General features: G+C 37.2%; 2 protein-coding genes across 3 annotated transcripts; one reads left to right on the top strand and one right to left on the bottom strand.

Annotated features, from left to right (window-relative positions):
• Window positions 1-44,627: 44,627 nt before the first annotated feature.
• CCDC39 (coiled-coil domain 39 molecular ruler complex subunit) lies at window positions 44,628-79,848 on the top strand. The gene is made up of 20 exons (XM_081138653.1): window positions 44,628-44,839; window positions 47,691-47,810; window positions 49,511-49,657; window positions 51,236-51,394; window positions 52,162-52,254; window positions 52,351-52,479; window positions 55,343-55,534; window positions 57,991-58,094; window positions 58,407-58,539; window positions 61,300-61,494; window positions 62,667-62,831; window positions 65,277-65,414; window positions 66,593-66,801; window positions 71,488-71,611; window positions 75,056-75,215; window positions 75,846-75,952; window positions 76,661-76,801; window positions 76,945-77,121; window positions 77,265-77,350; window positions 78,743-79,848. The coding sequence occupies exons 1-20, from the start codon at window positions 44,750-44,752 to the stop codon at window positions 78,894-78,896; spliced, it is 2,823 nt and encodes a 940-aa protein (XP_080994779.1). The 5' UTR covers window positions 44,628-44,749; the 3' UTR covers window positions 78,897-79,848.
• A 2,605-nt stretch (window positions 79,849-82,453) lies between these two features.
• Window positions 82,454-91,567, bottom strand: TTC14 (tetratricopeptide repeat domain 14). Of its 2 annotated transcripts, XM_081138149.1 has the most exons (12): window positions 91,222-91,567; window positions 90,608-90,732; window positions 90,304-90,503; window positions 89,448-89,532; window positions 89,160-89,289; window positions 88,698-88,853; window positions 88,204-88,275; window positions 87,681-87,800; window positions 87,457-87,579; window positions 85,829-85,946; window positions 84,792-84,901; window positions 82,454-83,986 (listed from the first exon to the last, which is right to left on the bottom strand). In XM_081138149.1, exons 1-12 carry the CDS (start codon window positions 91,380-91,382, stop codon window positions 83,065-83,067), a joined length of 2,322 nt encoding a protein of 773 aa, XP_080994275.1. In that variant the 5' UTR covers window positions 91,383-91,567; the 3' UTR covers window positions 82,454-83,064. The 2 variants fall into 2 exon arrangements, with proteins under 2 accessions (XP_080994275.1, XP_080994276.1); XM_081138150.1 differs by lacking the exon at window positions 90,304-90,503 and having other exon boundaries at window positions 91,222-91,479.
• Between the last annotated feature and the right edge of the window lie 52,612 nt (window positions 91,568-144,179).

Genomic DNA, 144,179 nt, shown 5'->3' with positions numbered 1-144,179 from the left:
GACAGATTTTCAGCTGGAAGCAGAGAGCACACAGATTTGATGGGAGCATGTGGCCCTTTTATGGTTTAAAGGATGGGGGTAAATTCTTAAAACAATAATGCTAAATTCACCCAATAATTAAGATCTGTTTTCCATCCAAGACACAGTGACGTTCATGAAAGAAGTCAGTACTTAGTACACTTATAGATGGGGGAATCTAATGGGATTTGTGGTCACCCTGATGTATTCTTTTCAGGTGGGTTTTCTTGGAACCCACAAGATCACTGATGACTCTTTGGTGTATCATTTATGCTCTTTGCTTAGGCTGGTTTTTGAATCAGGGTGCCTCTATTTTCATCTGAAATTAATTCATCCTATGAGAAGTTCAAGTATCATGCATAATCCATAGTACCATCTTTTTCTGAACTTATGGAGTGTTTATGGTTTAAAGTGAACATTAGGCACACAACTCAATCACTAAAGTTAACTCTTATATGGAAATTATCCTTGACATTTTCTTAAGTTGACATTTAACTTGATAGGGTCTGAGCACTCTGAACTTCAAAAAACAAACATTAGCTTGTTTGTCTTTGCTAATTTTTTGGCTGTGCCCTCTCTTTCCTGGAGCAGTGGAGTCCAAGGTGTCCATCTAACCACTGACTGACAAACAGAGAAAATGGGAATTTTTCCCTAAGTGAGGGAAACAATATGAAACTTGAAGTCAAAGGACATGTATAGTATTTCTTCTTATCCTCCTGGTTTCCAGTATTATTCCTTTGTCTTTTGTTGGTTAGTTTGGGGAGAGAAGCACCTCTGTACAACTGTGAAGCTACTTTCCTGGGTGAAAACAGCTACTAAATGTGAAGGTGACAACACACAGAAGCCACCTCCCTGCCTCAAGGCAAGTGTACCTGATAAACATCTATTCCTTTACTAGAAGGCTCTATGTACTTAAATAGTTTTAAAAATAAAAACCAGAATTTTATGAAATAAAGCTGTTTGCCCCTAAAGTGCAGGAAATAGGGGTTTTAAAATATGTGTGGCTGAAAGAGAGATAAAAGTCTATGCACCTATTAATTATTTAAGTTATGACAAGAAAAAAAAGCTATGCTGTTAAAGATACAACAATGTTGAGAGCCACTTAATGTATATACCTCTAGTGCTTTTTGACTAATGTAAAAGAAAAACAGAAGCTGTCTTCCTCAGCTGCTATTGCTTTAGGCAAAACTTTGGCCACAAGGTCTGCAGCCTTGCCTCCCTGATTTTCTTATTTCAACAATTGCACTAAATTCTGGGTAAATTAATTTTCCCTCAAAGTGAAAGGTTCTTTCAATAATTCCTTGAATGTTCACATCATTGTCATTAATGGGCTTTGTTCTGTTCACTGTAGGATGACTTCTTTATATGCTTGTCTTTTCAAATGCTTTCTTCCCATGAATAGACATCATAGTAAGTCACTTGAGAAAAATCTCCTGTAAATATGGATATTTTTCAATATTATCAACCATTGTCTCACAATTTTCTTTCATAACTCTGACTTGGAATTACAGGAACCCTGGTCACTACTACCAGGTCAAATTCTACACTTGTAGCTTGAAAAAGCAGTTTGATGATAAATACAAAGCTTATTGTATTTTAAAAAAACCCGATAGTAAAGCATCAACATGGGTTAGAATTCTACAGAATTTAGTTTTTAAAGCATCTTTTGTTCTCACTCTATACTTTGAACTTTAAACTAAGGATTCAAGATAAAAATATTAATAGTTAAGGGTTCTAGAAAATGTCTCTTCTGGAGACCATATTCTTGAGAGAATTTTTTATTTTTAAATTCCAAGAGAGGAATGCAGGGCAGAATAATGCTCAGATTTGTAGGCTCCATGAGTGACACACCTGCCTGAGTTAGTCTCTAGGCTCTTCTCCTTATTGGCTGTGTGACCTTGGTGTTCTCATCTATAAAATGGGGATAACAGCAGCTAACGCACAGGGCTTTTATGAAAATTACATGAGGTAACCCACATAAAGTGCTTAGCAATATCTTAAACCTATCAAGGTAGCTGTTGTTATTATGAATTATTTTATTATTATTATTGTCTATATTTGCCTATTACTTTGGCATTACATGGAATTTAAAACCAGGAAACCAACTAATCCTGGGAATTAGAATTTAGAAACTTTCTTTTTTATAAGGCCCAAAAGATCCATTTTCAGGGTGCTAGTACTTTTATTTGGGGGGGCTCAGGTAAGACACAACTTTTCCTGGAGAGCTATGTAATTGAATATTATTTTTGTGTCCTCCAAGAGGCTGGCCAGCCATGCAGAGCAGGTTAAGCCTACACTACCAGTTCTCGACCTAGAAAAAAAAAAAAAATCAAGTGGATTGAGAATAAATTTACAGGCTATACACCTAGATGTGTCAAAATGCAGTTTATTTATTTGTCTACATGTTCAGTTAACATCTGTCTCTAGCTTTTATTCCACTGAGAGGCAGAAATTCAATTTCCATTGAATTCAGGTTTGTACCTAAATCCTGGAGGGTTTGCCTGGCGTGTACTCACCCAAGAGTTTCTGGGCCTTGGCTCAAACAGTTGGGTGCAGGACCCATTCTCCAATCCACTCTAAACATCTAACACTATGCTTTCTTTTCTACCCTGTCCCCCTTTTACTTTCCCCCAGTCTGGAAAACCTTTATTTAGCCTTTGTGGTGAGATGGTATGTTTTTTCATCTAGTCTCCCTCCAATTTTTTTTTAAATTGATGAACTTTATGCTCTGAATCCTTCAGACATTAGATTTCTGAAATGCTTTAAGCGTGGTGTTTCTTTTAAGAGGCCATCAGAAAAATGTGACTGACTAGATGTTTAATGATGTTTAAGAATTATTGTTTAATGTGTGATAATGGTATAGTGATTATGTAATCTTTAAAAATGAGTCTCTTCCAACTAATACATCTTGTACAACAAACAGACTGGTGTGAAAAAGAGAATCACAAAAAAGTCTTTGTTTTTGGGAGATATATGCTGAATATTTGTGGGTGAAATTATATGATGTCTGGAATTTGCTTCCAAAAATTCAGGGCAGAAGTGGAGTGGGTAAGGGTGTAGATAAATCAGTATTGGCTTTCAGTTGATAATGGTTGAAACTAGGTGGTGCATACTTAAGAGTTCAATATATTAGTCTCTGCTTTTGTATTTGTTTGAGAATTTCCGCAATGGAATTTTTTTTAAAAGCCGTGAGTTCAAAGAGCCTGTTACAGCAGTTAGAAAACAAGAACTGAATGTTTCAACACTCTGTATTCTTTTAGGTTGTTCCTCCTTCCCTGGATAGTTCTGGCCAAGTGAGAAGAGTCTCAGAATAAAATAATATTAATAATAATAATAAAATAATAAAAAAATAATAACAAGGGAGACCTTGTTAATATATCTAAAATATGACTCATTGATACTTCTCTAATATCCCTTGGTTATTTATTCACTATGTTAGATGTGCAGAGTGATACAGAAAGTTTGGAAATGCTAAAATATTTTGAAGGTTTGAGGAAGTGTTTTTTTTTTCTTTTTGAGGAAGTTTTTTTAATCAATAGTTTGCCAATAGATTTGGGGTTAAGGGTGGGGGTAGAGATTTCACAATATGAGTTATTCTACACAATTTAGCTAATGGGAACTGTCTACTAAATTATGGGCACCATTGCTGAGAGTTTGTGGAAATTGATCTAACCACACTCTTGAAAATGTAACAAACTCCTGTAAGAGAAAGAAAGTGGTAAGTGTAAAACATAGTAAGTATTCAAAGTAGCGGTAATATTCATCCCAAAATAAAAAATGACAAAGGCAGCTACTGTGAAAGCTATAGACTATTTAGCAGTAGTGACTGATTTCATCCGATTTGTCTCCTTATGGCAGAGAATTTATTTTTAAGAAATTTGTTGAGTACCTATGCTGTGCAAGGCACTAGATGCGAAAAAAAAACACTTAATACACAGATCCCAATGTAGAGCTCACGCTATGGTCGGCAGCTGAGGGTACAGTCTGGACTACCGCTGATTACCCTCTCAGTCTCTCACTTTCCCAATTTATACTAAGCTCAAAGGTAGAAAAATCCTGCAAAACTTTATAATTAGTTTGAGCCATTTAGATACACAGAGATTTATTCTTCTTAATAGCAAAGAGTAGGAAGATGAACCTCTATTGGATATTATAATTTGGTGCATTACTTTTCCTTGGTAATTTTGAAATTTGGAGCTAGGTGTGGGGAGAAAAATGTTTTTCTTTTCAACTCATTTATTCTCCCACCCATTTCTTCTTTTCTTTACCCTCTATCTATCTGCTAGAGCATTGTGAGATTTATTTTAATTTCTAAAAGGCACTTGTGTGGGAGAGAGAGAGAGAAAATGTTACAGTAGAAGTAAGTTGTTGAAACAGCAGAGTGTCCTCTATAAAGGACACTGAAGTAGCTAATAGTTCCCCTAAGAGATTACCACTGGAGTGGTCTTGCATGAAAGAAAGGTGGCATGAAAGATCATTGCTTCAGTTATTATTAATGGATTGCTATTCCCACAAAGATCATCTGGGGAATGGTTCTGATTGGTTGACTGGTACCATCAAAGGTAGTTTGTTTAGCTGTGTGACTAATGACACTGTTTTCAAGGTCTCCTCATGGTGCTTCAATTAGATGGAGGCTGTGGCAGTTAGAGAAGCTCTCTTGAACTCTTTGCTGAGTTTCAGGAAAGGAAAACTTTTCCATTAACTGTGAAGTTAAGAAAAAAAATCCTATAATGTATTTCTTAACTAGATTAGAAACCAGAACCCTGGTAGGCTTTTGTTTAGCTATTTTGCTAAGGGTGTTTTGCTAAGGCCATGTAAAGAATGAATAATTCACATTGAAAACCTTAGCATTTTACTTAAAAGCCTTATTTTCATTTTTGGAAAATGTGACAGCAAGAATTAGTACTGGCACTTCTGTTTCAATAATGGTAGTGATGTTTAAGTGACAACAAATACATAATTGGACTTAAATGCACATTTATGGACACAAAAATGTCATTACCTATTTTGGTGGAACATTTTACACTGACTCTATAAACAACAAAAATCAGCTTAAGTCATTTTTGTCTATAAGCAATGAACAGTATGAGAAACCCTTTGACATACTTGGAGAGAAATACCCTGTTTATATTTTATTACCTGATTTTGAAAAGATGAAGCTGTTTATTTTAAATAAGATCCTTGATGAGTCCTAAAAAAATGCTAACCCATTTCATAACATTCCTTTGAAGATCAGTAATTAGAGACCTTCCCCAAATTAGAAGACAGATTAGAGACAAACTGTAGCAGAATAATTCTATGCTTCTCTCAGTATGACTAAGCTGAAATTGTCTAAATGTGATAGGGTATGAGATTTAGCATTTTATGGTGAGAACAGAGGCAACCAAAAGAGATTAAGAAATATAATGTTTAAAAATTTAAAATAAAAAAAGAAAAGAAATACAATGTTGTTGGAAGAATGGGGGAATTCACTGATATGACCTTGTACCAACCATTTTACCCATGGAAAATACAGGATAAAAAATGATCTATAACAACAAAGTAAAAACAACTACTTTTCTCTCAACTACTTGCATAGATTTCCATTTTAAGAGTAAAAATAAAATAAATTCAGGTATTAATAAGAAATATGGTTATGAGAACAAAGACTTGCTATTAATTCCAGGTCTACTCAACCCCAACAATGAGGTCTGGGTATTTCTATGCCTCCTGGAATTTTCTGAGACACATGAAGAGACACAAATGCTCTTATTATTACCTTTCATCTGCCAGTCTCCTGATATTACACGATCTGTTCTATTTGTTAACTTGAATTAAGTTTCTTTTTAAAATGTAATGCCTTAGTAGGATGTTTTCTCAGATGTTACTAACTTTAAAAATTACACATGGATTCAACTTCAGAGTGGCCATTAAACGTTGCTAGGTTTCTCCAAAAGACCGTTTTATACCACCTATTAATTGGGACATATGGGTAAACTCTGAGAATTACATATGTAAAACAACTAGCTCTAGAGATGTTAAGATTGACTGTCCTGTCTTTAGCATCCTTATAAGATGAATCTGTGTTTCATTTTATAAGGAGAAGAGAGAGTGCAAGAAATTGAGAACCTATTTGAAAAAATAATGGAAAATTTCCCTAACCTGGTGAAGAAAATAGACATACAAGTCCAGGAAGTGCAGAGTTTTAAACAAAATTAACCCAAAGAGTCCCACACCAAGGTGCATTATAATTAAAATGCAAAAGGTTAAAGACAAAGAGAGAATCTTAAAAACAGCAAGAAAAAAGCACTTAGTTACCTACAAGGGAGCTCCCATAAGTCTATCAGCTGATTTCTCAAAAGAAACTTCACAGGCCAGTAGGGAGTAGCAAGAAAATTCAAAGTGATAAAAAGCGAAGAGCTACAACCAAGATTACTCTACCCAGCAAAGCTATCATTTAGAATCAAAGGACATATAAAGAGCTTCCCAGACAAGAAAAGCTAAGGGAGTTCATCACCAACAAACCAGCATTACAAGAAATGTTAAAGGGTCTTCTCTAAGAAGAAAAAAAGATAAAAATCTGAACAATAAAATAGCAATAAATACGTATCAATCAACAATTAAACCTAAAAACAAAATAAACAAACAAGCAGAACAGAAGCAGACTCATAGATACAGAAATTGTTTTGATGGTTGCCAGATGAGAGAGGCTCGGGAGGATGGGTGGAAATGGCGAAGGGATTGGGAAGTACAAATTGGTGGTACAGAATAGTCATGGGGATGTAAGGTACAAGATAGGGAATATAGTCAATAATAATCTTTTTTAAAAAATTTATCTTTATTGTTGAAAGTATAACAGATGTCCTTTTCTTCCTCTTGGCCCCCCTTCACCCTAAACCTGCCCCCTAAGCCTTCATCACACTATTCTCTGTGTCCATGGGTTATGCATATATGCATACAAATTCTTTGGTTAATCTCTCTCCAATATTCTAATAACTATATATGGTTTCGGAGGGGTATGAGATTTATCAGGAGGATCACTTAATAAGTTATATAATGTCTAAACACTGGGGTATATACCTGAAACTAATAAAATACTGAAAATTTTTTTAAAATAAAAAAATAATTACCAATGATGGAGAACAATATAATTTAGATTTTTTTCAAGCATTTTTTTTTTTTGAAAAAAAAAAATCTTTATTGATTTCAGAGAGAGGAAGGGAGACGGAGAGAGAGAGAGAAACATCAATGATGAGAGTCATTGATCGGCTGCCTCCTGCACATCCCCCACTGGGGATGGAGCCCACAACCCAGGCATGTGCCCTGACAGGGAATCGAGCCACGACCTCCTGGATCCTAGGTCAATGCTCAACCACCGAGCCATGCCGGCCAGGCTTTCCAAGCATTTTTTTTGTTATTTCATACTATTGCTCACTTCATTGAAAATACTTTTTTTCCATTCATTATTTCATAAACAAACATGTATTGTGTGACTACTAATTGTTAATTATATTTAATTTTATATGCCCCCCCCAAAATATTGGCCCCATTTTCAAATATTTTATCTCCACATTCACTATTATCACTTTTTATAATATCACTCCTATTTGTTTAAAAAGAGACATTGAAATGAAACTAGTACCCTTGATGTAGGCAAAAGAATAAATAAATATCTTTGACTCAGAAAAAAATAAAAATAATAAAAATAAAACAACAAGCTCTGGAGATGTTAAGATTGATGTCCTGTCTTAGCATCCTTATAAAATGAATCTGTGTTTTTCCCTTGCAGTGGCTCAACAAGAATGTGGCTGCTACTGTTGGTTATGTGTGTTCTCTATTCCTTTCTTAGGCTCAGATAATTCTCCATCCTTGTTGTTTGACCAGGTTGCTCCACAACTCATGAGCCCTCAGAGGTTCTCGCATCAAATACCACTCACAACTTCTCCAACAGATGGTTCAGTACAATTTGTGTTAATCTCGGGTTCTACCCAGAAATGCAAGCTCTTTCAAAAGAAATCCAGAGTAGACTGCTTGAACCTGTAGTCCCTGACATCTGGATTTTCTACTTCTCTCCAGTCACATCCCTGCTTTGTCATTTAGTACTCTCATGCCCTTTTTTCCTACCAAATTTAACCCCTAAGAAATAACTTTTTAAACTCAATTAGGTCTAAATCAATTATATTGTTTAAAGGGTTATATGTTTGAAGGACATCTACATTTACTAGCTCTCATTAAGCTTTAAAGAATAAAGTTATTCTTCATTGGTAGGATTTTAGGCCTCAGAAGACATTGGAAAAGATTTTTTGGAGGGGTGGGGGGGTGCAGGTGAGTCAAGGGGTCTTGTCTAGCACATCGGAAAATACTTGCAGTCTCTTACTTTGCTTACTTACAAGATTAGTTCTGGTGAGGCATAACTCCTCTTCTCCAAACCATCTCTCTCCCCCCACCTTTATACTGAAGATCAGGGAAACCTTCACTAAGAAGCTTTTCTTGATTAGTTTCACCACACTTCTGCCAGCCTGTTTAAATTCCAACCCACTCTTCCACTGTTATCAGGCTTTTGAAGACCTCTGAAGGCCTGGTCCCTCTCACTTTTACAGGCCCGATCCCATATTATATCACATCAAAATGCACCAACATCCCACATTAAATATATATAAATAATTTGAAAGGATTGTAATAATTTTACATGAAAAATTATTTAGCTATGTATTACTTGGTTATTTTAAGATTGATTATGGTACCCTTGTATTGTGCATTCTCAGAAATTTTTGTTATGAGAAAATATACCTTACTTTTTTTAATGTAATGAAATTTTTTTTAATATTCAATTTCATAGGCAATAAAGAAGACATTAATGTGACAGTCTCTGGAAATTTAATTAAGCACTTATTGATTTACTTTTAGAGATTTTTTGTGTGTATTTTTTACATTTTTTTTCAGGGTCTCAAACATGTTTACAAGTTTAAAGAAAGCTCATGAAATTCATTTTGGTGACTTCTATGTATCAGGCAAAGTGCTGGCAGTTGGAGTTACAAAGTTGAAAATACAAAATCCCTGCCCTTAAAGAATTCAAGACGTCACGAAGATATTTAAGTATATCATACCTATGCAATGTGAAAAGTATACTAATAAACATAGCATTAGGAAGACATAGATGACTATGGCTAACTCAGCCCAGCCCAGTTCTTAGAAGAGGTGACTTTGGAGCACAGCAATCACTGGCCAATTATTGCTAGATTGAAGAATCCCTGGCTCAGGATGCTTCATGGGGGATTGTCTCATTGATTGGTTTCACATTCTATTTCTTAACTAACACAATCTTAAGTTATTCTTATAGAAATCTGGAGCATCTACCAGAATTGGTCTGACATAATTTTCAACCCATTAGGCTATGTTCTGTTTCCAGGTGCCTCCCCTCCCACAGTAAAAATAGGATGTGAACAGCAAGGTGATCCAGTTCATATGACCTTCACAGATAGCCTTTGAAGCCAGTTCTATCATGATCCCATTATATTGGTGAGGAAATAAAAACTCAGAGAAGGGAAGTTAATTGCCTAAAGTCAGGTGGGTAATAAAATGGCAGAGCTGGGATTCAATCTCCCATCTGCCTAACTCCACAGCCCCTAACCTCACTCTTCTGTAGACTGGGACCCTGAATAGCTCATTCCCAAGTGCACTCCTGTGGCTGCTGTTCTCTAGGTAACTTTGTGTTTACATTTTCTCAATTTCTTTCTCTGATGATGAAGTATAAAAGGACTGTTAAGGTAGAACAAAACAAAACAAACAAACAAACAAAATACAAAAAAACCCCAAAATACACAACCGCTCTATACCCAGGAGGAGGTAAAAACTTGTATAAGGAAAAGATAACTCAGAAAGGAAAAAAATATTGAGCATAAAATTACTCCCCAAATACCCCCACTGCTTTTCTCTTAGCTTCTGTTACAAAGTGACAAGCATTTCCACCTTCACCCTATATTTTTGCTTACCTTAGCAAAGAATATTGTGCTTGATACATAATTTTTGATAAGGGAAGATTCATCAGAATAAATAACTAATATTTCCTATACTTCAGTGAAATTTGGGATGGAAGTTAAACAGACAATAGGAGTATTTATATTATAAAAACCATTTTTAATGATCCAACTTTAAGATTTTGTGAGAAGCTGAGAGTAGAGCCCAAACAAACACTGAGTGAATGAAAGGTACTAATAGCAAAAATTCCTCAGAGCCATGAAGATTAGTCTTCGCTTTAAGTTAGGATAATATTCTGTTAGAAGAGTTCTGATTTTAGTATTGTGTAAGCTGTTTTCTTAATAAATATCTCCCCTCTGCCTAGGTGATATTCATGAAATAAGGCATAGATGATGCATTTAGTAACACTGAACTGAATCATGCAAAACATAATTTGTGCGTAATTTTGGGGAGTGTAAAATATAAGTTGTTTTAAATGTCAGAAAAATCCATAAAAATAAAGCAGTCTAATCAGAGAAACTTGTGTCATAAAGGAAAACAATTTACTTGTGCCAGTACCCTTAATAAGTGCCCCAAAGCGTTCCAGTGCTGTTACATTCTCTAATGATATTACAGTATGTGGCACATCTCATCTAATCTGTTAGTAAAATCCTAAAGTCACTTATGTCAGTCTCTAATGCAAGCCAAATGAGTCTTTCCAGTAATAAGAAGCTTCACAGAATTAGTTTTCGTTTTGTAGAAAATTGCCATTGGGGCTGGCACTTTTATCTAAAAATTTCACTCGTGCATAAGCAAAAAACTCATATATTATTTGGTTACATTCCATCAGTATGAGAAATAACATTGTGAGAATTCTATGCATGCTAATGATATATAGAAATCCACCTGCTTTCAGATAAAATGAGTTTAATTTTCTGTTGCCCACTGCCTGGTTGGCCTTTCATAAATTACTTATGCACAGCTATTATTAAAATAGAGGGAAAGCAAATTAGAAAGTCCTCATATCTCTCCACTGGATTTAGCCAAGGCAGGGCTCTGACAGCTAGAGTCAGCGTTTTTGAAAAAATTCTGCTCTCTTGAAAAATTTTGCATCTCTATACAATTCTATACCACTGTTGTAAACGTTCTGACCTGCCTTCTTACCAAATTAACCTAAATCCTTTCTATTTTCAACATTAATGGAATCCTCTAGAGTCCTGCTGATATATATTAAAATATATTTATTGGTTAATTTGAATTCCAGCATTTTGTACCTCGTTTCTAGCACTCCTGTTATATCTGAACAGCTTTGAGCTTTAGCATTAAAAACTTACAAATTAAGATACATACAGTACGTCTTACAATTATCAGATCAAAACAACTTAACTTTTATTGGAACATAGAATGGCAAATTTAACTTTCTGATAACATAGAAAATGAGAGCTGTCTGAAAGAGTTAACTGGATTTCAAAGGGAGTTTTCTAGTTGATGGGGGCGGGGGTGTGTGTGTCCTTATTGGTCAATGAATGACCTCTTGGTTTTAAGGACAGGTGAAAGGTTTATATTGCTAGAGGATTTTGAAGTCCAAAGTTCCCAATCACTTAAGACTAATTTTCGTTAATTATTTTGATTTGTTTAATTATGATCACAAGTTTCTCAGAAAGTATCAGGTGACCATGCCTTTGAAGGCTGAATGAACATTGATGAGGCCATGGTGTTAAAAGAGTTATCAAAGCACTATTTTGAAAAGCAACTTCAACTCTAGTTCATATTGAAAAAAGATAAAGAACACTTCCAAGCCATTTCATAAAACTACAATACAAGCTGGTCAATTTTTAAGACAGTTGCATCCTGTGTGTGGGAGGATGGTGCCATTACTCAAATAGCGTTTTAACCTAATTCTGGAAAATAAAAGATGCTCATCAATTTCTGTTGTTAAGATTTTCATAGTGTTTTGATATAAGCTTTGTACATAACTAAACGAAGTTTTTAAAAGAACATAGATAGTATAAGTCATTAATACAAAAAACTTACAAATGAGAATTTGTGGTGCATGTGCGGGTGGGAGTGGGCAGTCTTGGCGAAGTATGGTGGAATGGGGACAAGAGACACAAACCTCCTTGTTGCTGGTTTTTTCCTCTTGTCTGCCCTGAACCCAAACCAACCATTTTTCTTCCTCTTTGGGAGAAATCTTATTAGACCAATGTAACAAAAATACTTACACTGATCTTCAAACAGAATACCAAAAAACAAAACCTAGCAACACAACTAAAAGACATACAAATGCTTTTGGAAATCTGCTGTATGATACCAGAGGAAAATATCATTTTCAGGTCTGTCCACAGCAGTTTTCAAATAGGGTTGGTCATCTCTCCTCCAGGCAAAGTTTAATGACAAAGTGCTTTTTCCTTGAGAGAATTGGATGAAAAATACGATTTATGTATTCAGTGTTATTCATTCTAAAATTCAGTGTGCAATTTTATGGTCTTTTGATGACTTCAGAATAAATCTGTTCTGAAATTTGCAAGGTGAAATTCACTAGCAATAGAGTTTCATCAAATGTCTCAAAAAAGACAGAATACAGAGTTTGAGATCAGTCAACTACTTGAACCATGAGATATTAATCCTCTGTTTATAAAATACTTAATTAGCTAAAGCTTCTCAGATGTCTTGTTTTTGCCTTGGCAATGGTGGTTCAGCCAAGAAATCCCAGGAAAGACAAATAATCAAAGTGTCATTACTCCCCAGGCATCTGCATAAAGACTAGCACCTGCCTGGAAAGAGAAACATCTATTCCTTTGGATAGTTTAAGGTATCAGCATGGTCGGCATTGTGTAAACACAGCTTCCTGTCAGTTCTAAGGGTTGAAGACTAGGAAGAAATTTAAGTCTAAATTGAAAATAGAAAATAAATTAAATTATCAGGATAATTCAAGCAAAAGCCAAAATAAAGTTTTGTAAATTAAACCTATAATATCCTATTCCTCAAAAATTGTAGTTTGCTTTTCCTGTCAGACTGTTTGCTTTGAATCAATTTGTCATTTAACTGATCAGGTTTTTCTCTGTAAATTGCTTGAAAGGGAGTACAGATGGGGTTGTGAAAAGGTAGGAACTTTTGAGTCTAACCGACTTAGAATCGAAACTTAGTTACAGCATTACCTAGCTGTTATTCTGGCTAGTTTAAATTCACTTTCTTCATTTAGAAAAATGGGATAATACCTTACTTATAGTTTGGTGGGAGGATGAATGAGATGGTGTTTGAAGATGACTGACTTATGAGTATGCAGGTGCTCAATAAACATTAGACTTTTTTTAGTGCATTTAATCAGCTATCGGTATAGAGGACTTAAAAATGTGCTTCAGATCTTATACATTTTTTGTAGTATTATAAATATGATTTCCATCTATAACTTCTCTTTAGTCAGTTGTAGGTATGTAAAAATATTTTGTTCTACTTTGATCTGATATATATTTTTGTACCGTACTGGTATGATCTCTCTATATAACTAACTCCTCAGTATGCACAACCATGAGTGAAGCAGAGAAGGATTTGTTTCTTAAAAGAGGACAGGAACTTTGCAAATACAAAGGTTTACAATATATTTTTAAACAAGAAAATACTTGAGATGTCCATTGTAGAATATTTGGGAATTATAGAGCAATATAAATGGAAAAATGAAAATCTCCTTTTTTTCCATATTCCAAAGACATTTGAATATGTTGTCTTTCAGCTTATTTCTATACACATATCCGTATTTTTTTTAAAAAACTACCATACTACCCTAGCTGGTTTTGCTCAGTGGTTAGAGCATCGGCCTGCACACTGAAGGGTCCCATGTTTGATTCTGGCCAAGGGCACATACCTGGGTTGCAGGCTCGATCCCCAGCCCCAGTTGGGGTTCTGTGTGGGAAACAACCAATTGATGTTTCTCTCTCTCTCTACCTTCATGTGAAATTGATAAAGGAGTTAAAAATAAAACAAAACAAAAAACTAAGATATTATATTTGTTAAGATTTGATACACATTTTATTTATTAACATATTAGTGCTTCCTCATGACAAATATTTTTATGAGCATAATTTTTAATGACTTCAAAATATTTAATTAAATGAGCTTCAATAATTTATACAGCCACTTACTATTTTTGGATGCTTAGGTTGTTTCTAATTTAGGGATACCATATAAACTTTTTAATTAATATAAATTCTTGTCTGCATTTCCTGTTATTTTCTTAGGTTAGAAAGTTGTCAACAAATATAAAGATTTTTGAGGATTTAATGACAAACTCCAGAAGTGTTGTAGGACTTTATTATCCTCCCACAAATAAAATGTGAGAATGAATATCCTTCTCAGATCCCCTTTGCGTAAGTTGAGCATGTTATTTTCAAAACTCTTATGAATTTAATAATAAAAAATTTTAATTTTTGCCAAAAACATATAAGTACTAGTTTCCTATAGACCTCATCAGCACTGAACATTGTCAACAAAACAAGGTATTTTATTTGTTTTGGCTAAATTTTTAAAAAATGAAAGGTATAGGCGTAGAAGAAATTTTGTTTCTCCTACGCACATCTCAATAAAAGTTGTTTATATAAATAAAGCACTTCATTAAGAGTTTGGCAATGCAAGGAGACTTGACTTTGGGTGGTGAACACACAGTACAATATACGGATGATGTATTATAGAATTGTACACTTGAAACCTATATAATTTTATTAACCTATGTCACCCCAATGAATTCAACAATTTTTTTTTAAGTTTGGCAATGTAAAAATCATCCCCCCCCCCAAAATGAAAGGTACATGTGTTTTTACTAGTTTTTATTTTATTTTATTGCTAGTGGGTTTGAACATTTTTTCTATGTTTATTGGAATTTGAGGTGTCTTTTCTGCTGAATCACTTTTTATCCTTTTATCACTTATCTATTGGTGTGTTTATTGTTTTCTTATTGACTTATGAGAACTGTTGCATTTATTATTGGCCTTTTCTATTATGATGTTTTAAAATTTATATAGTTTTACATTTTTATAATAAAAATAATTCCTTTTCTTTGTTTATAATGTTATAAATTTTAATACTTTTATAAATATTACTTCCAAATATTTCACTCCTAGAGAGTAGAAAAATTATTGCTTAAAATTAATTTTATATTTGTAGTATTATTTTTCCACTTTACACAAACCATCTGAAATTTATTTTTATATTTATTAAGAGACAAGGTGTTAGTTTTACTTTTTCCATATAATAGGCTGCTTTTTTCAGCCTCTTGTATTGGATAAGTCTCATGGATTTACACCTTCTGACTTACTTCTTGGTTATCTATCAGATCTACTTACCTGTAGGTACTTTTCCCATAATATTGTGCTCTTTTATGCAATACAAATCTTAGTTATTTTATCACTATTTTGACAATGATGAAAGAATAATTATAATAAATGACAAATATGATGAAAGTGAGAACTATCACTTCAGTCAATTCAATGACTTATTGGCTAGGTAACCTTGGGTTAGCTACTTACCCCATTTGCAGTGGTAAAGTGGAAAGGATCTGTAACTAGAGAGAATAATATCTAGTGATCATTATTGTTGACTCCTCAATAGGCATTCCACCCCAACTCTTCAGTGGCTAATTATGATGGTTTTGTCACTCTTAACAGAGATTGGTTTAGATAAGGTCCTCTCTAAGCTAATTTGGGCCAGTAATAAGACTTGAAAAAAGTCTTGCTCAGGGTGACTTGCATCTTACAGATGGGCAGGAGTAGTTTCTGCCTGTCTGTCTGTCTCTTTCTCTCTCTGACATACACACACATTTTCCTTAAACATGAACAGGAAATTCCGTTTCCCTGTCTACAACCAGCAATCATTTTGAGATTATGAGGCAAACCAGCCTGAGGACTAAAACTGACTCAAAGAGAAGGGAAAAGCTGAGAAAATAACACGAAGTGGAGCCTGGAGCCCTCACGTCCCTTTGTTTGAAACCCACACTACTGCTACTTACAACTGGAAGTATCCTAATGATATATGTTACCTCTTCCAAGTTTATTGTGTTAAGCAAATAAAAGTGTGGTTCCATAGTGCTTTAGAATAGCGATTTTAATTCTTTTTCATCTCATGGCACACATAAGCTAATTACTAAAATTCTGCAGCACGCTAAAAAATATATTTTTTGCCAACCTGACAAAAAAATAGTTATAGTTTTGATTCATTCACACCAGATGGCTATTGTTGTTTTGGCTGTTGTCATTTTTTAATTTGGCAATCTAAGGGAAAAGAGGTCAGTGACCTGACTAAATAGTCAGGTATTCCATGTTTTGAAAATTCTTGTGGCACACTGGTTGAAAATCACTGCTTTAGAATATCACCAGAAATGTGGCAAAATGTGGCTGTCACCATTAAGATGTCATTAGGTACAAAACTGTTGTTGTCATTATGCATGAATTAGTTGCTCATACATCTTTATTAACAAGAAGTGTTTGAGCATGCAGCTTTATTTATTAGATGCATTACTGCACATGTAAATGTGATATATAGGTAGAATGTATATTAGATATATGTAAAATTGCATATTATTATATACATTTTTAAAATTCACAAAATTAGAAAGGAACTAGGAAAAGATAAAGATAAAATAACTAATTTAAAAATAATTATTTTGTTCACTTATTTATGTTATAGAAAACCCCTTTTCTCCATTAAATTTATTTACTTTAGAAAAATATCTGTGGGATAACATCCCATTACTAAACATTTATGATTTCAGAATAGGCCAACAGACCTTGAGAAGTTGCCTTTAAAAAAAAATGTCACAACTCTTTTTTAAGTTCAACCACTCTTAGTACTTTTTGAAGAAGCTGCCAGCAAACATTTTTTATAGAGCCGGCTTCTCATGCTTACTCCTAATCTAACTTCTCATATTATAAAGATTCTGTTCTTTTAAGTAATATCTGTACGTATACTCAGCCTCACACGCAGACTGCAATAGGCCATAATGTGATAAAAGCTTGTTGATGGATTAGGGCTTTCCTGTTACCACTCTGCATTGCTAAAATCCCACACTTCCCTCAGCCAAACTGACAAACTTTTTATGACAGGCTGACTGATGTATGGTGCCGGTGTCAACTGTATATTAAATACTAATAGAATTTATTTCATTCCTTTTTGAGATATAGGTAAATATAAACTCATTGTTTCTTCCCACATGTCAATGGACTGTCTTATCTCTTCTTGGCTTGTGAGCGCCCTACATTAGAATTTACTGGTTAGATACCATTGTGAACCGCTATAAAAACAAACAAAATTAACAAAGCCTATAGATAGATCTGTTTTTCCCCCAAAACAATCAATCATGAAATAATATGTCAAAGTGATTAGAGAACAAATCCTAAATAGCAGTGTTTTCTCGCTGATAAACTGTTATGAATGCAGTGGCTCTTATTCTGGCCACAGTATTGATTCCGAATCTTGTAATCACAGTCCTAAGCACAAAACAAGAGTAGCTGGTGCTAACATGGAAACTGAGGAAAAGCAGTGTTAAATCAATGAGATCATTTTTGCTAGTTAAGGGGTAGAACTAGGAATTTATCACGGTGTAACAAAAACCACAGGGCATATTATCTTGAACGCTTTCCATATCAATAGAGAGTCAATAATATCATTTATTTGTAGAAAAGTTCAGCTGGTTTTCAATAAGGTAAAAACATCTGGGGATTCTGAACTCTTGGTAAGTGAGTTTTGCTATACAGCCAAACTGTACTGCTTCCTAAGGACTGAGCCTCAGCGATCAGCCTCTTCATTATATTTTAATTTTTCCAGTGTGAGCTTCAGTCATTTATGTACTCACTAAGCAAACACTGCCGAGAGTCTTCTGTAGATTGTTACAGAGGGCTCCTCTGAAGTTTCCACATCCTTAAGTAGCTTCCCACTGCTGCCCCTTTGGAATTCTCATTTTGCTTTCCATAATGTTTCTTTTTCAGTTTCTTCTATATTTCCACTTGCTAATATCCTAAGTTCCGCTGTAGGAAGTGTCATTCTGCAGCCCTGCTCTCCCTTCCGAATTTGCTGCTTCAGTTTCAGCTTTGAAACAAGTAAGAAATGCCCATTAAAGACTAGCTTGGTTTGGATAAGGTCTCTCTTACGGGCAGGCTGTGTATATTTTCCTGCCTGGGTGCTAGAACACACATTTAAAAAATACATATATATGTCTTTATTGATTTCAGAGAGGAAGGGAGAGGGAGAGAGAGAGAAACATCAGTGATGAGAGTCACTGATCGGCTGCCCCCTGCACGCCCCCGACTGGGGATGGAGCCTGCCACCCGGGCATGTGCCCTGACCGGGAGCCCAGCCGCGACCTCCTGGATCCTAGGTGGACGCTCAACCGCTGAGCCCCGCCCCGGGCCATGTCACATACATTTTGATTACTGAATGGCCTTTCTGTTTTGGCTTTGGGGTTGATGAGAAGGCCACAGACCCATGCTGCAGAATGGGGAAACTGCTTCCCAGGCACACAGCATTTGCTGCTTTTGACTTGATAGCATTAGGATTCTTTCAAACCTGTCACATTTCTGTGTAGATTGTTAAGCCTTAAATCATGAAGGATACTTATAATCCATTTTCTGTTATCCCAACTTAACTAATTTTTTTCTCAGGATATGAAATTTGGAAAAACATCCTAAGAAATGCCAGGAAAGAATCCTGTACTGAACACTAGTGACACCTCACTGAATTTTTGTAATTCCTTTAAGACCAAAGAACAAAGTATTAATTCACTATGAATTGTTTCTTTTTTACTTCTGGAAACTCAGAGTCATTGCCTAAATTTTTGGCTGAAATAAAGTAAGAAGTAAATAAAAGTACTATTAAATAAATAAAATAAAATGTATTTATTGTTTGTCCCATGATAACTTTTAAATCATTTGACCATTTACATAAATTAGAGTTGGCAGTGTTCACTTGATATTTGAAATGCATATTATAATAGATTTTTTTTACAATTATGAAATTATTTAAGACTTTTACTTTGAGAAGTTACAGAAATGTATCAATCACACAGAATGAAGTGCAGTAATATAACAATTTTCTGTATGCTTTGTATTTTACAATTCCCAAAGCATTCTCTCCATAACTCATTTTTTTAAATTCTCAGAACAATGCCAAGAGTTAAACAGGGCAAGTGTGATAACTATTTTACAGGTGAGAAAACTGAGCCACGTTAAGATTGCGACTAAGGGACCAACCAAGGTCACATAGTCAGCTTGCAGTTGGCAGACCTGGGATGTGAATGCTGAATCTAGTCAGTGCATTTTGCCATTCAGTATGCTGGCTGAGGGTACAGTTCAGAGATCCCTGATATGAAAATGAATGCTTTATAAAATTCTGTTGGTTGATTGATTTCAGAATAGGCATGGAGAGGCCCTGGCACGTGCCCCTGCATTTCCTTCTCTGTCACTGCTAGGTCCTGTTGCTACTGTCCATGAATTGGCTCAGGAATACTTGTTCCCTGGCAGTGGCTGTGGCTGCCCCATGTGGACCAACCCTCCATTTAACTAAGATGAAGAAGGGACCATAGAAGAGGGACAAAGTGAGTCATCCCCCTACTAAACAATTTGAAAAAGTGTTCAAGATTCATGGCCTTTAGAAACAACAGGTCTTTGGCTCCCTATCCATGTGGAAAAAGAAAACTGAAAGAAAGTTCCAGATCTTCAAAGTTCAAAGTTTCGGGACTTCAAAGTTCTGTTGTTTCTTTGAATCTTGGGAGAGGACTTTAGGATGATGTACCACATATCAATACATACAATATTTTACAGTACCAGTCCTTTGTCCCCAGAAGCTAATTTCCTTTTTTATGAAGCACAGGACATATCCTAGGAACTTAGTAAAGGGCATGCTACAATATTAAGAAGTCTATAATTAATGTTGGCCAGGATTTGAATTTAAATCCTTTACTTTTCAGGATCTAATTAGGCTAAGACATTATTGTGAGTGAAATGAGACATTTTCCTGACCAACCGTATATTAATGGTTTAATGTGTAAGGATTTTATGTTAAAAGTTTAAAACATATTTGGAATAATGTGTTTTTCTTTGAAGTCAGTAAGAGTGAAAAGTTATCTTGCTTTAACATAAAAGGAAATCACCTTTGATAAAAGTGGCCTTATTAGGGCAAATATTATTTTTATCTCTTTACAATTCCCAGTAGCTCTAATATACACCACAAGATTGTAAATATATAGGCACTATGTATGCCAAGATAACCACTGTAGTTTAGCAGCTTTTCATCCTAAAATACGAATTCATTTTAGATCACATTTTTAGCTGTTAAATTGAACTCTCTGAGGAATAATGTTAATATTTGTCGGTAGCTTAACTGTAAAACTGTTGATATAACACATTTGTGTTTCTAAGCGCTTAATTTCAGGTTTCAGTGGGCTATAAAAAGTAGCTTAGTAATAAACTTTAGAAATGATCCCTGAAAGTTTAGTATATATCCTAGAAAGTAAGCTATAAGAAAATAATCATTTCTTGATATTTACAATGTACTTCCAGAAAGAAAATACTGTTTGTCTCCTGGCAATCATTTTCCCCCTCAAAATTATAAATTACATGCATTAACAGCATTAGCATCTCAGATATCTATAGCACTTTTTGTCTAATAATTCAAATGCTTTTATAGCTATTATTTCGTTGTATCTTAACATCACTATATGTGTTTCATTATATTTTAAATTCACAAATAAATGCTAATCAAGAATAGCAGTATAAAGCTTAAACCTAAAAGAGAATTGCATAATATGAAACTATAAAGTGTAAAAATTATAAAAGACCAAACCTCCAAAAATGCCCTGTTCAATAAAAGAATACTCTTCAAATTTCACAAAGACAAAAATATTAGTTGGATTATTTAAAACCCAACAAGTATTGCAAGAAATCATCAGGCATAAATAAAACAGCTAGAAATGCTATAAAATAAGCATTCAACTTTTGTGTAAAATAAAAGTGTTTTCATGCTCATACAAGCTTATAATCTTCTTCTGCCCCACTTCTCTGATCTTAGGAAGAAAGGATCAAGTTCTTTTGCTTTTTTTCTCTGTTTTGTCGAAATAGAAATCATAGATCTTAGGAGAAGGGGACAAGGGGACAAAACAAAGGGCAAAGCCGAGGGCGAAGTGGACTGAAAAGAAGGATGAATGCATTTTTCTCAAATCCGACTGTCCTCTGGAGCTGGTTTGTCCATGTCTAGTAGTAGTAATACAATTGTCACTCATGTATATTCTTCCTGAAATCAGAGAAACGGCCTGTTAATTTTAGGAAAGGATAACTTTCACAAAGCCCTCCGAGTAAGGCCCAGGGCACGGAAAGGAGTGGACGAGCACTCAGAAACGGGTAAGACTGAACCTGGACGCTTTACCTTTGATTGCCATCACCAGTGAATCCTGAAGTTGGATCTCTTGACACTTACTATGTTTGGTTTCAGCAGCACAGGGGTTAAGTTTCCTTCCAACTTGCCCTCTTCTTGGGAGCTGGGAAAGCAGTTCTCCCAATTCCCAAGTAAGTTATTCAAAACAGCATAAGGCAGAGCTCGAATTTTTCTGTTGAGAAATTATCACTACTCAGACCATAAGGAAATCTAAGGAAGGCTGCCAAAATGCTTCTCTGCCGCCCTCCCCCACCAAGAGGCAGATAAAAATGGAAGATTTACAGAGCAAACTACCATGTATTATATATATGTATATATATCTCTCATATATATATGATTTAAAAAACTCCACTACTTTGTCTTATTTGCATGAGCACAAATCGCTTTCAACTTAATGCCGGAGAAAAAGGCAACATTCCCTGTGATGACTTGCTGAAAAGCGCACTGTATTTGTTTGATAATGGATTTTAGTTCATTGTCATGTACTTCACTCTTCATCAGCAGGAGCACTCAGGGTAAAGAAGTAGGCTTTTACCACACTGGAACAAAAGCTATATAAGAAAAAAAAATCCTGAGCAGATGGAATATTATTTGCATTTGCACAAATAGTGCTTTTTAGCACAATTCATATTACTCCATTGTGAGCTGAAGTAAGCCAGATGTGTCTAGAGCAAGCTGCAGACGCAGGATCGGCTTTTTGTTTGTCAGACTCAGAGGTCCCAACCTTATGATATCTTTGTACTTGTGTATCCATTAGTTTTATTTCGGTTACTTATCAGGAGGGAAACGAAGGAAATGGCACTGTGTATTTAAGAGGACCATTGCACAGAGGAGCAAATGAACTATTTTTTGTTTTCATGACTGAGGATCAAATGGGTTGTAGTTATCTGACTGTCCATCAAGAGGTCTAGGTGATGATGAAAAATTAAGCAGAATGTAAGTGTAATAAAATTCAGTTCTCTGCGATTTCATTAAATAATCTTTGACATATTTTTAAAGTATCTCTCATGCAAAGTAGATTGACAAATTATTTACCACGACTAAAATAGAAGTTCAGGTCTGAAAGGGATCTTTGACACAATCTAGCCTAACTTCCTCATTTTACAAATCAGGAAACCACGGCTCTGGAACTGAAGTGACTTACAGGGAGTGGTACAGGCAGAAGGCCAGTCTCCTAACCCTGAATCCAATCCTCTATCCATATATCAACATTTTCAAAAATGTTTTATTGGGCTACAACCTCAAACACGTTTGATGATTCAGGCTCCAAAAAAGTTAAACTAACAATTTTTTTTTCAGTTTTTAGGATGTGCTCTCTGTGTTGTACCTTTCTGAGGGCAGGAAATAATAAACAGCATTTCCCAAAGTTACTTGGCCCAGACCCCCTTTATCCATAGTTCATACCAAGGGTCACTGGTTGTGTAGAATGCTCTTTGGGGGATTGCAGCAATGGAGTACTACATTGCCTCAACAATGAAAAGACAAGGAACATATTTAAAGAAATCACAGGGAAAAGAAACCACTGGTGACTTCAAATTCTGGTAAAGATAAAATAAAGGTGTTCAGTTTAATTAAAGACAATGAGTGATATTTTTAAAGATAGCTGGACATGTTTTTATTAGTTAACATTCACTTATTTCTTTTCTTACACAGTTGTATGTAAAATAGTGTGCTCATCCCTCTATGCTGATAGTGGAACAGTGGCTATTCTGCACCTGTGCTAACCCAGGGTCTAGTGGGTAACCCAAGACACACTTTTGCTCTTGGAATGCTTTGGAATAGTTTCATTCATTTGTCTACTTAACCTTTCTATGATATGATAGAGCCCCTATTACACATCAAGCACTATGCTAAGCATTGAGACTATAGAAGGAAATAAGATAGTGTACTTCTCTTCAAGGAGCTTACAGTCTGGTTAAGGAGAACCAACCAACCAATGAGCAAAAAAATCTAAACAAGTAAACAAACATATGAAGAAAAAAGTAGATAGTTAAAATAAAATACATTACACTACACTTCATACCATATCTTAGCACACTTTCTGATACTGTGATTTACAATAAATGCTTATGACAGGATGCCTAGAAGCAAATGGAAGGGTAAATTACACAGAGGGGGTCAAGGAAAGCCTCCTGCAGAAAGAACTATCTCAGCTAAGACCTGCAGGATAACCAGAGATCAACTATTGTTAGGCACAGTGGGAAAGGGAGAAAGAAAAAGCATTCTAGACATAGTAGTAGAAGGTACAAAGACCAAGAGGTGAGTGAGAACACAGTGTTCTAGGGGTTCTGGTACTAGTGTTCCCATGTGCTAGGGCATAGAGTGGGACAAGGTAGAAGATATAAGGCTGGAGAAATAAGTAGGCACCAAAAGATGAGGCTCTCATGAACTGTGTTGAGGAGCTGAGACTTCACCCATTGAACAGTAGGTATGGGATGCCTCTGAAGGATTTTATCTCGTCAGCTTTGTACTTTAGGATGATCACTCTGCTTGCTGGATGGACTGAAGGGGAGAGGGCGAGGCTGAAAGCACACAGGCAAGTTAAACGCTGTGAAATAACCCAGGAGAAAGATGGTGGCAAACTAAACAGTCGCGGTGGTGATGAAAAGAAGTGGACAGTTTGAAGAATATCAAGGAGGCAGCATATACAGTTCTCAATGACGGATGACTCGTGTGGACTGAGAAGAGAGAAGACTGGCTGACTCACACGGTTGGGGCATTGGTAGGTTAGCTTACTTAGTTCTATTTGGTTTGGGTTATTTCTCTAGCCACCTGACAGCAAAGGAAAAAAAGGGCCTTAACAGAAACTTGGAATGATAGAACTAAATACTTGTTTTTCCCCCTAAAAGCTGAGGTTAAAAGGAAAGTTCTTTTTATTATAAAAATGGAAATATTTGTATCTTACTAACTTTTTAACTATGAAAGGAACATTTTAATTTAACAAATGTGTGCAATCTGCAAAAGTAGAAGAAAATAGTGTCACCTCTCACTCAGAGACAGTTAGTCTTACTATTTTAACATGCAGATACTTCTGCTTGAATGCTTATTGTTTGAATTCAGGAACTAAATTTTGATAGCATGGCATAAGTGTATTTCCTTCCAGTCTCTTTATACATTTCACAAAGTTGTCCTCATATTGCCCTGGCCAGTGTGGCTCAGTTGGTTGGAGTGTCATTCAGTACACCAAAAGTTCATGAGTTCAATTCCCAGTCAGGGCAAATATCCCAGTTGTAGGTTCAATCCCTGGTCAGGGTGCATAGTGGAGGCAACCAATGTTGGATTTCTCTCTCTCTTTTTCTTTCTTCCTCTCCCTTCTTCTCTCTAAAATCAATGAAAATATATCCTTAGGTGAGGATTTAAAAAAAAATTGTCTTCATATTGTATGTGCAGTTGTGCCCTGTTTTTTTTGTTTGTTTGTTTGTTTTTTAATATATCTTTATTGATTTCAGAGAGAGGAAGGGAGAGGGAGAGAGAGAGTTGAAACATCAATGATGAGAGAGTCATTGATCGGCTGCTAGCGCACAACCCAGGCATGTGCCTTGACCGGGAATCGAACCTCTATCTCTTGGATCCTAGGTCGATGCTCAACCACTGAGCCACGTCGGGTGGGCTGTGCCCTGGTTTTTAATTTAACATTAGGTTGTATACATTGTCCTATGTCATCATATAATCTTTAAATCATGATTGCACTGAAAAAACAATAATCCACTGTACTGTAATTTATTGAACTATTTCCCTATTGAAGAACATTAAGGTTATTTTTGTTAAATACTGTGACAACCAACCTTTTAAAATACAGTATTAACTTTTGATTGTTTCCTTAGGATAAATTCCTAGAAGTGGAATTGCTAAATCAAAAGTTACTCATATCTTGAAGTCTCTTAATAAATAATGCCAAATTGACTTTATACTTTATATTAATATTTTGAGTGTTCCCAGAAAATTGTTTAAGTGTTCCCAGAAAACAGAAACATTTAATAAAATGTCTTTAAATCAGGAATGCATAACAGCTATTAGAGTTAAGGGGAAATGTGGCCATTTGCTTTGTTAGTCATTTGAAAAGGGGTAGTAGATATACCTGCCATAGTAAACAAGGGTTAGTCTCTCTTCACACCAGCTGAACATATAGCATTTATCATGGGGACAGTGAAAGAGATCTAGAATGAAATGAGCTCATCACGTTCTTAAATTAGCAGTGGAGAACAAGACAATACATAATCAAATGTTGCACTTATATACGTTCATTAAGAAAGAAAGAGAGTTCTTTGTCTACCTCCCTTATTCCCAGAGAAGCACTTATTCATCCAGATCCACTCCTTCACTGAATTCCTTTTCCAGGGCCTTGAGCAGACAGCTATCTCTTCTCTGCTCTTCCTTCAGTTAGCACCCTTCCATTGCTAAATTATAATTTTCAAAGTGTTAACAATATGAATCTCATACTCTTATAAAAATGGCTCTCATACAAATATAAAATAAATATATGTGAAAAATTATATTCAGCTCATTAATCAATAAAGAACTGTTATTGAAATAATGATGACTATATCAAAGGAGAATTTGAAAAGCAGAGATGTGTACAAGGAGTCAAGAATGCTGAAATAAACTTAGTAGTAGATGGAAAACTGGTTAATATCTTTTAGGGTAATAAAATGGTATGCTTGGGGTTATCTTTTCCATAGGGCAAAAGCTAATTATATCTCTCTAGGCAAAATTTTATTGTATTGCTACTGCCAAGAATAATTTGCATTACTGTCAAGTTTTGTTGTTTTATTTTTTACAAGTAAACTTCCACCTACAGAGCTATAAAGTAGCTTGGTGAATAGAAAGTGAATCAGAGGTACACATCCCTAAAAAATCAGATCTATCCTGGGGTGGGGGGTCCCAATAGGACATTCAGGAATGGTTTTGTCCATTTCCAAGTCTCAGATATTTTTCCTGAGACAACCATGATCTCCCTTTTGGTTATATACAGTTTTCAATTTTTTCCTGTTGTAAAAGAGTTGTCCTTCTCCTTGTTTCACTTTCAAGTTACCTCCACCTTTTTTCTTTCCCTTTATCAGTTGCAAAAGTTGTCTAGACTTTCTGCCTTCATATTCTCCCAGCTTATTTATACAGCAATCACTGCAGTCTTCTTTGAGTACTCAACATTTCACTAGAATTGCTATTACAAAAATAAGCAAAGTCTTATCTGCCCAATATTATGATATATTTGCAAACTTTGTTCTACCAGATCTCTCTAGAGCACTTGACACTGTTCACCACTCCACATTTCCTAAAATGCTCTCCTCCCTTTTTCCCAAGTCTCTGCTTTCTCCTGATCTTCTTCTTCTTCTCTGACATCTTACCTACTCATATGAATTCAGAATACATTTCCCGAATGGCTGTCAGGTGCCAGGTACTTTGTCAGAGAACAGAGATTAATGGGAATCATGATAACTATTTTTCAAGGGTATTGTAAAAATTTAATATGGTAATGTGCATAAAGTACCCACCACCATGCCTGGTATATTATAGGCATTCAATAAAGATCAGGTCCTTTTGTATTCAGTTGTAGAATAAAATAAATGCAATGAAAAGACAAACAAAAGGTGAATGATACACTGTCAATCCAGGGCTGATACAACATCCATTGATCTTTTTCCTTTCACCTCTATTTTTCTCATGTGTCAGCTTCGGTTTTATGCAGATTCGATGTAATGGCAGGATGACCAATGGCTGTGAACTCTCAGCCTACATCCTTAGAGTATGTTGTCTAAAAGGATTCATTGGCTAAACCTGAGGAAAGAACTCAGATTGGCTCTGCTTGAGTCACATGTTTACCCATGAATCAATGTGTATCCCAGGAAATGCAGCATTAGCATTAACCTAACCTTGTGTTTCTGTAGGACACTGTAATTGACAGTCCCACCAAGATACCACTAAGTGGAGAGGAAGTTCTCACCAGGAAATAAATGGTTTCAGAAAAAACCAACATGCCACCATACCGTCTTACCCAATTTCCATGTCTCCAGCATTTCTACCCTGTATATCTTCCATGATATAATTATTTTTCCAAAATGTTAAGTGTATTACATAACTATCAAAACCTTAAAAACCTGTACATTGCCTAGAGTATAGCACAAACTTCTTCATAGGGCTTTAAAAATTCGAGCTATCTGACCCCACCCAATCTTCCATTCTTTCCCTCTGTGTACCACCAATACCATCCATTTCCTCATCACACATTGACTGATCTCCCTTCTTGCCTTTGCTCAAACTCTCCTGCTTGGAATGATACTTTTCTCCATGTTAGTTTCAGGGTGGCCAATCTGTCTTTCTAGACTGCAATAGAATTCATTCTTTTGGTCTATCCAGAACTTCTCTTCCTAGAAGACATCTGCTTCTTTCCCAATACAATGATGTGTTTCTAAAAGCCTTGCCAATCACAGTAGTGCCCCAATTCTGGCAATATGACCTAGGCCAGACAAACCATCATGCTTGTGGTCAAAATGATTGATCCAAGAATGAGCAAGTAACTAAAACTAGGCCAATTGGAGTCATTTCTAGATTGAAGGTAAGCAAGAGATACTCCTTCTGAGTCATCAATTTGGAATGATGTTTAGCCCAAAGCTGCCAGTGACCGTGTTCCCTAATACCAGGAGAAAGCCCACATGCAGTAGGAGACAAGGAGGCCAACATGCAGAAATAATCAGATAAGAGAGGTGGAGAGACTAAGAAAGTCATGGTGTTCCTGTCCTTGTTCTGATAGTGCCAACCCATAATCTCTCTTTTTCCTTGAACTACTTTGAATTGAGTCTCTGTCATTTGAAAGAAATGGTTTTCCAGGTCCACCTTAAATATTTCTTCCTCTAGGCAGCCTTTTCGGCCTATATCCTTAAAGACTTCTTCTATTATACAATTATTGTCCGCTTTTTTGGAGGTATAGGTAAGTATTTACCTACCCAATGAGGTCCATTCATTCAGTAACATTGGACAAGTTTTACTGTGTTTTGATTACACTAGACTATGAGCTTGACTCCTACCCCATTCAGCACAGGGCCTGTATACAGTAGAGTTTCAAAAAATGTTTATTAAATTGAATTGTCAAAGGTCATTGAAAGAAGGGTTTTCTATCCATTGTGCCTGATAACATGTATTTCTTTCTCCATTCCAAGCTCTGCACTGGTAATCAAATCACAAATAATCTAAAATAATTCGCTGAAAAGGTAATTTTTGAAAAAATATGTAAACAACAGGAGAACGTGAATTACATTTGAGGCAGAAAAAGGTTACATTTTCAAATAATGAACTAAAGCCATTTCTATTTCTTACTTCTAAATAGCAGGTACAAATTGGTTTATTTGCATTTTCTTGGTTAATTACACATTTTGGAATGATCTTTCCATGTGGAAGTCATTGATAACAGGATCTAATTCCAGAGACCAAAGTGCCATTAGTTTCATTGAATTGAAGCATTTTCAGAGGTTGGAGTCAAAGCCTGGGAATTAGAAATCATGGGTCTTAATTACATCTTGGCCACAGATTGGTTATTTTGGAAGCACACAACCTCAAAAAATTCAAGTGCCTGTGAAATGAAGATGAGAATTTTTGTTTTCTTCAACATCAGAATTTATGTGGTTTAATTAAGTATTACCTATAAACATATTTTGAATTCCTAGGATGCTGTGCATTACTTTCCTGAACTCTTAAATAGAGTGGCTATTTAGCATCATGAACAAACAGGTAAATTAAGGTCTCTTGTCCAGAGGAAAGCAAAGTCTAGTTGTTTGTAAAGGAGGCACAGAAATAAGAAAGGCAAGAAAGCTGACCTGAATTGGGTGCCTACTGTATACCATGAGTATTGGGCCAGGCTCTTTACCTATCTTTACTCCTTAGAAAATTTTTATTATATAAACAGAATGCATTTTACCCATGATGAAACTTAACCTCACATGCCTTAAGTAATTTTCTTCAGAGTCACACAAACAACAGTTGGATGATGGTCTTTTCGCTGGTCTTTGTAGATTTAATTATAATGTAAAAGGGCTATGCTTTTGGTTCTGGCAAACTAAGCCATTTACTTAAAACATTTAATAAGAATTGGGCACCTATTTGGGGTACCTTTCCAAAAGTAGTGCTATACGTTTTATTATTAATTATTATCAGCAATAAGGGGAACTTTAAACTCCCAAATGTTTTTGCTCTACCAGAGTGGTTCATAAATTTAAGAAGTTAGCCCTTGAGCCAGGCTGGGCGTCGCTCAGCGGTTGAGCATCGGCCTAGGATCCAGGTGGTCAGGGTTTGATTCCCGGTCAGGGCACATCCCCGGGTTGCAGGCTGCAGCAGATCGATGACTCTCTCATCATTGATGTTTCTATCTCTCTCTCTCTCCCCCTCCCTTCCTCTCTCTGAAATCAATAAAGATATATTTAAAAAAAAAGAAAAAGAAAAAAAAGAAGTTAGCCCTTGAGTTTGTTCCTAGATGAGACTCTAGGACATCTGTGGGAAGTCATTCTAAAACTACAGATTAGGCATCAGATTAGCTTGTGAAGCTTGTTGAAAAAAACTCTGGACCCGTTTCGTGTAGACTCTGAATCTGAAGTGTGTGTGTGTGTTTACACTCTCCTCTCTGAAATAGGAAAATAATGATCCGAGAATGACCGGTTTCCCTGGAAAAGACTAAAGGCATCCTGCGCAGGTCACGGGTGTGGGAAACCTATGAAACCTAGGTTCTCTTTAAGGTGACGAAGAGTCCCTAAACTCACGCTCCAGTTGCAGACATTTATAAACTGGTTTCAGAATTGACCTGCTCTTCATATAACCCATTGGCAGGGACATCGCCTCGTCCTGATAGATTTTCTTTTCTCATCTTGGAGCACGTTCAAGTCAAAACAGCTAACAAAGATGAGCAGACAGCATTCTGGGTGGATATATGAAGCAGCTAAAGTCAGACTCTTTTGGCAACAAGCCGAAAACCTTGCCATCAAGGAGGCTGCACCCCTTTCAACCACCAGATAAGACAGGATAATGCCTTCATGTTTCACTTGGCCAGTTCATAATGTGGCGCTCGAAGGGCAGCAAGCTGTCTAGCTCGTGTCTGCATTATCAGATTTTCCCCACACTGCCCCCCGCCCCCCATTGTGTCAGGAGTGCATTACTTGTTGGAGCAGTGAGGCTCAACCAACGTGCGGAGTGGGCCCGGGAGGGCTGTGCTGAAGAGCAGTGCGGCCCAACTCGTGGGGGTGGGGAGAGGCAGGGAGACCTATAGTAACACAAGCTCTGCTTGACTCAAAAGACCAAATCTAGTTGAAAAGCCATTTCCAATGTTGGTGTAACAGCTCTATTGGCAAAGACACCAAGAGTTTTCTCAAAGCTGTTTCTTTTGAATTCAGAAGAAACTGTTAAGGGATGTAAATACCATTCTGTTAATTTCTTGAAAAAGGTTTGTGTGTGTGTGTGCGCGCGCTCGTGTGTTATGTGTATGCACATGTGTGTACTCGTTCATTACTTCCTACACTGGCACGAAAGCATGGAAGAAGTCTCTCTCGGAAACAGCCATGGAGTGCCATGGGATAAAGTGATCTCATTGGTATTTTTCTTGTCCACAAGACAAAATTTAATCTTTCCCACAAAAACTGGCAAACAATATAACATGGGTGTCTGATGAGGATTAAGGTATATGAGGGTCCCCATATCTCTAGGCTTCTTTTAAGTTACAAATTGCTATTTAGAAAAGAAATATACCTTCATTAAAAATGGAAGAAAGTGGGGATATATTCAAGAAAAAAAAAAATCACTCATCCATAATCTTATCACTCAGGGATGATTGTTTACATTGTTCTTATATTTTTCTAGTCCGTTTTTTGTGCTTGTATTTAAATTTCTATTTGTAAAATAAAAATTAGATATATCACACTATAATTTAATTACTGTTTTTTCTTGTCAGTATATCAATATATATGACTGTGCAGCCACAACCAAGCTTCACATCTTATGAATTGTGAAACTTCGGGATAATCGTTTAGTTTCTAAGTGCTTCAGTTTGCTTTTCTGTAAAATAGAGATATTAGTACCTTATAGTGGTTTTGTAAAGGTTCATTTTCAATATTAGAAAAATGATTAGAGCAGTGCCTGGCACATAGTAAATGCTACATAGATGTGTGTTACATGAAAAAAATTAATACTGGAGCAAAGGATTTGTATCTTTTTAGGGATTCTGATACATATTACCAATTTATCTTCCAGAAAGATTCTACCACTTTATACCCCTTACAGCAGCATGAAAGAGGAGCATCCATTTTCCTGCCCCCATGGTGGAGAGGTTAAGAGTGGGGGAGGTCAGGTAACCTTATCTGGCTCCATGACCAACAGCCATGTTATCTTGGGAAAGTTATTTGACCATGCTAAGCTCCACTTTCCTTTTCTGTAAAATAGAAATGGCAATAAATATCTACTTCATAAGGTTGTTGTGAAGCTGAAATGAAGTTATGTAAATTAAGTGCTTAGCACAGTGTCTAGCCTAGAAAAACAGATCAATAAATGCTAACTACTAATCTATATTTGCAGTTCCTTCATTTTAAAGATTAAAAAAATTAGGACCAGAAAATATGGCATCCATGGCTGAAGCACTAAGGTAGTAGGTCAAAATGACACAGGAAATCCAGTGAGAAAAAGGAAATATCTGGTTCTAGGTGATACATTTTTGTGCCTGGAGGATCAATATGGATATTTAAAAATATACATTCCAGGATGCTTTCCTGTGGCTAGTGTTCAGCATATGTTAATTAATGTCATGGACAGTGGGGCAGAAAGTATGCTCGTTAAACCTGCCGCTGTAAGGGAGGGAGGGAGTGAATGTCATCTTGAAACAAAGAACTAAGAATATCAAATTTCACAAGGAAAAGCGACAGTTGTCTATTTGAAGAGAAAACTCAGTTGCCCAAGTACCAGGTGGGAAATGAGTGATTATGCTTAAACCAGGCAGCAAAAGTTATATTAGCCAGCCTGTGCAAAAAAACCCCCCAAAATCTTATGATGAATGTAACTCTACAGATTAAATTAACCTAGGAGACTTGAGTAAATAGACTGAGAACTGGGTGGTGTTCTGCTCTTTTTAGGTAGCATTGGTCAGCTTTCTATGTTAGCAACAAGTCAGGACCGAGTTCCCTGGTTAGAGATGGTCTTGCAGAATGTAGGACGTCATCAGAGGAGACCTACAAAAGCAATGGCTGGAAAGATAAAAGGACCTAGCATTATTCACTGTGAGGAATTTAAGTCAGACAATTTTGTGGGTTTTTTTCCAAGTATAAGCAAGACTGTTTTAGAGAGGAAAGTGTACAGGAGTTTATTTCCACTGAGAATAGAACTATAGGAAGTAGATTTCCGACCGCAGCATGAAAGATTTAAGTTAGAATGATTGAAAAAATATATTAGTAGTATGAATTATAAAACATTGCAAATGATTATTAAGAAAAGCTATGTAATCTTTTCAGAATTTTTAAAATAGGACTTTTCTTGTATTTTGAAAATTACAGATAATTTGGTTTCAAATTATTTTAGTGGGTCTTATTTAAAGGCAGGAAAATAGGCTGTGTAGACTCTCAAGTTTCCTTTCTATGATTCGATGATAAAAAAAAAAAAAAGACTTGATCCTATAAAGATTGCTCTGGCTTCTTTTCTATTGCAGCTACCCAAGGAATAGCTGTTGCCTTGACAACAAGGGACATTCTTAGGTTCCTCATATGCTAATAGGAAAACGGCCAATTTTCTTGTTCATAAAAGAAAACTGTTGGTTAATGTCTCTCTCTCTCTCCATTGTGGGCCACCCTTACATGAACCTCAGTGACAGAGTTAACAGAAGATAAGAAAGATAGCAGAATAGTTTGTATTTTCAGAAATCCTTGCTGAAACTTAAGAAACTCATTCACAAAGGAGTTTGAAGTACGATTTTGACAAGGGAATAGCAAGAAATCAGCATTTGGTATCCAGGGAAGAAAAACAATGGATAGCATAAAACCCTTAGTCGCAGTAGGATACCAGCAGGCACGCCGAACAGATTCCAGAAGGAAAGACTCCAATACCTTCATGGATGTCTCAACACGGATGACAGCTGCCAGTTTTTCAAACAGCTTCCAGCCAGCTGGGTATGGGTATACAGATCTCATCTACTTTTGACCAAACTGAGTAGACTGCAGTAAAGCTAATACATCTAGCTTTACATAGGAGTTACGTGAATTAACACCACAGAACATAGCAGAAGAACAATTATTTCCACACACAGTTCACTGAAGTAATAGGTAACAATTAGTCCCGCCAGGGCAAAAACCATGGAATAATCCCTGCTTTTTTCTTTGCCACCTGAAATGCAGCCAAATGCAGGCTAAGAAACAGATTGACAGCTGATAAAGGTGCTTGGAGTAAACTTACCCATATATTATGTGGAGCACTGTAGCTCACTAAGTAAAAGCAGGCCACCTCTCTGCAGTGTCTCTTAAAGTCTTAGCTATAAAAAAGCCAAGTTTCCTGGCCCAGTGGAACGGGGCTTTTTCCATGTAACAGCATGGAAGGTGCAAGCCGCAGTCCATACTAGCCTTTGCATGGATGGGGTGCACATTTTCATGACACACACACATTTTCTTGTATCTTTACCCTATATTTTTCCATATAGTAGTTATATACTGGGTATATTTTTGTTTGCTGCTTTTACTATACCCCATTAGCCCCCAAGGATTTTTGGGGGGGGCATTATTGTTGTTAAAATATCTTTTCTTCTGATTATAAAATATTTCATGAAGAATATGACAAAAGTTAAAAAAGAGCAAAAAAGGAAATGAAAGAATCTTTGTATTATTCTGATGAGCAATGCTGAAAGCAAAGAAAGCCATTACCAATATTGCTAACTGCTAGGCCGACGTAAGAAAACTGCCTGTTTTCTTTCTCTATCTTTCTGTGTTTACCAAGGACCTTGGAGAATGAGAACAAGCTGATGACAGACAAACATTCAGGTGCCCGCAGGTGTTGCTGCAAACTTTGCTTGACTTAAAGGGCGGGATGGTCAAGCGCATGATTTGAAAAGTTAGGCAAAAACACACACTTTGACAGGATAATCTTATAGAGGCACAATATTGCTGGTAGGTTTTTGAGCTACCTTTTCACATCCCAAGCTCACACTGATCCCCAATATTTCCCACAGAATGAGACCATCCTCTTCGTTGGTCCCGCTTCTAAACAGTCATAAAGTCTTACCTTCTGCCTCTTTTCTCTTCCTCTATTTCAGATCCTCAGTACTAATCTTTTCTACTCCTCTTTCTTATATTCCTGTTGTCTACAAGAAAATATCTTTGGGACCTGGGACCTTTCAATGTTTCCTGTCTTATCTCGTGTCACTCTCCCAGGCAAACACTACCCTACAAAGTCACCCCCTTTCCCATTCAGCAGTGTTGAACAACTTGTAATTCCCCATTTCTCTCCACCTCCCAGGCTCAAGATTTTCTTCTACATTATTGACTTTTTATTGTAATTTCCTCTCCCTGGAATCTGCACTCTCACCTCAACTATTAACCAGGAACCTTTGTATCTTCATCTTGAAGTTTCGGGTAAGACCCTGTCCTAATGGATGACTCCTCTGGCCTTTATCCCCTCCCACCTGGAGACAGGCTCTCCCTGATGAGTTCTGATAGCTTTGCCATACTGTGTGCACGGTCCACTTTGGTTAATTTAACATAGGTTCTGGAAGGCAGCTTCCTAGCCTGTTTTGTTCACTGATACATGTCCCTGTCACTTACTACAGAGAACATGTCACACATTAGATGCACAATGACTATAAATGAATGAATAAATGAATGAATGTTTACTGTGGCCCAGTTCTGAGGACCAAGTGTTAAATAAGCTAGACACTCTCTGATTTACGTTGCTTATAGTGTAAATGAGAATTCGAAAAAATAAAAAGTGTGTCATGATAGTGAAAATCATGATGCTAGGAGCAGCACATATAGGTCAGGAAAGCTTGGGTAAATATGGCAAAAGTGCCCAGGCAGAGGGAACAGATGTTCTAAGGCTTGAAGTGAGAGAGAACGTGAGGAAAAGAAATTCATGCAAGCTAGAATTCCCAGGTCAAGGTGAAGGACAACGAGAAATGAGGCTGAGAAGAAAGCAGCTCCAGTGCATGAGGCCTTTGCAAGCCGTGGTAGGAATGCCCCTGAGAGCCAGAGAGAGGTTTTTATGGGGAGGGATGATGTGTTGAGATCTGAGGTTTAGAAAAATCATTTTGTCTGAGATGTGGAGATATTAGGTCAATTTTGCAGGAAGTTACCAGTTAGGGGGCAGCTCCTGTGGTCAGTTACTTCCCTTGATGGTAAACTCTCTGAGGGAAAAACTCTTAGGTCAAATGCAATGTTTCTTTTATGGATGAAGAGCTTTACATATGTCAATGACCATACCTAGAAAAACAAAAATAAAAAAGTCGTTTACTTTAAGAAGTTGTATTCCTTGCAGCCCTTCTAGTCATTGGACCAGTCTTACTGCTCCAGGTAAGCTAGTTACATAAAGGAGATTTAGTGACACCCCATCCTGACTTTGCTTGCAACAGAGACATAAACTGATTTATATTTTCTTACCTCACCTTTATTATAACTGACCATTTGAATTGTATTAATTTTTTGTTCTTTTCATCAAGGTATCATGCCTGGATTAAGACCATGGCTTTTCCATGTTGCATAACCTACCTAGGACTAGCCAATTCAATTCTGCCTTTTTGAGTTTGTTCAAGGACTGGTGAAAGCGTTAATGAAGATACGAAGAAAGGAAAGTGTAAGTGGCAAAACAGTCATCTGAAAGGATATTTCTGACTTCCCCGTGTTTGTATTAGAATCTAGTCTTTAAAGCGATATGATTTGCTGAGTAAAGCCATTTCATTAAGCCTTTGGTCAGCAGATTATTAACACCTATATTATGGATAAAGCACATCTAAAATTAGTGACTACAGCTCTCATTTTTCTTTTGATACAATAAAAAGAATGAAAGAATTTTCAAAGAATGTGAAAGGACTTTATGGAATTGCATCAGAATTAACTAAGTCAAAATTTAATACAATAAACTAGTACAATAACAAAAATGTTCTAATTTTTATATTAGTAGTTGATGTCTCATCTTTGATTTATAATTCAATGGCACTTTCAAAGCATTTGGAATTTGTGAGCTAATGACATATTACAAATCTGCAAGATAAAAGGAGGCAAAAAAATTTATGACTTCTGATTCAGATGATATGTCAAGTTTAGTTGTGTTTATAATAACATAAATTAACTGTTCGTAGGTTGCTGGGTGATATGGACTATTTGTGCTGATGACACCTAGAGTCCCTACTTTTCCAAAGCTTTCAGTCTTTGATGATTCACAAAGAAACATTAATTTGTATGGCTATGTTAATCAGTGATTCAAGACCAACTATGCTGATAACATTTCACATACCTAAGATTTTTAGCATGTTATCTTTTTAAATTGTTGATTTACAGGTTGATCTATCCATTGCAAACCTAAATTTAGACTTTTATTGTTAATTATTATTATTATTGTTATGGTTTCTTCCCAATAAGAGCAGCTGGCTGTGTTTAGAAGAATAAGAGGGACTGTGATTTTTGCATCTGGATGTTTTTAATGGACTGACGCAGCGTTCCATGTGACAGCTGAGATTTTGTCATTTTAGAGTGAGAAAGAGCTGAAGAAAAAAACAACTGTTAATAGGTTGTTAGGTTGCTATTTGGTCCACAATTTGGAGGGGGGAGGGGGTTAGTCTTAAGTACATCTTTAACGCTGCACTCAGAGATTTGGCTCAGATGTCAGGAATAATGAGCTTCATTATAATAGTGGAACTTGATGAGAGTACTGGTTAAAAAAAAAAAAAGATTTAAAAAAATTTTTTAAAGTCATTTGCGGTATTTTACATATACAGACATGTAGCACCACCTACTGGATTAGAGTCAATGAATAAAATCTGTAAACTATGCATTTCCGTTTGCAAAAGTATGAAACTATTATCAAAGCTTTTTATAGCATTGGTTTAGCCAATTCTTTTGATTTTGAGGGTTGTTCTACTGATAGATAAAAATACTTTGATAAAAAAAAGCCCTTTTTCCTTTTGTCTTTGCATCTGGGAAACAGTCACAGAAAATCATTAGCTACTATTTAAAGGTACCATCTACAGCAATTGATTTTACACATACACCCAGGCACACATGCACACACACACATTTCATTGTACCAAATTTAGTATTTTTTACAAGGCAGTGGTTGCCATGGGCAAATAAATTTTGTGAATGTGTATTTCCCAGGAAAGAATATTAGAGAGTCTGTAATTAGGGAGGTCTTTTCTCTACTATTTCTCTGCAGTAGAAAATGTTTTATTTAAATATAGTTATGCGCCCCCCTCGCCCCCCCCCCCCCCGTTATCAGAAGTAAATCCTTTGGAATTATCCATTCATTAATCCAGCAAGTATTAATGAAGGAATTGCTATGTTTCAGCAACAATGATTAAAACACTGAAGAAAAGAAACAGTGATCCCAGAAATATTGCACAATATTTGGTTGTGAGGTAAATGTTCCTTTGTGAAGACTTCCATGGATTTCTTTCACTACCAGGCCCAACAGAGCAGCCGAATATCTGATACAGCCTTGTGAAACACACAAGGTTACAAAATGTTACGTATACTGGTCAATGTATTTACCACGAAAAACATGTTTTGTGTAGGTAGGACATTGTGGAGCAGGACAGTTATGAGACCCCTCTGATAGTCTTCCAGTGAGACTCCTATATCATTATCCAAGTCGTTATCTATTCCATAATAAAACGCATTTTCTCAGGAGGCAGTGAGTGCCTAAGCAGTAGAAGTGTAAAAGCATTGCATGTTGCTGAAGTGCCTGTTATTGCCGGGGGAAATCTTCTAATTCTGAGATTATATAAATACTCTGAATCTAGTTATATACAACTGTATTAAGAACGAATTACACACCATAAAATCCGAGAATGGAGATATTTACCATATTTCTGGATAGGAAGACAATAAATAAAAGTTCTAGTTCTTGCCCTGGCTGGCTTGGCTCAGTGGTTAGAGTGTCGGCCTGCAGACTGAAGGGTCCCAGGTTCGATTCTGGCCAAGGGCACATACCTCTGTTGCAGGCTCGATCCCTGACCCCGGTGTGGGAGGCAACCAATCAGTGTTTCCCTCTCCCTCTCCCTCTCCCTCTCCCCCTCCCCCTTCCCCTCTCTCTGAAAAGCAATGGAAAAAATATTCTCTGGTGAAATTTACAACTTGATTCCAAAAAAGTATTTGTGAACAGAGGAGAATAGTTGTGATGGTGGTCATAGATGGTGTGCTTGGCCCTATCATACTAAGAAGCTATGCTACTCAAAGCAGTGTGGTACTTTTGTAGAGATAGATAAATAAATAAATAAATGAAATGCCAGATATACAGAAACATATGTTTGTATGTATGAGAATTTAGTATACAAAAAGGACACATTTCAAATCAAGCTAGCAAGATAAACTACTTAATAAGTGATGCTGGAAAATTACTATTTGTTTTGAAAAGAACTATGAATCTTTCATACACAAATGTAAATTTTATGTGCATTAAATTTTTAATGTAGAATATATAATTGTAAAAGTACCAGAAAAAATTTTGAAGATCATTTTATTAGTCTTCTGGGAAAGGTTTTCCTTAGTGTGGTGTAAGACAAAAGTTACCACGGAAAAGACTGAAGGAGTTAACTACATATTAAAACTCCTTTTTTCAATTATATATTTATTCTTTCAGCAGATTTTTTTAAATCCTCACCTGAGGATATTTTTTCCATTGCTTTTCAGAGACAATGGAAGGGAGAGAGAGAGAAGCATCAAAGTGAGAGACACACATCAACTGGCTGCCCCTGGCATGTGCCCGAGCCTCCAATTGGGGTATCAGCCCTCGGGGTGACGGCTCCCTGGAGCACTCTGCTGCAAAACTGCCCAAGTTGGGGTGGGGTTGAGTGCTGAGAAAAGCTGCTCTGCACTGCACACTGGAACCCAGAAGAAAAAAACCTCTTTTCCTCTTGCAGTGTCTCTCTTATGCCCTCTATTGATAAAATGTTGTGCCAACTATCAAAGGAGAAATATTTAAAGGGACCATGTCTGTTTTCACAGAGCAGGCAAAATGGGTGAAATTGGAGTTTAGAGGCAATAAATTGTAAAGTAGCACAACATAGTACCTTTCCATTTATTTTAAGTTTTAAATGAGAGAAAACTACTTTGTGATAGAGAAAACATCAGAACGGTAGTTGCCTCTGAGGTTGGGGTAGGTGAAAGTGGGATTGATTGGAAAGAAGCAAGTGGGAACTTCTTAGAGCAGTGATAATATTCTACATCTTGAGTAGTTAAGGTTAACCAGGTGTATGCATTTGTCAAAACTCAAGATTTATGTATTTCTTTGTATGTTAATTTAGAGGAAAGAATGCAAACAAAGGTAAACATATGTGTGGTGAAATATTTAGAGGGGAAGTGTATTGATTCTTGCAATTTACTTTGAAATGCATCAATAAGTAACATGAATTGATGAATGGGTAGACATGTGATGACAAGAATAGTCAAACATCAATGGTAGGATCTAGGAAACATCTAGATCAAGGGGATATTGGTGTTCACTGTAAAATTATTTCAACTTTTCTGTATGTGTAAAACATTTTAAAATCGATGTTGGAAATAGAAGAGTACCTTAACTGCTGAGGGAGAATGTATTTTAGGGGAACAAGAGTGGAAGGGGGGTTGTTGAGGAGGCAATTGCCGTACTGCAGTGAGAGATGATGGTAGTCTGAATTAGAGTGGAGGCAGGAGATGGAGATAGAAGCAATATAGATCAGGGCGGGGGTAGAAGTAAGATGTAATAGTGATGTATTGAAGGTGAGATCAAGAATTCTGTCTTGGACCTATGGGTCAGATATGAGATATCTAGGCGATATCTCAATGGAATTGTCAGGTAGGCAGTTGGATATGAGACTGGTGTGCAGAAGAGTCATCTGGGCTAGAGAAATATCAATGGGAGCTATTAAAAAAAAAACCAGCCATGGTATTTAAAGTCATGTAAATGAATATGATAACCTAGGAAGCAAGTGTAAGAAGAGAAGAGTAGAGGGACCAGTTTTGGGTCTTGAGAAATAGCAACATCAAGAGGCCAACCAGGATAAGATGAAGCTGCAAAGGAGACTGAGAAGGTTAATGGGAAAATGATAGAGGAGTCATAAAAGCCAAGAGAAGAAAGTGTTTTAGTAGGGAAGGAATAGCTGAACTGAATGTAAGCCATAGATTGGGTGAGTTGATAATGAATGTATCCATTGAAATATGAAGCACACTGATGACAACAGCAGCAGCTTCCCAGGGGTGTATGGCAAAATGTACTAAGAACCAAGTTAAAGAAGCCAAAAAAACAGATCGGGAGAAAGTTATTATTCATACACATACACAGGGAAGGAATACTATCTATAGCATGTAAAGCACTGCAATAATTCAGTAAGAAGAGATAGCCAAACAGGAAAAAATGGAAAAAGTATATGATAAAGGAATTCTTACAGAATAAATGTGATGCTAAGTCTCACTCATAATCATAAAACTGTCAATAAACAAGATACCATATTTTTCTCTTTGGTTGTAAAATATATATTATTTCATAATCTCCAGAATATGCAAAGATACTGTCATACTCCGTTGGTATGTAAAAACGTTTTGAAAGAAAATTTAGTGGTATGTACCAAAATAAAATTGCTTAGATTTGTTTTCCATTAACTTTACTCCTAAGAATATATTCAGCAGAAACTCATATGTAGGTGGGCAAAACTTTATTTTATTCACCAAATCTAAGACACTGATTGAGAGATAAATCCCAATTTCAGACATATTAAAATATGAAAATAAGTATACCCTGCAAGTGACGAAAGACAGTATTATAAAGATGTTCTTTGCGGCATTGTTTAAAAAGTTAAAATTAATAATAGTGGACTGTAAGCTGCCATTCAAAAACCAAAGATCTAATGTACTGACATGGAAACATGCCCACTGTTGTTGCGTGAACAAATGAATTTGCAAAAGAATATTTGTAGCATGATTCTATTTCTATAGGAAAAAATCAATATATGTATATAGTTCTAACTTCATTTAAAAAATTCTGGTAGAATAAACACAAAACCTCTTGGGAATGAGCTTGTCATGGAAGTGAAGGCTACCCTTTCCTTTTTCTTTATACATATATGTATTTTTTAATTTAAAAAATCGCATTGTTTTTGCAGAAAAAAAATCTTTACGTTTTAGCCCGAACAACCTGATTTGGATAAAGTTAACTACTTGAGAATGAGATAGCAGAAGGCTAACATCTGAGTATTTTGAAATTAAATTGACTATCTCATGGTCAGCGACAAGGTTAAAAAACTTTGGGTCTTGTTTCCAAATCTAAATATTAATGAATTAAAATAGAATTATGATCTAGAAGTTGTAGAATTATAAGTGGGAACTGGATGACACAGAATGCTGTGGCGACAAAGGGGAGAAGCAGGAATATTGTTTTAAGGAGGAAATGTAGACTCTGGAAAATGTATGAAAATTTTGTCTAAAATTCAACATTGTGTAATTGTCATCCTGAAACTCAGGAAACAGAATCCTTGAGGTATGGGAAATGGGACTCTTTGCAGGGATTTGGCTGCCCGACTTCTTACGTCCTTGGGGCCTAGGGGAGTGCCCAGCAAGACAGCTGCCGTCATGCATTTGGCAGCTACAGCTGACACTGAGAGGGGTGGATCAACAGATTGGCACAGGACAAGCCAGCTGCCTCAGTATTCACATTAGGAACTGGGATGAGAAATTAGAAAGAGAATACTTAAGACACATGGATAGTAACAACACTAATAATTTTAAATAACAGAATTGCCATAACAAATCTCAAATATAAATAACTATATGCCATCTTAATATATGCTGGGTATTAACATTTTCATTAGTAGAAATGACTAAACTATTATAAAATAAAAGATGATCTTCTATAAGGTTATTGAAGGTCTAAAATTCCATTATTCCCCACAGTTCAAATTCCCTCTAGAAGCTGAGTCTTTCTCTCCCACCACCTTGGGAGTTTAGGTATTGTAGAAGTAGGGAATAAAATGCCTTGTTAATTCTGGTCTTTGAAGACATTTCTAAGTCCATAAGATTAACTATATGGAAAACCATGTAAGCACAGAGACTAAGCTACTACAAGAGGATTTCAAAAGTATGGTAACAAATCAACAGTAAAAGACATTCTCAGGACAATTGAGGAAATAGAAATATGTAATGGTTACTAGATGACATTTAAGAATTTTGATATTGGTAGTTAATTTTGTTAGATGTGATAATGACATCATATTTGTGTTAGAAAACATTAAATGTTAAATATTAGTGATGATGCTCAAATTTTTAGGGGTGAAATGTCATGTTACCTGTGATTTACTTTAAATGCTTCGGCAAAACATATAGATGAAGCTAATGTGGCAAAATATGAATGATAAATTGAGATGGTGAGTAGATGGGGGTTCATTATATCCTGCTCTGTATTCTTATGTAAACTTTTTATTAAGAAAGTTTAACAAAGTCCAGGTCAAGTAAAATTCAAAAGGTCAAAAAACAACAACCACCCTACAGATAGTTTATTGAATAAGCAAAATTAACTGAGGCTCACGATGCAGTGGTAGAGGGTGTTCCACCCAAGAAAACCCTTCATTGCAGAGTATAATTTGGATGAAACCTGTATCCTAACTTAGGTCCTGCCGACTTTAATGGCTTCCCCTCCGGGAGCCTCAGCTTACTTATTTAGAAAATGAAAAGATTAGATAGGTTGATTGTATTGTCCTTTCCAGTTCTGAGACGTTAAACAACAGAGGCTATAAACACAAATGCCCACCAGCGTCAAGCGAGTGACTCAAACTGTGCTTGCCATCTAAAGGGGCGCATCCTCAGCCGACAGAGTGGGCTGTGTTTCCTCGCCTTTTTTGAGATTAGGAAGAAATACACATTTTTATGTGAAATTAAAGATTTGTAAATGTTAACAGATGAAACGTAAAGAAAAACAAAGGTTCGAGCGGCGCGGGAGGGACCGCAAACTGCGCTGCGGGTTTGGCACCTCCGCGCCGCCCGCCCGCGGTCGGCTGGGGGGGCGCAGGGGGCAGGCGCGCCGGTGCGGGAGGCCGGAGAGAGAAACACCGAGACGGGGTGGGCTGGGGCGAGGCAGGGGGCAGGCGCGCCGGTGCGGGAGGCCGGAGAGAGAAACACCGAGACGGGGTGGGCTGGGGCGAGGCAGGGGGCAGGCGCGCCGGTGCGGGAGGCCGGAGAGAGAAACACCGAGACGGGGTGGGCTGGGGCGAGGCAGGGGGCAGGCGCGCCGGTGCGGGAGGCCGGAGAGAGAAACACCGAGACGGGGTCGGCTGGGGCGGCGCAGGGGGCAGGCGCGCCGGTGCGGGAGGCCGGAGAGTGAAACACCGAGACGGGGTGGGCTGGGGCGGCGCAGGGGGCAGGCGCGCCGGTGCGGGAGGCCGGAGAGAGAAACACCGAGACGGGGTCGCCTGGGGCGAGGCAGGGGGCAGGCGCGCCGGTGCGGGAGGCCGGAGAGTGAAACACCGAGACGGGGTCGGCTGGGGCGGCGCAGGGGGCAGGCGCGCCGGTGCGGGAGGCCGGAGAGAGAAACACCGAGACGGGGTCGGCTGGGGCGGCGCAGGGGGCAGGCGCGCCGGTGCGGGAGGCCGGAGAGTGAAACACCGAGACGGGGTGGGCTGGGGCGAGGCAGGGGGCAGGCGCGCCGGTGCGGGAGGCCGGAGAGAGAAACACCGAGACCTCAAAATCCCCCGGGAAGAGAATTTGCTCCAGGAATAGAATTCGCTTCAAACCCCAAGTCCAGGTCAGCCTGCTGGATTTCGTATGCGGGTGAAACGCACACACCGCTTGCAAAGGAAGCCCGGGTCGGACTCTCGTTGGCGCTCCTCTTCCGCCGCGACCCGCCAGCGGCCACCCCAGCCAGGCTCGTGCCCGGTGGCCCCGGGTGACTGCAGGCGCCCCCCGCTGTACAGTCTCCGGAGGCGCATTTCAGGCAAAGTTTGGCCGGCGCCGGGCAACCCCAGCGAAGCCCCGGAGGAGTAAGGTGTCTCGCTTCCCGGGGCGATTTAAGAAGAAAAGGGTTTCTCGGAGTGCGGGAGGGAGTTCTCGACCGGAAGTTCCGCCTCGGGCTCCGAGCGCTTCCTGTTTGGTAACTAAGGGCGCGGACGGTTGCTAGGGCTCCGGAAGCTGCTACACCTGAGCTGCGCGGGTCGGCTCACTGGCCTTAGGAATAGGCGGGTCTCTTCTCTGCGCGGGTCGCGTTCGCCATCATGAGTAGCGAGTTTCTGGCGGAGCTGCACTGGGAGGATGGGTTCGCCATCCCCGTGGCGAACGAGGAGAACAAGATACTGGAAGATCAGGTGAGGATCCGGTGAGGAAGGCTGGGGAAGGAGGGGGTCCTTTTTTTTTCGGGGGGGGGGGCAGACTGAGTTTGGTGGTTGGTAGGAATACCCCAATCCTTTTATATTTCTCTCCTTTCCTTCCGTAATCCCATCTCTTCTCCGCACCATCCCTCCTGGCTTCCTTACCTTCCGCCCATTTCGGTAGTTGCTAAGCATTAAAAAATGTATTGAAATAATTGGTATTCAGGACTATAACGCCCGAATCGACTCCCTCCTCTTCTCCCCCTCCAAGTACTCATTTGCAGACTCTTGGGCAGAAGAGGAAAGGCTGCCTCCCGCGCCCACCTTCTCCTGCCGGAGGGGGAAGCGCGCTTTGCCCTGGGACGTCTGCGGCGTGCATAGCAACGGTTGCTGCGGGCGTGTAGAAACAAAGCACGTGTGGCTCACACTCCTCTGTGAGTTCGGCCTGCGATGTTTAAGATTGAAAATGACTCGAAAACATGTTTTTAGGAGGGACGTTCTAGTAAGAATGTAATATGTGCAGCTTTCAAGTGGAGAATTAAATTGTCACGGAATGTTGTAAAATACTCTAAGTTGTAGGGAGTATTTTACATCAGCTTACAACCAGCGCAGAGTAGTTGTTCCAAATAAAATTGCATCCAACTCAGGGAACTTGAAAAAGCCTTCAGCGGTCAGTCTCAAGTTTCATCACGTGGTAGGACCCGAGAAGAACAGATGATGTTGACGCTACTTAGAGAATGAGAGAGAAGGTTTTCTCTCTTCTGAAAAAAGAAAATCCTTCACTCTTTTTTTTTCTCTTCAAAATATTCTGACGTATTTACTCATGCCTAATTTAGGTGGCTACAGTTTTTGTTTTTGTTTTCAATGAAGGGCAGCATTAGGGAATGTTAGAGATCTAGCTCTAAGGACTGAGGCATAATAGTATTAAGAGGTATCCAGCCCTGAATCCTACCTACCAGCACTGAGTCGGTTTCTTCTTCTGTAAACCGAAGATAAGTAAAATAATTGTCTCATAGGGTTGTTCTACAACTCTAAAGACATTAATATAGGTTAAAATTCCATTCAAATACTGATTTTTTTGGCGCCCGACCGGCGTGGCTCAATGTTGAGCGTCGACCTAGGATCCAGGCGATCAGGGTTCGATTCCCGGTCAGGGCACATGCCCCGGTTGCGGGCTCTATCCCCAGTCGGGGGCGTGCAGGAGGCAGCCGATCAATGACTCTCTCATCATTGATGTTTCTGTCTCTCTCTCTCCCTCTCTCCCCCTTTCCCTTCCTCTCTCTGAAATCAATAAAGATATATTTTTTTAAAAAAAGAAATTCAACTGAAATACTTAGGCAAGTTTCTTAGAAATATATTTCTGGATCGCTGTTTTATCAAAGAAAAGTTGAAAGGAAAAAGTTACCAATTAGAAAACTATAAAAGGAGATTGCTTCATACCCACATCCATGGGAAGCAGCAAAACTCTTACTTAGAGAAAACTTATAGCCTTAAATGCCTTCATTTTGAATCAGTGTCTTAATCAGCCTGGGTTGCTCTAACAAAATACCATAGCCTGAGTGATTTTAAAAAGCATACATTTATTTCTCAGGTTCTGAAAGCTGAAGTTGAGATCATAATGTCAGCATGGCTGGGTTCTGGTGAGAGCACTCTTCCTGGCTTGTAAATGGCTGCCTTCTTGCTGTGTTCTCTCAAGGCGGAGGGAGAGCCTCTCTGGTTTCTCTCTTATTATAGGGACACTAATCTCATCATGAGTGCCCCACCCTTATGTCCTAATTTAAACCTGTTTACCTCCCAAAGGCTCCCCCTCCATATACCATCACATTGAGGATTAGGGCTTCATATGAATTTGGGGGTGACACAAACATTCAGCCCATAACAATCAGTAATACAAAAAATAAGAAACTAAGAACTTTTAATAAATTAAAAAGAAAAGAACAACAAAATAAACAAGAGAGGGAATTAAAAATTGAAATTAATGAAATAAAAAGGAAAAGATACATATTTAATATTACTAAGTTTAATAAAATATAGGACGTAACAAATGAGTAAATTAGTATTTTTTTCCTTCCTTAGTTCAAAATTCAAATATTTTCTTCTGCACTTTGGTGAATTGTGTTGCTCCCTGAGTTGTAGCCCCCACTTTGGGAATCACAGCTCAAGACTATAAAGAAGCATGCTTTTGTTTTGTTGAGCTTTTATATTGCTTTGAGGGATGACATATTCTAATGGTCCTGAGAATCTATCTTGCAACTTCCTAAAGTTTGTTTTTGTTTCTTTATTTTTTTTATTCTTGCATTTACATTGTTTTGATTCTACTCTGGGTTCTAATTCAAAGATACAAAATGTATTAAGAAACAGGTTCTAAGCATGTGAGAGTTAGTTCTGTTCTGTTAAGCTTAGCCTTAAGTCTACTGGTTTTAAATAGGTGTTCAGGGAGGAGCTATTATACCTGGTGTCTCGCTACTTTTCAAATTTATGGTTCATGATCTATTTTTTGTTGTTAAGCATTGTTACTATACTCTTGTTTGATTTAGAGATCTTGTCATTTAATTATGGAATAGAGTCTCATTTTTTTCTGTTTAAAATGCATTTTAGCTGTGGACCCTGCTAATGTTGCAAATCTGAGAGAGATTTCTATTCTGTTTTAATATTGTGCTAATTTTCCCACAGTAATTTCTAAATCATAGCAGTATTTTATAATTGAAAGGGCAGTAGATTTTTGAAGTTCAAATTGATATTTAAAAAAGCAAAGTAAATGAAGATTTAATTTTCTTTTGATTTTACATCCTTAAATATGGTGAAAACTTAGTAGACTTTAGCTAATCATCATATTTATTATTTACAGTTGTCAAAGCTGCAGGATGAAAAGTCAAGCTTGCAAGATCAGCTACGTGACTATGAAGATCGAATTAATGCTATAACTTCTCACTTAAAAAATGTTAGACAAGAGTTCTCATTTACACAGGTATGTAATGTTGAATTTCATGTTGACTTTATCATGTGTAGTCATGGAACATTTCTCATTGCATTTATATCTGTGATGTTATTTTACAGATAAAATAGGAAAATTTAGAATAACTAAGCTATCATGAACATAACCTTGAATTTGAAAGTAGGTAGAAAAAAGCCTTTGAGGAACTCACAACTGCCACCAAGTTCAAGGAATAATTGATTTGAAAGGAGAAATCATCATTCAAACAGCCTAATATAATGTTAAGCAGCAGGTTATATGAGAAAGGGTACAGTGATGCAGTGAGAAATGATGACTTTAAGCAGAAACAGACCTAATATAACACATAGAGTTTCTGTCTACTTTTAATTATCTAGCACAACTCACTGGGACCATTTTGAGTGAAACAAATAGTCCTAACACTTTGGTAGCCCTTGAGGCATCACGGTCTTTTAGCATAGTTTAAAAACTGAAATTTATAATGACAATTCTGAGATAAAAGAAAAGTTAGATTATATTTAGGAGACTATTTAGGATAACTGGGGAATGATAACACATTTTAGAAAAATTAATACAAATAATACAAATGAAAACTTAGGGTGATTAGTTAAAGCACCTGTTTTACGGATAGTCTACTCATGTGTGGAACTGCATTCCCTGATGAAGCCCAGCAGATGAGTCAGCTCAGCAAATCAGCACTGGAGAGTTTACTAACTTCTATTTCAAACTATGTTTTTTAAAAAAAATTTAAAAAATGCATCTACCTTTCTTTGAAAAATGTAATTCTTAAAAATGAACAAGGTCATATTTTTAATACCAATTTGTAATATAGATAAGTAGTTCATCTTTAACAAGTCTTATTAGAAAGCTAAAAATTTAATGAACTTCTAAAAACAGTACTTAAGATTTTTGAATCCTGATATGATTAATTAATAATCTGTTAGGAGCAACATCTTTTCCTCCAGTTATTAAACCACTGAGTTGGGGATCTGAAAGAGGCTTTTTGTAAGTATATTTTATTATAGTCAAACCTCAGCTAGGGACAAAGGACAATAAACTTCCTATAGCACTAACAGCTTTAATAATGTAAAAATAATAGCAATGGTGATAACTTTAAAGCTCCGTAAGATCAGTGGTCAACAAGTACTATTTTATTAAGTAAAGCACAACACAAAGGCATGTTTGTATATTGATATAGTCTAGAAATATTTATAACTATCAGTGTTTACATAATTACTTAAAATTATCTCTGTTAATATGTCATCAGCTCATGCAAACATCCCATTTCCCAAGTATTTTTTAGTCAATATTATTTCTTATTTCTAGGTAAGTAATGATGTATATCTTTTTAAAAATTTTAAGTAATTAATTTTTTACAGTAAGCTAAGGTTAACTTATAATTTAGATTTTTTAAGTCTAACTACGTATAAACTTTGGTTTTCTGCACTTTCCCTAGACCAACGTAGTACCTGAGAACTGCTGACAACAATATTTTCCCCTAGCACATTCCATGAACTCTCTTACAACCAGTAAACAACACTGACTATACTGAATCACAAAGTCTAATGTGGTGTAGGTTTAAGATAAGTGGAATTAATAATACTTAATCTAAGCGTTTTGTGGGAACTTTGTTATGTTTTTGTCTAATGGATTATTATAAATATTTTTTGTATTAAAATTTAAAAAGTCTTTCTATCTTGTATGTTTTTCTGTAGGCTCTTTGCAAAGCCAGGGATCATGAGATTGAAAGTGAAGAACATTTGAAGATCATTGCTGAAAGAGAACTGGGTCGAGTGAGGAATGAAATCCAACGACTGGAAAATGAAATAGCTTCAATACGGGAAAAGAAAAGTGATAAGGAAGTATGTGTTGAAATGTTACTTAAAACTTTCTGCCATTGTTCCTTCTTCCCTCACCAAACAAACATTGATTTTTTTAAATTTTTTTTTTTTTTTTCTGTATGGAAAAGGCATTCATTAGTTTCCTGACATTACTTATATTGTTTTCTTGGACAATGAAAGGCACTGTAGAGCTATGATTTGAATGAAACAATGATAGAATGTTACTTTTATTTTCCAAATATTCATTTACCAAATACTCATTGAGCCTTACTGTGTGCAAACTATCATGTTGGTTGCCTGTTATACAATACTAGGCATAATTTACTCATAAGTGCTACATTTTTAAAAGCCACATTTAAAAAAATTACTTTTAATTTTAAATTTCATTCTTTATTTAAAATTTTTGCCTTTCATGTTAACTTATAAGCTTGTGACAATATTCAGAACTACTGTACCTACTTTTTCTTAGTTTTTAGTTACTTGATTTGGGCCGTCTGTCCAAATTTGCTTCTTCTCTGTACATATGCACATGTATGTGGAAATGCACACATACGCAGGGTGTCCCCAAAAAAGGTATACACACTTTGAATGATTGTAAAGCCAGTGTTTATTCACATACAGTTCATTTTCAAAATTTAAAAGAATCTACAGAAATGAGTAATTTCTTTGTCAATGCCTGTTTTCAAACTGATGACCGTGCTGGTCCAGGCACTGCCGATAACGCCAAGCAGTGGAATCGCAACATCAAGAATCATTTCGTTCGGTATTTGTGCGCCTCCAGCTCATCGACTATTGCCGGTTTTGTACTGTAAACTTTATCTTTCAAGTATCCCCATTAAAAAAGCCTAGCGGCACTTTAGGATGAACTTTCTTTGTTCAAAGCTTAGTCTGGCTTTACCCATTATTTCAAATCAGTTAAACCTGAAAAGGAGTGAAAATCAAGTGAGTTATCAGCTGTTAAAGTGTGTATACATTTTTTTGGAACACCATATATATATATATATGTGTGTGTGTGTGTGTGTGTATATATAATACACATATTTTATTATATTTGTATTTGTATATTCATCAGTTTTCTTTTATGAATCTAGATTTGTTAAATGACTACATTTACAGAAATATTTTTATCTTCTTAACTTCTGTATTTATTGCAATTAGAAGTGCTTCCATAATTTCTACATAAGAGGCCTCTTAGACGCAGCAACTGATTGGAAGTGGGGCTGAAGGGGACTTGTCTTGGGCTTGGGTTAGCATATGAAGTGTGCTGGTTTTACTAAGATCGCGCGTTCCCTTGGGGTGGCTGCTGTGGGGTGACTAACGAGATTGCTTTCAGGACCTGCCCTGAAGCCTCTTAAAGCAACTACTGTTCTCAGCTCTGTATAATCATTTCTCCTCTGTCTTACAACTAAAGAATTAAAATACAAGTGCGGCAGTTACATAATTAAGTATGGTATATTATATTCATCTGGAGGTCAGGGATAGGGTTTCTGTCTTCCTTTTTTTATATGTTCCGAATAGTATGTAATGTTACGTTTTATTTTAGTTCGTATAGTAAACAGTGTTTTGTAATCCCCCCCATCCCTTCTCTTTGGATTTTAGAATAACATATTTAAATTTACTCAAAAACTGGATGGTTTGAAATGCCAAATGAACTGGGACCAGCAGGCCCTGGAGGCCTGGCTAGAAGAATCCGCTCACAGGGATAGCGATGCCCTCACTCTCGAGAAGTATGCGCGGCGGGATGATGACAAAATTAGGGTGAGGAGTTAGAAATCGTAATGTAGGGTTCTCTGAATCTGTGGTGCGTCAGCTTTTTTATCTAAATCGGACTTAAAATTGTAAAGCAGTATTTCTTAAACATTTTTTGGGCTAGAGTTTCTTTTCAGAATCTGATAAAGCCAAGTATCTTCTCTCTAGAAAAATGATTATATTCAAATACCTACAAAATGTTGCTGAAAGTTTTTCAGGTCCTCCGAAGCCCTTTTACCGTTTAGGGATCCTTGGACTCCAGGTTAAGAATCCTGACTGAGAAGAAGGTTTTATCAAAAGCATTTTAGAAAAGTGTTGTATTTGAACTATGTAGAAGTATTTTAACTTGTTTTGTCTAAATCATAATTTGTTACATAGAGCTTTTTGCTTATTTGAGACTTTTGTGCTATTGATTATTTATTTAGTATTTATTATAATCATTATTTAAAATCTACTTGTAATGAAATCTGGTAATACTTGAGTATTACGAAACATGCTATTTTGGCTTAATACCAAATGCATAATTTTAAGTGGAAAGTTGTTTAATCCTTTTTCTAGCATACTTTAAAATGTATTAAAAGTCTTTTTAAAAACAATTGAGTTTTTATTGCAGCCCTTTGAGGTTAAAAGATAAAGAATATATATATATTTTGTAGTTGTTTTAGATATCAAATAAATGTATATCTATAATATAATAATACTTATTATGAAATATACTAACAGCTTTTAAGTTAATCAAATGATAATCGTGACTATTTTTCCATGGAACTACACAGGCACTGACCCTGCAATTAGAAAGACTGACTCTGGAAAGTAATCAGAAGAGAAAGGTACTTGACAACGAACTTACAGAGACTCTAAGTGCGCAGGTTGGTTTAGTGAAGATTTTTATTTCTTAATTGTCAAAGTGATGTTTGCAAAAGCACTTATATTTACAGAAATGTTATTTGCTCTCTATTTAACAGTTAGAATTGGATAAAGCAGCACAAGATTTTCGTAGGATTCATAATGAAAGACAAGAACTTATTAAACAGTGGGAGAGCACAATAGAACAGATGCAGAAAAGAGATCGAGACATTGACAACTGTGCCTTGGTAAAGTAGTTTTGCTCCTCGCAATGTTCAGCTGTATTGATCTCTTTTGTGTTTAACTCACTCATTTCAAATGTAAATCATATTGTTATTTGAAAGTCACTTTTGTAGGAAATTCAGTAGTTTTGGTAAATGTTTTTCAAAGCAGACTCCATTGGTTTAGAAATGTGATTTTATGTATATTATTTATGGTATTATAATGACAAAGACTAGATCCTGCCATCTCTGAAATGTGGAACAAGAGAAAGTTAACAGATAATGCTATTGCAGTAAAACCAGTGCTCTACTTACACACAGTTGTTTAAGGTGCCTTGAATTTAACATGCCTGCTATCTGTGCACACAGTTAGGTGCGGGGAAATGAGCCTCCTGGAGAGCCAAGAGACAGGAGGGAGAGTCAGGAAGGAAACCAGGCCTGCAATAAAGTTTCACTTTTGAAGCTGAGGCACCACTAACGGGGTAGAAGCTTGGAGGGGAGGGATACCACACTCATGAAATACAGAGCTAGTACTATCTTTTGCTACTTTCCAGGGTACTTTGGAACTTTTTTGGGAATTCATTAAGAGGTAAAATAGTGGTGAATTAAAATGGGAAGAGTAGGGAAAGTTTGGAAGGAGAAAGGATTGAGGAGGAAAGAAGACAGTTGAGAAGATGTGTTAACATTCTGAACCTACTCCACGGAAAAGCATTTGGTAAGCAGCTCAGATCACTGAGTTAGGAATTTTGATATCCAGATGCGGTTTACTTGTTATATGCAAATATGCCATTCTTTTATTTTAAATTTCTGTAAGTGACCAACATTTTATCAACAAAATGGCCTATGCCTCCTTAGGAGGGACAAGGGGGAGCCAACCTTAACTGTGAGTTCCTCTTAACTTTTAATGCTGATAGTAGTTTCTCTTTCTTGACTTCTTACTGCTTTCAAACATCAAGTCCTAAACTACTTCCTTTGTATAAATAAAATGTGCCGAATCTGAGATTGCAGGTCACAATGGAATGCTCATGTAGCCCCACAGCTGCATCGACTCAGCCTCCTGATTCGGCAGAATACACGTCTTGTCATCTTCACAGTGGTGCCTTACTTGCTGGTTGCTATCTCCTGGGGGTATTGTAGGAGACCGGGGAGGGTGCTGAGAAGTGGCTCCATAGGTAGAGGTGTGTTTCTAAGTATTTAACAACTGGCTCCCAGTCTGTAGCATTTCTGACTTCTGTGGTGAAACTGCTTCCTTACCAACACGGCTCCACCGAATGCAGCGTTGAGAAGAGATGTGCAAGTCAGTTGTGATGAGCCAGCAGGAGCTGGTTCACCCCACTAGAGGATTAACTAGCACATTGGACCCTTTTGTTCCTTTTCTTCCAAAACAATTCCTGCCTTCTCAGTGTCTTCTTGGCAGGAGTCTGACCATAGGATCCTGAAACTGACTTCTTAAAAGAAACTTTTACATCATTTAGAAATATTTTTCTATTATGCTTTTATTCTAGTGTAAACATTTTGAGATATTAATAATAAGCATTACCTATATGAAAACTTAACTGCGAAAGATAGCACTTTTAAATAATGTGAATGTTGAAGTAGGTGCTAAAGCATCTGATTAAGTAGAAAAATCAGTATAAGGCAGGAAATTCTACAATGATTATTTGCCATATATAAACCTAAGAAGTTTTGACCTGTCCTTTGGTTGAATGCACCCAGTAGATATATAGAATGCTACAATTATAGAATGTTACTTGTTATAGGGAACATATGGGAATACTAGATTAAACAAAAATGTTTTTTTAAAATGTAGTGCATCTCAGATATATATATATATATATATCCATTTAATATGCTAATATGTACAATATTCCACGCAGCATATCTAAAACTTGCTGATTTCAGACCACTTATCTCCCCAATCCCATTTCCTGGAATTAGTTGTTTGGTGGGATCCCATTCTGGAAAACTTGAAAGAAATGTATTTTAGAGTAAATTTTTCTTCTCCCTGAAATTCATCCAACATATTGCAATAATAATCACTTGTAAAAATCACGCATTATCTTTTTATTCCCCAGCTCTACAATCATCTTTGTTCCATATCGCTTAAAAGTTGACCCTCTTTAGCATGACAATAGAAAACTTGGATTTCTTGGCAGTTCAGCCCCAACCTCTGCCTTTCTAGCCTCCTTCCTTTCATCTGTATCCACCCCTCCTCAGCTCCTCAGCATATCCCCCTTCTATCCCTGCCCTCCCACCCCGAGCTTTAACTACATTGAAGTTTTCATGCGTCTCCACTTACCTTTTCAGGCCTGGCTTGAGTTAAGCCTGTTAGATAATGCCTTCAATGATTCCTCTTAGGTGGGCCTCATTCTCTTTGTTCCACATCTCAGTTTCTACTTTGTACATTCTGTTAATTTTGTGTCGCCAAGATCAGCAAAAAGCGTGAGTGAAGACATTCCTATTAAAGCCAATAACTAAAATGCTATTCTCAAAAGGTGAAAAAACAAACAGACCTGGCCCTGTAAAATATTTGGAAAATGTCATTGAAATTCAGCTTTCTATTTGGAAATATTTAACACTGTTAGATGCTTTTAGATGTCACCTTTCATCTGTAAAAGATTGACATTTTCCTCATCTCTTTAGCGAAGTACCAAGTAGCTGGAAGGAAATATAGAAACCTTTAAAAAATATGAGTTTATTATTTTTGGTATGTAGCATATTAATATTTTGTTTTAATTCATATAAATATAATCTCTAAAAAAATTCTGTTAAGAAGTTTTGATAAAATAAATACTAAATATAATAGAAAAATGAAAACTAAGCTCCTGTTAGTTTTTGTTCTCTTCATCATATTAAACATATATTTAACTTTTTTTTTTTTTAATCCTAGGCATTAGCAAAGATAAAGCAGGAAATAAGAGAAAAAGAAAGTGTGGTGAAGGAAAAGATCAAGTTCCTGGAAAATGAGATTGGAAATAACATAGAGTATGAGAAAAGAATTTCTGTTGCTGATCGTAAAGCTTTAAAATGCAGAATGGAGTATCAGCAGCATGAAGTTAATAGGAACCAGCTGAAGGATGAGGTATGCCCACTCAAAAGACTGGCTTGTGTGTTTATGACAGATTCCTGCCTTTTGCTCTTGTCTCATCCCTCCGTGTTGTCGAACTTTTAGGGTACTCTGAGGCCCTGACTGGTGACGGCATCGGGGGGCGCCACTCACCTCACAGGTGGTGTGAAGGGCCCCCCTGGAGTTGTGCGGTGCCTAATTTGCCTGTCGCACGAGTTTTGTTAGTGGCCCAAGGCAAAAGGCTCCTGAAGGGGCTAGGCTGGAAATCATAATTACGTGATAACCGGAAAATGGGAAAATATGAAGGTGAATATTGGCATTAGTGATAAATTCAAGTGTCTTTCCAGTGCTACATGTGTATAGGGGTTTTAACTCTCAAACTCTAAGTGGGGCTACCTGTTTAAATTCAGTTTCTCACCTTGTTAAGGGGTAAATTTCGGTCTGGTAGTGGGACAATGTAATGTTCAAATACCTTGAAACCGCCTGAGAGAGAAGAAAACTTCTGTTGTGTTCTTGTCTTCTTTGGTGGCATTCATGCCAACTAGATGATTCCACGGGGAGAGGTAGCAGTCCCCTTAGCTAGCAATGAAGAGATCTTTATGAAATTTATGTCTTAAGACCTTGTTATCTGAAGTTTACATTGTTTAGGTGGGAAATTGGAATACTGTAGAGCATTTTACTCTATAAATTGTTATGCTTTTTATTTCTGATAAAGAGGGAAAGTTCTTATTCTGCTCAAAGAGAATAGTCACAGAAGATCCTAAAAAAAGTAAAACAAATGAATTTCTAAGTTAAATGCCACTGCTAATAGCTCATTTTTAAACATTTTAGAGTTTAAAGCAATTGCAGAAAAGAATGCAAGAATTTCTTCATTCATTCATAATTTGTTTATTGAGACATAATCCACATATCATAATTTTTAGTGTACTCACAGAATTGTACAAACATCACCACCCTCTCATTTGAAAATATTTTTGTCACTCTAAGTCTAAGAAGAACCCCCACACCCATTAACAATCACTCTCCCTTCTCCCCTCCAACCAGCTCCTGGCAACTACTAGTGTACTTTATGTCTCTAGGGGTTTGCCTATTTTGGGTATTTCAGATAAATGAAGTCATATAGTATGGGGCCTTTTGTGTCTGGATTCTTTTACTTACATAATATTTTCAAGGTTCCTCCATGTTGTAGCACATAGCAGTAGTTTATTTCTTTTCTCCAATTTTTTTTTTATTTTGGTGAGATACACATAACATACAATTTACCATCTTAACCATTTTAAGCTTACAGTTCACTGATATTAAAATACATTCCTAATGTTGTGCTACCATCAGCTCCATCTATCTCCATAACTCTCTTTTTCTTATAAAACTGAAACTCTGAACCCATTAAATAACAACCCGGCCTTCCTCCCTGCTAGCAGCCCCTGGTAACTGCCGTTCTACTCTGTCTCCATGACTTTGACTGCTCTGAGTACCTCATGTAAGTGAATCATACAGTATTTTGTGACTGGCTGACTTCACTTATTTCACTTAGTATAATGTCCTCGGGATTCATCCGTGTTGTAGCAGATGTCAGAATTCCCTTCCTCCTGAATGCCGGGGTCTGTTGCTTATCCATTCACCTGTCTGTGGACACTTAGGTTGCTCCCCCCTTTAGCTGCTGTGAATGTGGGTGTACAGCTGCCGCAGAATTGCTGGGTCGGATGGTAACTCTATTTTTACTTGTTTGCAGAACTGTCATACTGTTTTCCACAGCGGCTGTACCAACAGGATTAATTTCGCCGGTTCTCACCAATAGTAGTTACTATTATTGTTATTATCGTTAGTAACCCTCATAACAGGTGTGAGGTGGAATTTCATTGCAGTTTTGATTCGCGTTTTCTTAATGGCTAATGCTGCCGAGCATCTTTCATGTGCTTTTTTGTTATTTGTACGTCATCTCTGGAGAAATGACTGTTCAGGCCCTTTGCCCAGTTTTGGATCATTCGTTGTTGTTGAGTTTGAGGTCTCCATACCTTCTGGGTATTAATCTCTTATCACATACTGATTTGCAAATTTTCTCCCATTCTGTGGATTGCCTTTTTACTGCACGGATACTGTCTTTTGACGCACAAAAGTGTTTAATTCTGATAAAGTCCAATTTGTCTAATTTTTAATTTTTCCCTGTGCCTTTGGTGTCACATCAAAGAAATTATTATCAGACCCAGTGTTGTGAAGTTTTGATCTAATGTATTTTAAACACATATTTGTGGGTCTCTATAATTTGCCAGTATTATACAAGTCATTTAAACCGTAATACTGGATCAAAAAGGCAAACTGTTCATGTATATTAGAGCAGTATGGTTACACTGTGCTTATGGGAGTGTTGCAGGTTAGAAACTCAAGTGTTTTGAATAGACATTTTGGGCAATGAAATTCGTTTATAAACTATAGAGTAAATATGTACTTTCTGTTTGTTAACTAATTAATAGCTGGATTCTTTAAAAGCCACCGTGAATAGAAGTTCCAGTGATGTGGAAGCTCTGAGGAAAAATATTTCCAAAGTAAAGATGGATATTCATGATGAAACAATAAGGTAAGAAAAAAGATACTTAAATACGCTTATCGTTTTAAACTACTTCTAGAAACATCAAATTGCTTTTGTTACATAACTATCAAATTATAGCTACTAAATTACTAAATTAAAAAACTTCCCAGGGTTTTCTTTGCAAAGGCTCAGGAGCAGTACTTTCTGTGGCTTATTAAATGTGTATTGGTAATAAAAGGGCTTATGGTAAAGGAAACCCCCAGGTTATATGAAGAAACCATGGGACAAGCTGCTCCTTGTGCGTTTGCATTAAACGCCTTTGGACCCGCTTTCTGTCTCTTCACCGCAAACCCTCTCCAGGTTGCACAGAATCAAAAACTGTAATGAGATTGCCAGAAACAAACTATCGCAGATAACGGAGAAAACGATGTCAGCGGAGGAGAAAGCGACGAACCTGGAAGACCTGCTGAAGGAAGAGGACAGGAACGTGAAGGTGAAGTTCAGCCGCCGCTGAGAGCGGCCCCGCGGGGCTGGCACAGGAGCCGCGGGGCACGGGGGCCGGCGCGGGGGGGGGGGGGGGGGGGGGGGGGGGGGGGCGCGGGGCTGGCGCAGGAGCCGCCGGGCGCGGGGAGGTGCGTTCTGAGGCCCCGCTGTCTGGCGGGACCGCCTTTGCGGGCAGCGCTGCTGGGCTTCCCTTTTTTTATCGCTTCTGAGGCTCTGGGTGACCTGCTGCCTTCTTATGCCCCGAGTTCTCCATTTGCCCCACTTCTGGCATTATTATTATTTTTTAAATATATCTTTATTGATTTCAGAGAGAGGAAGGAAGAGGGAGAGAGAGAGAAACATCAATGATGAGAGAGGCATTGATCAGCTGCCTCCTGCACGCCCCCGACTGGGGATGGAGCCCCCCACCCGGGCATGTGCTCTGACCGGGAATCGAACCTGGATCCCCTGGATCCCCTGGATCCTAGGTCGACGCTCAACTGCTGCGCCACCCGGCCGGGCTGGCATTTAATTTTCATGTCTTCCTTAAAAGGTAGCCCCTGTCCTTTGGAGCCCAAGCCTTCCTGGTGCCTGCTGTGTCCTTGTCCCCACTGGCCATCCATATTCGTGTGTCCTTATGTTGCAGACGGACCTGGAAAAGCGTCCTTGTTTTACAACTGATTTCTCCACGATTGTCCTCTTTTTCGTTTGTGATTCGATTGCCCCCAGTGGTCGACAGCCATGGCCTGTGTTTCTTCACCGCCTGCTGCTACTGTCTGTCCAGCCCCGGGCCGCCTGGCATCCTGTGCCAGGAGCGGGCTCTTACATGCCATTGCTTTTCTAGCCCCGCTGGCGGCCCCCCTTCTACCTTGATCTCCTTGGCAGGCGGGTAGCATTAAAGCCAGTGTCTGAGGAGCTGGGCAAGGTTGGTTCACCATTTCTTCTCTGAAAACTTCAAAGCCACTGTGTGACCCGGCACTGTGGGCACTACTTTTTGCTTTTAACTTTTTTGTGGGGGTGGGGCCGGGGCAGGGGAGGAGCAGAGGGGCTGTTGAAGATGGTGGCAAAATCCCCCGTTTGCTGAGGTTTATGTCAAGGGAGGTTTCGTTTGTATTTGGATAGCATGGGCTTCCTCAGGGTGTTGCTGTAGCTTTTAAATTCCCAAGCAATGAAGTCGTGCAGCAGTCTTGACTTGGGTGGTGTTTGAGTCCAACATTATTATTTTTTAAAGTTTTATTTTTTCCTCTTAAGAGCATGATTTTCTGTAGCACATGCAATGGGACAGTATTAGAACTTACCAGAAATCTGTTAAAAACTGAAATTCATATGAAATAGACTCTTTTGGTGACAGAATGAAAAACTCATGATATTTTTCAAGAAATTAGCTGAATTTGAGAAAAATAAGATTGCAGCATGTGTACTAATTGTGGTCTAGCAGGGTTGTGTTCAGAATCTGGATTTTTGTAGCTGTTGGATTTTGTGTTTGTTGGAAAATCCCAACCCTGCGTGTTTTGGAGATGTACTGTGCTGTTCACCACCAAGCGCTGACTTGAAAACTCTGCTAGGCAATCTTTGAGAAGGCATTAAACTCAATGAAAATTATATGAAAAATAATGCATTTCATATGATTATATCAGATTATATTTCTTGATTAGTGAAAACTTAAATGTGCCAATCACAGATGTCTGTTGTTTTATATTGAGGTTCACTGGTTGCCAAAGGGAAATATGCTAATCTGGGTATAAGAGAACAGAAGGTAATTATTTCAACATTTTAAAACGATAACATCTGTAATAGAGTCAGCAATTAAAAAACACACACACGGTAACTTTCAATAGATCTTGTCATGGCAGATCTATTTGCAGCCTAGAATATATTTGTCGTGAAGCCTTGAGGTCAAGACAGATCTGCCTCCTGAGGAAGGAGCAGTGGGAGTGGGGATTGGTTTCTGTTTCCTATAGGGCTGCACATGGAAACAGGTGGGCGTAGGAGGTCGCGCCAGTGCTGTGTGGGGGCCAGCCCTACCAGCTCATAAGAAATGATCGTTACGTTTTCCAGGATTTTGCAAGTTGGCTGCTAAATGTAGCTACTATTAAAAATTAAATTATGTAGACTTACAATTAAAAAAATTATATTAAAAACAAAAGTAATAAATACTCAACAGTTATCATTTCCAAATTATTTTACTATTATCTATGCTTTTAATGTTACTTAAAATTACTTTGTATAGTGGAAATAACTGCATAATGGTCTCCTACTCTGCGTCTCTTCCTAACTCTGCATTTAGTGGAATCGTTTTAGAAGCTTGAGATTGGCTATAGTGGGAATATTTACACCATGAAAATCAGCCACTTCCCCCTAGTCTCTCATCCACTGGAAAGCTGGTGGTTAATCACTTACCTGCTCACCACTGGATCGTGCCCCAGAGAAGGTGGGAGATTGAGTGATGTGATTTCTTCCCTGAAACACTCTCAAGCCTTCAGTAAAGTTTGTGAACTTATATGTGGTGTTTTCTAAGGAAACCAGTGGAATGGCTAAGGCGAGGGTGGATTAGAAATAAGATGACAGATCAAGGTACATGATGCAGGAATAGAAAACTATTCTAGTCCACTAGAATAGACTATAAGAAATGGTGGGGATTTGGAAGGTCTTTATATATCAAGGGCTAAAATGTTGGGGTTTGTTTATGAGCCCCTAAATTATACTGTTTATAAAAGAAAATATTTTAAGGTATTATAATTTCATTAATCACTGTTATTCTTATCATCAGGAAGTGGAAATTCAATTGAACATATTGAAAGGTGTGCTATTTAAGAAAGTTAATGAGTTACAGACTGAGACAATGAAAGAAAAAGCTGTTGTATCAGAAATCGAAGGAACCCGTTCCTCTCTAAAGCACCTCAACCAACAGTTACATAAACTGGATTTTGAAACCTTGAAGCAGCAAGAAATTATGTACAGTCAGGTAGATGTTACTCTTATGAATATCTCTCATATTGATTTGTTATAGTTGTGATGCTCAAGATACCTCAGTGTTCTGAGAAAACAAAGATTTCTAAGCAGCACTCTTGGAGGGATAGATATTGAAGATGGGATATCATGCTAGGTCATTAGTAGGATGAGGGAGACTTAAATGCTATTTTTTCTTGATCTGAAATAAACAGGTAAGAGGATAGACAACTCTAGTGAGGGAGAACCATGCTTTAAAGGAACCTGGAGTGATTGAATGTAGAGTAAAACAAAACAAGGAGCTGGACATCTGAAACCTAAGAAAACTGTATGTTGATTCACAGTTGTGCAGACACAGGCTTTCCCATCCCACCCCTATACTAATAGGTTAAAAGCATTTTTTCAGTTTTTCCTTATTTCTTCTATTTATTTGTTCTGTCTCAATTAACTTTTTTAAAAAACATTTAAAAAATATATCTTTATTGATTTCAGAGACAGGAAAGGAGAGGGAGGGAGAGAGAGAAACATCAATGATGAGAGTCATTGATGGGCTGCCTCCTGCACGCCCCCTGCTGGGGATCGAGCCCGAAACTGGGGCATGTGCCCTGACTGGGAATCCAACCCCAATTGCCTGGATCCTAGGTCGATGCTCAAGTGCTGAGCCACACCTGCCGGGCTCAATTAATTTCTTAATGTCCTCCCCTCTACATCTTAATTTCCCCACTAATATATTTTTAGTTTCTCAAAATTACAGATGCCAAAGTATACTTTTAAAAATAACTCATTAGGAGTTTTGAGTCTTTTATGGCTAACAACTTATGACTATATCATTTTTTTGCATCCCTTAGAAAATGTACCCTCAAAATTTTATGCCCATGTATTTCCAGGGGATTTCCTGAGGTTCCATCGTGGCAGTATGATAAGTAGCTCCCTATATGACTTTGTTATATTTTCAGATTACTTATGTGTCACTATCATGTACCCTGGTTGTTGAAGAATAGGTTGTTGTTTCTCCCTTCAGGGTAAGGATAATTTTATCCTGTAAATTACTGAAGGCTTAAAGTGACTCCAGTAAATGGTGACGCCCAGGCCAACTCATAAGAAAGTCTTTACTGTGTCTTTATAGTTATAGAAATTGTTTTCACCATTTGTTTCTCCTCACTAACTTATTTTTTAAAATTGTAACAGGATTTTCACATTCAACAAGTGGAACGCCGAATGTCACGGTTAAAGGGAGAAATTAATTCAGAAGAAAAACAGACTCTCGAAACAAAAGTTATTGAACTTAAAAAGACATTGGAAGAGAAAAAAACTACATTTGGCATTTTGGAAGCACAGATCAAGAAGCTTCATGTAACTTATCCAAAACACTTTCTGTGCTGCAAATATGCTAGTCACTAGTTAGTCTGTTTTAAGAGAACACGCTCCTAAGACTTGACTTTGGATAGATGGTTGCCAAGCTACCCCATATATCACAAACATAGGGGCTGATGTCCATATTCCTGTCCTGACTATGAAAATGTAACATTACCATCGATTGCTCACTTACTATATGCTAAATATATCACATGCCTTTAGTATTTTATTTCATTTAATCCTTATAAATAAGGGAGCTTGCGAGGAAGATATTATTACTTGTTTTACAAATTAAGTAACTTGTCCATGGTTACACAGCTACTATAGGGGGGGCTAGGATTTGATCCCTGATTCATGTGACTCAAAATGCTTTTAAATAGTACATGATTTAAAATATTGATCAATCTAGTTTTCTATTATGCATTTGCCATAATAACTTGATTGTCCTTTATGTATGAAATAACTTCTAAAAGCAGCTGCCCTTTTATGGGTCATCTATTGTTGTTATTCAAATATTTACTTAGTTACATATTTCAGGTAACGATTTTGTTAATAAGGTGAAAATATACTTAATCTTTAGGTATAGTAATATGTTTATGGTAATATAAAACCTATGTTAGGAAGCCTGTGTAACATAAAACCGATGGTAAAGTTTAATTGGAGAGCAAGAGTGGAGGATGAGTATGGACCTGAATGGAGGAGAAGACCAAAGGGTTTCACGGTTTCTTCAAACAGCTGGGAAGGCCTAGTGATGAACTGCCCTGAATTCTATTAGGGCTAACAAAGGAGAAAGGAAGCTATTAACTTTTTTCACATTAAAAAAAAAATTTTTACAATGATAAAATTTTGTTTTGGAGTAGTTTGTAGCCTGGTGAAATATATTTTTTAACTGTTTCCTTGGTTTAGTAGAAAAGAGCACGTTTTGGAATCAAAGAATTGGGTTTGAACGTCAAGGTTATACCATTGCTGTTTTAACTTTACTGAGTCCTAATTTATTCATCTATTAAATGGAAAAAAAATTAATAATTTTATGGCATTTGGGAGAATTAGAAGCAATTTGCGTCATAACACAGTGCTTTTTAGCAGGTACTCAGTAAATGGCATTGTTTTAATTATGCAGAGTATGGGCATACTAATGCTATAGAAATATAGAAAGGCGACCTGTGTAGCCGAACGTGTTTCCTGACCCTGGCCCGAATCCTGTCTGCTTTGCTGTGTGGCGGTTGTTCTAGTGTTCCCTCTTTATCGACCTTGGGCTCTGTCCGTTATGCAATTGGCTAGTACTTCTGCATATTCTAACTCTAGTTTTACACAGAGAAAAATAAATTAATAGAAATGCAAGTGAATTTTTAAAGATATTAAAGCTAGTTATTCTTCTAATGAAGGTTGCTCTCATTAGTAGCATGGGGTTGTCAAGTCATTCTGCATTCCCTTTCCCATGCCACTCCGTCTTTTATTGTGCATAACAGAAACGACTTTCTTCTGGTTGAAATTCACCTTAAATTTAATTTTTTTTGTTCTGAAAGTTAATTTGATGAAATCTCATTTACGCAAAAAAGTATTCCTCTTCTCACTGTCTTGCTACTTACTTGGTCTTGATTATTCAGAGACACACACGCAGTGAGAAAGGCGGAGGAGGGAAGGAGGGAGGGAGAGAGGAAGTGAGGAAGAAAAAGGCAGAGAGGGAAGAGAAATTGATCTTGGAGCTAAAAAGTTTTTGCTTTATGTACCCAGAGGGGACTAAGAGCACGAACCTTGTCCTGGCTTCAGGGTGGTAGGAGGGATACAAACTGGCATAAAGCTAGAAAACTAATATCTGTGCATATATGACCCATTATGCATCCTATGGAATTAGACCTTATTTAGCATTTTTCTCTCTAGCAATATGTGATTATATATGTAATAATAATAATAATAATAATAATAATAATAATGCATGAGCTTTTTATATATCAAACGCTGTGGGGCATACTCTTTGCCAGGAACTTCTTTGATTCTCACAACCTAAGGAAGTGTGGGTACTGTTATCATCTGATTCCAGAGCTTATACTGTTAACCAAGACCCTATGCTTTCTCACACTGTTAATGTTTTTACCTTCTGGGACTTGGGTTGAATCCAAATAATGAACTCTGGAAGGTGAACTATGTATTAAACCAAGCTGGGGCTCCTTCCCCCCATTCCTTCCTATAAATGGCCATCACCTAAAAATGCAGGTTGACCGGTAACCATAATATCAATAGAGGATAAAAATTAATAAAAATTATGTGAATATATCCATGTATATTATGTTAGGGATGTTAGAGCATGAAAAATAAGATTTTAAAAAATCTGATTATTGTAAATATTTAATGGAGCATATATTTTATTGTAAGATGTTTAATTGTATGGATTTAATATTGCTATTTAAAAATATATTTATGTACCTTTTTTCCTTTTTGCAGAATGATCTTTACTTTATCAAGAAGGCTAACAGTAAAAATTGTGATGAAAAACAGGCTCTCACGGCCAAAATAAATGAACTAAACCTTTTCAATGACAGATCAGAGAAAGAACTTAATAAAGCTCAAGCTTTTAAACAGGTGCAGTAAAATCACATGAATATATAATATTAAAAACCACATGTTTTCAGGCTACTTACAGAAAAATTTTAAAATGTAGCAAATTTTAAAAGAGACAATAAGTCCCTATAATTACTGTATACAAGATAAACAGTATTAAAGTATATTATTACCTTCCAGTCTCAAAAAATTTGCTATATATATTGTATTTAAGATTTGTTAATATATTGTACATGTTTCCAAAACATTAAATATTCCTTAAAAATACTTTTGAAGTCTTCCTACAGTCCATTGCATGAAATTACTATGATTTACTTAGCCATCTCCTATTTTTTGGATTTATGCTTGTTTCCAATGCTTGGCTGTTTTAAATAGTATTATCATGTTCTATGCACATATATCATTGTAGAGTTGTTCAGTTAGTTCCTTAGGATAAATCTCTAGCTGTATAATTAAGGTTTGAAAGAATGAATATCTTCAGTGTCTTGAAATGATTTTTAAGCCAAATTGTCTTCTAAAGGGTTAAATTAATACTCCCAGTAGCAACATGTAAGCATTCACCATCACCAAAGCTGGATCTTATATAGTTTATAAAATTGTTGTCAATTTGATGGTCAAACATGGTATCTCATTGTTTTTAGTCTGCATTTAAAAAATTGGTGACATTTTGAAACATATGTAAACATGAAATTTAAAATATTTATGTTTAAATAAAAATATTTAAAACATTTTTATTATTATACTGTGTTCCATAATTTTTATGTTCTTGGCCCATAGTCCCATTAGGAGGTTTATATTTTTAAATTGCTTTGCAAAAGATCTTCATATGTAAAAATATTAATTCTATCATAAATAGTGCCAATAGGTTTTTCCATTGTCTTTGAATTTTTATTCAGTTTTTTGACATTAAAAACTTTTAAAACATCACACATTTAAGTGCTTTTCCCTGTATACATTTACTTAGAAACTTCTTTGTCACCCTAAAATTTAAACAAATGTTTTCTATTTCCAGTAAGTGCATTGGTTTTATCTTTTGCGTTAAATTTCTTCATTCATCTGTAATTTATTTTTGATACATACGGAATGTAGGGGTATAAGTTATGTTTTCAAGTTTGAGTTTTGTAGCAATAATACAGAAAAATATTTTGGTTTGGGTATAAAAATATTTCAATATTTGACAATGTTGTTAATGTTGATAGAGTTTGATGATAGAAGACAATCTCTTAAAACTTGAAGTTAAACGTACTCGTGAAATGCTTCACAGTAAAGCAGAAGAAGTTCTTTCTCTGGAAAAAAGGAAACAGCAATTACAGACAGCTATGGAAGAACGAAATGAAGAAATTAAGGTTCACAAAACAATGCTTGCATCACAAATAAGATATATTGATCAGGAACGGCAAAACATAAGGTAATAATTAGAATCTTCACACCCTGCTAATGAATTTTGAAAACATAACAGTTTTTTTTGCTTCCTTTCCTTTCTTTATTACTTTTCTTTTTCTTGCATTATTGCCCTTGTTGGAACTAACCTCCAGTTCACTGCTGAATAGCAGTGGTGATTGCAGGTACCTTGTCTTGTGCCTGATCTCAAAAGGAAAGTCTTCATTGTTTTACCATTAAGTATGAAGTTTACCATAGAGGTTTTTTTAGATACTCTTAATAATATTAAGGGCATTCCCATATATTTTCATTTTATGCTAAGAGATTGTTTTAATTTGTTTAATCTGGAGTGGATGTTGAATTTTCTTGTATGCTTTTTCTGCATTCATTGATGTGTAGCTCCTTCAGTCTGTTAATATAATTAAAAATACTGATTGATTTTTTAAAGTTAAACAACCTTACGTTTCTGGAATAGACGCAGCTTGTCTGACACGTTGTATTTTGTATGAGTCTAGTTTTTTGGGGTAATATTTTTATACAATTTTTCATCTCTGCTTATTCTTCGTTTTCTATGGCCTTTGTCAAGTTATCAGGCTATTAAGGTTATGTCCACTTCTATAAAGTGATTTTTGTGTGTTTCTTATTTTTCTGTATTCTGGATAAGTTTGTAGAAGAGTAGGAATTTTCAAAGACCTCACTGACAAAGCCATTGGAGGCCTGGAGCTTTGTGAGGAGGATTTTCAACTGTTGGTTCAGTTTATTTGTTGAATAAATAAATAGGACAGTGCATTTTGTACTTTTTCATGAGTTGTTTTTTGTAAATTATATATTTTTCTAGTAAAATTTTTCCATTTCCTGTAATTTTCAAAGTTATTGCCATAAAGTTGTTCACAATATTTTATTATTTGTTTCATAGCTGCAATGTTTCTGGCATTTCATTCCTTACTTGCTTTATCTGCCGCTTACCTTTGCTTGGGTGGGATAAGTCTTGCAAGTAATGAATTTTATTGGTTTTTGAAAAGAAGTAAAGCTTGATTTTTTCCTGTGAGCTCATTTTCTATTTTATTAATTGCTGCTTTCACATTCACTATTTTTCCTTCTATTTTTATGGGCTTATTTTGATTTCCTTTTTCTAACTTCCTGAGATAGATGCTTAGCTAATTAATTTTCAGATTTGAAGGCTAAAATAATTCCCTTAAGTGTTTCTTATTTTTCTGTACTCTGCATAAGTTTGTAAAAGAGCAGGAATTTTAATTGCTTTAGCTGCATCCCACACCATTTTCTATAAGGGTCAGATACTAAATATTATAGGTGTCGCAGGCCATATGGTCTCTTTTGCAACAACTTAATCCTGCCATTATAGAGTAAAAGCAGCCACAGACGATATGTGAATAAATGAGCATGGCTGGCTGTGTTCCAATAAAACTTTATGGGTACTGGAATTTGAATTTCATAGAATTTTCATTTTCCATAGATTATACTTTTTCTCTAGATTTTTTCCAACCATTTTGCATTTAAAAATATGAAAATCATTCTTTGCTCATGAACTGTACAAAAACAGGAGGCAGGTAGACACCCCGGCTCTTTATTGCTGAGTAATAATATTATACTGTGTGCATCTACTCCGATTTAGTGCACATTTACCTGTTGTTAAACATTTGAATTGTTTCCAGTTTTTGGCTATTACAGATAAAGCTGCTATGAACATATGTTTTCTTGGTATGAACAGAGGCTTTCTTTTCTCTTGGGTAAATACCTAGAAGTGAAACATCTGGATCATATGGTGGGTATTTCTTTTTGTCTTCACTTTTTTTTCACTGGTTTTACTGAATTTTGTTTTTCTCTCTTTTCTTCTTTCGTTATTTGGAGGGTATGTATTCTAATTTTAATTATTTTATTGGTTATTCTTAAATTCAAAAGAAACTTAAATCTTCCTATTTTTCTATGAGTACTTAAGATTAATTTGATTTTATTATTTTTTGTTTCCCAAAAGAGGTTAAGACTCTTAACATGTTTCTTTTGTGTTTTTTTAAAAAAATTTCTTTATTGCTGAAACTATTACAGATGTCCCCTTTTCCCCCATTGATCCCTCCAGCCTGCACCCCAGGCCTTCCCCACGCTATTGTCTGTGTCCGCGGGTTATGCATTGATGCAGAGAAGGCCCTTGATTAATCTCTCCCCACCCCTCCCGCCTTCCCTCTGAGATCCCTGTCCCAGGGACTCTCAGCATGACGTATTATTGAAATCACTGATTATCATATCAGGTTGTTATTTATAGTTTTTTAATATTATCGCTCTACTTTTCAAAGAGCTGCTTCCTTACAACGCGCTTTGAACGCGGCAGCCGGTTCCCAGCAGCCACGTGTTTTACTTTGTAGTCTTGGTTTAGTATCTTTCATGTGTCCTTTGTCATCTTATTTTCTTGGGTTTCCGTTTCATGTCTCCAGAGTATGTCCTGACATTTTTTCCATTATTGATATTCTCTGAAAAATTTGAGCCCTTGCATGTTTAAAACGTATTTACTCCGCCCCCCATTTGAATTAGTTGAACTCAGGAAGCCTCGTTTCACATTCCTCTGGAGTGCAGTGTTGTTCACGAGGCCTGGTTTCGGGCTCATTCGCCTTCTTTCGTAGGGAACTTGGCTTTTGTTTTCTTTCTGGAAGCTTGGGACAGTCTTTTTACCATGGGCTTTAGAATTTTCCCGCATGTGCCTGTGTGTTCTCTCTGTTTTTCTTGTTTGACCCTTCACGAGCTCTTCCAGTTATTTCGTCAAAGCCTTTCTTCAGGTCAGGAAAATACTTTTCTATTACACCTTTCATTTTTTTCTCACCTCATGCTCTATCCTACCCATTTGTTGCTCATTTTTAGTGATGTTGTTCTTAGATCTGTCTTCACGTCCAGATTTTTGAACTTTCCTCCCACTTTAAATTTTCTATTCCTTTTATTCCGCTTTTGAAGATATTTTCATTGTCTCCCTGTCCCCTTTCCCGTCTCCTCCTTGTTCCCTGCCCCTCTTTCTCCATATCTCTAACTCAATCTTTTTCTTCACTAGTTTTATAAATGTCAACTGTAATGAAAAGTAAGTTAAATTGAAACGGGGAAATAATTGGCAAGAACTCTCGTCCCTTCGTTTCCTTTCTTCCCGTGGCGGCCGGCTCTCGTTGATGGGTATCTTGGGTGCAACAGCCTCTCGTCTGTCTGAGGCTCCTGAGGAGAGCGCCGGGAGCTTCCCTGCTGCCCCGGGCATTGTCTTTGTTTCTCCTAGTGTCCATCCTGTCATCGCTCATTTTGTTCCTTTTGTTCAGGCTGTTTATTCCGTAAATGTCTGATAGTCCTAGGCTTTCTGTTACATTTACTTAAAAGGGCTTAATTAATAACCATGGTGATTTGTAAAATGATCTTGCATGGGCTTCTTCTGCAACTAGGTAGATCTGTTTCTCCAGCAGATCTCTACTCTAAATGGGAGGCTGATTGTAGGCTCTGGGTGAGTCTGTCCCTAAAGGAGTTTATTTGGTGGGGGGTGGAGCCATACTTTATTCCTGGGTAGAATTGCCTTTCTTTCTTAATTAATGTCCACTCTTGTCCAGGCCAGGGAATGACATCACACTCTTTTTTTTATACCCCCAGTTCCCACATACAACACTAGAACTCTGGTAATTTGGGGGGTTATCACTGGTGCATAAACAATTCCTGCCAACATCCCTGTATACTTCAGGGGGTTGAGGAGAGTGGCTCAGAAGTTCTATAGGCAATTCTTTTGTTAATTACCTTGATAATAGCCTCAGAGATTACTATTTCTCTTTTTATTTCTTATTCCTGAGTTTGGATATTCCCCAGATTTCTTTGGTGACAATGTTTTTTGTTTCTGCATTTATCTGTATGTCTCTCTGTTTTTCCTGTCAATAGTATCCCATTTGTTTTCAATTTTTTCATGAACTCAGTGGTGTGCAGATGTGTCTTTGAGAACCTGTTTTCAATTCTTTTGGGTATATACCCAGAAGTGGGATGGCTGGATCATATAGCAGTTCTATTTTTAATTTTTTGTTTTCTGTAGTGGTTACACCATTTTATAGTCCCACCAGCAGTGCTTAGGGGTTCTGATTTCTTCACATCCTTGCCAGTACTGTATTTTGTTTGTTTTTCTTTGACAGTAGCCCTCCTAATGGGTTAAGGAGATATGTCATGTGGTTTTGATTTGCATTAGACTATCATTTAAAAGATGTTTGGATAGTGAACAACCTCAGAATCTAGAGGTAGTATCTTCCTCTGGAGCAAAGGTTAGGCATGCTTGCTTATTTCCTATTATAAAATATTTAGGTTACCTAAGTGTGAGGTTCCTCAGCTGTGATATACACCTATTGTGTGTGCAGCGTTCATTTGAGCCCCTCCTCGCCTGTGTGGTACTTGGAGAGCAAGGGAAACCAGTGCATATAGGAGGCTCATGCCATGAGTGAAAAAGTGCTTTTTCTCTGACCCAGGAATCTTATGTCTTCTGCCAGCATCCATGAAACTGTGCAGGATAACTTGTTACCTTCCAAATAGGGTGAAATCCAGACCCTTCGCACTGAATTATAAAACTGAAAAGTGAGAACATTTAATCTGATGGCAGTAGTCACACAAATACCACTGTCTCCCATAGGAACCCCATAGTCCTTTTCAAAAAGTGTTTGTTTTTCAGTGTTTAATTTTTCCTTTCCTTTTCTTTCCATGTTAGTGCTGACTTTCATGAGCGGCTAAGTAAAATCGATAAGCTGAAGAGCAGATATGAAATCCTCACGGTTGTCATGCTGCCTCCTGAGGGAGAAGAGGAGATGACACAGGCCTACTATGTGATCAAGGTAACCTCAGTTGAGTTACAGTTGTGATAGGGACAAGCGTCCTTTCTTTGTTAACCAAAGTGGCTTTGCTTTTTGTCCATGAAATTTCAAATTTCATAGCACTCTAGTAACTATTGCACTTCATTAGGGCCATAAAACATTAGTTGCTAACAGAAGTACTGAAGCTGTATTAGTTTTATACACCTCCAGTCCATGAGGCCCAAGAAGGATCTGGACTACCCTTAGACACTTTTTTTTTTCTTTCCATCTTTGTGTTGTGTCATTTTCCCTCATTTATTCAAGATTCATAATCTATTTTACCCTAAGACCTACTATTTCTATGGATATCTTTAGCATACATGTGACAGTCTGTTCAACACCTTCGGCGCAAAGCTTTGACTTCCCTGTAGCCGCCTGCTCATATGGCCAGCCCCTAGATGTTATCATCACCTGGAGTTACCCCACTTCTGAAATCTTATACCCCGGTTTACCACTGCAGTCCTGGGAGGGCAGAGAGCCAGAGAGGAAGAGGGGCTGTCCCTTCACCTTCAGATTAGGTGGGAGACAAGTGAACAGGTGACTCTGCTCCGTTCTTTCTGACGTTCGGGAGTCGTCTGCTATCTCACGGGTAACCCATAATGGAAAGTTTGGAGGTGATTAGGAATTGGATGCAACTCCCTTCCTGAACACTACTATATTCATCTTCCCATGTGAAAAGTACACGAACAGGCGTGATTTCCTTTACAGAGTTTAGGAACTTACTCGAAACACCGCAAAGGAGGAATGGAGGCTGTAATTGTAACTCCTCCCTGAATGGTACATGGACAGGAGTGGGCGGATCTCCCAGTTCGCACCTTTAGATACGGGCCCTTGTGGGCGTTCCCTCCCTTTCAATTTATACGTAATCTGACAAGTTTCTTCCTGTAGTCTTCTGGGGCTGCCCCTAACACATACGGTAAGTGTGACATCCTGCCACTTTGCCTCAGAAAATTCTACCTAACCAGTAAGAGAAATGAGTCCCAGCTCTCAAACCGTTTTTATAACTCATCAGTCTGTAGTACCTCAGGGCTGTATCCTGTCCAGTATCCTCAGGACTTCCCTCTTCTCAGGTTTTGAAAGTTCCTAAGGGGTAAGAGATAAGGGATAGGCTCTAGTTTGTTAATTGTTGGGTTTTTTGTTTGTTTCTAATATACCCTTTATTGATTTCAGGGAGAGGAGGAGAGAAAGAGAGAGAGAGAGAGAGAAACGTCAATGAGTCATTGACTGGCTGCCTCCTTGTTTTTGGTCCTGCAATAGGTTCTTGTCTGTGGGGCACACAGGTTTTTTTGTTTTTCTTTTCCCCCACCCTAGTATCTTCTAGTATTTGACTCTTAAGAGTCAGACTGAAAAATATGATCGGTAGCCAGTGAAGGGCTGGCATATTTCAAATCTCATTTCCAAGTTCCTTTTCGTCCTTGTAGTAGTTCAGTTCCGACAATTTAACAAAACTGTCCAGTGAAATTACTAGAAAAAGGTTTTAAAATGTTCACATAAATGTATCCATAAAAATTTCTTCCAAGTATCACTTTATAATCCAGGATAAAAGGTATACATTATATAAACTCTGATTTAGAGGCAAATGGGATCAGTTTTAGAAGTTTAAGGTATATGTGGAATTATATCAGAAATCTGTATAAATGAACAAATTCAACCCTTTCACTTGACAAATAAACTGAACTCAGAGAAGGGAATTATTTAATGTTACCTCACCATCAGTAGTAGGACATCTGCACCTAAAATCTAGCTGTTTTGATGATCCCAGCTCTCCCTCTACACTGTATTTGGAATGAAATCATTGCCAATTCTGGACTCAAAGGAATTAGATATAATTTATTTTAAAACTTTAATTTTGCTAAGTGTTTTTTACTGTGTACTATTTGCTACTATTTTCTTGTACTATCTTTGCTAAGCTTTTTTTACTATGTACTATTTGCTACTATTTTCTTGTATTATTTTTATTGTGTACTATTATGTACTACAATGTTGTTTTTTTTAAAATATATCTTTATTGATTTCAGAGAGAGGACAGGAGAGGGAGAGAGACAGAAACATCAATGATGAGTCACTGATCGAGCCCGCAGCCCGGGCATGTGCCCTGACCAGGAATCGAACCCCGATCACCTGGATCCTAGGTCGACGCTCAACCGCTGAGCCACGCCCGGCCGGGCATGTACTATAATGTTATACATATTTTTGTAGCATAGTAAAACAAATACCAGAGAAAGCATTAAAAATTGAAACATTACCAAAATTTTTTCCCAATGACCATATTCTGCTTTAAATATTCCTAGGGATTGAATAAATTAACAAATGAAATTATTAGTTGATTTTGACTAAGAATGGATTTGGGGCACTTTTAAATATATCTGCATGCTATCCCTGTTAACTCTTGAGAGGTTCTTTGGAATTGTTTGGGTACAACTCTAGAGAGCCTCGCCCAGCGACAGAGGTAAGATGGAGAACGTCACTATGTCCACTCACTGAGGAATTTCTGGTTTGCAGCAATTAGTAAACTTCTTTTCTACCCACATTAATCGCAATTATCTTCTAATTAAAAAATTTTTTTTTAATGTGTTAAAATATACAAAAAATTGGCCACTTTAACAATTTTAAGTGTACAGTTCAGTGGTATTAAGTATATTCCTATTGTTGGGCAACTACCTCCACTGCCCATCTCCAGAGCTGTCTCCCCTTCTACAGCTGACACCGTACCCATTTTACAGTGACTCCCGTCCCCCTGCCCAAACCCTAGCAGTGACCATTCTGTCCCCTGAATTGGACTACGGGTACTTCATGGAAGTGGCATCATGCAGCCTTTTTCCTTTCAAAAATGAGGAACACTTCACTAATTTGTATCATTCTCGAGTGGGGGCCACACTAATCTATGGTTCCAATTTTAGCTTGTGCTACTGAAGCACTTTCTCTAATTTTAACATTGCTTGACTGCTCAGTAATGTGGAAGTATTCCTTCTAGTAACACATAAATATAACTGTGTGGGAAATAAGCATTACTTTCCTAGGTGCACCTTGCCTCACCTCTTTCACTCCTAAGATACGAGAAAGTGTTCCTAAGCCTCTTTCAGGCCAGAAACATACATTCTATTTAGTATCTACTTTGAAATCTTCTAGGTCACTCTGTTTCCCTTCCCAGTGAAGTTTAGACCTGCTTAAATTTTTGGTAACTTTTGTTGGAGCTTTATGTAAGCTTTGGTTAGTTGCTGCATTTCCATCATGGTTTTGTATCCTCTGTGCTGTACTTTGTAGGCCTTGAGGATTTGATCTTCTATAAATCAAGTGAAATAAATAAATGGTGTTTTATGTGGACCTCAAGGCAAGTTGGTATTATTGTGAGTTAACTATTTCCTGAAGTCAAACATTCTCCCCCCTGAGAAACTTTTATTTAATCATTCTATTCTGTATTTATAGGCTGCTCAAGAGAAAGAAGAACTTCAAAGGGAAGGTGACAGTTTGGATGCTAAGATCAATAAAGCTGAAAAAGAAATCTATGCTCTAGAAAACACCTTGCAAGTGCTGAGCAGTTGCAACAACAATTACCAAAAATCTTTTCAAAAAGTCACTCCATCTAGTATGTAGGAGTTAACATAATATATGCAATGAAAGCTGTATAGTTGTTTATTTTTTAAATATGTCTTTATTGATTTCAGCAATAGGAAGGGAGAGGGGGAGAGAAACATCAGTGATGAGAGAGAGTCATTGATCGGCTGCCTCCTGCATGCCCTCCACTGGGGATCGAGCCCACAACCCGGGCATGTGCCCTGACCAGGAATTGAATCGAGGTCTCCTGGATCATAGGTCAATGCTCAACTGCTGAGCCAAGCTGATCAGGCTATAGTAGTTTATTTTTTTTAAAAAGGAACGCTGTGAGACATGGAAAACAAAAATGTTACCATGTTTGATTGAGTCAGGACCCCCTACCCCTTAAAATAAGTGCTAAAGTGTTATTTCCATTATTAGTTCTAATGATACAGCATATCACTTCTCTAGGGGATTAATTTTAAGTCTGCAGAAAATAACACATTAGCTGCTCTGTGTCTACTAAACAAGAGCGACTACTACATACACACATACTGTTTTTCAACAAGTAGACATAAGGAATTTAACCTGTCATAAGAAATGTTATGTTTAATGTAAGAGGTTAAGATTGCTTTCTACAGAGTATGTTAAAAATTTAAACTAAAAATTCTTTAAATTCTAGGTCATGAGTATGAACTAAAAATCCAACTAGAAGAACAGAAAAGAGCTGCTGATGAAAAATACAGATACAAACAAAGACAAATCAGAGAGCTACAGGAAGATATCCAGGTAAAGTCTACAGTCCATAGTAGAAACCAACTACCATTATGTCTACTTTCTTGTTACCGTGTACAAACAATTTTTTAGAAAAGTAGATTGTAAGAGATAAGTCTCATTTAAATGAGAAAAAAAGTGATTAAAGCATTAAAATAGTTAAAAATCCCAGTGGTAAGCACAGGACGGACTCCTGATCATCACTTGTTAATTAGTTGATAAATCACTGCTAGTTAATTATGACTTATTCCTCTATCCTTTATTTAATGTACTTTTATTTTCATTTAATTCCTTAAAGATCACCTTAAAGATTGCCTCATAAAAAAAAAACAACCAAAAAATTGAAAGATAAAAATAATCAAGTACAAAGAAGTTACTAAAGCACATAACTGAAAGAGAAAACAGTGTGCTTGGTAAGCAGGCCCTACATAAAATATAGATTTTTTTGTTTTTCTAATAAAGTTGAAGGAACAGAGGAATTGTGAATCTCTGAAAATTGCATGCATGCTTTCAATGGTTATTGTTTATTTTTCCAAGTACCATAAAAATACTTTCCAGTGGAATTATATACAAAACTTAATCCATAAAACCATTATATATATTACTTACCAGTAGAATGTATACTAAATATACAAATAAATGAATTAGGGTCAAATGAATACTGGCAAGTTATAAAAGTTATTTTTGATTTTAATAAATGTTTTAATAATTTATTTTCTGCAGAGCATGGAAAATACTTTAACAGTTATAGAACATTTAACAAATAACGTCAAAGAAAAATTATTAGAGAAGGAGGCTCGTTCACTTCAACTAAGTAGAGAAATTGAGGACCAGAAGCCAAAATTAGAGAGAGTAACTAAACAGGTATTGATATTTTAAAAAAACTGACCTGTCATATTTACATTTTTTGAAGTTCCATATGGTAAACCCAAATCCTCCTCCATCCATTCAAAATATTAAGTTCTGGAAAATAGGTTTATATAATAATTGACTACTTTGACCAACAGTGTGCAAAACTCACCAAGGAAATCCGTCTTTTAAAAGAAACAAAAGACGAAACACTAGAAGAAGAAGACATCAAGCTCCGTGAATTGAAAGAGTTTCACAAGAGCATCGATGGAATGTTAGTCGATGTCACAGGACATGCTGAGCTCCACGCTATCCTTCAAACATACTTTCAACAGGTAGTAACTGTACCCTCTATTAATATATTTCTTAAACACTTCATGAAAATAACTTATGGCATTCATTAGAGTGAAACCTAGTTAAAAATATTCTCCTTCTGAAATGCAGTGGTGCTAATGATCGCTCTTGGATATTCTTCCAGAAAGGTTTGGAGCTGCCTGCAGCTCGCACCAAAGGGAGTGGTCAGAGCTCTCGATCTCCGTCGCAGACTTCACTGTTATCACTAAGGTAAGTGGGAGCTTAAAAAACCACGTCAGCTCACAGCTGCTGCCCTTAGAGAGCCCAGCCCCTTCCACGGGGCACAGCCGTCGGGGCTGCCAGTGCCCTCCTCACCCTCACCTGCCTGCCACTGTCAGAGGCAGACCCAGCCAGCCGAGCAGCTTTCTTTCCAACCTGTGTCTGGTGCCACCTTTTCCATTACTGCACAGAGTGTGCTGTGAACTACCAGCTAATTCAGTAGGATAAAGCAGGGTGAAATTTTAGAGGTTTCATCTAGAATGATCAACCCCGAGAGGGGGTATTTTTAACCATAAAACGGCAACTTAGATGTAGAGACATGGAGTATGATTTTTATTATTAAAACCACACTGTAAAATTTTAAAGTCAAGATTTAATTTATGTTGCTTTAATTTGCTAAAAAGGAAATTATTCCTTACTTTTGCAGTTTAGTGTTACCCAGAATTCTATCATCAGGGATATTCAATCAATACCTGTGCTTCGCTGACAAAAATTAACGATGAGCCTAATTTTTAAATTCCCGATCTCCTACCTTCAGCGGCCACTTAGTTTTTATTAATCCATGTAGGGATTTCACAAAGGCAAAGGAACATGCTAGAGGTTGGTGGGCAGCATTTGAACATTCCTTTACTCTCATAAAACATATATATATATGTATAAATGTGCGTTATATATAAGATCCTCACCGAGGATATATTTATTGATTTTAGAGAGAGAAGGGAGAGACAGACAGACATTGGTCAGTTGCCTCCCGTACACACCCCGACCAAGAATCAAACCCGCAACCTAGGTATGTGCCCTGATGGAAACTGAACTGGAGACCTTTTGGCGTACAAGACAACGCTCTAACCAACTGAGCCACCCAGCCAGGGCAAACATATGTATTTTTTAGACTTAGCATTTCAGGATTATACAGCTAGTAATGATTTTCAAATGACCCCACTATTTTTTCCTGTAAACAGTTCTCTCACTTTCTTCTCTTATATCGTCTATCATTTTAATCACTTTTGCCAGTACCCGAATTCACATGCCCCTCTTTTTGTTACATTTTATGCTTAATGAATTTTGCAAATCCTTAGTGCTTAATGACTCTTATCTCTAAATTAATTATAGTTGAAAACATTTTTCTTATGGACATATTTGTTAAACTATTTTTCTACTGGTTTAAAACTGTCATGTTCATTACCGCTTTTCCTTTTTTAAAAAAACCTAATTTCTTGGTATTAATGGTCATGCTTTAAAATTTATTATTAGCACTATTAATATCGGCTACTTTTTGCTAATTACTTGTGGGATTATGGAATCTTTCACTATTAATGAGGGGAATCTCCATTAAAATATAAATATTGAATTAAATTTACAATAATTGTTTTTTTCTTCTAGGTCATCTAGTTGTACAAGTACTTCTGCTTCTCAGACTTCGATTAAAGTGTTAGAGCTAACCTTCCCAGCCTCTTCTTCGCCAACCAACAGCACTGTTAGGCCAGCCAGTGCTAGCAGTAGTTCCAGTAGTAAAAGCAAAAAGAGCAGCAAGTAAACATTTTAATCTCTTTTGAACACATTATAAACACAAAAAAACAAAAATTTCACTTTTAAAATAGTCAATTCCACTCTATGCTTTTGGGTGCTGTATGATCATATAGAGTTCTACTGAAATAGTTAGAAAATGAAATGACCAGACAAGTTTTATCCAGTGGAAAATGTAAAAACTGGTAGTTAAAAGTCAGGCCAACAAAATGTTTAATTTTCTTACCCTTTTTCCTATTATCTTCTTCACATAGAAGGAAAGCAGTAATACCTGATTTTAAGGTTACATTACATAAGCATAGGGAAAATGTTTTTCACTGTTATTTTTATGTCTTTTATAATAGAAAATAGTTCATTTCTTTATTATTTCATGCTAGCCATGCAACTACACTCAGAAGAAATTTTTAAAGATTCATAAAGAGTTGATAACACTACTGAAATTCTCATTTACCCTATAAGATCCTGAAATTAAGTTTTCTTTATCCAAAGAAATATACTTCCCAGACTTTTGGGGGAGAAATCTGTTAGTTTCTTTGGTATAAATAAAAAAAATTTAACCAAAAAATAGCATTACCCTCATCCCTCCACTGAGAAAACAATTGATGGGAAACAATGTACAATAAAAATGCAGCTCCAATTTTTAGGAATCACTTTAACTCTCATCTTGAAAAGAAGTCAAACACATGAAAGATTTGCTCTCAAGATAGACAACCAAGCATAAAGAATAAGAATGTATTTTCAATATTTTCTTGATTTAATAAACAATATAAAGAAAACTGGGTGTGATTTGATTTGTTATAGGAATGCTAAAATTTAGAGAAGATAGACCACCAGATATGTAATTAGTTACTCCAGTTAACATTTCCTTATAACATGTCCCCAACACTTTGAATTCCCGTAGTACTGTGGAGTATGAACACAATGTTATTAGTTTTCAAATAAATGTATTAGAATCTAAGCGCTTAAATGAGTATGGTTTCCTTCAAACTTTGGAAAAAATATTTATAATTGTCATTGTTTAGGGCTGTCACCTGCAGTTTCTTCTGAAAGGCAGTAGTGGTATTAAGTCTGTTTGGCTGAAACACTGTTCTAATGCATTAGATTTTATAAGATCTAAAAACTGATTAATCTTGTAGTCGCTTTGTAAATTCTTATTCTCTGTCCTATGTTACTTTGTAAATTACTTGGAACTTAAAATAATACTTTACATACTTTTCTATGAAGGCAGGGATCGTATCTTACTAGCTCTGTGATCTTGGGAGTTAGTTTTCTATGCCTTTTTTTCACTTGTAACATAGGCATTGTAAGTTACCTACATAAACGTTTACGGAAATGATCAGATTATACAGAATGCACATGGCCTGATACATAGGATCTGCACAATAACTTCTGCCTGTTATTGAGTTACCACCCAGAGCCTAGCACAGTATCTGTGGGTTAGGCTCTCCAGCCAGCATAGAAGTCTGTTTTTTTTTTTTTTTAAATATATCTTTATTGATTTCCGAGAGAGGAAAGGAGGGGGAGAGAGAGAGATAGAAACATCAATGATGAGAGAGGCATTGATCGAGCCCACAACCCGGGCATGTGCCCTGACCGGGAATCGAACCCTGATCGCCAGGATCCTAGGTCGATGCTCAACCGCTGAGCCACGCCCAGCCGGGCAGAAGTCTGTTAATAAAGTGGAAGTCCCAACTTCAGTGTAACAATGCTAAATGATGAGACTAGGGATCAACCTCTTTATCGCCGCATCTGGAGTTACCTTAACATCCACTTACTTTAAGTCAGTCATCTACTATGGAAACCAAGACACAGCCTGGGTATGTATAGACTATAAACGCTAAGGAAAAAAACTGAAGATACCACTAGGGACTCTTGAGGAGTGTATCCCCAATATTCTTTTTTGCTGTGATGGGTTTCCTGAATACATCCTTAGAAACTGGCGTGTGTATACTTTGTTTAAGTTTACTTTGTCCCAGGAAAGCAGCCCCGGGGAAGATGGAAAAGAGACATCGGGGAGAATTGGGAGGGAAGACCAAAAAACTCCCAAAACCAGAAATGGAGTAACTCTTTCACTGCTAAGAATTTTTTAAACAGGAAAAGGTACTTTATTTTTCTCTAATTAGAACACTTATTCTTAAAACTGTCAGCAAGGTACACTTAAGTACAACCGGATGCAAAGACATTCTTTTTATTTTTTTCAGGTTCTCCCCCCCAGCTATTTATCCCCTCTATGCCCTCTTCCACCATGCCCCCCAAATCTCCACTGTTGTCCATCTCCATGAGTTCTTCTCTTTTTTGCTCAATCCTCCCACTCCCTAACCCCCACCAGGGCTGTCTGCTTGCCATGAGTCTGTCTCTTATTTTGATAGTTCAGCTTGTTCATTCAATTCCACATATGCAAAGATATAATTCTTACACTGAGATGACTATCAAAAACAGAAGCAATCAAGTAACTGAAAAGTGAGTAACTTACTGTGATTTCCAAGTGGGATATATCTCTCATGATGTTGGTTGGCATGGGTGGGGTCCTTTTTCAAATGTTAAAAGAGATATCAGTGGGCATGGTGAGACTGATTGGTATTTGGGGCTTAGTTTTTCTAGATGAATGTATTCTTTATTATTTATTTAGTATTTGGCATTAGATACTTGCATATGGATAATTTAGAAATAAATTCTTGGCCTATTTATAACTTTGCAGTAATTGAATGTGATTTGTACACTATAAGATACTTTGCCCAAGATGTCTAGTCCTGAATTTGAAATGATGTCACTTTAAAAGGTTTGATATTTGCTATTAAGGAAAATGAAAAGGAAAAAAAGCAGAAGGTATCAGAATGGATAACAGATACAAACTTTGGAGAATTCACATTTCATTTTCATTGGAATTCTCATTACTGGAAAAACTTTTGTTTCATTTTTAACAAGTGCAAAATATCTTTTTGTTTTATCATTCATACTTATAGTTACTAAAATGAATTGCAAATTACATGAGATTTTAGTTTTTGAACTGAATCAAAAAACTTATTTATAGTGTTTGGATGCAGAAATGACTTACAATTGAAATCCTTACTTTAACTTAAGACTTGACGGTACTAGTTGACTTTTTAAGTTTATGTCAGCTTTTAGCTACTTATAGTGAACTAGGATAAAAGACCCTTATCACCAAAGAATGTAACGGTCTATTTGTTTTAAAATATTTCTCATTGCAGGTTCTTTGTCCATTAAGAGATGTGACTTCTCACAGTAACCATGGGGAAGAAAAGCAGAATTGCAGGCCAGCTCTAGACTATTTAAAAACATACCTAGTGTGTTCCAAAATGAACATCTGCAATATAGGAGTTTCTGCATTTTCTTTCTTTTTAGAGAATCAGATTTATAGTGTACTTCTCTAGCCATTGCTATATTTTTGCTAAAAGGATTCTTTTCTATTCTGATCTATTCTTGCCTGAAATGTAGTCTCTAAAGTCTTGCCAATGTTTAAAGTTAAAAAATTTCTTAGGGCTATACTGCTAAGCAATGAGGTAGGTAGGTAGGTAGGTAGGAAGAAATGAGGAAAATGGGCCCCTATTAAATTTCCATGGCTTTATTCCTAAGGTGCTTGTTAAGCTGGTACAAAGTCCTTTTTAATTGAGTCAGGCTTTAGAAGCCAATTAGACAAGTTAGATAATCTGTCTACCATTTTAAAACAAAAGTTATGTAAAAATTTACTTAAACAAATGATAAATATGAAATGGTACTTAAAGAATATTTAAATATATCTCTTTCAAAAGCTGAGGGCTTTTAACAAAAAAGAGAATGAAATAATCTTTGATGAAAACAATCCAAATGTTCAGTGCACAAATTTAATTTTCTCTCAAACAGCAGGATAAGGGAGACCCAAGGAATTCTTATACACCATGATACAACGAAGAAACAATACTTTGAGAATTATCTTTAAGTCTAAATCATCAGAGTGAAATACTGTACATAAACATATATATGAAAACCTACAAATCAAGCTGTGAAAGGGGACCTACAATGAAAATATAGTTTGAGAATAGCTAAAAAGCACTTGCTTTATGCCATCTCCACAAATAAAATAACTTTAGGAGCAGATATTTCTGCACTGGACTGTTATGACTAAAAGACCCAAAACTTTTAACAGCCTTTAGTAAGGTAGTGCTGATTCCCTTCGCATATTAATTTTTTTGCTTATTTCCTTTTTCTTTCTCAAATGCAGCTATCTGATTAAATATATTGAGTAAATTTTGAGGTAAATTTTTTTTAACTCCGCTTTCTGAATGCCCTTTGCTACTTGGTTCATCTTCTTCTGGAACCTCTGTTTCAATATCCTCCTCATAATTATCCTCTCTTTCATATTCTCTCTGATTTTTACTTAACTGGTATCTTTGCTCATGTCTACTGAAATCACGGGATCCAGAATAATTATATTTTTTGTATTTTTCAACTGACTTAGAAGAGTAGTCAGCGCTTGCTGGTGAAGTGGAGCACCTCACGGAACCTGGTTCCCACTTTCTATAGTGCTCTTTTCTTCCCTCTGTATCTTTCTCAAATTTTCTATAACCATAATTTTTTAATTTGTCTTCTGGATTCCTAGAGAAGGAATCTGAGGAATCTCTTCTAGTGGAAAAATGTCTTTCATATTTATATGGCTTTTCTGTTTTGCTACTACCTGCCTGAGTTTTAGAGCTATTATAAAAATCTCTTGGGTCTTCAGACCTACCTCCAAAATCATCCGGAATTTCAACTGAAGATGAAGCGACAGGGCACCTATCTTTCTCTTTTGCCTGTTTCTTTTGGTACGGTGCCCTATCTTGCTTTTCCAATAGTTTTTCCACTTCTTGTCTTTGGTTAAGAAAAGATGCTGACGGGTTGGCTGGAACTGGGAAGTACTCATCTTTCCTATTCTGATCTATCTGATTTGAGGATGCCTTAGCTGAATGCCTTTTAGAACTTCGAGAAGACTCGGAACGGTTCCTCTTATGTTTCTTATGCTTTTTGTGACCAGAAGAGGAAGAGGATGAAGAAGAAGAAACCGACTCATCACCAGAAGAAACACTTGAAGAGGAAGAGGTTGATTTTCTTCTTTTCTTCTTTAGCCTAAAAAAGTAGTTAATTCACCAGATGTTAAGTACAAAAATGTTTCTTAATTATCATAAGGATTTTAGTTCTCTTTTGTTGCCCTTAAAGATTTTGTGAAAGCTGTGGCTTAGATAAGCAATCATAATCATCTTAGTTACCATAAGACACAATTTTAGCATCAAGCACTACTTTTGGGGGGGGGAGAACTTGTGTAGATAGCTGTCACTCTAAGCAAATCCATTTCTGCTCAGCACAATGACATTTCCAACATTTCCTTAAAAACAAGACCCGCTGAACACATAAAGGAGAGAATTAAAATTTTATATCTGGCTACCTTGAGTATAGATCATCTCTCCATCTCAGCACTACTGACATTGTGTTGGGAGTGTAGGGTGGCAGTGTGGGGGCGGGGGGTTCCTACAACATCACTGTAGGAAGTCTAGCAGCACCCCTGAACTCTGCCCACTATATGCCAGTAGCACTCTACCAGTATGACAACCAGAAATGTCCCTGGGACAAAACTGCCCCCAGTTGAGACTCACTGTTCTATTTCTAAAACATTTCTCCCTAAAATACAGATAATTAAAATAACATTATATATTTTAAATTTAAGGTTACAGTAATTCTTTCCCCCCGCCGATTTCAAGTCTGAGAATTCCACTTTCTTTAACCTCTCACAGAAAAATTTCTGGTACTCATAATTGCTAAAAACTGATAATGATTTGAAATACTTTTATATTTTTACTTACTTTACCTTCACATGGCACTGTGGTTCAACTCAGTAGCTGCTTTAAGTAAAAAAATACTGAATGTTATAGTTTACCTTTTCTCCTCTTTTAAAAGCTTACGCAACTTTTCTGCACTTGTTTCTATTTTCTTTGTTTTCTGCTTTTCTTCCTTTTCAGCTTGTTTTTCTCTTAATTCCAAAGATTTCTTTTAGAACCCAGATATCGGAAAAAACCACACGTTAAAAAATAGCAGAATGTTTAAAACCCAATTTTCAAAAAACCACCCCCCCCCCCACCAAAAACCAAATGTGGTATAACCAAATCACCACATATCCAGCAGCAAACAAGTATTTTTAACATGTAAAAATTAACCATACAGGTGTTCGGCATTAATCATTGGAATAGCCAGAATAGTATCGAGGACCATATTGCAGTTGGTATTCCATGAAAAAAGGGGAAGCCATTGCATTGGTACCCATAACCCAGAGTGCAAGAAAGGGAAAAATAAAGTTATTTTAAAAAATTGAAAAATTTAAACAGGACACAGATTGTATAATTAAAATTCAAATAAATTCCATTTAGGTGAATTGAGGGGAAATCACCATGTTTAAATACAAACCATTTAAAAAATAGCACAGCCCAGTTGGATGCATGATTACATAAGAAATCATTTTCCAGTTTGAGGATGGGGATGAGCAGCACCAGATGTCACAGACACAGCAGCAACGGTCCGATTCAGAAGAAAATGCATGAGAAAACATCATCATCAGTATTACAGGAAAAGACAGTTTAAAGTAGCTCTCAAAAAGATTTTTAGAATTAACTCAATTACTGTAACCTCACTGAATTTCATAACCACCAGGAAAGATCACTACAAGGACAGTACTCAAAACCATGTACCAAACTTAGGCAATCAGAATTTTCTCATAAGCCTATTTTTACTTTTGAGTACTAACAGATAAGAAAGAAGAGACATTATGAAGCAATGTCAAACCCAATTAGAAAAAACTGTACCTAGAAAGAAACTTTTCATAATGCCTTAAGTAATCTAGAATAATTTTCCACAGAAGAAAGTTAAGTTTGGCATTAATTTCAAGTATCACTAAATTTCTAAGAGGAAATAAAGAATCACCTGCATATATTTATGAAGCTTCTGCAAAGCATCCTCTGCATCTTTAAAAGTCTCATCCAAATCCAAAGCTTTCTTATAGTAACTTTCAGCATTTAAAAATTTTTCTTCTTCTTCTAACCTAAATTTGAGAGGAAGACTTAGCGCTTTTATAAAAACAATAAGTCCTCAAACATGCATACAGGTCCAAGGCTTATATGAGAGAACTTATCACGAAAAACCAGAGTTAGCAACTTACTATCCAAATTGAACAATACCTAAACCATAAGCTTTTTACTATTTTTTTGATAAAGAGACCATGTAAAACCACATAAAACAGAACAAAACCAAACCAAACTCACAGATAGAGCGAATAGATTGGTGGTTGCCAGAGGCAGGGGTAGGGAGTGAGTAAAATGAGTGAAAGTGGTCCAAGGGTAAGACTTTCAGTTTTAAGTCTTGAAAATGTAATGTACAGCATGTTAGAAATAATTTGTAATTATGTGTGATTATGGATGTTAACCAGACTTATTGTGATCACTTTGCAATATATACACACAAGGTGGGGCAAAAGTAGGTTTACAGTTGTTTGTATAAAATATATAAACAAATAAATAATATAAGAATAAACTGTTTTGTGTACTCACAACTGTAAACCTTCTTTTGCCCTACCCTGTATGTTAAACCATCATGTTGTATACCTGAAAGTAATACGTTATATATCAGTTATATCTCAATTTGAAAAACCAAATAAACCCCAAAATAAAAAAATACAAACAAACAGGAATCCACTACTGGTAACTAAAGCCATACTGTAGGTCCAGCATTGGCATTTTAGTATAATGCACGAAAGCACATGATCAACTGACGTCCTCTGTGAACATAACTGCAAAGATCAGGCAAATTCATGAAAGAAAAGAGAATTCTATTTTTAAAAATTAACAGCAAAAAGATGCTATTATAAATAAGTTGGTTTTTAATTATTAAAGCAGGCTGTTAGCAAATTACTTATATTTAAAGTATTATATTCCCTCAAAATGTTTTATGAATTAGACTACTCTATTGGTCATTAAATATTTATGACACAACTACTACGCAAGGTATTATGCCAGCATCTCAGGAGAGTAACATAAGTTATAGTTTTGTTTCTTAATAAGTTTTGTTCTTAATGATTTGCTCGTCCATTTAATCTGAATTTGTGGATTTTACTCGAAAGAGTAGAGCAATAAACCGAATATAACAGTGAAATCTTATTCATAATTAACAACAGCTCTCAATTCATTATTCTGGCATTTTTCTACTAAAATGATGAACTAAATCAGAAGTTAAATTCCTCTCTTAAAATTTCTAGTGTATGTCCAAGGAAAAGGATATTTACCTAATTTCTTGTACCTTTACATTTATATTTCTATGTAATAGAATAGACATTCAGAACAATAAACTCAAGTCACTAAAATATTTTCAATTAGAACCTCAGTAATAGGGAAAAAATGACTAGAAAATTTAAAGAGGACTACATTAAAAAACATTTTCAACTAAAATTGAAACTAAGAATTCTGAATTAAGATGCTATTTCCTTACATTAAGTTTAAGATTTTATAGCAGTTGGTTGAACACTAGGTCTGTACTACTGAACAAAATCTGACACTTACTGCCCTCCTCTTTCTACAAGTGTCTGGCAGAGGTATTTCCTTGCATTCCTGTGAGTTGGACAGTTTTCCAATGCAAGCTCAAAATCTTCTATTGCTTTGTTCAGGCTTCCTTTCGTTGCATATCTAGAGAGGTGAAACAAAATTAGAATTTATCTTGGGGGCTATGTATAAATCTTGTACATATTCACTTTGTAAATATTCCTTAAAACTCATGATCCACTTACAATGCTCCGCGAGCTACCAAAGCTTCCACATTTTGTTTGTCTATTTCCAGAGCCTTATTGTATTCATTCATAGCATCCACGTGGCGCCCAACCTTAAAATAATCAACTCCAATCTTCACACTAAAAATACATTTGTAAAGCATCACAAACATTTCACAGAATATCCAAAGAAATGTTAGCATAGATAAAATTTTAAAGCAAATCAAATTTGGCTAATATTTAGTCTTCCATATGCTTCATATACCTAAAAGCATTTTGCTGTTGGGTAGTTTTGTAACAAATTTTATGAAATCCAGATATCAATATACTAATTCTTTTTGAGAAAAATTATAATGTTGGCTAAAATTTAAGTCTGTTAAGTTTACAACATAACACCATTTACACCTATAAGAAAGCTAATGTAAAAAACTCACTATAATTCATTTATAAACAGATTTGGTCTTAATGATGAAACAAGAATTCTTGTCTTAACCTAACCTTTTAGGCAAGATAATGCAATTATTGAAAGACAAAGTCTTCATACCATTTTAAAGCCCAAGATGCAGACTGTTTCTTTCTTAATGCAGAAGCAAAATCGTCTTCAGAGAAATTTTTGCTATTAAAGAAAATAAAAGTCAAATCGTATACTTTTTTGTAACTATAGTTCACTCTGCCTGACAGGTTAATAACTCAACACTAAAAAAGTGAATCCTGAGCAAGAAATCTGTATTCCATTTACAAAAAAAAATTCTTGAACTTTCAGAAATGACACTTATTCTTAAAAATTATTTTTCTTTAGCATATACACAAAATTCTTAAACATTTCCTAAATCTTTCTCTATTTGGTCACATGATACACATCTCATCACTGATAAGAGACTTAGTTCCAGAAGGAGACAGGATCACCTAGTTCATCTAACCTTTGTCATATTGCTGCCACTAGGCTTAGTATAGCTGAATATGTGCCCCAGTTATGCAGCTTTTGAGCTCCATACGATTCATCTTACCACTTAATAGAACAACACTGATTCACTATACCTTTGTAGGCCTCTCATTAAAGATGGTGGATTAGATTCATCTATTCCTAGTTTTCCTAGAAGGAATTCAACTACTCCTGGATTAGCAAATCCCAAGGAACTTTGCATGATATTATCATAGGATTCCAAAGAATTGCTGTTTAGTTCAACGCTCCTCCTTAAAAAAACACAACAAAAATATAAAAATAGTTAACATAATTAGCATGTCTCATTATTAAAGGAATAACATCATATGGGGTTTAAATACTCATAATTTTGTACATGAAGGTGTGGCAATATCATTATTTGGTTCCTTTTATCAAGTTTGAAGAAATTTAAGGGTTATAAAAATATGATGGACATACTATGAAATAAGAGAAATTAAAATTCTACTCTGTTATCAGAAGTTGGACAAAATTTACTATTTTTTAATCAAGAAACTGTTTTGCAATTAACTACTGTTGAAATAATGTAAATAAATTACCTGTAGTACAAAGGAAGCTCTTCAGAACTAATTACACCTAATTTAATACCAGATAGGTGCGGTGGAAGGGATGAGCTGTATAGAGATACTGCAAGCTTTTCATGGTATCTGTCAATATCCTTGATTCCAGCTTAAAAAAAAAAAAAAAAGAAACCTAAGCCGATTAACAAGAAAATGCATCCCCACAAAAAAATCCCTTCAAGTACTATTCTTATTAAACTACATTTTCAAATTAATAACAAAAATCTGACAACTGTTACTTTTTATTAACATAATGAAATTGATCACCTCGAATGATATCACCAGTTTGGTAATATGATAAAGGATCCCCATGGTTACTGTGAGAAGGCACATCTCTTAATGGACAAAGAGCCTGCAATGAGAAGTATTTTAAAACAATAGACTGTCACATTCTTTGGTGTCTTATCCTAGTTGTTCAGTATAAATAGCTAATAGTTGACATAAATTTAAAAAATCAACTAGCACCCTAAAGTCTAAATTTAAAGTAAGGATTTCAATTGTAAGTTATTTCTGTCCAAACACTACTAAATAAATTTTTTGATTCAGTTCAAACACTCAAATGAAACAAAAATTTGTCCAGTGTGAGAATTCCAATGAAAATGAAATGTAAATTCTCCAAAGTTTATGTCTTTTATCCAGTCTGTGATACCTTCTGCTTTTCTTCCTTTTCATCTGCCTTGATAGAGAGCAAATATCAAACCTTTTAAAGTGACACATCATTTCAAATTCAGGACTAGTAATCTCAGGCAAACCATCATAAACCATAATGTACAAACCACATTCAATTACTGCAAATATGTAAATAGGTCAGAGATTTACTTCTAAGTTATCTATATGCAAGTACCTAATACTGATTATCTTTTAACATTTGAAAAAGGAACCCACCCCTGCCAACCATGGAAACCAAAAAATTCCCAAAACCTGAAATGGAGGAGTAACTCTTTCACTGCTGCTAATTTTTTAAAAAGAAAAAAGTACTTTATTTTTCTCCAATTAAAATTTTTAATTCTCAAAACTGTCAGCAGAGTACACTTAAACACCACTGGATGCAAAGATGTAATTCTTGACTGAGATGACTATCAAAAACAGAAGCCATCAAATAACTGAAAAGTGAGTAACTTACTGTGATTTCCAAGTGGGATATATCTCTTATGATGCCACTGCCTAAACAAATCAACACCATGAAAAACCCAAATTCTCGGATGGAACTAATTCTTCCAATCACTATATCTCCACGCTCAATATCTCGGAAAAACAGCTCTCTCCGATCCATACTAGGTATTTCCATGAACTGCTCTAAAGGTGGCATGACTGCGTAAGGATCTGAGAAAACGATAAACAAAATTACTACCTAGAGTTTTGTGTTCTACTTTACCTGAAGTATGGTTAAACTAACCGCTATCAAAAGATTTTAAGACTCAACTTACCTTCATTGTCTTCATTAACTTCAGAAGTTGCAGGTGCATCAGATTTCCACGAAAGTGCAAAAAGCAAATCTGCTTTTTTGGAAATGAATTTTTGTATTTCAACGTTGTCGACTCTCTTCTCTTTTCTTAAAACAAGAACAACAAAATTTATGAAAACGGGTTTATTTGCAAAAGCTTTTAGTACGCCCAAGCTTCTGCTCACGCCTTTCATCGCCCAATCGGGTCCACCCCAAGGTCCAGCCCGTACTCCTCGGGGAAGAAGTTTTAACTAGGGATTCTCGCACTCGCCAGTCTGTAGCTGGAGGGCGGGGAAACTTAGAAGGGTGACGCCCGCAGCGCCAGGGACGAAAGCCCGAGGGATTTCAGCTAAAAAGCCCGCGCTCCTGCTAGGCAATTACCAGAGGGAGTCCCGCCCGCCGCCCGCCGCCCGCCGCCCGCCGCCCGCCGCCCGCCGCGCGCTCACCCCAGGCGCGGACCCTCCTCCACCCGGCCCTCCGCACCAGCGCCGCGGGCTTCACGTGCCCACGGCCAGGACTCTGCTCCTTCTGGACTCGCGCGCCCGGCGGCAGCAGCGGAGCCCCGACCTGGATCCCCTCCCCGACTCGTTTCATTACCTGCCCTGTACCGGCTGCGGCGGCGGCGGGCCCCGGGCAGGCTCGGCCGCCGACCCCAGGAGGCTCCGGAAGTGCGGATTGTCCTGCTGTTCGCTCCGGAGCAGGGACAGCAATGACGGCCCGTGGTAATTCAGTGACTGCCGCAGAAGGTCGCGGTCCATGGTTAGAAACTGCAGGGCTCGACGGCCGGTGGGCTCCTAGCCTCCTACTACTTCAGCCCGGCCATCCCGGAGGCTGAGCGAGCCGCCGCAGCCGCCGGAAGCACACTTCACGGGCACCGCCAGTTGCCTCCCGGAAGTATTCCGGGGCCGCGCTGGCGTCCCAGGCGTCGGTCTCGCGAAAGTGAGCGAGACTACGGAAGCCGGAAGGACTGGGCGAAGCATTTCTCGAGCTGACGGCTGACGGCAGCTCCAAGGTAGTGATGTGTGTGGGAAGCTAACTTTTTTTAAATTTCCGTGGCATTGTTCTTATATTGCAATGGACCGAGCTGTAATCTAGGGTAAATAATAAGTCATCCTTCAGTTTAGGGAGACGCGTCTAAGTGTGAGTGCCCCGAACCGGTGAGAGCCCCCAGCGAGTTTCAGAGGTTCTCCCTGCAAGCACTCGCTGGTAAGTCGCCGCCGACGTCTCGGCCTCGCCGCCCGGAAACCGCTGCCGGGGCAGGTTCCCTGGTAGGCTGCCGGGCAGAAGAAAGGAAGGACAGGAACCTGTATTAAGCACGAGAATCGTGTTCTCCACTCATAACCCATTCCCTGTTAGTTATTTTAGCATTAACTTAAAACTGTAATGGCTTTAATGCTTAAATATATGCATATATGCTTTATTTTGCATTTTATCTAAGTGGTTTCACAAAATTTAGAGCCCATAAGATTTACTTATGGTGTTGTGTACAATAAGTCAATATACGGTACTTCTGGGTAATTCAAGTGATTTTCGAAGGTAATCGTCACTTAGGCTTTTCCCCGTGTAACTTATTGATTCGAGAACCTAACCACTGTATCTCCTTTAGTCTCATTTAAGAGACTGAGAAACAGGCCCATAGAATCAAAGTACATTGATCAATGTAATCTAACTGGTAAAAGGTAGAGTTAGGATTCCAAGTCGATCTTAATCGACTCTTCAAAGGCAGGGCTGCTGGAGAGTATATTTATCATACAGAAGGACTAACTCTAATTTTGAGAGTAAGTTTTATTTCAGTATAAATTTGTTTTCTTTCAATTGATTAAAATCTGTACCACTTAAGTATGTGTAGCTTAGTATAGTTCTCTTGAACAAAAATAATGGTACCAATTATTCTGCCCCCTCTTCAGTTACATGTCTTTGGGGAGGTCAATTTGCCTTTCACTGTTTCAGCACCTGGACAGAAGACCCAGCCCAGAATACAGTGTATGCCGCCGTACAATTTTGTGAAAAATCCTGGCAAATAAGAAAACAGATTACTGAGACTTGAGAAAATGTAACAAAAAACTATGCAAATTTAAAAGATAATAAATTTCACCCTGGCCGGGTAGCTCAGTTGGTTAGAACATCATCCAGAGACGCCAAGGTTCCGGGATCTATCCCTGGTCAGGCACATACAAGAATCAACCAATCAATGCATAAATAAGTGGAACAACAATGTGATGTTCTCTCTCTCTCCCCCATCCTCTCTCTAAAGTCAAAATAATTTTTAAAAGATAATAAATTTCAAGCCACTATCGGTACATCAGGAAAGTTCAATCAATGGTATAGACTCATTTGTGTTAGACTATAACTATAGAGAATAGCTGTTTTAGGAAAGAGGGTCCTGTCGTTGAAAAGGAAAGACAGCGACTAAGAAGGCACTGTATAGACATTCTTGTAAACAAGATATGCAGTTTTAGTTAGAGTTGATCTGTTATTAAGGATCTAATTACCTCTGGAGGGACCGAGAAGCTCAGTGTCTGAGAACTACATGGTGGACAGTGGCATTTACCTGACCTGAGAATGCTACCTTGTGAGGCCATTCTTCAGCAGTACATGTCTTCACCACTATGGGATAGGTCTACTCTTTTTCCTAATTCCAACACCAGAGCAACATTCAACCATACCCATATCTTGACTGTCTAAAATTGCTGTGGTATGGCCATGAAAACAGGAGAAAGTAGCTGCTTTTAGAGGGTAGGCAGCATTCATCAAGAGTGACATTTATTGAATGCTTGCTGTATACATAGTAGTGACAGAAGAAATAAATTTCAAGCAGGTGTAATCAAAACTCAGGCTGGGGGCCGGGGGCTGGGTGGAGGCTGGCAAAGGGGGTTAATGGAGACATTTGTAATAGTGTCAACAATAAAAATAAAGAAAAAAACTCAGGCTGGTTTGTTTTTTGTTTGTTTTTTAAAATCTGTGGATAGTGCTGTCCTTAAACAGAGGTAATCACAGTAGTTAAGTGCAAGAGACAACCTTGTTCCTCACTTCCCAAATACCACTCTCATGGGGAGGGATTAAGCCTTTCACACTTTAGGCATATTTGAATTCATTTTCTGCTGGGATAAATACCCTTTTGCTATGAAGGGGACATTACACTGGATCTTTGAGGTAGGACCACAGGGAGTGAGAAAAGGAAGCGAGGAGATTGGTTTTGCTTCTTATCTTGGAGAAACCAGTCCTACATATGGGGCTTCTCAAGGTGAACGTAGAAAGAAAACACTTTGTTTCTCTTCTTGCTGTAATTTTTTGTTTACTGGTTTCACATTTACAAAATCTCTTCTAACTTTTCTAGATTAAGCAACATTAATAATTATGTGAATATATGGGAGGGAAAAGAGGGCAGTGGATTCAAGAAGTCAGATCTTTGGTGTCTGGATCCTTGGACTATTTTTACTGTGATGTCAAATTTCATTTCTAAATAAGTACATGTACATTTTTTAAAGAACACTATTTCTAGGCCCTGGACATATAAAGATGAAAAAACCGCATGTGATTCTTGAGTGGCGCAAGTCCAAAAAAGGAGCAGATATCAGAAGAACAAATATGGCACAGTGGTAAGACTATTATGGACATCTACTAAGTGTCTGCTTAGATCCCCTTTTTTAATGGGGGATGAGGTGTAGTGGTAGTTGATAGGAATAAGAGGAGAGGACGAGGCAAGTATGTGCATTTCAGGAAGAGGGAGCGATATAATTAAAGAAGTAGAGATGAAAAGCAAGATGCATTCTGGAGACTGCAAGTGTGAAAGGGAGGTAGGGAGGGGTATTTTAGTTATGGATGTATAAGTTAAGTAAATTGTCATTTCAGGTAGGCTATATAGATTGGTCAGAAGAGACTGCTCTATCTCCTGTGTGTGAGCACGCGCACACACATACACACATTAAATGCCTGAAAACTTGGTTGAAGCAAGGTAGCCACATAAATCAGGGAAGACATATCTTGAAGTAGCTTTTCTAGGATTCCCCATTTCCCAAAATAACATGTACAGCTGCTAGCGACATCATGTGCAAAAGATAAAGCCTGTCTGGATCTCAGAAACTTGTATATTACCATTTGGGAGGGATTTACACAAATAATCTATGACTGTAAGAAATATTTGTAGACAGATTCTTCCTGGTTCTTAACCTGATATAAACAATTTCAGCAAAGCCTCATCTTCATCTGGGGTGTGTATATCAAGAAAGGGTGAAAAGAAGTGATTAAGACCCTAGGAGTATGTTAATTGTCCTCCCTTAAATTTTTCAGCCTTTTTTTTTTTTTTTTTACCTCCCTCTTTATTTCTCAAAAAAAAAAATAAAAAAAAATCCATTTTGTTGCTTAAGCCAGTTTGAGTAAATTTATGGTTTGGAACAAAAAACATCCTAACTAGTACACTAAGAAGCCACCAACTAGTGTGTGTGCATTTTTTATTTTAAAAAATGAACAAACATATGGTGAGGTTAATAATTTGTTCAAAAACTAACTTTCGAATCCACATTATTTTACTATATCTCTGGTACTCTTTCTACCATGCCATATAGTTTAGAGAGTCAGCTGAAACAATGCTCTTTAAGGATCTAGTTTGTAAATATATGTATGGAATTTACTTTAAAAATATCTATTATTGGCCCTGGTTGGGTAGCTCAGTTGGTTAGAACATTGTCCTGATATGCCAAGATTTCCAATTCCATCCCCAATCAGGGCACATGTAAGAATCAACCAATCAATGCGTAAGTAAGTGGAAAAACAAATCAATGTTTCTCTCCCCCCAGTCCCCTCTTCCTCTCCCTGAAATCAATAAAAAATTTTATTATTATGTTAACATCTAAAGATAACCTTAAACCTTTTCCCTAAAATGGGTAAGCTTGATTTCGTTCCTAAGTACATGGTGCAAAATATTTAGACTACAGATTTGCTACCTTATAAGGTAGTTAGCTATGTTCTGTTTCAGGTTGAGTTTACTCAAAGAAGAATGAAGAAATCTAAATGGAAAATATGGCTACATCAGCCAAAAATCCATCCTCATTATTAAAGAAATAATTTAAACTATGAGCTCTCCTGATAAGGGTTGGTATATCTTCATCCAATAGTCTTTGTTTGAAAGGATTCCACCACCTTCTCTTTTTATTTTTCTTATCACAGACCAACACCTCAAGAGAAAAACATTGTCAGTTTAATATTTATCCACTTGAGGGCGCTATAAGATCATGTGGATATCAAATTTTCTACCATTTCCCAGAAAACCCACTGCCAACTAAACAAGGATTCAAGGATGGGGAATTGTAACCTATTATATAGAGTCTTTTTAAGATAGTTGTGTCTCTAACATCTCAATTTTTCAGTTTCTTGTAAATGTTTTCAGGATATTATTTTAATGTAAATCAGTTCGTTATTTTATTGTCTAGGATTGATTAGCTCAGTAATTTTGAATTACTTTTTCCAAGAGGAAAGATCACTGTTCAGTTCTAATTGAGGCCAGTTAGTTCTGAACGGACCCAGTGGCGAACGCTGCACAACTCCAGGGCAGAGCATGGCTGGAGCTGGTGCATTTGCATCGCAATCCATGTGTGATGTGCAATGTACGTGACACGTCCGGGGATGTGCAATGCTTGACTCTTCACAGTGGCCACCTGCAGTGTTGCCCTCAGCCAGCCGTGTTCTCCGTGTTTTCCTTTGTTTACATAAAGGACTTGGAAGTAGAATGAGGATATTTTGGAACAAATCCATTATGGTTGTTGAAAAATACTTCTTAGTTTCCCATTTTGTGGCGATGTCTGAGAATACTATTATCAGGGAACAACATGTCAGAATTATAACCAAGAAAAAAGTAACAGTTTAATTGGTGCTAAGTAAGTAATATTTCTTGTTGCTACATTCTGGATTGGTTTGATACCCATTTTTAATGCAATTTGGACATTTCTTTGAAAAAGAATTATTGATCATCTTTTAGTTATTAATTAGTAGCTCCCTCTTATTTTATTGATGGCAGAACCAAAGGAGAATTTCAGAGACTAGAAATCTATTATTGGTTTAGTATGTTGTCCTCCATTGGAAGATCAGCATATCTGGGTAAAGATTTAACTTTGATCCTACTCACTTTAGGTATGACATTAGATTATTTGTGGACATAGGGTGGTCAGATTTCCAAGTGCAATTGATTTAATGAATGAATTTATTCAGCAAATATTTGTTGAGGTTTAGATGCTGTTTCAGATGTTAGAGATAAAATAGTAATATATATATATATATATATATATATATATATATATATATATATATATAGAGAGAGAGAGAGAGAGAGAGAGAGAGAGAGAGAGAGAGAGAGAGAGACCAAGATTCCAGATATATACACCAGGACCTTACATTCTGGTCATGTCCGGAGACAGACGTGAGCAATAAACATAGTAAGTAAATGATATAGTATATTAGAAGGTGATAAATTCTATAGAAAAAAAGTAAAACAGGGTAAGGGGCATTGGAAGTACAGAAGATTGGGTATAGTAGTTTTAAAACAGAATGCCCAGGGTAGGTCTCATTGAGAAGATGACATTTGAGCAAAAACTTGAAAGAGGTGAAGGGATTAATCATTTAGCCAATTTGGGAGAAAAGAGTTCCAGGCAGAGGGAACAGTCAGTACAGAGGTCTTAAGGCAGAAAGGTACTTGATGTATTGAGGAGCAGCGAGGAAAACTATGGCAGAAACAAAGTAAGTGCAGAAGTCATGGTTTGTAGGCTATGGGAGGAACTTGGCTTCTACTCTTAGTCAAATGGGAGTCTCTTCAGAATTTTATATATATTCTCCATATATATTATATAATATATACATTTATAACTATACAGATAACTGCAGTTTTTGAAGCAGTTTTCAAAGATTTTTAAAAAAAACTTTCTTAAAATGGAAACCCAATATATAAAACAAATAATAGCAGGACTATTTTTGTTGAAACAGTCACAGGAAGATATTGAGAACCCAATCTATTAATTCCCTGCACCCCCCTCCCCCCATGCACATACTAATACATAGCTGGAGAGGTACATTTAAGGACTGTCTCAGACTTGTTCACAGATTACTTCTTCAGACAGGTTTCAATATCATTGATTATGGTTTAGCTTGTTATAATCATACTCTAATCATTTTTCTTTATGTGTATACTGTAGTCGCTCTGGAATTGTATATTTCTCAAACACTTCACACACACACACACACACACACTCACACTCACACTCACACACTCTTCTGATTGTAGCCATCTCCATGGGTGGTAATTCTTCTGCATTATGCTTTGATCCTTCCTAGTAAATTCCCTATAAACCGTTTTATGATCTGGTCTCTACGCATCCTCCCTCATTTTCAACCCTATCCATCAGGCAACAGGATCCAACTATAATGTAGATCTTCTGATATTTTCTAAATACTTCAAGTTTTCCCAGTTCAGAGTGTTTACTTGCTGTTTTCTGATATGCTCTTCCCTCACTTTTATTTTCTTTTTTATCTTCAGGTTTCAGTTCACAGGTGACCTCTTTTATCCCACAGCACTCCATTTATTTCCATTTTAACAGTTAAAATAATTTATTTCCTTATTGATTATCTGTCTTCCCTACTAAAATATAAGATCCATGAGGTAAAGGCCATATCTATCTCACTCATGACTCTGTACTCAATAACTAGTTCAGTGCCTGGAACATATCGGGTACTAAATAAATATGTTTGAGTGGATAAACGACAATGTACAAATATCAACATGTAGATATCACACTTATTCAGAGTAATGGATGGCACATATATGTCAAATATATGGTGAGCAAGGCTTAATTAACCAGGTTGTGTGGAAGGGAAGCAGGAAATAAATTCCAGCTTGGGGTAGTGGGATCATGTCTTGGCTTGGGAGGTAGTTATGTCAAACAAAACATGTCACTTGGAAATTACAGCAACAGGCAAAAGGTTGTATTCCAAAAGGTAGTCCATATTGTTGGTTCAACGGGAATAAAAGTGCTTTCTGGACAGTTATAGGGAGCACGGTAACTGGGTATTCCAGAAGCAGGGATGGTTTTCTTTTTTAAACTTTTTATTTTTAAAAAATATTTATATCTTTATTGATTTCAGAGAGAGGAAAGAAGAGGGGGAGAGAGAAACATCAATGATGAGAGAGTCATCATTGATCGGCTGCCTCCTGCATGCCCATGACTGGGGATAGAGCCTGTAACCCGGGCACATGCCCTGACCAGGAATTGAACCGTGATCTCTTGAATTCTATCTAGGTCGATGCTCAACCACTGAGCCAAGCCCGGCTGGGCTAAAGGCATTTTTTCCCCCTTTGAGCTCAAATACAGTATGAGTTAAATTATGTGACAGCTAAAAATGCAAATGTATTTCTCTCTTCTTCTCCCTTTATTTTTTCTTCTCCTTGGCTTATATTTCACTTTTGTCTTTTATCTTTTGTTAATTGTTGTTGATTTCATTGTATTTGGGATAGTCTTTGTGGTGTTCTGTGCATTTAGAACAAATATATGCATACTTGTTATTTTAATTAGGATTCTCCAGAGGAACAGAACCAGTAGGATGTGTATATATGTGTGTGTATATAAATATATGTATATGTGAAGAGATTCATATTAAGAAATTGGATCATGTGATTACAAAAGCTGGTAGGCTGGCAGGCTGTTAACCCAGCAAGAATTAATGCTTCAATTCAAGTCTGAAGGCCATCAGGCTGGCAGAATTCCTTCTTGCTCCAGAGAGGTTGGTCTATTGTTTTATTCAGGCCTTCAGCTGATTGAATGAAGCCCGCCCACATTATGAAGGGCAATCTGCTTTACTCAAAATCCATCAATTTAAATATGAATCTCACTCCAAACGTCTTCACAGAAACATCCAGAATAATGTTTGACTACATATCTGGGCACCATGGCCCAGCCAAGTTGACACATAAAATTAACCATCACAATTGTGTGGTATTTTAATGCCACATTTTGAGACAATGAAACCTATTTGGAGCAGTACACCTGAGGATGGCAACGCAGCCGGAAACCATGTTATATGAAGAACAGCTGAAGGGACTGGGAATATTTAGAAATTCTGCATCATTCAATTAACTGGGTTCCACACTTACTCATACCGGGTGACTTTCTGAATTGAATCATTACTTCTTATATCAGAGTTGTAATGTGAATTATAGACATTTCTTTTGTTTTGAAATTGCTTTAATTTCAGTTATCAGTGAAATTTCTAAGCTTGTAATGCTTTTACTTTGTTATCTTCAAGATCTAGAGCTTAGGGAGATTTCTTACTTACCATGGTGATTTCTGCAAAAAAACCCCTAAAATTCCACGTTGAACACTGAGTAAAAAAATTATCCCCCATTTTGCATTGGTTCCAGATGACTTCCCTTTTAAAGCTATAAAACATCACTCCTCCCCTGCAGGAGTGACTTAGTTGGTTGAGCGTTGTCCTGTACACCAAAAGGTTGTGGGTTTGATCCCTGGTCAGGGCATGTACAGAAGGCAACCAATCAATGTTTTTCTCTCACATCGATGTTTCGCTCTCTCTCCTTCTCCCTAAGCATGTCCTCTGGTGAGGATTAAAGGGAAAAAATAAAAAATAAAACATCACTCCAAAACCCTAGCAGCCTAGGGCTTTGTTATTAACCATTTCATGTCTATTTCTATGGCCACATTTCAACTCCTCCAATAATAACAAATGAAACTGAACCCCATTATGTTAGGAAATATTTTTTTTGTTTTTGTTTGCTGCTATTTTTCTGACAATTAGACCTTTTTTTAGCTGATGATCCAGAATTTATTGTGTTCATTTTCATTGGCAGCATGAATATGAGGATTGTAATTTGTTCATTCACCTGTTTATTGAATATCTATTTGTGCCAAGCACCTGTAGGTGCTGGGAGTTCAGTGATGAACAAGTCATAGAAACATCCTAATTGACAAAAGATAGCATGAACGATTACTGCTGATGTCTTGTTTTTTTCCTGATGAATCTTTCTTAATTCTAAACCTATGATATAGAACTTAGATATGGAAGAAAAGTGTTTTTTTTTAAATTTAGCTTTTATCAGTTCCACAGATGTAAGAACTAGTACCCTTGTTAAAATGTAAAGATTTAGAGAAGAATAAAATTCACAATAGTATAGTATAATTTCACAGTAACAAACACCATCTCATTGATTATCTCTGTATAATTAAAAATTTCCCAGCCTTTGCCATTGGCTCTTCTTTCTAGCCAAATTAAGGATAACTCATTTCCTGAACAAAAGAGTTTCTATAGGACCCTTGGAATTAGTGGCAAAGAACTCAATTAATGAAATGTTTTTATCATTTACATAGAAATTTGTGTTATGGAATATTTTGAATTGACATAAACCCCTTTGTCAGTGTTCATGGAGAGAGTTGAATTCTAAGTGTTCTTATGATAGATTCTATTAAGAAGATTAAACAAAAATATATTTTATACAAGAAATACTAAGTGGATTGATAGCAAATTGCTGCTGAAATTTTCTGAGCAATCTCTTTATTAACTATTGACCTATATGTATGTGTTTCTTTTCAGACATTGATGCCTTACCTCATCTCAGAACTCATATGTAAGACTTTTTGGCATGCTTGTCCATTTAGGTTGTACACCTTTTAAATTTTCCTGAAACTCTATCATGAGTGTTCATTTTAGTGTCTCCTAAGATCCAAGCAAGACCCATGTTCACCTGGGTCACATGACACTTTTTCTAAGGCTACCCTTACCACGGCCTATCTCGAGTCTTGGAGGAAACCATGAAAATTCTATTCGATCTTCCTCACTGGAGCTTCTGTTTACCCTCTTGTTGTGCGTTATGTTTTGCTTTTCCAAGGCCATTCAGTGTGCAAACCCCAGCTCTCCATCTTGTCTTTGACTTCAGGCTCCTCTATTATTAACGTCTGAAACTCTTCAATTTTACTAGAAAAGAGGAAAAGTGAATCCTTTCTTTGTTCTTCAGGAAGTTGCTTTTCCTTTGATCTCCAAGAAATCATTTTTAAATCTCATCTTCCTCTGTCCCGGTAAATTCTCTTTTGTCTTATTTTGTGAATCAGTCTTCTAGCCCTATCCCTCTACATTGAATATCTAGATTATAGTCATTACAGTAGTAATACAATTTTACTCTATAGTCTAGTATACATATCTGGAAATTGGAGATAAGGTAGAACAGTATGATTTGTGAATTTTTTTTCTGGTCCAAATGATTAAATGGCAATCTTCTTCTCGGTCAAGCACTATCATAGAAGTATACTCATTATTTTAGGGGTTTCCAATAATAGTAGAAATGGAGAAAATAAAAAGCCTTGGCTTTTATTTGCAGCTATGACTGATTAACTGGTGCTAGACTAACCCATAATAAATACTCCCCCTCCCCCTGCCAAAAAACTAGACAAAATATATGAAACAAATATTTTCAGACATCATACACTAGGCAATGCAAGTGTCTGAGAGAAGGGGATTAAACTAGATATGTCCTACAGTTGCCCAGTTTTTTGGCTGGAGGTACTTATTGGACAGTGGTGCACAGAGGTAGAACCCAGACAGATCATGACCACCTCATTGAGCCAAGAAGACAGAAATGAAAGTTCAGGAAGGATTAAGCCACTGGAATGTATGGGGCAGAGGACCAAAGAGGAGGGAGCTAATCAGGGAAAGAAAGCCATAAATTTGCATAGATTTCCCTTTAAGTATTTGAATAATAAGTTGTACATATAAAGGGTGAGACTCTACAAGGCTAGACAAAGACCAACTACAGGGAAGCTGTATGCTGAACAACTGTCGGAGTTTTACAGGGTTGGGAAATGTTCACTTTTGATCAACTAGGGTGTAAAGGCCTGTTGACACTGAGGGAATTCAATAAGGACTCCCCAGAAGGCTATGCTTAGTTTTAGCCCTAAGAAGGATGGCTAAAACTAGTCCCAGAGGAAGTCCACTGTAGACTCACCTTAATAAAGTTGAAAAAGAAGCTTCTGTAATCTCCAAGTAAATTAATGGCCTGTCAGAACAAACCTCAGCTCTTTTTAATGAAACACATAAAAATCACTCAACAATAAAATTCACTGCCCAATATCCATAAAAAATTACTAGACATGCAAAGAAGCATGAAAATGTGACCCACAGTCACCTGAAAACTCATTGCTAGAAACAGAGTAGGAATGACAGCAATGGTGGGATTAACAGACAAGGACTTTTTTTTTTTTTTTTTTAATATATCTTTATTGATTTCAGAGAGAGGGAGAGAGAGAGAGAAACATCAATGATGAGAGAGTCATTGATCGGCTGCCTCCTGCACACTCCTGACTGGGGATCGAACCCACAACCCGGGCATGTGCCCTGACTGGGAACCGAACCCCGATCGCTTGGATGCTAGGTCGATGCTCAACCACTGAGCCACGCGCAGCCGGGCCAGGCAAGGACTTTTAAATCAGCTGTTATAAATAAGTATAAAGATTTAGAGTGGGGATGGAGATATAGTCAAAGAGCTTTGGCACTTTCTGTATAGATTTCTCCCTTTGAATGAATTCTGGGGCAAGTATTGGGAGAGGAGAGAGTGGTGGTAAATCCCTTCTCTTCATCTCTTTCTGGTGGATTTACTTTCTGTGAATCACCCTTTCTCTCTGGGACTTTGGTAGATTTTCGAGGTTCACACCACAGCAACTGGGGAGCAAAGGAGCGGAGAATGTGGAGGGCTGCTATGGCATAGCGAGCGCCTGCTGACATCCCTAGAACCTTTGTGGTCCAACAGGTGTATAAAAAGTCAGTGAACATCTATTTCTCTGTGTGCACAGGAACAAAAGGGCCCAGAATATAGGTGAGAAAGGAAGATTCAGCAGACTCTCAGTGGAGTAAGAGGACCACTAAGTGCGATGGGGGAAGATCAGAAGAAGGTGCTGCCACATCTCAGTAGGTTATCAACACAGTGGGGAAACATGATCTCCAAGGATGCCAGCTTCCAAAAATGAAACCATTTAAAATCCAAAGTGGACAGCCCTTGTATCTAGGTGTCATAATGTCATTATTTAAGCCCCCCAGCTCAACGACGAGGGAGGAGGAAGAAGACAGAGGGAAGGCAGTCTTAAATAATACGGAGTTTTCATTTTGGCACTTCTCAGTTTGCTGCTAGTTAAATAACCTAAAACAAAATGACTTTCTGTTCCCAAATTGCTTTTCTAAACACCTAGCTTTAGATTTGTTACTGGATAGCTTTGGAGATGTGCTCATTTCTGTAGAGGAATAAATATGAAGCCAGACGACAAATCTATGAGGAGCTAATGTACTTTGTGTAGGTAAGCAATTTAAAAACTAATATGTAGGTGTGTCATCGAGAGGAGAGGTATAAAAGCACAGTAAACAGCTAAAAATACATGCTTTTCTGTATCATTTTAGAGAAGATGTGATGATTAAGTACTTGTATTCTTCATTTTGCCTTATCAGCAAATATACAGCTGCAGTTTACCCTATCAACGCGAGCTGAGAACTGAATCCTATGTCTGCCCTACACAGAGTGATTTAAGGGGAATAAACATTTAGGCTCAGCCTTAATAGCCCCTTGCCACTCACATAGTAAAACTCACTATTACCTCATCAAATTATAACTTCTCTGGGACATAGACTTTCATTTCTTCAAGATTTTATTTCAAAATGCTATCTAGTTTTAGGTCACTTGAACTTTGTTGGTTCTCAGTTCCTAAAATAATGTGGGCCTTTCCATCTTTAAACTTCTGTTTCAGTGTGTTATTTTGGGTTTCAAAGCCATTTATGTTGGGAAAGAATACTTCCTTTTTAGAGAAAAATACCCCAAAGTGTCATTTTCTCATTAACATCAAATCGACTCATTAATTCATCCTCCAATGCCAGTAGTTTGGGGAGAAAATTAAACTAACAACTAAAACGGAAATGGTTTCTATTTTTAAGGAATTAGCAACATGAAGAGAACGCTTATGTTGTGCCTCCCTCTCACATGCTGACCAGGGCTGAGGATCGAGCCTGCAACCAAGGTACATGCCCTTGGCTGGAATCGAACCCAGGGCCCTTCAGTCCATGGGCTGACACTCGAACCACTGAGCAAAATGGGCTAGGGCTTTAAATATGTTTTTATTGATTTCAGAGAGAGGAAGGAGGAGGGAGAGAGAGATAGAAACATCAATGATGAGTCATTGATCAGCTGCCTCCTGCACGCCCCCTACTGGGAATCAAGCCCACAACAAGGCATGTGCCTTGACCAGGAATTGAACCATGACCTTCTGGTTCATAGCTAGATGCTCCACCACTGAGCCACACTGGCTTGGCAGTTATCTTTCTCCCTCGATCTCTGTAACTCTGAGCCACTATAGTTCTTATCCAATTTCTCTGATTACTGTTCCCCTGTCCCTTTCACTGCCTTCTCTTCTTTGTCCTGCTTTAAAAGTCCTGCCGCATGCTTTTTTCACTCTCTCAGGTATTTCATTCATTATAATGACGTAACCATCGCATAACTGAAAACAATCAAATCACCATCTCCAGCCTGCCCCCTCTTGTTAGCTGCACTATTGCACCTGCAGTTATCTGTCAGAGGTTTCTGTTTGGACATCCTGTCATTAGTTGAAAATTCCGTATCTAAAGTGAAACGCATCATTTTGCTCTCAACACTAAGGCTTGTGCATAACTGACAGTGTTTTAAACTATTTAATATTTTGTTGCTTTGGATTTTATGCCATTTTTTTTGGATGGAAAAGTAGTTCATTGAGAGACAAAATCACTTTATGTTTTCTTTTAATTGCTTCAACACATTCTATATGATATTTTTTTGGCCACAGGAAGACACTCCAAAATTCTCAAAGATGTAAGACATAAAATTGCACTGAAGCAAAGCATGGAGATCTTTGGGTGGTCCTGTACAGAAGCAATTCAAATAAAATGTGAACTCTATGTAATACGAAGTTGCATCTGTGTTTGGGCAGGCTGGTCTAATATGAAAATACCAAGAGATTGTGCCCTGTTCCCATACCTGCCATCGACACATGACACACTAGATTTTTTCTCTAAATTCTACAAAATACTTAATAAAATAAACACAGATTGTTCCCTTCAGTGCATTTCCTCCTGAAAGCTTTTGCTTCTTTGTCATTTTGTTATTAAAATCTGTGTCATTATTCTGATGTCTATCTTAGCCAAAGATTTAGTGAGTACAGGAGCTAGGCATGGCAAAGGCATGTTATGATTTTGATATATGTGTACCGAGTCTCATGTTTCTGACTCCCATCAGATCATATTTTCCTTCTTTTCTTAGGAGAGATGTTCCTGATTCTGGTACCATTTACTTCTATTTTAGTTTACAGATTCTCAAACTTCAGTGTGACTAAATGTAACATAGAGCAGCTAATTTAAAATGCAGGTTACAAGTCACCAGTCCCGGGTGCTGATTTAGTAGGCCTAGGATAAGAATTTTAAGAGGCTCTCTAGTTGCTGAGATGCAGGACATTGTAAGATCATACTGTGAACAACTCTGGCTTAGTGAATTTAAGAGAATGTGTTTCTTTTCCTAAGTTATGTGTGCATATTAATTTCTAATTTCTGTTTTGGAATACAAGTTGTATGCCACTGTGCATGGAATTTCAGATATCAATATGTATGGGAAATATTTAGGGGCAGAATAAATAAAAATCTACCAGGTATGTGAAGGTTATAGTAATTTAAAGAAAAGTTTTAAAATGGTATTCAAATATGTATTTCCTCTAGGAAATTTATGTGTGTTTTTTTTGTTGTTGTTGTTTTTTAACAAGTAGAAAACAAATCAGGGGTCAATCTTATTTGTATAACTCAGTGGAATAGCTAGGCTGTAGTTAGCCAACTGAAGAGGTGGTGGGATCCCATTTTTAGTCTCTCATATTTTTGTTACTTTTGGGGAAGAAAGAAGTATTATTGAGATTGGCCATGAAAGCTTCCTCTTTTTATTATAGTAAAATATGCATAACATAAAATTTATCATTTTAGCCTTTTTTTTTTTTTTTTTTTTGGTTTGGTAAAAATATGTCTTGATTTCAGAGAGAGGAAGGGAAAAGGAGACAGAGAGAGATAGAAACATCAATGATGAGAGAGTCATTGCTCCGCTGCCTCCTGCACGCCCCCGACTGGGGATCGAGCCCGCAACCCGGGCATGTGCCCTGACTGGGAATCGAACCCTGATCGCCTGGATCCTAGGTCGACGCTCAACCGCTGAGCCACGCTGGCCGGGCTTAGCCATTTTTAAGTGTACAGTTCTGTGGTACTAGGTGTATTTAAATTGTTCTGTAATCATCACCACCGTCCATCTTCAGAAGTTTCCATTTTCCCCAACTGAAACTGTATTTATTAAACACTAACTCCCTCTTCTTCCTCTCTTCTGCCAGCCCCTTGACAACAATTATTCTATTTTCTGTCTCTGAATTTGACTACTCTTGGACTCATAGAATATTTGTTGTTTGGTGACTGGCTTATTTCATTTAGTGTAATATCTTCAAAGTTCATCATGTTGTAGCAAGTGTCAGAATTTTTTTCTTTTTTAAAGGCTGAATAATATCCCATTGTGTGTATATGCCACATTTGTTGATGGACGCTTGGGTTGTATCCAATTTTTGACTTTTGTAAATGCTACTGTGAACATGGGTGTATAAATATCTGTTCAGATGAGAAAGCCTCTTTTTTAATTTATGGTAATGAAACACTGGAAGTTCATTTCTATGCTTTTTAGATGCATATAGTTTTTTCACCCCGAGCCAGCTACTCATAAAGTGGGTAGAATCCTACCATGGTACTTGCTTGCAGAACACAAAAATCCCTTGGCAGTAGTTCTGCTGCATTATTATTTATTTATGTTCTGTTTTGACACAAATAATATACTTGCTCAACAGACGGCGAAGTCTGCAATTGAAACACCACTCCGGAACTGGAGTACAGGGTTGCCAACCAGTGACCTGGAACCGATCCATATGCAGTAGTAGCACCGCAGCATACAGAATACGAGGTATGAGAAAAAAATAACAATACATCAGAGTACCCATTAAACCTTTAGCAGACTTGTTTCTAGCTCAGCTTTCTCTGTCCTCACAATAAAGAAACGATGGAAGTCTTATCAGTGATGCAGAACCAAAAGCGCGTGGATGTGCTTTCAAAGAGAGATTAAGTAGAGAAAGAAGAAAGACAAAGGAAACCAGAGCCTGTGCTGGATCATTTCGTTAAGTGGAGGCGTAGGAATGAAGGAACGCTGCTTTGGGGTGTCTCCCCTGGGCAATCTTTCCTGACTCCCCCAGTCTGTGTTGGTACTCTCACAGCACCCTATGACTGGCTCCTTATAACACCCCTCTCCTAGTTTAAAAGGAAATAAAGCACCTTCCTAACCCTCCTGGAATTTATACGCCTATTATAGAGAAAAGGACAGTTGAATATGGAAAAGCAAAGCAATCAAGAAATAAGAGATATAATGAACAGTAGAGACAATGATGCTTTAGAGAAAAAAGGGACTCTATATGGCTGATGAATTTGGAAGCTTCTCAGGCAGAAGTTGGAAGGGGAAGGGTTTAGCTGAAATTTGAAGAACACTTTGGATCTGGATAGGTGGAGAAGAGAAGGAGGGACCCTCTGAGAGAGATGTTAACTTGTGTGATTTAGTCCAAAGATGGAAGGCAAAACTTGGGCAATTTTTTTTTTTTTTGCCAGTACTAGAATGTTCTTTTTTAAAACACACACACACACACACACACACACACACACACACACACACACACACTCACAGTTTTAACCCAAGCAGCTCTCCCCTTTAGAAACACTTGCATACTTATAACATTAAAAAAGCCTCCTTTCCTTAGGTTTTTTAAGATAACTAGACATCACAGTTTGACAAGATTATCTTTTTTCAAGGACTTGTTATAGTGTCAGGAACAATTTAGCCACCTCTTACAACTTTGCAAATTGGGTCAATCTGTGTAAAACTTGCAGGTTAAATTCTGACTACAGATCAGAGTATCAGGCTGGAGTTTGGCAGAACTGGGTATTTAGATTCATTGATAACTTCATGACTTTTTATATCTGGTGAACTTATTGGTAGTTTTGCAGATTTCCTCTTATCTTTGAATCAGCAATTCTAAAGAGCAGCTTGTGAATGTTCACTATAAATACTCACTAAAGACCAATAAGAACAAATAACTATTGAGCACTCAACCAAGAGGGAGTTTACACATTTCCCTAAAGTAATTAACATTCCTTTTTCTTGGTTTGTTTAAATTTTGTTTTTACTTAAATTACCTAATGCTGCCTAGTTTGAGTCTCTAGAGTTGGATTTTTCTTGATTAAGTGCTAGAAATACTGAAGTTAATTAGACTCAAACTGTATTTGAAGCTGTTGAGTACAGATCACTGGTCTTTAGTTTTCAAGGAAGTCTTTCTCGTGTCTCTTATTAAGCCTGGGTTTTAAGACATGGAGGACCACACCATTACCCAGGAGCTCCATTTTGTACCTGCATGTTTGTAGAAACAAAACACACAGAGGACTAATGACTTGGAAGCATTATCTTGAGTTGGGAGGACCTCTTCCTTCTCATCTGGCTTTAGAAACAGCTAGTGCAAGTTGCATCACCCCAAGTAGAGCTGCAGTGAGGCTTCACAGAAATGTTCTGAAAGTCTAGCCTTATGGTTGCCAAGCAAGAATTTCTAGAAATTAAATGTCCATAACCTCTGAACCAGAGGGTGTCAACTAAAAGAGATAAAGCCCTATCATCCCCAAAGCATATCTTTTACAAATACAAGGGCTCTCAACATTTTGACCATTTTCCAGTGGAATCAGAACTTGGAGATAACAATGAAGGACTCTGTTAACTTCCCCCTCTATCTTCTACCCCTCACCCCAGGAGTTAATTTCACACAACTGTTTTAACAATGGGAGTGTAAATGACTCATATTAGAACCACTGGTAAGTACTACTTACTGGCATGCAAAGCCACAATCTAGGCAACTTTGTCAGCCCTTTTCTTTCTTTCTTTCTTTCTTTCTTTCTTTCTTTCTTTCTTTCTTTCTTTCTTTCTTTCTTTCTTTCTTTCTTCTTTCTTTCTTTTTTCTTTTTTTTTGATATTTAGAGTGGAATATGGCAGATGTCAGGAAGCAACAGGCATCTGCTGTAGCCAAAAATTTGCACCCACATAAACATCAGTTGCCTAAATGTTTTCTTTCATATATCCTGATATTTCTCAGAAGTACACCATCTGCTCATCAAATAGATAGCAGAACATGTCTGCAGCAGTTTTTCTTGTCAAGTTATCTCTCCTCTTAAAATGCATTAGTTTGGTTCTTATGCATACTTAATCCAGCCCTATACAGAAGCACAAAGTAGATGCCAGCTCTTCACCCCAAACCAAAGGGGCATATGTGAAATGCGTTAAGCATGGAAAAGCAGAATGTGTGGAGTTCAGCCTCTGATGTTTGACAGGCCTGGCTTCAAATCTCCGGTCTATCATTTTCTAGCTCTGGAATTTTAGGATTTTATTTTATTCCTCTAAGCCTTAGTTTCCTTATCTACAAAATGAAGATAATGAAAGTACTGTTTACCTCCTAGGGTTTTGGGCAAAAACAAATTACATGGTATTTGAAACACTTAGCACAGTTAATATCTCATAGTAAGAACTCAATAAATGTTAGGTATTTTTATTACCTTTTTTTTTTTTTTTTTTTACTTGTACAACACTTTCTCCCCTATTGTGAGTAGACTATGGTTAATTGCTCTTTCATTTTGCCCTATAAAGTATTAACATCTTTAAATCAAACTAACCTTTCCATTTGTTCATTCAAAAAATATTGAATGTGCCTCAAGTATTTTTCTAGTTGCTAGAAAGAAAATGATGAACCAAAAGACAAGGTCTAGAACAGGGTCTAAGACCCCTTGAAGCTTAGAGTCTAATGTGAGAGACACTGAGCAAATACCCATCCGCGTGTAATTACAGTGAGGGGAGCGAGGAGGGTAGGGAATTTGTCCTGGAAATGAGGACTTTGACTTCATAAGTGACATTTGAATTGAGTGCTGAAGGATGAGTAGGATCTCACAAAGGGAAGAGAAATAGCAAAGTAAATATTTTAGAGGGACTGTTAGGTTGATTATTCCTCTTTTCCCTTCCTTTCTCCCTCCCTCAGTTACTGAAAGCTCAGGAAACTGTGAAGGGTAATGTTTAATTGCCATGCACTGCATGGTTCTTCCAGGGGTTAGAAATACTGAAATACTTTTTTGCTGATGGTAATGGGAGCTTCTATGCTTCTGTTCCAGGCTTTTTGAGTAGCCCCACCCCATTGCCTTGGCCCTAGACCTTCCCCCAGAACCCACCAGCCCTTCCCCATATCAGCAACTAAATGGCTGATGCCTATCACAAAGCGGGGTCCTCCAAGGCCCCCTTTCCTCACTCTGGCAGGCTGGAGTCTTTTCTCCCAGGTCAGTGCTGACACCATATTGGCTGTAAAATATTTTTAATGTCACTCCTGGTTAGGATACCAACACTTCAGTCTCCGTTTTATCTTCTGAGAGAGACCTAAATCAGTCTCAAGAGTTAGTCCTCTCCCTTTATTTCAATTTACTTATAGTTTTTAGATGATTATCTAAAACCTTTGAGGCTAACAGCAAGGAAGCTAACTTGTCCTTTGAATGAATTACTAACTTAGTATCTCACCTTAGTCCCTTGGTTCATTGTGATCATATTTTACTTTTGGGTTCTATCTTTTAATGACAGAGTCACAGGAACTTTCATGTATTTTTCAAACAGAGTTTAAAATGTGTAGATCTAATCTTAGCAGCCGGTTAGCAGAGGGCACAAATTCAAATCTGTATCTAGAGAATTAAATGCACAGTCCCAGTTAGCACATACAAAGGACTGTTGCTCTTAATACTATTTTGGAAATTGAGAGCGAACTTGTTTCAACTCCTATGGTTGAGCTGAGAAATCAGCAGCTCAGACATTTTTAGTTTTATTTTTGCCCGTATATATGGAAGTCAAATCGTAGATGTTGCAGTGGGATATTTAATGAAAAGAAAGTGGGTTACATTCACCTTCAAAATCACTAATAGTGTTACTTCCATAGATGTCGAAGTGAGGAATTAATGCTTTTAGAATATATGAATGGAATCTTCTAGGACACTTTCCTGAACTATCACCAGAAATAAGGGCTTTGTTTTCAACTTCTGTGTGTGAGGTGAGTTTCACCTATTTGATCTTCCATGATGAGGGAGTCAGATTCGAGGAAGCAGCGGCTCTTCCTTTCCGCACATTGTGAGGCATGCCACCTCACTCACCGCAGGTTTTAAAAATAAGCTATATCATTAATTATTCCCGAGTTTCCATCTGAGTGGACAAACGTCAGTCTTAGCCAGCAACTAATCATCAGTAGACAACACCCAGAGAATAAGTGACTGCTGAGCAGGTAGCCTTTGTTACTTAAAAAAAGTAAAAAACGAATTCTCAGGGCAGTCAAGGAAGATTCCAGAGACTGTGAAGAGCCAAGGAAGCAGGGACAGCTTTCATTTCTACATCTCCACATGGCATGGCATTTTTAATGCAGCAATTATCTTAGTGTTTAATGCTAATGAGTTAGTTCCCATCCAGCAAATGCATAGCAGTTATATTTCGGTAGAAAAGAGTATAGAACATCACAGCAGGAGCCTGACTTCAGGAGGTTTTACTCGGATAGCAAAGTGTGTTCCATCGAAAGAAAGTGGATAACTAGCCCAAGATGTGTTCATCTCAAAGGAAAAAGATAGCAGTGAAAGGCCTCTCTGACCATCCCTGGGGAAAGGGGACAGGGGAGGAGCAGCACCAAAGGAGGAGGGAGAAGCATCCACCACATTTGGAAGAAGGTGCTGTTATGGCAGCCAGTCCATCCCAAGATAGGTGGGTGGTGAAGTTACCAGCTTATTCAGAACCTGAGAGTCCACCTACTCCACTGGTCCTGTGAGTATCATAACATCACAAAACAACGGAGCTTGGAGGATTGTGTTCATTTGGTTCAATATTTATTGAGCATTTACTATTATAACTGGCCCTGTCTAGCACTGAAGATGAAACAGTTAGCAAGACACCCTAGTTCTCTGCCCAAGTAAATTATGAATGTGATTTTGGGTAACGGCAAATATTATGGAGAGAAATGAAAAGCAGGGAAGGAGGTCGTGAATGAAGGACTGAGTTGTTTTAGATAGCGTGGCCAGGAATTGCTCTCGGTGGAAGAGACATTTAGTTAGGGACTTGAATGATGTGAAAGTGCCAAACACATATATGTCTTTGGGACAAGCTGTCCAGGAAAAGAGAAATGCCAGTGATCGGGGGCTGATGTGAGAACGAGTTTGCATATTTGAGGAATAGCCAGAAAGTTAGTGGAGTAAGTTAGGGAAGGTGGGCAAAGACGAGATGGGAGAGGTAATAGGGGCCAGATCTTGTAGAGTCAGGCGTTAGCAAGGAGTTAGGATTTTCTTTTAAACATGGTGGAATGCTACAGGGGGATTTTTGAGTAGGGGAATGATGTGATCTTTTCTGTTTTAAAAATGATTACTCAGTATGATGTGTGGCAATGAGGCTGTAGAAGGGTAAGTGTGAGAGCAGGGAGATTAATTAGGAGATAATTGCAATAATTCAGGTGAAGATGAGGAAGCACCAAGTAGTAGCAGTAGAGTGGTGAGAAGTGGTTGGATTCTGGATTTGCTTTGATGGTAGACCTAAGAGAACTTGCTAATGGGTTTTAGAGTGAGAGAAAGGCAAAAATCAAGAGTTGTTCTTTGGTTTTTAACCTGAGCAACTGGATGAATATTGGCACCTCTGCTATAAACTAAGAAACCAATCCTAGGACAGATGCTATAATTAGAAGTTATTATCCATTTTACCTTAAAAGACTGTCCAAAATCTCTTAATCTCTCTCTCATCATCAGCCACCCAAACCTGCCAGGTCACTCATCATCAGGGGGGCAGTATAATAGTATTTTAAGTTCATAGTTCTGGAGCTAGACTGGCAAGTTACTTAATCTCTGTGCCTCAGTCTCATCATCTGGAAAATGGGGATGCTTATCTCATTGAGTTTCTGTGAAAATTATTCCATGAATTGACATGTATACATAGCTCTTAGAAAAATGCCTGGCATATAGTATTGCTCTCTAAGTTAGCTGTTGTTATCACACATACTTTTATATTCACAAGCCATATTTATGTCCTAGACCCTGTTGTTACCAGAATTGGAATACATCTCCATGGAGCTCTGAAGGCTTCATTTAAATCTAGGAATTTTTTAAGCTACTTAGTTCAACAACAACCTCCCCCCCCCCCCCCTTTGTTACTCTGGGCTGCAAAGTTTAAGTGAATTCACTGAGGTTATAGAATTATTTAGTGGCTGAACTGGGATGCCTACTTGAGTAATTTTCACTGTGTTTCTCTCTTTAATGTGAATTTCTTAGTTTCTCCTATCCTATCAAATTTAATAGCCTTATCAATAAAGCCACTTAAAGATTTTTATAACTTTGTCACTGACTATTCTCAGTGACTACCATACGTAAATTTTATTTGACAATTTTTGAGCCATGGAGATGCAGAAAACCAATGGATGTTGCACTTTTTGTTTTGTTTTGCTTTCAGAAATGAAAGGCAAGACTCAGAAGTCCCATAAAGTGATAGTCACTTTCATAAGAGAGATTTAGTAAGTAAGCTGTTTGGGAATTACAATCTGATAAGAGTATAATTTCATGATGTCTTGTGTAAGATAGGAAGTGGTAACTAAGGAAAGCTAGATATGTTCACATCGTAATAGAACCAGCAATGCAAGTGAAAAAGCACTGAACTAGACATACTCATGACATGGATTCTAGTCTGAATGCCACCTCTAACTAGTTGTGCTATGTCAAAGAAGTCATTCAAGCTCCCTCCACCTTAGTACTCTGCATGTTCAATGAAAGGAGGGGACCAGATGATTAGAAATCTGTGCTGATCACTGGACCACTAATATAAGATCTAAGTAATTTTGTAATCATTTTTTGTTGTTATGTTCATTAAATTTTATTCAAAGGAGTCATCCATATAAGCATTTGAAAAATATTGGCTATAGATAGCTTAGGAGTTGAGGGAAGAGTTAAAAATAGAATCAAATAAATGGATTTTCTCTGAGCAAAAAGCAGTCATCAATTTCACAGAATCTGGGGACTGGTAAAAGAGTGAGCAGCAGGGTGACTTTAAGAGCTCTTCCTGGGAAATTTCATGACTATCAGACTCAGCGTTAGTGCAGCCTTGCTGTGTCCTGCCCTGACCTTATGTGCCATTTGTAGTTTTGGCCTCTGGATTCTGGTGTTCTTCTCCCAAACCCAGCTTACAGATTTCACTTGCCTTCAGGCTTCCACGACTCCCTCTAAGCATGCTTCACTGCTCTTGTAAGGGGGGCCTAACTGGTTACTTCTTCTGGAAGCCTCCATCTGGCCCACCTATCTAGCTTCCCGGGATACCTGGTGCATCTTGATTTTTATATTTTCCTCCACTGTCCAGAGTCAGTTTGTCTCCCAGTCGACCTACTAGGTGGGGTCACATAGTCCTTAGACTGCTGTTCCTGCTGGAATGCCTAAGCCCATTCTGACAGCAGGGTCTCAGAGTTTTTCATCTTTCTCATAGTTCCTAGGATTTGGACCACTCACAAGTAATTTCCAGTGTCACCTCCAAAAGACTGCTTGTTCATCATGAGCTCTCTGGCTCATTCTAAAGCAATTGTTTTCAGAAGTGAGCTGAAAGCTACTAGTGCTATACTAAGGAACACCTGATACCATCTTTAATTTGTTTTGTTTTGTTTTGTTAATCCTTGCCCGAGGATATTTTTTTCCATTTGCTCAAGGTAGATATGCAAAGTGTTATTGGTTAGATATTTTTTAGTTATAATGGGACTATTTTAAAATAAATGAAAAAGTCCCTGTCACAGAGATTGCATTAATAGGCACTCAGTAAATTTTATTGTGTAAATAAATTAATAAGCAAGTGTTTTTATGAAATGATCGTGGTCTAGTCCACTACCATGGAAGTCAAAATAGAAAGAGAACTGAGTAGCTGCAACTCTTGGCCAATTTTTTGGCAAACACATAGGAAAGAACCCATTGGGAATTATGCAGACTCTTGGCTTTTGAGATTTGGGGGGTAGCTCCACTGCCACAGAGGATCCAGGGGGAAATTTCCACACTGGCCAAAGCAGTGATAGTTTTTCAGTCACTTCTGTAAAATTCATCATGACGCTGGCTGTTGGCAAGTGCACCAGATAAGATTGGAAAATATTTCTGTCAACAGAAAAAGTATTTCAATATTTTTATGCTTTTGACTCCAAGTGAAATTTAGGTGGCTAACTTAAAAATGATTCATATTTACTTTAACAGAGTATTGATTTGAGCATTGTTAGGCACTCTAAATTTTTTTTATATCCCTCCAATCTTCAGATGTTTTTAAGTGGTTTTGTGGTGTAATGGAAAGAAAACAGAGTGAGATATAAGTTCAAATCCCAGCACTGCCACTCAAGAATTTGAGCAAGTTATTAATTTCTTTAGCTTCCTATTTTCTTCTCTAAATTTGGGATAATAATAATACCTAACTCAACAATTTTGCTATATGCTTTGAGTGCTGTTGTGTTGGCCCTGACTCCTAACCACTCCGTGAATGAGTGATATCCACAGTGTCCTGTCCTCAACAGCCCTGCTCAGCTCTGGTAGACTCATGCCTATGGCTTCTTTTATGTGTATAAAATATCTAGTGTGGTGCGTGGTGAGGCAGATAGTAAGAAGTTAGGAAAATTCCTGGGCAAGTGGAATGGGGAAACTGACACAAGATAATTTAACAAGGCCAAACAATTTGAACAACTTACAACCAGCTAGTGAACTGTAAGGCTCTTCTCTAACCAAGGACACTTGAAAGCAAATGATTTATATCTCTTCTCCCTTACCAGAGAATACATAGCTTAAATCACCCTGGTCAGGAAGATCGAGAACAGAGACCCAACTAATGCCATTTGTGCCAGCTAAACCCAAGGACAGATGAAGTCAGGGGAACAAATAACAAAAACCCCATTAGAGCCAGACAGACCCACAAGAACAAAAGAAAAGATTGTGATAAATTACCACCTTTACCACCTGTCACTTTGTCCAAACAAATCAAACTACTAATAACTTAAAAACACACATAGGTTTAATGCATATCTTATGTATTCAATAAAATATCTTTTAGAATTTGGAACAACAAAATGATTTCAGCGATGCTTCCTTAAAAAAAGCTGTGATTAAGTCCCCAAATGCATTTTATGTAGAATTTCCAGTGAATATCATAAATTATCAATTTGGTGCCCACTTGAATTAGATTAATCTAATAGATAAACTCTAAGGCCAACCTAGGTTTTATATCTCATACAAGTAGGGATAGGGAGGAAGATATATTCTGATGAATTCCTCAATATTTCAAGAAATGCCAGAGGTTTAGGTTTTCAAAATAATCCTGGAAATGCTTAAAATCAATTATTATAGGTAAATAGAATGACTCGCCATTTAATTTATTATAGTAAAATAAGAGACTATGTTTAACTCTGCTTTTCTCTTATAAATTTTCAACTGTGGATCACTGTGAACCAAGACCTTTCTTATTACAAATGAGAAAAGCAAATCCTAGGGAGGTGAATGTTTTTCAGAAGTTCACGCAATAGAACCAGAGCTAATTGTGGCATTGTGGCATTCAATTATAGTCCACCACACTGCCATCCCCTTCTATTTTTTTTCTTTTTAATTTAATTAAAGTACAATTTAAGTACAATAAACTACTTATTTAAAGTATATAATGTGATCAGTTTTGTCATATGTATATACACCCATAAAACCATCACCACAATCAAATTGGGTGTCCATCACCCTGAAAAATTTTCTCAAGCCCCTTTGTATCCCATTCCTTCCTTTGCCCCCTTCCCCAGATAACCAATAACGTGTTTTTAGTCACTGTAAACTAATGTGCATCCTCTAAGATTTTGTAAAAATGAAATCACACAGTATATGACACCCTTTTTGGCTGTAGATTCTCTCACTTGGCATAATTTTGAAATTAATCTATGTTACTGCATGTATCGATGTTCATTCCCTTTTTATTGCTGAGTACTATTGCATTGTATGGATACACCATACATTTATTCATTCACCCATTGATGAACATTTAGGTTATTTCCAGTTTGGGGCTATTACAGATAAAGCTGCTATAAATGTTCATATACAAAATTTTGTGTGAACATATGTTCTTGTTTCTTTTTGGTAAATATCTACTAGCAGAATGACTGGGTCATATGGTAGCTGTATGTTTAGCTTGAAACTATCTGTCAGTTGTCCAAAGTAGATGGACCATTTCACATTCCCACCAGCATGAGGGTTCTAGTTGCTCCATAAACTTGCCAACATTTGGTATGGTCAATTTTTTAGTATTTTTGTTACTGTTTTTTGTTTAATTTTAACAACTCTAAGGATACGTCATCCCCATTGTTATTATATTATTTTAACTCCTTGGATTTTCTTGACGCAACTTGTGCTATCCTGCAAACTGGGGGAAAAAGAATGACATCTGACATTGTAATACATGACTAAAGAGCAAGGATGGAGTATATTTTTCATGTTATTTTTACCACAGTGGTAAATACCTTAACATCTGTATTTACCAACAATTAAAAGTTGACTTCTGAAGTATACGACTCAAACATTCTTAGCCTTTTTTAGAAGAATATTTTTAGATTTACTTTTCTTTAACCTTTTTAACTTCTCTTCTTCAGTACATAAAATAGTAAAGTGGTTGAAAAGACAACCACCCAAAGGACAAAAGTAGATCATATACAACAAAATTATTCAAGAAGTAAAAGAAGTTATTTACTGCATATCAAATTGGCAAAAGCTTTTTTAAGTGACAGTTTCTAGGGTTGGCAAGAGGTGAGTGTGATAAAACTTGCATTCTCATATATTATCATGGAAGACACTTTTTGTAAAGCAATTTGGCCATTTACAGTCAGAGCCTTAACAGTGCTCATATTATATAACAGTAATATCACTCCTAGAAATTTAAAAACTAATAGATAATCAGAGATATGGACAAGTGCTTATCTTCCAGCAGTTCAGCATTATGTATAATGTTAGGGAATTGGAAATAACCTAATTGTCCAAAAGTAGAGGAATGGCTAAGTCAATTATAGTTCATACATGTGACATTATGCTGCCAAGAAAAACCATGAATTTGAAGACTATATAACCACATTAATAAGTGCTACTCACATAATGTTTAGAGAATGAAATAAAAAAAATCAGCACAATTTTATAAAGAAAAAAAGTACATTAAAATGAAAGAAGGAAAGATACCAAAAATTTAGCAGTGGTACCTGTCTTTGAAGAGTTTATACTGAGTTGGTAGATATACTGAGTTGGTAGGTACTTTTCTTATATCTATTTAGCAATTTGCAAATAATATATGATATACAAGTAATAGATTGAAGCACAGAGGTTTGACCAACTAATTATCTCTGTACAGGGAATATCCTTTGAACTGAATCTGGAAGGATGAGTGGTTTTCCAGATGGCATTCTTAGGGGAAAAAATAATGTATGTGAAGCCACTGAAATGTTTGTATCTCTGGTTCAAGGGCTAAATGTCAATTAATGTTTGTTGAATACATTAATCAATAAGTTACATAAAAACATAAGTTAGTTTTCTCTGCCTGCTTTTTGTTTCTGTATTTCATTCACTAAAAGTCTTCTAAAACATGATAGCCCTACCAGGTTTGGCTCAGTGGTTAGAGCATCAGCCCGAGGACTGAATGGTCCTGGGTTTGATTCTGGCAAAGGGCACATACCTCGGGTGCAGGCTATATCCCTGGCTCCCGCTGGGTCTCTTGCGGAAGGCAACTAATCGATGTGTCTCTCTCACATTGATGTTTCTCACTCTCTCTCTTTCTCTTCCTCCCTCTTTTTCTCTCTCCCTCCCACTCTCTGAAAAGCAATGGAAAAAAATATCCTCAGGTGACTAAATAAAAATAAAATAAAACCTAATGATATATTATAAATTTAAAAATTAACTAATTTTAGATCAGTTATATTTTAGGATATTGCTTCCTGAAATCACCTTGGAATTCCTTAATTTTATCAGTAATTGATCAGTAATTTATTAAATTGTTAATGTAAGATAAGCTAATTCTGGAAGACCAGAGAACCAATCACCACCCCTTAGGAGTATTAACACCTTTTTATTGCCAAATATCTTAAGAAACAGCTGACATTTTGACCCAAGAGCACTTTATCTACTCACCAGCTGTGAATCAAAAGAATGACTGTAATTGATTTTGGACACCTTTCCTTTAAAAAAAACAGTACACCACTACATAAGTATCTTTGATACAATTTAGGCCTCTTTTAAAAAGATTTGTTTGCTGTTGTTTTTTCTTAAAATAATAAAGTGGTATGTTGGCCACATTAATGGCAAAATTAATATTAAAAAATCTATACAGTTACTTAATTCCTTAGTCATTATTTAATTTCTAAACATCCATAAAGATGGAAATCCATCATCCTTGTCAGCAATTAGGAGATGGAAGATTTGGATGGAAACTTGGTAATGCTTTTCTAAACTAATGACATTTGACAGAAAAAAAAAAGCCTATAGAAAGGAAAAGCAGAGGGATACAATCTCAACTGACACAGGATTTAAATCATAGATGCAAATTTAACTTTAAAGAGATAATTATTTATTATTAAAATAATAGCTGAAAACTTCCTTTTTTAGCCACTTTACTTAGTAGATACTCTAAAAAGCCCTTTATATTGAGACAAGCAGAATGTTGTAGATAAGGGTTTGGGTTCCCCACAAGGTGTGGAATCTAACAGAAGATCTCCACATAAAGCTGGATCCCCAAAGAGCTACCCTCTGAACCTCTATAAGGGTGAATAAGAACAGAAGCATTTGTGTTAGTATTTGGGGTAGTTCTGGAACAAAAGAGTACCTTTCATTGTGAAAGGTACTTTTAGTCATAAAATGTTCAACTTCTGTCCAAAAGAATAAAAGTGGTCTTAATATTTTAATGACACGTCTATGCCAACGGAAGACCAAATAATACCACTCTATGCTGTAAGGAATGAAGGTTTCACAATAGAGATAAATGTTGAGAAAACTAAGTGATCACGTGCACGTGGATAGTTACCCAAGGTCAAAGTAAAACAACAAAGCAGAATCAGTATTAGAACTCAGATGTACCCATTAGTCTTCTACTGTGCCCAAACAAGTACTTCCCAAACTGGAATCTGTGCACAAGTCACCTGAGGGTCTTGATAAACTGTGGGTTCTAGTGCAGCAGGTTTGTGGTGGAGCCTTAGCTCTGCTTTTCCAAAAGGCTCCTAGGTAATGTCAATGTGCTGGTTCAAAAACTACACTTTGAGTGGAATGGCTTAAACCCTTCTCACTTGAGGAAATAAAAAAGACCTGCAGTGACAAGTGAAGATAGAATAATTAACACTCATCAGTTTGCTTATTCAGTATTTTGTTTCCTGGAAAATCATATATTATTTTCTTGATAATCCCAGGAGATATTGGTTATATATACACTTGTTCTAGGCTAATCCAGCAAATACACAATATACTTTTGAGAACATGATCTGAAGTGGCAGATACTAGCAAGAAAATTACTCAGTTCTTTTTAAGTGACTTACTTTTTTGAAATAATAGATTGAAAACAAATGCAAATTATATAATGTAGAGTAATTATGGCAAAGGATATTTGGATAAAATATCTGGATAAAATCACTTCCTAAATCAGTTGTGTGGAAGATTTAATTGAAGAGAATGAGTACACCCCTACCTTTCTCTTTCCTTTACTAGGCTTTAAATAGACCATGGACAATACCAGCTGTAATCTAATTGAGGTCAGCAGTCCCCCGGTGTGCAGAGAGGCTGCTCATTCAGTCAAAATTTTCCAGATCAAGTCTGACATGGATAAGCCCTTCTGAGGGCTTTAAGATTGAAGTATATTTCTTTCAGTACTCCTAAGTTAGTGAAATTTTCATGGGAGTAAATTAAGATGCTAGAGGGCATCCAAGGAGGCCAAGGGAGGCCTCAACCTGACAGTGGGTTCCAGGTCCTTGTCATTCCACAAGAAAGAATTTGAGGGCAAGACAGAAGAATTCAGCAAAGCACAGTAAATTTATTAGTGAAAGGATGCACTCAAGAAGGGAGTGGAGGTGAACTCAGAGAATGAGATGCCCCAATAGGGTCTGGATAGAAGGTTTTTTTTAAATGTAGGCAAGGTGGGAGATGGTGTGGTCCTCGGCTTTTGACGCTGGTGAGGTGACGCTGATGCAGCTCATCTTCGTCCCTCCTATCTGGATAGTTATTTCATTTTTGGTCCTCCTGGAACTATCATGGTGATTTGGGAATGGAGTGGTTCCAAAACCAAAATGTAAATTTATTATAATGGTCTTGTTGGTCACTTGTTGGTCAATATGGCTGCCGAATCTGGTTGAGACTTGTTTTTGTTTGTCTTAACTGCAGGAAATTGGGAGGGAAAAGCTGGGGAACAGGTGGCCAGCGAAAGTTGCCTCTGTGATGTTCCAGCCAGGACAGAAAAGGGGAGGGTTAGAGCATGAAGCCTTTGTTCCCTAGCCTAACTTTTATGCCTCACAAGCATTAATAAAACTACTTTTAACTTAGTTTTATCATAGTCAAATATAAGACTACACTGATAAGTAGAAGTTATAGCAAGCAATCCATTTCTAACAAGGAAGTATTCTAAATTTTAGATAAATATTAGAATTAGAAGGCTCTTAGAGATGAAGTTGTCATGTGCCTTATGCTCCCTTTCCAATGTCAAGTGAAAACATTGTGTCCCAAGGAGATTTAACAACTTACTTAAGGTCAATCAGCTTGTTGGTAGTATAACTTTTATTCCAAGTTTGGTCAGTGTTCACAAAACCAACTGCTACAAGGGCCAGGTAGGAATCATAATTTAGGGTTATGAATTACAATATAAAATGTGGTTATAGGAAATGTGGCAAACAGCGTAGGTGAGTCAGTGCCACACAGATCTACTGAATTATTTACATGTGAAAATGGAAGCTCAGTATAGCCAGATCATCTGATTTTTAAATAAAAGCTAGGAATTCAGAAATTTTATTAAAAGACTTCAATTTTAAAATGCTGACAACAAAGAAAAGACACACAAAAACAGTGTGAGTCAAACAAAACACACTTAGAAGGCAGATTTGGTCCATAGGGCTGCGCTATTGTAATCTCTCACCAAAGCCTTTGCTCTCCCAGTTTAATGTGGCTTCACCAGTCATTTCTAACTGTTCTCTGAAGTTCCCCTAGTAGCTGCTCTAGAACTTGAGGGCCAGCCAGGTGGATGGGGTTCTGGTCCAATCCCATATCAACAAGGTCTCCACATGAGAATTATTTGGAAAGAAGGGTTCAACTGATAATACTTGTTTCACTATTATCCCCTTAAATGATGAACAAAAACTTAATATCCCTCTTACTGTGCTTGAGGCAAAAGCATTTTCATTTACAAGGCCAATGAAGAAAAATGAAATTATAAAATAAGAAAAGTTCCTGCCTCAAGAGGGAGCTATCCCTATTGTCATTGGTCATGTTTTCCCAATAATATTTAATTAATCAGCTAATTTTCGCACAACTTAATGTTAAATATTATCTGTGAAGTATAGTTATATACACATTTATATACATGTATGTACATATGTGTGTAAGAGAGAGAGGACACTATTTGGAGCTAGAATTATCACTTTTTTCTTTCCCTTCCTCATGGCATTGAAAGAGAACTGAGGCAGTCATGTAGAAATGATGAGCTATTGGAACACTAGTGCCATTTGAGATAAAAGTGGGGGTATGAGATGAGGGATGTTATCAGTATTATCAACTTTAGCATTCATTCATGGTCTTAACTATTTGTGAGCCTCCTGAAAGGTTGATGTCATGTAGTGTGTAGTCATTTTTCCAAGGCAGAACTTCAAATTGCACAGTCAGTCGTTGCTATGGAGAAGGAGACTTACCTGGCATGTGAGCTGAGACTACAATTTAGCATTTGGAAGAATTAAGTAAGTCAATGCAGACAAAGTGTATCTAGCATAGAGAAAATGTTTAATCAATGGTGGTCAGTTATTAATAATTCTTTGTGTAGCTTTGCTGTTTAGAATACAGTTATCCATCATCTTTGCTTGATGATCTGTCATGATACTGTTAAAATGCTATGTCCCCTGACACCTTGACTGAGAAAGAGTATACAGACATGTTATTTCTGCTAGAGACTCTTCTCCAAATTCCTTCTGAACCTACTGTAATGAGGTTGGATAGTACATGGTGTAAAATTTGAGGATGACCTCATTATTTATTATAATTTTTTATTGTGTGCAGGATTGTGTAGGAGTATAGATAAAGACTTTCTGTTCCCTAACATTTATAGAATATTGATTCAAAATCATGATGTGTGACCTCAAATAATAAAATTTATGTAGTCATTGATTTAAGTTGTCAAACTAAAGTAGGAAAGAGGTAAACAAGTAATTGCCCTTGGACAAAACTTTTCATAAAAATTATGACAAATTTAAAAATAGAAACATTGTCAAAAATAATCAAGCTTGTATTCTTCTACTTCTTTTACTAACAACTCTCTACATGTGGACTCTATGAGACATTTTTGTTTTGTCATCAAAGCAGTAACATAACTCAATTCCATACATAATTTATTTTGTTCTTGAGCTGTGCCTTTGTAAGCACATTTTAATGCATAATTGAACTAAATTTCATTTATTTTATTTTATTCCACTTTTGGAGATCATATACCTTGTCTCTGACTTGCATTTATGAATGCTTTAGTAACTCAGTACTGAGACACTGGAGTACTATTTAAAAACAATTTATCTTTATTGTTGAAAGTATTACAGGTGTCCCATTCCCCCCCCCCCCAGTTGAGCCTCTCCACTTTGCTTCCACCCCCTCCCAGGCCTTTACCCCATTATTGACTGTGTCCATGGGTTATGCATATATGCATATAACTTCTTTGGTTAATCTCTTCCCACCATCCCCCCCCCCTTCCTTCTTCCCTCTGAAATATGATCGTCTGTTACATGCGTCAATGTCTCTGGATCTATTTAGTTCGTCAGCTTTTGTTCATTAGCTTCTTCTTAAAGAAGACCCTTCGACATTTTCTGTAGTGCTGGTCTGGTGGTGATGAACTCCTTTAGCTTTTTCTTATCTGTGAGGCTCTTTATCTGACCTTCAATTCTAAATGATAGCTTTGCTGGGTAGAGCAATCTTGGTTGTAGTTCCATGTTTTTCATCCCTTTGAATATTTCTTGCCACTCCCTTCTGTCCTGCAAGGTTTCTGTTGAGAAATCAGCTGACAGTCATATGGGTGCTCCCTTGTAGGTAACTAATTGCTTTTCTCTTGCTACTCTCTCTGTCTTTAACTTTTGGCATTTTAATTATGCTGTGTCTTGCTGTGGGCCTCTTTGGGTTCCCCTTGTTTGGGACCCTCTATGCTTCCTGGACTTGTAAGTCTATGTCTTTCCCCAGGTAGAGGAAGTTTTCTGTAATTATTTTTTCAAATAGGTTTTCAATTTCTTGGCCTCTTTCTTCTCCTCTGGCACCCCAATAATATGAATGTTGGGCCTCTTGAAGTTGTCCCAGAGGCTCCTTATACTATCTTCCTATTCTGGATTCTTTTTTCTTTTTGCTCTTCTGGTTGGGTGTTTTTTGTTTCCTCATGTTCCAAATTGCTGATTTGGTTCTCAGTGTCCTCTGCTCTACTGTTGATTCCCTGTAAATTATTTTTCATTGCAGTTCATGTAGCCTTCATTTCAAATTGGTACTTTATTATGTTATCAATGTTCTCAGTTATTTTCATAATAATATGCTTGAGCATCCTTATAAACAAGATTCTGAACTTTGTATCTATTAGCTTGCTTGGATCTATTTCATTTAGTTTCTCTTCTAGAGACTTCTTCTGTTCTTTCCTTTGTGACATGTTTCTTTGCCTCCACATTTTGGCTGCTTCCAGGTGTTTGTTTCTATGTATTAGGTAGAGCTGCTATGCCTCTTGGAATTTGTAGAATGGCTTTGTGTAGTAGGTGTCCTGTAAGGTCCAGTGGCTCAGCCTCCCCAGTCACCTGAGCAGGGCCTTCTAGGTGCTTCCCTGTGTGGGCTGTGTGCACTGTCCTGTTATAGTTGAGACTTGGTTGCTGTTGGTGTCCCTGGGAGGAACTGACCCCCAGACCAATCAGCTGTGAGGACCAGCTGCAACTACAGCCAAAGAGCTCCTATGCTGGAGACACCCCTATGGAGCAGGATTTACTTCAGTGGGGCTTTGGTGTTCACCAAGTGCTTCCCTTGAGTGTGTCACTCGTGGATGTGGTAGGGTTGTAATCCAGCGTGGTTGAGTCTGACCACCAGATGCACTGTCTCTGGGGCCTCCCTGGAGGTGCAAAGTCAGCTTCCGCCAGTGCCTTGCCCAGCACCACCCAACGTGAGCTACACAGCAAACCATAGTTGGCTGCTCCTTGTGCTGGGCTTGGAGGTGCCCAGGAGAGGCCAAGCTATGAGCCAGTGCAGCTGCCGATAGTGCCAGGCCTGGGGCCACTTATCAAGCCATGTGGGGCCCGCTGCTGCTTGTTTGAGAGATTTTAGGAAAGTCCTAAGCATGAGGCTGGAGAGGCCACTTGCACAGAAAAGCCCCTGGAAATGGCCTGGATGAGCTGCAGGTGGGGAGGGGCGGGGCCTCCCTCCGGGAATCACGGGGCGGGGCCCAAGGTGGGAGTCAGGTGCTGGCGATTCAAACATGGCGCCTGCCTGTCGACTGTGTGCGGCGAGGACTCGCCACAGGAGCCATGGCCTCCGCCAGCCCTTCTGCCTGGGAGGAAGCCGCCCCTCCACCTCTCGCCCGGATTTCAGGCAGGTTAGTTCCTCCCCGAGGGTCCCAGGTCCTTTCAGGCTGCTGCCCGGCGCTGGGCTCAGAGGGAGCGTCCGAGTGAGTCCGTGCCGGGCCCTTTAGAGGAGCTGCTGGGGCTCCCGCAGCCTCCGGGACCCTCAGCCACAGTCCCCGCTGGTTTCACAGCCCGAAGGTGTGGGGACGTCTCTTCCTGGCCCTGGAGCCCTGGGCTGGGGGCCTGCTGTGGGGCTGGGACCCCTCCCTTCTCTGGGAAACCCCCACCGCCGAGATTCCCTCCCGGTTTTAACCTGTGGCACCCGGTGTGGGCCCGCGGCCGCGTCTCCGCGATCCAGCGCCGATCCGCCCGCGTCTCCGCCCCTCCTACCGGTCTCGGTGCCTCTTCAGGTCCCTGGTTGTAGGGCTTCTGTTCAGCTGGATCTCAGGAGGCTCTGAGTGAGGGTGGTTCTGTATTTTAGTTGTGATTTTGATGTGGTTGCAGAAGGCAGCGGGTACAGCTATTACCTATGCCGCCATCTTGATTCCTCCCCTGCTGGAGTACTTTTCTTAAACAAAACAAAACAAAACAAAACAAAACAAAACAAAACAAAACAAAACAGGAATCTCCAGAGGAGGAGGGAGCTGCAGTGTTCCTGACTTTCAGAAGTGTTTGCATTTCTAATTGCCTGAGATGGATTTTGAGGGTCACTTTATGACTTAGCCATTTTGTATAATTGCACACTAAGATTTGTCAGTCATCTTGATTTACAGGTTGATAAGCTGATAGTCAACTTCAAGAATTTCTAATAGAAATAGTTTATAGAAACCAAGCTTCAGTAGTCACTATATGAATTAAGATTAAAAATTTTAAGTCACTCCCATTTTCTCTAACTTGGCAAATGAAAAAGATAAAAACATTCTCCATTTCTACTTTGCAATTAAAAAATAGAGCATAACTGGAGAAGAATTTGTTCTTTTCAGTTGGCTATTATACACTTTAATGGACTTGAACAGTCAGACTTGATAACTTTGTTAACTGGAGTCCTATGTTGGTATTGTGGTTTTGGTGTTTCAGTTAAATTTTTTATAAGGCCAATAACAACTCATTGTATATAGAGTTTTAAGTTCATGGGTAATTTCGAGATGGGTTACAGCTCCTGTACATTATGTAATGATGTATAGTATCAGGACTCTGGGCTGCAAGTTCCAAAAAAATGAAGCTCAAACATAAGCAAAATATGAAATCTAATACTTCACGTAACTGAAAAGTCTAGGAAGTATGGCTGGCTCTCACATATGGTTTGGCCCAGGGGCTCGAACAATGTTATTAGGACTCTGCTTTTCTCCATGCATTGTCTCTGTCTTCCATTGTTTTCTACTGTAACTAGGGGCTGAGTTTTTAAGAACATGGCAGGTAATTTGTTACATTGCTGGAGTAAGAGAAAGAGCAGCTCCCTGATGAAGAAGAATGGTTTGGTGAATGTGGAGATCTGTTCAGAAGAGATGGGTATGGGACAGACTAAAATAGATACCTACTTCAGAAACCAAATTTTAAGCATGTGACCTAGTAAAGTATCTGTAAGAAAAGGAAAAGGAGTTTTAATTTAATTTTCTAATTGCATCAGATTTTAACAGCTTTATTCATATTTCTCAGTAGTAGGAATATACATGCCAGGAAGATCAGATGTTCATCCTCACTGGGTATCCTCCTTGAGAAATGCTTAGATGGCCCCTACCCATGTTTATTTCTACAACACTAACTTATTTCTGCTCTAATTCTGAAAGGATGCATTGTTTAGTTTTGCTATTACAGCTAGCAATCTGTTTCTTGAAGATTCTACATATTTCTGATATATTTCACTATGTGTTGTTTTTATTGTTTAATTATCAGAGGGAAATTCTGTTTTCAAGTTCTGGACAGGAACTGTTAACTATTTGCCCTATTTATCATCTAATCGACTCATAATTTTGCAGTGTTTTGTACAATTTTCTGAGGAGGCAAAAATAATTTTAGCAGAGTAATTCTTTTTTGCAAGTAAATTCTTAAGTACCAAATGTACCCAAAAGTTTTACTTTAGTTATTAAGCATGGTTTGGTCATGTATAAGGAAATCTAAAGGTGTAGGGGGAAATCTCTGAAATTGCCTTCACTGTCTGCTCTCAATGTGGAAAGATGTAACAGCAGCTGCTGGAATATTCTTCACTTTGTTTTTTCCTGATTCTACCTTTCTCGCCATGCTTTACCTCTTAAACCAAGATTTTGATATGCTCACTTTTACCCAAACCCAAATCTTGAAGTCATTACCATATGCCTCCATCTCCCTCAGCCCACATCAGCTAGGCACTAAATCCTATTTATTCTGCCTCCTAAAATCTTTTCATCTCTCTGCTCCTTTTACTCCACTGCTACAGGTCTTCACAATTTCTCAGCTTTCTCTTGCTGCTTTTCAAACTGGTTTCCTTACTTTAAGTCTCTCTTCCACCTCCCACTCCCCCAACACTGACCTCGGTCCTAACTAACGTAGCCCTGTAGTCAAGGTTATCTTTCTGATGACCTTGATTTTATTGTATAACTCCTTTTAGATGAATTCTCACAGCTTTCAGATACAGTTCAAATTACAAGGCTTGTATTCTGGCTTCTGACCACTCATTCAGCTCAGTTTTCTACCTTGGTGGCACCAGCATCCTTTGCTCTACACAAATCAAATGCACAAGCATGTTATTTTTAACACGGATCACTTTTGCCTTTGACTTTGTCTCTACCCCTACTCTCTCTCCTCCTGCCTAGTTCAGTAACTCTTCTTCATCTTTTAAAATTTGGCCCAATCATTACCTTTCTTCTAATGGTTGTCAAAAATCACTGCAGCTGAATTTGATGCTCTTAATCTAGCCTCTTTAGCACCTTAGCATAGCACTTTCCATCCACACTGTCATGTAATTGTTGATTTACTTGTCTTCCAAATGATAATGTGATGAGGGTAAAGTCTATGTCTAGAGTAGTACTTAGGCAGTGCTCAGTAAATATTTACTGATTGAATGTGTGGTGATTAATTTTATGTATCAACTTGGCTAGGCTGTGGTCCTTAGTGGTTTTGTCAAATACTAGTCTAGATGTTGCTATAAGGCATTTAGTAATGTGATTAACATTTGTAATTAGTTCTCTCTGAGTTAAAGCAGAGTCAACTAATTACAAATTAGTTGTAATTTTACCCTCCATATATGGATGGGCTTCATTCAATCAGCTGAGAGTCTCAAGAGCAAAATCAGAGGTTCTCTGGAAAAGAACGAATTCTACCTAAAGACTGTAACAGAAACCCTGCTTGAGTTTCCAGCCTGCTGGCCTGTCCTACAAATTTCAGACTCAACCCTCCAACTTCAACCCTTTTCTGAGTCTCCAGTTGGCCAGGTTTTCCTGCACATTTCAGACTTAACCACCCCCACAACCATGTGAGCCAATTCCTTAAAATAAATCTCACCATATATATTTATATATATCATCTTGGTTCTGTCTCTAGAGAACCTTGACTGATAGAAAATGTATTAATTAATGAATTGAGGATATCCTAAACATATTTCTTATTAATGAAATGAAAGAATGGAATCTAGCTACATCTAAGTTGAATTAAGCTCTTACAGAAAACCTCTTATTAAAATTTTATTTAAAACTGATTGTATGTGCAAAATTTTTAGTGGACTAAGTCTATGGCGTTTAAATTTTGCATCTTTGTAGCAATTCATAAAGTAAAAACAGGGCCTTTCCACTAGAAGTTTAGGAAGAACAACTTTAAAAAGTTGGATTATGGTGTTTCTAGAGAGCCAGTGCAGCTCCGTCCAGGCTCTCTCCTGTTGCTTTTTCTGTTCTAAGCCCTTCGTTGTTTCACTGTCCCCAGCTTTAATAAATGTACTCTTAAAGTAAAATAATAAAATAAAATATAAAATGTTGGATTATGGGATTATTATTGATATTCTTGGTTCTAAACTTGTTTTCTGTTCAATATTTTTGGTATAAAGTTTTGGTCAGCTTTGCAAAAATAACCTGAAATTTTAAGTGTGGCTTGCTCTCTTATTTACATGTTTCTATTAAATGCCAAAAATGTGATAAAATGTTGGAGCCCTTTGAGCTAATTTCCATTCATTTCCCTGAAATGCTCTATGAGGAAATGGAGTGCAACAATGGAATTTTACAGCTATCCAGGCGTTGGCTCGTCCTTTATGTAAGGCATTATTCACCTCAGTTGACAGACTAATTTTCTTCCATCTAGATATCAGAAAAATAGATTTTCCATATGAAGCAAAAAGGAGCCAAAGATAAATGTCCATGTGAACTACATCTCTCTAAACTAAGTAATAAGCAGGATCTTGAAAGTTAAACAATTGCCAAGTGCCTATGAGATAAATATGTTTATCTGGCATTGAAGTGGGATTTTGTGAGGGAATGCAGATAAACTCATGTGTTCAATATGCAAATATTTGGACTCTCTAGAGTTCTTCTCTCACTTAATATTCTACTCTATGAAGGTCCCTATATTACTGCACACTCTTATATAAATATTAGTTAAATAAAAATCAAATGTTTTCATAATATTGCATGAAATGAATGTTCCATCTTTCTTTACCTTCCTTTTACTGTTACATTTTTCAGTATTTTTTTTATTACCAATGAACATGTTTCTGTAAAAAAATTTAATATGTGGAAAATGATGTTAACTAAGAAGGTTTTATTAATGGTAGGCTGCAGGATCCTATATTTGGTTCTGTCCTATTAATATTTTTTTAGTGACTTTGATGAAGTAATCTTTCAAAGTCCTCTTCTGCCTGTAGGATAAGGTTTATGACAGATTCAATTTATTTTTCATGATTCCAGAATGAGGATCTTAGGTAAAAGTTTTAAGGAGATAGATATTAGTTCAATAAAAGAAAAAAAAAAGATATTTATAGTCATTCAAAAAAGAAATGGGACTGCTTAGTATAAAAGTAGGCCCTCTTTATTAAACAATGAATTGTGGGAGGGCGGGGACCATCTGGTTCCTTAAAGTCTAACCAATCCCTAGCACAGTGCTGCCATAGGGTAGGCACTTAATAAACATATATTTAATGTTGAAAGCATTTATGCTAATTTACCACCAGCTAGAGTTCTTATAGTAGCAGAGATGTCTGTTCTTATTAGTGAAAAATTTACCTCTAAAATCCCCCTATCTCTGACATCTTGTGTGTAAAAGAATCTAAAAGCCAATAGCTGATAACATGGGAAAAAATGAATCCAATGTTTGAAATCTAGTATCTTCTTTTGACATCTGCATAGAACCATTAACATCAGTGATTCCAGGTTATGTAGATAACTCACTTAGATATGTTGTTATTTCAATGGTTCAGAAGATTAATGACCTAACTTGCCCTAGCAGTGCTTCAAAAGACTGCATCTTTTCTGCCCTATAACCAGCGGCCATTCTAGGGTTGATTACAGAGAGTTGTGTTTCTCCTTTTGGTATCCTCTTAATTTGGCAGAATGATTTCATTTGGTCATTCTTCTGCCAAAATAATGAAAAAAAAAATTCAAATTACCTAATCAAGTCTAAAACTTAATCATACATTTTTGTATTTAATAATTTTATAACTTAACAACTTTCTTGCCTGTATATTTGTCTTTTCTTTTGTAATATACATATTTTGCATAAACTGTCATTATTTTGCCTCTGTTGCATGCTTCAAGTGGTCCAGGAATTGCATGGAATTTGTACATGGCAAAACTTCAGTTCTTGGTAAACCATCTGATACTACTCTGTAAAGGTCAAAGTCATAACAATTTGTTAAATCCCTAAAAGAGACATGACCTTTAGTTCTTGCCCTTGTATTGCTAGTCTGTTTGGTTAATCAGCCATTTCAAAATTGAAGATAGAATTAGTAACTTTTGAAAAAATTTCTCTGGGTCTTTTCAGATAGGGCTCATCTAAATCTAAATAAATGCTCCTAGTACTTTATCTTGACTTCTCTTACATCATTTATCCTTTTTGATCTTGTATTTGCAGTGGCTAAAAAGAGCTCAAGTTCTCTAGGGCAAGATCCATGACTGAGTCCTCTGAATTTCCTGAAAACCCTTACCTAGAATTCAATAAATATTAGTAAAAGAGATTAAATTAAGTATATACTAGAATCCATATTTTTGTGATGATAAAAACATATATAAATGTAATGAAGAAAATGATATTTTCTTAACTGACATAAAAATTCCTATTGTGAAGAGAACTGCTTTGTTTAGAATAATACCTTCATAAACAGCTGTGTCTGGTGGAAGGTGATGCACCCAGGGAGAGCATAAATAAGAAATGAACAGGGATTTCTGGGTGTAGGTGAGCAAAAAAAAAGAGGAAGGGGAGGAGGCAGATAATGGTGCTTGTTTTTCGGGGAGAGGCTGATGAACCACATGGCAGGAGGCCACAAACTTTGAAGGGAAGTGGGAAATTCCAGCTTTGGGGCTGTTACTAATGTGCAAGAAAACATGTGACTAATAATCCAACTGAAGTTGTTTGTGTTGCTCTATGTAAATCTCCTTAGTACACAACTTCAGGGACTTGGCTCATTGAACCCAGTAACATATTGAACCCAGCATTTTAAGCCCAAACCTTTATTCAAGACTACCGCAGAAACATGCCTCGAGCGAGTGGTCTGAGAAGGAGAAATCAAGGAAGTTGGGCTGTGTCCCTCATTTGAGTTTGTACAGAGGAGAAAGAAGAGAGTGGCTACAGGAACTGAGACATAAAAATCAGAGATTTAGAGTTGCCAGTGAGAATTGGCAGAAGTCACTGGACATCATATAGCACTTCGGGTAAAAGAGAGTTTTTCTAATTTTATTTATGACTCAAAGGCAGTGAGAACTCAGGTAATACCTAGGCTATTAGGCATGGGTGAGATTATCAAACACCTAAGTCCTTTTCACCTCTCCAGTAATGGGAAATCCAATTTTCTGACAACTGGCTAGAAATTCAGTGAGGGCCAGAAAGTTACCAAATCATATAACCTATGATATCACTGATATTTAAGTGAGTTGCCTTATGATAAAGCTAGCTCTATTAGAAAAAAATAAGCATACGGTATGTCGGGCACTGTTTAAGGACTTTATATAGAATACATTATATGTGTGTGTGTATATGTATCTATATGTATATACATATATATGTGTGTGTGTGTATATATATATATATATAAACTCTTCACAACAAGCTTACAAGTAGATTGGTTGTCATCCTAATTTGACAGGGGGAAACTGAGGCATGGAAATTTAAGTCGGTAAATATTAGGGCTAGGCTTTGAACTAGGTAGCCTAGTCCAAACGCCATGTTCTTAATAACGATACATATTCTGCATTAGTATACTTTTTAGCATAGTCAAATGTCTGAGCCACAAAAGATGAAACCATCTTAAGGCTTTTAAGTTTAAAAGGTAGGTCAACAAGTGAGAATAGCCCTGCCTAGCTGTTCAGCACTGTTGTTACTTACCTATGGTAGGAACTATTGTGAGTTATTTAATGCTTTGTTTCATTTCTTCAACTTTAAAATGAGAGCAGATGAATACATAGTTGAAACATTTTGTCAATGTAGAGAAAGGTCCCATAGAAATTACAAGGTCATGGATGAATACTACAGATAATTTGAACCTTCAGCTAGTGGTCCGTAGAACTGGGTAATGCCTCAACAACAATTTGAGTTGAAAGACGGAAACTGCAAATAATTCAAGCTTTGAAGGATATTTTCTATACCTTGAATATTTCCTCAGTGATGTAAAGAGCTGTGAGGAAGAACAGAGGCTGGAATGGGTAACCCCTCACTGTGGCCAGGCTTAATTTATTTTTTAAAAATATTTCTAATTTTCAGTTTATTGTTTTAACATGTCACCTGTACACACTAAATTTATAATATAAAGAGGGTTTAGGATATGCTTCTTTGTTTTTAATCCCCAGTGTGGCCAAAGGCAAGAGTCAGAGAGAAACTGGCAAACAGATTAAAGGCCTTGGGTCAGTCTATAAGAAACGAGATGGTGGCAGTCCATCTATCACCCGCACTATCGGGCAATTTCAGGGCAATTACACTAGGCTCAAGACACTAAATATAAAATGTTAAACAAACAGATTGTAAATGGGTGAGATGGAAGCCTATATCACTTCGCTGGGATTAACACAACAAGCCACTGTGAAGAGACAGAGACTCCCAGTGTATGTTCAGTTCCTAAGAAATAGCGATTTGAGCAGAAGCTCTACAATGCAATATAATAACATTGTTTTCCATTTATAGATCACAATATGATTGCTTCCCATGAGGGCAGAGATCTTTGTAAAAGGGAAAAGTTATTGTGATAAAGACAGGGAAAGAAAAGCAAAGAAAGGAAAAACAAAATCATCAAAAAAGAAAATTCTTGGACTATATTTTATTATTCATCCTAAAAATTATCATGGAGGCCTGGGGAGAGGAAAAGATGAAGAGGAAAGGAAAAATTAACATGAAAAACCAGCCTTGATCTTATTTGAGAAATGTTGATACAGCCTCAGATAGATCTGGGCCACTGAGACCCAGGAATTTCATTCAGTTTTAGATAACAAGATTGGTCATTTTTAAAGAATCTCCTAACTCTTTTTTTCTTAATTTATTTTTAAGGACCAATAGAGTGCTCTTTGCAAAGTAAAGGCTTAGACATTTCTTCACCAACTCCTCTTGTGTGTTATTTCTGGAAAGAGCCTGGTGCTGGATACCATGAGGCTGTGAAAATAAGACTTTGACTCTGCCCTCAGGAAACTTACAGTTTTATAGGGGAGATGACCTATACTTAAAATAATAGTAAAAAGCTAGAAAATGGCAAACCTAAAAACATGGCTCAGATAGAGTATCTTGGGGGTTTAGAGTTGGGAAGATTATATGCATCAGTGAAGACGTGAGAAGAAGGATTTATGGGGAATTCAGGAGTGTGTCCCAAGAAGAGTGAATAACTGTATTTGGCTAGAACCTAGGATGTGATTAACATTATTTCTGGTGGTTGAAGTTCAGGATTGCAAAAGTGGTTCCTTCTCTGCAGTGACTGGAATTTTTGGGTTGGATGGGAGCATGATTTAGTAAGATATGGGCCTGATTTGCTCTTTTCATAGGATCTAGGCAATAGCAGACCACTCCCACCTTTCTGCCTGGCCCAGGGGAACTTAGCCTGTGTTGATTCCATGGTGTTATGTCAGAACCCAGAAGAAAGAAAGAATTATTCCCATGTTGAGTTTCATTTCATATCATTCCGTACACAATTTTTATTTATGTATTTGCTTTTAGTTAGAGATTTAGTTCTAAAAGATAGAAATTTGCTCTTTAAAAAAAATATATATTTTTTTTATTGATTTTAGGGTGAGAGGAAGGGGGGGAGAGAGAGAAAGAGAAACATTGATGTGAGAAACATTGATTGGTTGCCTTCCTTATGTGCCCTCACCTGGGACTGAACCTGCAACCCAGGTATGTGCCCTGACCAGAATCAAATAAGCAATCTTTCAGTGCATAGTATGACACTCAACCAACTGAGCCACTCCGGCTGGGCAGAAATTTGTTTTTAAAAGAAACCTTGGATGACACATACCATAAGAAAATTCAGTTTATTTTTAATATATTTGTATTAATTCTGTTGGATAGAAGATTGGTTAAAGGAAAATGTATTAATATTTAATAAGACCCGCTTTTTATGATACTGCATACTCACATATAATCACAGTGAAGAATCAGAGGGCACCTTATATTACATAAAATGATGTATTTTAAAGAAAGTTAATTTTGAATTCTGCTTTAGTTTTTTTTACCTTTTAGGCTCTGCTTAAATAATAATTCAATGCTCAAGAGATCCTCAAATCATTTGGATTTATCATGTAAAGAGGGTTTAGGATGTTCTTTTTTATATAAACATAAAAATTATTTAGTAATTTATAAAATTAGGGGAAAGAAAGTTAATCAGCCATATGGCTGTTGTCTTACTGATTTAGTTACTTAATGTCCCTAGCAAATTTGACCAAGTCTTAGTTTGTAATTATAAAAGGTACAGACTTTTCCCCTCTTAATGGGGAAATAATAGTGAATATCTCCTCAACATCTCTCCTATTCATTGCCTTCTTTCTCTAACAAGTGCCAGCCCTACTTTAGGCCCTCATTATCTCTTCTCTGGACTATAACAAGAACCTCCTAATTGGTTTCACTGCCTTCTGTTTCTCTCCCAACTCCTGAAAAACTAATTTCAACCCAACTTGTGAGAAACTAATCTTGCTAAAAACAAAGAATGGATCATGTCATCTTACTGCACAAAATCTTTCAATAATTCCCTATTGCAACCTGATTTAAGCTCAGATAGCTTGCCTTGATTTGCAAGGTCATTACAATCCAGTTCCTTCATAAATTTTCTAGTCAAAGTTGGTAATTTCCCTGTAAACATTCCCACCTCCACATTTAAGCGCATGCTATCTGAGAGTCCTCCTTATTATTTCTAGTTGCAGAAAGCCTCAGCATCCTGCAAAGCCTGACCTTAGCAAGTGCTTTCACCCTAACTATACATGTCCAGAGCATCCCAGTCCAGCCAGGAGGAAGAGAATTCTTCTTCCTCTAAATTCCCAAACTCTTCCTTTGACCCACCCTGACCCACCGTTATAGCAGTTACCACACTGTGCCTTGAATTATAATGGTTTGTACTTTTAATTAAGACCCTCCTATACTGTGAAATTCTTTTATTTATTTATTAAATATATCTTTATTGATTTCAGAGAGAGGAAGGGAGAGGGAGAGAGAGAGAGAGAGAGAGAGAGAAACATCAATGATGAGAGAGTCATTGATCAGCTGCCTCCTGCACGCCCCCTCCTGGGGATCGATCCTGCAACCCGGGCATGTGCCCTGACGGAGAATCAAACCTCCATCTCCTAGATCCTAGATCCATGCTCAGCCGCCGAGCCACACTGGCCAGGCTATACTGTGAAACTTTTGAAGAACAAAATCACATCTCATCATCCTTATATTTCCCACAAAATCTATCCCAGTGGTCTGCACATTATTGTTGCATAATAAAATCTGTTATTTGGAAGATGTAATAAATCTGTTACTTGGAAGATGGGCAATTGACTTGCCCAAAGGTTATAATTGCCATACATGTTAATGGGAGAAATTGGGGGCTTCCAATAATTTCTGTGGCTTACATTTCCTGAAACTCCTGATTCATTTTAGGCCATATTTCAATGTAAAAGATTTTAATTAGAATCAATTAAACTGGACACAATATAAGAAGAGTGGCAGAAAAGGAAATGCTGCAGATTGTACTTGTGAATTTGTTGAGCTGAGGATAGCAAGCAGCATCTGTTCCAGAAATATCAACTAGTTTTAAGACCCAAGAAGTCAAGCATACCTAACTATCCTGCATATCACATTCTTTTAGCAGGAGGTGCCAAGAAGAAAAGGAGCAATCTACCATTTGCTAGGCCATCTGTTTCATAAGACCTATTTTTTATTTAATGCCATCAGGGTTTTCATTTCTTAAAAAAAATGATTAGCATCATCAAAGACCCCAAGTAAGAGCATATGATAATATGTAATAGTCATCTCAGCAGCAGCTTCTATTTTTCTCAAAGTTGTTTCCTTGTTGATTTATGTTCTTTACAATGTGTACGGTGTGAAAAGAGCACAATCTGTGAATCAGAAGCCTTGAGTCTTAATTTTAACTCTGCTTCCTACTAATTTATGTAGGGCAGTTGCTTACATTTGACCTTAAACTTCTTCCAGTGTAAAGTGGAAATAATATTTACCTCACTGGATGTGAGCTAAAATGTAAGCCCCATGAAGGCAAGAATCTTCACCTCTTTTGTTCACTGATACACCCCAAGCACCCAAAACATTGTTTGGCACATGGAAGATGCTCATTAAATACTTGTTGAATGTGGTAATACTGAAATAATTGATATCTATAAAATTCTTTGAAGACAGATATAGAAATAACAGAATTTTAGGATTTAGAAGCATAAAGATCACTTAATTTAGTCTCCTTGGTTTATAGATAAATAAACTGAGGACCAGAAAGACTGACCTGCACAAGATGTTACAACCATACAGTTTCGGAGTTGACAGTAATCTAGGTTTCCCAAATTCTAGTTCAGTTCTATTCTACCAAACCATGCCTTCTTATAAAATTATATAATCAATCCATTACCTTAGTTTAGTGTTTTGTAGACTTTAGTCTTGTGTACACCACCTTCTCTATTTTTGCAATATTTACACAAGTTATTACTTTAGGTTGAGTTAAAGCATTAAACTTAAATACCTTATCTGTGTCTTATCTTAAGTAATAATGTCCATGAAATAATTTGTTGCATGAGTAATTTTTTTCAATATAAAGATAAAAAATGTACAGCTAAGTACTACCTAAAATTGCTATGCCTATCTCCTGTAGTACAAATTCTTAGGGAAATTCTGCCCAGAAATATGTGTGATATATTATGATTCTATATGAATATTTTTCATGGAATAAAATAGCAAAGAAATTTCTAATATAGTCAACTCAAAGTTTTTATATTAGAGTAGGATAGATAAGGGAATCTAAGTCCAGTCCAGGGGAGTGTGGGTGGTATAAGTAGTGCTCTCTGAGCCCAGATTCTCTTCTCTTCTCTCTCTCTTTGAAGCTTCCTTTCCTTTTAGTCCAAAAGGTTTTTAAAAATATTTTTTTCAGGTGTGTATGAAAATTTGGCTTCAGCATTATCATTCATCATTCCACATTCTATGGTTTATGGTGTGCAATTATACATACACATAAGCTTGTATTTGCATAGGGAATTTCTGGAAAGAAATATGCAGAGTGAAGGAGAGGTTTTGGGAAGGAGAGGAGACTATTTAAAACGTTGTATCTTTCCATATGGATTGCTTTTTAAAAAAAGTCTTGAGCAGCATTACCATTATTGTTTTAAAACTAATTGATTAAAAACAAAGAGGCTCTTGCAATGATGTGAATAGACATTTTACAAAATATATACAAATTACCAATACATCTACATTAAAATGTATGCCAGTATCTTAACACTGTAGCCAGATATTTTAAAAAGTCTTGCCAAAGATGAATTTGTTTCAGAACAATTGTGTTTGATAATGATGTCATACTGATTTCAAAGTATAGCCTAGTCATAGCCACAATCAATATTATTAAAATGTTTAACTCTTATGAGCTCCAATAAAAAACACATTGATTAGATATCTAGATTTCACTACTGATTCTGGGGCTAAAAATTCATAGTTGAATATTGAAGGGTTATAAAATCAAGAGAAGCTATATTGTAATCTGTGTAAACATTGTCTCCTGCTTTGTTCACCAAAATCCTGCAACACTGAATCTTACCTACATTTATAGTGGAGAGCCTCTTACCAAAACTTATAGTAGAACACATTTTAAAAGAAAGAAGTTCTTTACAGTTGGACCAAAACATGAAGCATTTACGTGTAGCTTCCTCTGAGTACTGCATATTGATAGTCTTGTTGGCTTTTTTTCGTTTCCCAGTAATCTTTATCAAATCCACCACAGGCTTCAAGACCTAGGATTTCACAAAGTAGGCAGAGCGCATTTCAGTCTATGTAATTTATAGATAACTTTCCCTGAAGGCAGTGAGAGAAGGAAGTCTGTACCCCTTTTTAGTATCTTCATATTTGATCCAGCTGTTTGAACAATTAGACTTGGGGTAATGGAACACATGAAAGGGGGAACAATAACTTTCAACTGTGATTATTGAAATAGTTATTGATAATGAAGGAAGTTTTAATTACTAAATGGTCAACAGTGCTGGGTTCTTGATTAGAAACATGGCCAGTCATTACAAACTAGTTGTCCTTGGGCCAAATTGAGCCTTCAGATGTATACATTTGGCTAGACAGTGTTATAAAACCTTAAACCAAGTGCTTTTTTGGCTATTCAGGAACAATGTACCTCACCACAGGCAGCACCGTGTCCTAAGTTTTTATACCCACACCTCTCCTACCACCCTTACTTCTACCAAAGTTAAATTGTCAAGCTTCCCGATGAAAGACGTTTTTTAATCTTTTAATTCATCCTCCAAAATTCATTTTATTATATGTAATCATGATAAATTTGGGAGGAAGGTTATCATATCAGGGGATTTGCAGGTGCTCAGTAAAATGTTCTTTGGTTAAATAAATAAAAGATATGGAGGATTAATCTTTCCATGCCTTCTAGAAACTTTCAGTTTTAATTTCTTCTTTGACCTAAAGGTTATTTAGAAGCCTGAACCTTAATTTTCAAGTAGTTAACTTTTTTCTGGTCGTCTTTTAATTATTTTCACCTTATTGAGTGATAAATATAGCCTGTACTTTTAAGAACTTGTACATGATAGATTTTTATAAATGGACATAAGAAAAAAAAAAGAAAAAAGTATTTGAAAGGTGAAAAATTTATATACATTTATGAAATTTAGTTTATTTTTATATTCCATTCTTCAGTGTCATTTTATTTATTAAAAAATCTGTCTAATTCTGAAAGAGGTGTGTTGTTATATATACACTATAATTACATATGAATTACCTGACAATATATAGATCTCCAAGCCTTCAAATGTATCCCTTGAATGTAGTGTGAGCTATATTTAAAAAACCGTTTTCTTAAAATATTTACCCTTCTTTTCTATTGGTATGCATTATAATATCTGTGTTTGAGTTGTACTATAGTTTTACTAGACACTTCCTTTAGCAGCATTTATTTAATAATCATAACATAAAATTTTTTTTTAATCCTTACCCTAGGATATTTTCCATTGCTTTAGAGAGAGTGGAAGGAAGAGGAAAGGAGAGAGAGAGAGAGGGAGAGAAAGAGAGAGAGAGAGAGAGAGAGAGAAGAGAGATATGAGAGAGACACACAGGTTGGTTGCCTCCCACACATGCCCCAACCAGGGCTGGGGATCGAGCCTGCAGCCGAGGTACATACCCTTGACCGGAATCAAACCTGAGAACCTTCAGTCCACTGGTTGACACTCTAACCACTGCGCCAAACTGGCTAGGGCACATTTTAATTTTTATGGATGAGACAATCTGATCTTCTCCAACCATCCCCTCCTCAAAACCCCCAACTTTTCTTAGGATAGACTTGATATTATTAGCAGGGACTATTTCTTTTGTTATGAAAATAGTAGCAATGCTCCATTGTCAGATGGTAGAGTGACCTCAGTAGTGATATCAGAAGTTTATAAACTGCAAAGGAGTATCAGCTCCGGCTATAGAATTAGCATTAAAAATGCCTGGCTCTCTTCCTTTGTGTCTCTGTCTTCAGCTGCTACCTTTGGTATCCCTCAGCTCCATGCTAGGAGTTGGCCATGTGATATAGCATCTGTGTGTGCACAGGACAAGAGGGATGGGACAGGGAGATTTGAGCTGGTTCAGACCATCCCGTGGTCTAGAGCGTTTGTTCTTGGGCACTCTGTGAAGGGCAGTGGATGGGAAACAAATTGAATAAATGGGAAAGTGTCCAGCACACAACTATGAGACATGATCTCACATATTAATTGAAGAGAAATGTTAGCTTCCACTGCCTAATTGGGTTTTGGTTCATTTTAAAAAATTCTGTTTACTTTAATTAGGTTCACTGCAGAATGGAAGCTTGCCGAGCTTAAAAATCTCCTGTCCCTCCAAATAATAAAAGAAGGTTGGCTCCCTTGGTGGTTCATTGCTACTCTCACTCCACTCCTTATCTCTCAATTATTTTTGAAACTATTTTAGATATTTGGTAGGATACTTCCTGAGGTGATTTAGGTTAAATGAAATCTGCAATCAGGCACTTGCTTGTTTCTTTGGAGTCAGCTCAAGTAGGTATAAACCCTGTTTAGTAAGTCCCTGAAAAAGAAACCGAGATGAGGGTGTCCATTGGAGACCTCTTCATTCCACTCTCTAAAAAAGAACAGCTGGCTTTTTAAGCATGTAACTCAATAATCTTCCTTTTCCCCCAAAAATTACTCTCATGGCTTCTAATTCTATTTCTTTACCTCTTCTCAGTACGAATCCTAGGAAGAAATAATTGCACATGCAAATTGGATAACTTGAGTTGAGTTTAATACGGTGACAATTAAAAAAAATAAAGTGGCAGTTTATAAAGATGTAGGGGCAGGATGTAGGGAAAAACAAGGAAACCTGGGAAGAATAACAATGGCCTGTTGCTAGCGGAAGCTGTCGAAGGTCCCAGTCTAGCCCATGGAAACCTTGCAGAGGGGAGTCAGAGGACTAAATACCCCAACCTCTCTCTTTTCTCTCTTGTCTTTGCTGGTGCACATTCTATTGACTGTACCTAACTGAAAGCAAGAGGACAAGAGAGCTCGTAGATGTTATTCTTACCGCATCATACAATATACCCCATGCCCCTACCACAGAGCAGACTGAGAGTGAATCTGGAAGGGGCAAGGGAAGATTGGTTGCATTCTGCCTGACCTCTGCTTCTCTGAATCCTTTATGGGTTCTATTTCCTCCCCTGCCTCACTGTGTGCAGGTAATGTCTTTAATCACTCACTCTTCTCACTTGAAGTGTTCTTCTTTAGTGATCTCACCCTTTCTCATTTTCTTACAACTACTGAGACTCTGTTTCTCCTTTCTGAAATTTCAGTTTTATCTTTAGCTGGGTTGGCTTTTAGATTTTCTTGAAAAACCAAAACCAAAATAAAAAAATAGGTACATCTTCCTCTAGGGCCTCCATGGTCACTATTTATGTGACTTTCATTGTAAGGACTGTGGTAGTCTGCATACTAGTTGTTGAAAATAGGACACAATGTTTTCCTCTCAATATAACTGAGGAGGGTCAGATATTTATTCTCTGACTCAGTGCTGCTATTTATTTGATTTGGACACACTACCTGAAACTGGTGGTGTGATCAGCTGAATTCCTACAAATTTTAGGGCATGCAGGAGTTGAAATTAAAAAGAACCCCTGATATTTAATGTACAGTCTAGAGTACAGAAATGACAACCATATGCCAGGTAATTATCCTGTAACACCATTCCAATCCATTGGCCCAAGTATTCAGACTCCAGAGCACATACTCTTAATGCTTTGCTATCCTGCATTTGGGGGTTAGATAGAAAGGGAGGCATCAAAGATGATGCCAGGGTTCTGATTCCAAGTGATAGAGAGAATAATGAGAAGTCACAAGGCAGCAAGCTTTGAAGAGAAGATGAAGAATTACATTTGAATTTGTGCTATCTAAAAGGAAGTTTGTATTAGGCAATTAGATATAGGGTGATTGTGGGGAGTGTTGGGATTTTAGGAAAGAAATTATATCCAGGGAGATTCAGGAGTCATCAGCATAGAAGTGGTAGTTAAAACTGTCATGAGCTTGTCCCTCACAAGCTGTAAAATCAGAAGGAAAAAGGGCTTAGTTTTCCTCACCTTCACTGCTACCACCCAATAGACAGTATCTTTGATCTTTTGAAATCATCTCCTCACTTTGGCTCCTACTCAATTTATTCTCCCACGTAATCTGCATCCCAGGTGACCTTATAACTGTGGGTCTTCAAAGTTTAAAACCATCAAAATTTTATTATTACACTTGGAATAAAATCCAAACAAGTGCTTTGGAACAT

This window comes from Miniopterus schreibersii (assembly GCF_964146895.1).
Source record: "Miniopterus schreibersii genome assembly, chromosome: 5".
NCBI classification, from domain to species: Eukaryota; Metazoa; Chordata; class Mammalia; order Chiroptera; family Miniopteridae; genus Miniopterus; species Miniopterus schreibersii.
The sequence above is the reverse complement of the archived record's forward strand: the minus strand, read 5'-3'. Positions and strand labels throughout refer to the sequence as shown.

Coding starts and splice junctions, on each gene's coding strand:
- TTC14 (XM_081138149.1), bottom strand. CDS start 91,382: ATGGACCGCGACCTTCTGCGGCAGTCACTGAATTACCACGGGCCGTCA. Junction 90,504..90,607: donor AGTTAATGAAGACAATGAAG/GTAAGTTGAGTC, acceptor TCGTTTTCTCAG/ATCCTTACGCAGTCATGCCA. Junction 84,902..85,828: donor AGCTTCATAAATATATGCAG/GTGATTCTTTAT, acceptor GGGTTCTAAAAG/AAATCTTTGGAATTAAGAGA.
- CCDC39 (XM_081138653.1), top strand. CDS start 44,750: ATGAGTAGCGAGTTTCTGGCGGAGCTGCACTGGGAGGATGGGTTCGCC. Junction 51,395..52,161: donor GGGATGATGACAAAATTAGG/GTGAGGAGTTAG, acceptor GGAACTACACAG/GCACTGACCCTGCAATTAGA. Junction 71,612..75,055: donor AGGCCTACTATGTGATCAAG/GTAACCTCAGTT, acceptor CTGTATTTATAG/GCTGCTCAAGAGAAAGAAGA.